This window comes from Chenopodium quinoa, unplaced genomic scaffold (genome assembly GCF_001683475.1).
Source record: "Chenopodium quinoa cultivar QQ74 unplaced genomic scaffold, ASM168347v1, whole genome shotgun sequence".
NCBI lineage: Eukaryota > Viridiplantae > Streptophyta > Magnoliopsida > Caryophyllales > Amaranthaceae > Chenopodium > Chenopodium quinoa.
In genome coordinates, this window is record NW_018743204.1 from 3370337 (window position 1) to 3514515 (window position 144179).

A 144179-nucleotide genomic window follows, 5' to 3' on the forward strand; every position below is an offset into this window, starting at 1 on the left:
TGTGCGTGTATGCTAGTCAGCAGCAGCAGTACGCTGTGCCTCGCATAGCAGCAGCGCCCAGCATGCGTGGCTCGCTAGCAGCACGCATGCACTAGCTGGCTGCGCATGCTTATGGCTGGCTGTGCGAGTGTGCTGGTTGGCTGGCCAGGCTGCCCAGCCTTGGTGCTAGGCGCCAGCTGGCAGCCTTGGCAGCTAAGGCAGGGTGCCAGCCAGCAACTTGGCATGGTGGTCCAGTTTTTTGCTAAGTGGGGACCAAGGCTTAGTCATTGCCTTGGGGAGCAAGTTGGGTTGGTCCCCTCCCTTGGTGGTCCTCACCTTCTCCCTATCCTCCTTTTGCCACTTGTAACTTGGTGATTAAATTGCAATTTTATTTTTATTTTGATTAAAATAAAATGGGAAAATTGCAAATCTCCCACATTGATTGAGAATGAGAATTCAAGGTTCATTTCCCTATAAATACCAAGGTTTTGGGATATGGGAAGAACACTTGAGTGGAACTAAAAAGGCATCTCCTTAGAAAAGTGAGAAAACCTTAAGTTCGTAAAACTCTAGTTTTTATTGGTCGGGTCCCGACTAACCTTCGGGACTTGGACCGTTCAGGTCTGGTTCGTGGGTACGAGTCGTTGGACACCTTCGCATTTGCGGGGTTCAAGTTTTTAAAGTAAGAGCTCGGGGTTCGAGCGAAGCACGTGCCAAGGGTAAGAATGTCTTTTTCTTCTCTCCCTTAATTGTTGTTTAATTTGTGATTACATGCTTAGTTGCCTTAATTAGTGGGCGGGTTTCTCTTCCGCATAGAGTCGGACTCTACGAAACCCAACAGCGGTATCGGAGCCGCGCTCACTATAATTATTGTGACTAATAATTAATTAAAGTGATTTAAAATGGATTTAAATTTCTGGTTATGCTTTCTAATTGGATTAGAAGCTCGTTTTAATTGATTTTAATCTCGTATTTTTTTTACTAATTTGGCTGACGAACCCAGATTTCGACTCAAAAATAGTGATTTTTGGGTGCAATTGATGTTCTAAATCGTTTTTGATCCTTTCGAAGTTGTCGAGAAGCCAAAATCCACCCAGAAACATGTTTTTCGAGGGATTTTCGTTTTTGACGAAATTTTTTAAATCTTTTAACTTTGATTAATTATTGCATGTTGAAGGTAGATTAAATGTATGGTTGCATCCCTAATGTACTGCAATTATAAACCTCATTAAGCATGTTTATGAAGTCATAATTGGTGCTTAATTTGGTATGTTCATTTTTCACATAAACTTGAATTTTTCACATTGTTGCAAATAAATTGCTCCAAGTGTGAATGTTTATGGTGAACTTGTAATTTAAGAAGCCCCAAATATTTCAAAGATCCAATCTTTAATTGTTTATTTGGTTGGAACTTTGATTGCTAAATTCCATGTTGAACTAATTTTTGGATTTAATCATTTTGTATTGATTAAAGTCCTTAAAGTTTAAAACTTGTGATTGATTTTTTATTAATCTTCATATTGGAAGATGTAATTTTTCATTTATACACAAGTTAAAGTTGGAAAATTTTCATTGGATGAATGGGTTTATTTTTCCAACCCCATTATTTTTTCAAATCTCATTATTAATTTATATTTTGTTGAATTAATTATGAGTGTAGCCTTTCAATTTTTGTAGCATAAAGAAAGACCTAAATTGTTTTAAGAATGGTTCTTGAATAATTTAGGCTTGTGCACCATTAAAAATTGAATTTAATTAAGTTGGACTTGTTTTAATTTTATTTTTGCCCTAAATTGATTCTAAAATAAATTTAGAATTAATTTTATGTCACACGTATAACGGGATTAAAATCCCGAGAAAAAGCACGCAAATCGAGGCAAAAACACCCAAATGCCACTAAGGCTAGCCGGGCTGCTCAGGCAGCTCACATGTGGCAGCATTAGGTGCGCATAAGGGTGCTCCACCTCGAATTGATGTTGCTGATGTGTGGCTAGGCTTATGTGTGCTGCTGTGTGCATGGTGCGTGGTGGTTGGTTGCTGGCCATGCTTGTGCGTGCTGCTTGGCAGCAAGGCAGCAAGCCCCAGCAAGCTAGTCACTCGCCTGCCAGTGCCAGCAAGCAGCCAGCATGCGTAGCATGCGCAGCAAGCTGCTGGTGCCAGCAAGCGTGGCATGCGTTGCTGGGCATGCATGCCAGCACCCAGCACATGCAGCCGCATCTCCCAAGTGCTGCTAGGAAGCCATGGTGCGCATCCCACGATTTTTGGGTGGGCTGATTTCTTTCTTGAATTAGACTATCGGATTTTGCAAAAATTTTGCTGTTTTAATTTTACTTAATTATTTTAACGAGGCTAGGCCTCGATTTTTCCGGCTTTTGCAAAATTTTAATTTTGACAAAATTTGGGTTAACCGGCTTAATTAATTGGATTTATTAAGTTGGATGTGGAATTTAGTGGGAGCTTCGTTAATTGCATGAACTAATTGCATCTTAATCTCATAAAATGTTAAACAACTTTGACTAGTTTTAATTAGGCGCGTTAATTGGATTAACCACCTAAGTTAGTTACTAGTTCGCGCGCGTTATGCATTTTACTTGTTTTTCGTTGTAAAATGCATGGGCTATTCACATATAGTGAATGGATGAATGGAATATATATTGTTTCACTGGTTTCGTGAAAATGGCAACTAGTGGGGCCTGATTAGGATAGTAAATACGGACTGCGATCCGTTATGTATTTTTGTAAATCTAAATACGGTCTGCGTACCGTTGTGTATTTTTGTACCTTAATATTTAGATTAATCCTAGTCGTAGTAGCTAGTAATTATATTTTGGCGGGGATGTCTCAAGACGGCGTTTCTATGAAGACGAGCCAAGATGAAGACTCTTGAAGATTTGAAGATTTCAAGGGGCCATGCTAGTTGTCAAATGCATCTTATTTCTTGTTTTCTATATATAATTGTTCTTATATATGCGAATGATATGTTAGATGCATGTTTAGGATTTCAAATGTTGCGATGATTAATTGAGTTCACTTAAATCAACCAACATAGAAACCCTAGGTCCCTAAAATATTGAGCTAAAATATGCCATTCCAAGAACAACACTTACCGAACTAATGCGCGTATGTGATGGGCTACGCCAAAGCGAGGCATCACTACTTCCCTAGGAACGTAAGGTATACTAGACATACAAGTTGTCTTGGTTAAGCTCAACGATATCGGTAAGGAGTCCTTAGATGTCGTGGCAATGGAGATAAAATGTCAAGGAAGCATTAGATGCGACGTTTTATCGAACCAAGAGTAGCTTGGAGCTATTAGCAATTGGATTGCTTACCCTAAAATATTAAGTGTTAAGACAGGCCAAAGCATGCTTAATCACTTTTTGATTTTTGGGATCTTGGAATCATTTTATTCTCGCCTAAAAGGGACTAATGTTAATGCGTGGATAAAATGCTCAATAAGATTGAAAATTTGCATGAACGCTTTAAATTTCAAACTTATTGGTTTATGAATGGTTTTTCATTTCAAATTCTTTCAATTGTAGAAACATGTCTACAAGTAACTCAAACAACAACTCTATGTGCCCGGAACTCCCCGACAAGTTGGCTTTTAGCCTTAACTTGGTCAACTTCAAGGAATGGGAGGAGGAACTCAGGAAAACTCTTCGAATTGTTCCTTGGAGTACACTCTTGATACTCCCATTCAAGTTTCTTCTCTAAGGGAATCATGAGCGATGAGGCTCATGATAAATGGTCTTCCGATTGCAAGAAAGTCACACGTCTAATGGCTAATTCCATCCCGGAAGATTGGAAGGAAAAGCTTTCCTTCTATTTTCCGGATATTTTCCTGAAATCATTGGAGGATGTTGTCAATATAAGAGTCACCAAGAGTGACAATGGCAACTATGATGGACTCGTGTTTGATTTGACTAGGTCACTCTCAAACATGAAGATAAAGCCACCGGATGTGGGTTGTCTTGCTAAGGAAAGGCGCCGGCTTTGGTCAAGGGTCTACAATACTAAATTGAGACCCGGCATGCCCCTTCAACCTCATGTGCTTGGAATGACTTGGCTCTTCAAACACATGCAGCTTCTTGGAATCTCATTGGAGGATGAGATGGCGGGGCATATCTTTCTTGCTTCACTCCACTCGGGCTATGATGCACTTAGAGTGCATATAGTTGCGGGAAAGGAGACACGCTCTTTAAAAGAGGTGGTGCAACTGCTTAGCCGAGCCACTTCCTATGGAGTGACCGAGAGGCCCTTGAGAGCAAGGAAGAGGGAGTTCAAGAACAAGGCAAGGATGCGATGCTTCTATTGTGGTGGGCAAGGCCACTACAAGAGGGAATGCAAGCTCTTCCGAAAGGAGGAGGAGGAGAGGAATGTGGCATCTGCCTCAGGTATCTTCATTAACACTTGTGTTTAAAGCTATTCATAGGTATTGGATACCATGTGTAACTCACTTTATGTTTCCTTTTCAGGAACCAAGTGAGAGGGCATCACAAGTGAGAGGGTATTGGATACCATGTGCATCGACCAGTGGACGACAAAGATGGTCTTTTGATCGTGCTTGTAGGCACATTTAATTTGTCTATGACTTGTAATTAAACAATGGTTGTTTCTTATGCTTTTGAACATACTTTTGATCTATGGTGTTGGACACCAAGTTATTTTGATCAGAAGACTTAATCAATGGTTAGTTTGTTAAAATGTCTTGTTTATATGTTCTATAAAATTCCATATGTTTAGACAAATTTATGATACCGCCAAAAGGGCTAAGACCATCGAGTCGAATTAAACCTACTTGTGGCATTGTCGTCTTGGCCACATTAACATCAAACGCATCAAGAAACATCTTCAAGAAGGTGTTCTTGACTCATTCAACTTGGAATCGTTTGAAAATTGCGAAGGATGTCTATTAGGCAAGATGATAAAGCAGCCATTCTCCAAGTTGGGAGAAAGGGCAAGTGACTTATTGGATCTAATACATACGGATGTATGTGGACCAATGAGTACACCCGCAAGGCAAGGTTATCGATATTTCATTATCTTCACCGACGATTATAGTAGATATGGTTATGTCTACCTTATGTTGAACAAATCTGAATCTTTTGAGAAATTCAAAGAATTTCACAGTGAAGTTGAAAATCAAATTGGCATTTCACAGTGAAGTTGAAAATCAACTTGGCAAGAAAATAAAAGCACTTCGTTCGGATCGAGGTGGCGAGTATTTGAGCCATGAATTTGACGATCAATTGAAAGAAAATGGTATTCTTTCAGAGTTGACACCTCCCGGAATTCCACAATGGAACGGAGTATCCGAACGGAGGAATCGAACCTTGTTAGACATGGTTCGATCAATGATGGGTCTTAGTGAATTTCCTATCTCTTTCTGGGGACACGCACTTCTAACTGCGACACTAACACTGAACCGTGCTCCGTCAAAAGCTATCAAAAAGACTCCATATGTTATGGACGAAGAAACCTTCGAGGTTGTCTTTTCTTAAGATTTGGGGTTGCGAAGCATATGTTAAGAGATTAATTTCTGACAAACTTCACCCAAAATCAGACAAGTGTTTCTTTGTGGGCTACCCAAAAGAAACCAAGGGGTATTACTTCTACAATAAATCCGAGAACAAAGTGTTTGTTGCTCGTGATGGTGTCTTTTTGGAGAAGGGACACCTTTCCAAAATGACAAGTGGGAGGAAAATCGAAATCGACAAAGTTCGAGAGGTAGAGCAACAAAGTCAACATGACAAAACTGACAATCAAAGTGCTTTAGAAGTAGCTGTTGACATTGGTCAGAGTTAAACTGACAATGCAAATGCTCAACCTATTACCCTACGTAGGTCGTAACAGCCAAGATATCAACCAGACAGATACCTTGGTATTATCTTAACTGAAGATCAAGACATCCTAGCTATGGATGGAGATGAGCCAGCAACATACAAATAAGCTATGACGAGCCCCGACTCTGCTAAATGGCAAGAGGCCATGAAATCCGAGATGGACTCCATGTCTGAAAATCAAGTCTGGGACTTGGTTAATTTGCCCGAAGGTTATATACCTATCGGTTGCAAATGGATTTTCAAATTGAAAACAGACAAAGATGGAAATGTATCTATATACAAAGCTAGACTGGTGGCAAAAGGTTACAGGCAAATTCACGGAGATGATGAAACCTTTTCGCCAGTTACAATGCTTAAGTCCGTCCGGATCATCCTAGCGATTGCTACATATTACGATTATGAAATATGGCAAATGGATGTCAAAACCGCCTTCCTTAATGGGATTCTGGAAGAAACTGTGTATATGACACAGCCGGAAGGTTTTGCTGATCCAAGCAATGCCGGGAAGGTATGCAAGATTAAAAAGTCCATTTATGGACTAAAGCAGGCAAGCAAAAGTTGGAATCTGCGATTCGATGAAGCCATTAGTAAGTTTGGTTTTATCAAGAATCCAGATGAGTCTTGTGTCTACAAGAAGGTCAGTGGGATTGACATCGCATTCCTAGTCTTATATGTCGATGACATATTACTCATTGGAAACAACACTAAACTGTTAGAGTCCGTAAAGGGCTGGCTGGGAAAGTGCTTTTCAATGAAGGACTTGGGAGAGACACAGTACATATTGGGCATCAAGATCTATAGGGATAGATCTAAGAGGATGATTGGATTAAGCCCAAGTACTTATATAGATAAGGTACTGGCACGATTCAACATGGAAGGGGTCAAGAGAGGGCACCTACCCATGTCCCATGGCATAACTCTCAACAAGAAACAGTGTCCACAGACACCTGATGAGCGAGAGAGAATGAGTCAGATTCCATATGCTTCGCTTATTGGATCGATCATGTATGCCATGATATGTACTAGGCCGGATGTATCGTATGCCTTGAGTGCTACGAGCCGATACCAATCAGACCCAGGAGAGGCGCATTGGACTGCGGCCAAGAATATCCTAAAGTACCTGAAAAGGAACAAGGATAAATTCCTGGTCTATGGTGGCTGTAATGAGTTGGTTGTTGAAGGTTATACTAACGCGAGCTTCTAGACTGACAGAGACGACTCCAAGTCGCATTCGGGGTACATATTCTGCCTTAATGGAGGAGTGTTTAGTTGGAAGAGTGCTAAGCAGAGCACAACTGCAGATTCTACAACTGAAGCCGAATACTTGGCAACTTCGGAAGCAGCTAAGGAGGCAGTTTGGATTTGTAAGTTCGTTGGTGAACTTGGTGTTGTACCCTCAATTAAGGGTCCAATAGACCTCTATTGTGATAACAATGGAGCTATTGCTCAAGCCAGGGAGCCAAGGGAACATCAGAAGGTCAAACATGTCAAGCGGCGATTTCACATGATAAGGGAATGGAAATCCGAAGGTGAAATCAGAATTTGTAAGATTGGAACGGCCGACAATGTAGCCGATCCTCAGACTAAACCTTTGTCTCAAGTGAAGCACAACAAGCACATTGAGGCAATGGGAATCAAGCATATTGGAGATTGGCTTTGATTTCCCTGTATAGATGTTTTAATTAAACTCGATGTCTTAATGTAAAACACTATGTTGAACCATTCAATTTTGGAGCAATTAAATTTTCTGCAATTTTATGATTACTCCATATCTATTTAATTGTGGTTTAGAATTAAATAATGAGTCCATTCGATTTATGAGAATATTCAAAACAGGGTATCAAGACCATGTCTTGGATAAAGAAACACCTGTTAAGTGAACATTGAATATTTTAATCGAAAATTATCCTTAATCGAGGTCATTTAAACGATGGACGATTAATGACCTCTTGAGATTAGTGTGTAGTATGATTTATAGCACCGTTTCTTGTGCTACAAGGGCATGATAGTCATAAACCATTTTCACAGGTACTAGTTTGGAACTATACCGGATAGACCTATGAGAATACTTTAAGAGATATCAAATCGTCATAAGTATATTTCTCATTATAGCTATCGGAACCTTTTTCCTCGACCATGAGTATTGCAAGTTCTCTTGTCTGAGTACTAGTTGTTTTTGATGTTGTGAAACGTCTGGCGTAAATGGGGATTATAGTGGCAACACTCAGGCGACTAGGTCCTCTTAGTAACGGAAGCTTACAGTACAAGACTGGGAATGTCCCCCTATTAACAATAGGGAATATGTCTTTTTTGTTTACAAGGCTTCTCGAAGAGCGAGACCGTGAAAATGCATGGCCGTGTTAAGATGGATTTTAGAAATCATCTGTTTATTGACAGTCAGACTCAAGAATCGAGAAACACTTCTGGACGTAATAAGGATGACGAAGAATCTTACCTTATAGTTCATGAAGAGACATTAAGAGACATAAGAAAAGGGCTATACACAAATTGCACACTTGTCCGGAAGGACAAGTAGGAGATTAAAAGGAATGGTGTCCTTCCAACAAGTGTATTATTCCGGTAGAGGGTTCAGAATTATTAGAAAGCTAATTCTTCAGTAAGGTCAAGTGATCGGAATGCCTAGGTGGAGGCCGCTTCCGGTCAGTAATATTGATGTACAATTAATATTACAGCTTAATCTTGACTGAACCCTTCGGGTCAAACCCAATCGAACGAACCGATCCAAGACGACGAATCAATCCGAAGGATTTGATGAGTCGTCGGAGTTTTACGAACAAAGACGTTGGATATCAAGCTTAGAGCGTCGAGACCGAGCGTCGCAAGTTGAGTCGAATTTAGAATTCGACGAGACGTGAAATCAATCAAGTTACAAGTTTGAGTTAGGCCGTAGCCTCGCATTGGCCTAGCCATGCGAGGGCTAGGCTATCTCGACCTAGCCTGTGCATCGCAATGCTAGCCGCAAGCCTAGCATGCTAGGCGTGCTAGGGTCATGCATGCTAGCTAGCCATCGCAAGCATCGTAGCCTTGCGTGCGTGCTAGCATGCCATGCGCCCAGCAATCTCAAGGCTAGGCCTTGCTAGCATGCTACGCGCTGGCGCAAAGCATAGCCTAGCACTGCTCGCAAGCATCGCAATCATTATGTGCTTGCTAGCGTGCTGGCACCCAGGCATTGCTGCGCACCAGCGTGCTAGCTGTGACAGGCATAGCTGCGCACCATGCGTGCTGGGCCTCGCATGGCAGCAGCCTAGTGCTTCACAACAACGCAAGCAACACGCACCAGCCAGCAGCGTGCTAGCATGCTGGGCTGTGCGTGTGTGCTAGCCAGCAGCAGCACGTTGTGCCTTGCATAGCAGCAGCTCCCAGCATGCGTGGCTCGCTAGCAACACGCATGCTTGCGGCTGGATGTGCGAGTGTGCTGGTTGGCTGGCCAGGCTGCCCAGCCTTGGTGCTAGGCGCCAACTGGCAACCTTGGCAGCGAAGGCAGGGTGCCAGCCAGCCACTTGGCATGGTGGTCCGGTTTTTTGCTAAGCGGGGACCAATGCTTAGTCATTGCCTTGGGGAGCAAGGTGGGTTGGTCCCCTCCCTTGGTGGTCCTCACCTTCTCTCTATCCTCCTTTTGCCACTTGTAACTTGGTGATTGAATTGCAATTTTATTTTTGTTTTGATTAAAATAAAATGGAAAAATTGCAAATCTCCCACATTGATTGAGAATGGGAATTCAAGGTTCATTTCCCTATAAATACCAAGGTTTTGGGATTTAGGAAGAACACTTGAATGGAACTAAAAAGGCATCTTCTTAGAGAAGTGAGAAAACCTTAAGTTCGTAAAACTCTAGTTTTTATTGGCCGGGTCCCGACTAACCTTCGGGACTTGGACCGTTCGGGTCGGGTTTGTGGGTACGAGCCGTTGGAGACCTTCCCATTTACGGGGTTCAAGTTTTTGAAGTAAGAGCTTGGGATTCGAGCGAAGCACGCGCCAAGGGTAAAAATGCCTTTTCCTTCTCTCTCTTAATTGTTGTTTAATTTGTGATTACATGCTTAGTTGCCTTAATTAGTGGGCGGGTCTTGGGCGGGTTTCTCTTGGGTTTCTCTTCCTCGTAGAGTCGGACTCTACGAAACCCAACACTAGAAATCCCCCAAGGAATTCTCCTATGTCATACATGAAAGAAGAATTGCGCCGATTAAATTAAACGAAATGTCAAGACGAATCCACATTGGGGATTTGCGGAATTCGACCTCTGACGACTGCTCGCCTCCCTGAATTTCCTTTAGCATTAGCAATTTGCCATAAAAAAAAACAAAGTCGCCCCTCCATAATTCTATCCTTATCATCCTCCTTAAAGAATTGAAACACAAATAAATTTGTGTCCACCATATTAATCGAAACATTGTCATTCAATCTCCAAATAGCAGTTAGGGTTCTTTTCATCGCCTCCACGCTAAAGGTTTTCATGGTCCATAGCTTCCCAACCAAAGCCAAATTGACTTGGTCCATAGTCGCTTCATAAATATCATGCTCGCCCTCACCGCCAATGACCACGTTCTGATCATCGGTTAACTTAAACTTCTCTCAATCCTTAATCAAATCAGACTCCATCACAAAACACACAAGCACGGCACGAAAATCGAATGGAATTAACGAATTTCTCTATAAAAATTGACTAGAAAAACGAAAACGACACACCTAGGAAACCCTATTTAAAGGACCACATACCCTAAGCAAGGGAAACTGAAAAAAGAATTACATTTATTAGTGATATTTGTGTATTTTGTTCTGAACAGTTCTGTATTTGTTTATATTTTGGTATTTTGAACATTTTTTGTTAAAAATATGAACATATGATACGTTTCCTATGAAAATATATTTTTACTGACATATTTTGGAATTATGAACATGTTAATTATAATTTTGAACATGTGATACATTTCTTATGAACTTTATTTATGAAAAAATTGAAAAGAATAATCCCACCTTTGTCACTTCTGCTCAAAATAATCCCACCTTCGTATATTCTGGAAATAATCCCAGCTTTGCCTCCCATCTACTCAAAACAGTCTCTTGACCGGTTTGTTTCTTTGGTAATCTGTTAGAGAAGATGACTTGTCACGTGTCACCTTCTAATTGGTTTAATTTTAATTTTTTAAATAATTTTAAAAAACCAAATAAAAAAAAATTAATTAAAAAAAAAAAAAAAAAAAAAAAACAGCGTCTCCTTCCTGTTCCCCTTTCCTCTTCCCGATCTCCCACCCGAACGAAGCTCACCCACCGTCCCACCCATGCCGGAGCAGCCCCACCTACAACAGCAAGTCAACAACAACCACCAAAATCCACATCCAATCCAAGGCTCTACATTTTCTGCCACATTTCTTTCAAAGCTTCAGGTTTCCTCAAAAAAAAAAAAAAAAAAACTTCAGGTAATTTAATCGATCAGAAAATCATCACCGTTTTTATCTAAACTATCAATGGATCAACACACGTTTAATTTTTTTTATTTTAATTCTGACCCAATTCCTCTTTCCAATTTTAATTCGTCAATTTCAGGTTTTAATCCAATGCAAGAGGTAGAAAAATCAGCTAAAACAATGGAGTAAACTGTAATGGAGCTTCGTTCAGTTCGGTGTCGTGGTGAATTTCGGGGTCATGGTAAAGGTGATCTTTCGGTGAGTTTCGAGATGGGGTTTGAGGCTGAATTTGATGTTGTTGTTGCTACTGTAGGTGGGGCGGTGAGGAGGTGGTGTCAGCAATCATTTTTAAAAATTTGGCATTCATTCTATACTTTATAATTTGTATATAATATTTGATTCTTTGTGTATGAAAATTTATTTTCTTTTCAATTTATGTATATTATAAACCCTTTTAAATTATCTAATTGTAGATATCTGATTGTGTCTCCCTAAAAACCAAACTCAATGATGAGTATCTTTCGCATCTTTGATTAACGAGTTCGGTAAAGAATTGAAGAGTCTCGCGAAGTTTCCTTAAACCTTGACCATATTCCTAACCTTATCTAAAATGTTTTAATCCAAAATCGTATATTTCGTGTCTTTAAACCCAAAATCATTCATTTCATGCCCTTAAAAACATTCATTTCGTGCCCAAATTATAAAAACGTCTAAACCTGATTATTTTGGTCCATGTTCCCAGTCCAATTATTGTTTAGTTGGATGGGTTTGAAAAGAGCTTTCCAACGATATATTATAAATCCAACTTAAAACGAATAAGTTATGTCCACCTTAGCTACGACTTAATGGTCGTGAGGAGTCCAAATATCTTTTTTAGGCCCCATATGATCATATTCCTAATCCTAAATCGATTAGGACTTTTTCCAAAGTCTCTAGAAGGTTCTAATTTATCTTGTAAAGATCAAAGAGTTCGAAATCGAATAAAATTTCTCTTTTTGATAATCCTTGTTCTATTCGGATATCTTCAAGAAATACAATTCCATTAGAAATCAAACTTCGTACGGCTTTTCTATCCTTTAGAACCAGCGCACGACGCTAGAACCATCGCACAACGACAGCCCTGGCACGGCGCATCAGCTCCCAACGCAGCGCGACAATTTTGTCGCGTCGCGTCAAAAGCAGTTCTATTTTGTTTGGAACTTTTGGTCTTTTGTGATTGTCCATACTCCTTTTTTTCCCTATAAATAGAGGTCATTTTCCCCGTTCCAGATCATGGACAATAACCATCAATTACCTAGCCACAACTATCATCAATCATCATTCAAAACACCCATGTTCTTAGCCTTAGCCTAAACAAATCCTTAATACTATCCCAAATCAGTCACAATACCTCATTCACGAGATTCGAATTCTCCAAACCATACTCAACGTTGCCTTCGACCTTGACGTGAAAGGTTGATAGTTCTGAGGGTTTGGTCCCAAATATATATTCAATTCATGTTCGATTTACTTACTTTATTGATTTAATTTTCTTGAAGTTTACTAACGTGTGTATTGTTGTAATAGCAAGAAGGTTGAGGCATCAAAGTGAGTAATTCAATTATCCTTTTCAAAGTTCTTTTGATTTTGGAGTAGAAATCATGTTTACAACGTTATGTAATTCCTAGTATCATGTTTAGGATGTTATTTTGATTTTTAGTATCATGTTTAGGATAACGTGTTGATTTTGATATTATTGACATGCTAGGATCGTTATTAATCCGTTTAGTATCATGCGTAGGATCTTATTACTAATATAACGATGTTTTGATGATGATAATTGTTATATTAATCATATGTTGCTTGATTATTCATGATTTATCGTCATTTCTTGATCACGCCCTTTTTTATACGATTAAAAGGAATTTGTACTTGAAATCACGCCTAATAAGATAATTAATAATTTGATTTTAAGCTAATATGACTTTAATTCAAATTATCACTAATAATAGATTTGATTATGCATTAATAATCAACCAATATAGATTAAAAAGGTTTAGGGTTAATTTAATGTATGTATGTTGATTGAAAAGCGCGCATGAATATAAAAAGAATAAAGTAGAAGCCAATTTAGGGCGGGATTGACTTCTCATAGGTCAAATTCGTACCACCATCCCCGAACATCCAGTCATGGTTGTGGACCACTATGGAGTTAGCAATCTCTGTGATTGTGAATGGGGTGTAACCTTCACACCCATGAACGGTTTACAAGTTCATAAAACTTGTTGGCGACTCTTTTTCTCTAGCTTCTTTTCCTTGGAACGCTGCCATGCTTAAAAACATGATCCACATATCGGAGCTAAAATTCCCTATAGTTTTTGGCGACTCTACTGGGAAGGATTTCTAATTAATTCCTAATTTGTTTGACAATTAATAAGAATGACTGGATGAAACTTGAAAGATTCTTGATATTCATGTGCGTAATTTTGATTAACATTGTGGCATAAGCATAAAAAGGTATGCATTAGAAAGACCATCCGTAATGCGTCAAAACATAGGACATACATGTAGGAAAGGCCTGAAATATTTTTCACAACTAAAATCGAAAAGACACTGCGAAAAATTAGAAAAAATATTGAAAACTGAATCTACCGCAGAGCGTCAGAGTTGTTGTGTGGCGAAAGTTATCAACGCCGAACGACACACCTGTCACCTCGCGACAAGGCTGTCACCGGACGTTAGACACTGCCGTCCAGCGACAGTGTCTGGTGATTTTCGCCAGTCTTATGTCTTATGTTTTCGCAAGATTCTAGTACCGTTTCGACGATTTTACTTCCTGATTAAGTTTTTTTTACCTTTCCAAACTCATATGTGTTTTACATATGGTTTTGCCCTTGGGAATTCACGCTCCATCCACCCTAAAAACGCTCCATGCAATATTGGGTGCATCCGAGTTTGTGAATTCGCCAAACCATGGAGTTGAGTCTAACTCGCGGATTCCCGTCCATTGCGCCAACCCTTCTAAGTTAAGGCTTCCGTGCGATGCATCCGGACTTTTAACCATGGACCCTCTTGGACACCATAATCCTTGACCTTAAAGAACTAGCGCCATGGTTAGGTTGCAAACTCATTGCATCATGTTATGACTACTAGACTACTTGTGCATACCTTGTTTGTGATTAACCCTATTGTGTTGACTTGTTTCTTGTACATATGTCTATATACTAACCCAAAGGACTTTGCTAAATTAATTTGGTTAATCAAAACGAACCCATAAAGTATGGATATGCTCAACCTAAAAGACTATAGGCTTAAACCTTTCAAAGAATGACTGAAAATAGATTACGGTGACGTTCCAGTTTTGGCACGTCATTTTGGTCTGTGGCGCATAATGTTGTTAACTAACACGTCGCGATATCCTTGTCGTTCCACGTAATAGCCAATGCCATGCGATAGTTCCATCGCCACGCAATGGTTGGGTCTTTTCTTTCCGAGTCTTCGCATCGAGTCCCACTATCACGATTAACCAGTATTTAACGTAAGTATATGATATTTCCCTAGTCTTGTTTGAGTCTAACCATATATCTAGTCACATGGTCATGGCATGAGTCTTGTAAATATCACTTCCATTCACGAGTCTTGCATACACCTTGTACATACCTTTTTTTCACACCATGACCATGTATTAGGTCAGCATGAGTCATCCTTTCCGTCATTTGAGTTGAGGGTCCATCCTATTCCCAGAAATTTCCATATCCTTCCACAAATACATCCTTTCCCTTTACATCACTTTCCATACATTACATACCTCACACTTTCCTTCTCAAACACTTTCCACATTCACATACTTTCCTTATACATATATACCTCCTTGCATATTTTCCTCCTACATGCTTTCCCTATGTATATCATTCTCCCTCATACACCATGTTCTTTCGGGAATTTCCTTATCCATGCATGTTGAATCGAGTTCGAGTAATGTGATTGACAATAAGTGTCCATGGTTTTCCATTCTACAGCGTTTGGTCAAGAAAAGAGGGACGATTGGTTCGAGATAACTCTTATGTACAAGATATTTTCTTCCAAAACACAGTTCGAAGAAAGAGGAAAATGTCGGCCAAACAAGAAGATTTTGACAAACTCGAAAAGACCGTGGATGGTCTTGTTGAGCTTGTCAAAGGACTCACCACTCTAATGGAGAGGGCCAAAGACTCTGACAAATATGTTCCACCTGAGACAATCAATCGCATTCAAGAGAGCCTAAGTCAAGTCTCCAACGACTACAAGTACCTCGACATAAGCTTTAAGGGAATCTTACTGGACAAAGAACTTCTTCCGTACAAGTTCTCAACCACTAACTTCCCTAAGTTCAAAGCAACTGGAAAACCTTACTTTCACTTAAAGGCTTTTGAAACAATCATGTAAATTAAGGGATTGATAAGAAAATTTTCCCCTCACTTTTCTCTCTTTCATTGGAACCAGTATGCCAACAATGGTACTATTCTGTGGGTTCTGAGAAGGTTGCTACTTTGGATACACTACTAGAAACAGGTCGTTTTCCGACGGAATCATTCCGACGGACCTAAATTCCGTCGGAAAATTGGAACTTTCCGACGGAATTAAGGTCTGTCAGAAAATTCCGTTAGAAAAGATACGTTACGACGGAAAATCCCTCGGTTCTTGCGACGAAAATCAATTCCCTCGGAAGTATAAGCTTCCGACGGAATATTCCGTCGGAAAGTTAAATTTCCGACGGAATTAATATCCGTCTGAATTTTCCGACGGAATATTCCCTCGGAAATCCCAAATATTCCGACGGATTATTATTCCTTTCCGACGGAATATTCCGTCGGAAAATTCTTATATAATAAAAAAACCAACTCAACTATCTGGTCTTTTCTTCCTCTTTCTCTTCTCTTCTCCTCTCCTCTTTCTCTCTCTTCTCCTTCTCCGATCTCCCTCCTTCTTTCAGATCTCCTTCTCCTTTCTTCGTTTCTCTCTCCTCCTTCTCCTTCCTTCGTTTCTCTCTCCTCCGCCCTCTCTTTCTCTCTCCTCTCCTTCTCCTTCCTTCGTTTCTCTCTCTATTCTCCTTCTCCACCGCCGCTGCGCAACCAACACCACGCACCACCGCCGCTGCGCAACCAACACACCACCACCGCCTTCTCAAGGTTTTTCAAAGAACAAAATAAGGTTTTTCATGTCAAATTCGACCATGAAAACCCTAGATTTAGAGTTTTCATGATCGAATTTGACCTTTAATATCCAAATTCAAGCCAATTTAGGGGATTTGATGGAATTCAAGGTAAGTTGTCGAATTCAAGCCAGTCTAGAGTTTTCGGGTTTTGCTTGAAACATCAAAGAATTTCTGGGTTTTGTGATGGAATTTTTGGGTTTTGTAACTTGAAATTACTTTGATTTTTTTTTGTTTTTTTCGTTTTGTGATGGAATTTCTGGGTTTTGTAACTTGAAATTACTTCGTTTTGTGATGGAATTTCTGTGTCGAATTTCTTCGGTTTTTTTTTTTGAATTACTTTGTTTTTTTTTTTGAAATTTTTTCGAATTACTTCGTCTTTTTTTTTGGTGGTTTTTTGATTTTTTTTTTTGGTGGTTTCGATGGTGGTTTGGGAGGGTGTGGAATGGCGAGGTGGGTGGTTTGTAGATCTGGTGAGGTGGGTGGTGGTTTGGGTGGTTGGGAGGGGATACGGGTTAGGGTGGTGGGTGGGTTTTTCGGTTGGACGTGGTGGTGGTGGGTGGTGTGGGAAAAGGGGTTTGACGTGGTGGTGGTGGGTGGTGTGGGAAAATGGGTTGGACGTGGTGGTGGTGGGTGGTGTGGGCTGGTGGCGAGGGTGGATCTGGGTGGGGTAAGGATTAGGGGTGGGGCTGTTTTTTTTTTTTATTGACTTTTCCGACGGAATTTCAATTAAAGTAAAAAAAAAGCGCCGACAGAAATAAATCAGTCGGAAAAGGTCAAATTTCCTACAATGGGTTTTGCGACAGACTGATTCCAACGAAATTTCCGATGTTTCCGACGGATTTTTTCCATCGGAATTAAGCTGTTTTCTTGTAGTGGATAGTATCACACAAGTTTTCATTGATAGATACAAGTGTAATGTTCAAGTAGAAACTGATCATAGAGAGCTTGAAATCCTTAAACAAAAGGAAAATGAATGCTTCACTGCATTTAATAGATGGAAAGAAACTTCTGCCAAGATGATCACTGTCCCAAATGAAAAGGAATCTGTGCGGATGTTCATTAGAAATCTCCAAGAAAAGTACTAAAAGCACCTAAAATAGAAACTTCTAAACACTTTCAAAGTCGTCTACAATATAGGCATCGAAATTGAGGATGACCTTATGAAATCGACAGCTGATAATATGAAAGGAAAGAAAAACGACCATCCTTCTTCTTCCTCTTCCATTAATGAAGTATATTCTACATACACTTGGCATGAGCTATGAATTAGCCTTCGATAAACTACACCACAAAGGACTGGTCATGCCCGTAGGACCTATCAAAAATCCAGTTCCAAAGGCCAAACCACCTAAGTGGGATCCTAATAAACACTGTAAGTATCACCAAAGAAGAGGTCATGATACTGAGGAATGTTGGAAACTCAAAGAAGCTATCCAAGACTTGATTGATGATAAAATACTTTATGAGATTCTAACCATCGCAGAAGATTTAATAATCTTTTATCCTTCTCTCCTTATTACATCTATCGATGAGCCCATGATTAAAGAAGTCTGTATAACTGCCATTGAGGAAGTGACCATGATTTAGGAAGACGAAGAAGTTTTCTTAGATGCCACTGAGGAAAACTCAGCAAATCTAAACGAAGACGTTGATAAGATTTGAGATTCAGTTGTCAAGATTACGAGTATGGTAGAAGATCTAATGAACCGGATATCAGTCATTGAAAAAAATCCTTATCGCCAAGATTGGAAAAAATGAAAAGAACAACCATCCTCCTTCTTCTTCTTCCCATCAAAGGATAAAGAAAAAATTCAATGCTCCTAAGCCACGGGTAAAACGGACCATTAACGAATATACACCGATAGGAATGACTTATAATGAAGGTTTCGACTACCTCCATAATCAAGGTTTCATTCATCCCATTGGTCCAATCCAAGATCCAGCACCAGAGAGACGGTCTCCTAATTGGGATCCAAATTCCTATTGTAAATACCATCGAGGCAATGGCCACACCACCGAAAAATACTTCACCCTGAAGGATCGCATTTAAGACCTCATTTATTCGAATTGGCTTTAGGTTCCTCCAAGCAACAAGAAGGCCAAGTGATGATAAACACAAAGCACGAGGCGGGATTCAATGAAAAGATTTCATGATTCTTTTCTTATTTTCCCCTTCCGCAATAAGTCTAGCATAGGCACCCTCCATCATTTCTTAGACCTAATTCATGAGTTTGTTTTTACCCTTTCCATTTCAATAAAAAGAGCATTTATTCTTAGCATATGATCATTGCATTACATTTCATTAAAAAAAAAGAGAGAATAAAAAGTATAAAAAAATAAATAAAAAATCCACGCTGAACTAAACACAAGGTATACCAATGATTTAAGGCACCCCTTGTAGCCACATCATATCACCTTCACCCTTTCAATTACATGATCCTTTCTTGATAAACCACTTTGAGCCTCGTTTAACGATTGACCTTCCTTTTTTCAACCCACATCTACCTAACCTTGGGATGGGATAATGTGCAACTTTCAAAGCCAAGCACAATAGCTTGAGTGATTCAAACAGAAATACAAAAGCTTGAGTGATTTTTATCAAAGTCTCAAAGTTTCAAAAGTTCAAAAACAATAAATGTGCAAAAGGGCAAGTGTTCCAATATCTTTGACATGAACACGTCTTAGATTGCGTCCCTTATTGAGTGCACCGTGCCTGAAAAACATGAATGCCAAGTGAGTGATAGACCGCATGATCGGGATTGCCCACACTTATCCAATATCCAAAGAAGATTCAAATACAAATCTCAAATGCAAAAACAAAAAAGGCAAGTTTAAAAGTGAGAAACCTCAAGCATACAAATGTCAAGATTCAAATGCAAGATTACAGACCTTGGGAGCTTATTTTGGGTCTTGCGCCTTTATCCCTTCTTCTTCAACCTTTATTCTAACCCCATTACAACCCTTGAAAGACCTCCTTGAGGTGTACACACATTTGTGCGAGGTTCGGCTAGAGATACGTTCAGCCTGATTCCTAACAGATACGTAGGCAACCTCACATTGGAGTGTGGCCGTAATAAAAATGCATTCACTCATATTCACATCATGATTATATGCTCATCCTTATCCACTTAGAGCTAGACTTGGGGGCCTGATCCCTACTTCATTCGCCTACCCAGACTAAGAGTCACCATCATTTGGCTTTAGCTTCTTAAAATATTTTTCATGAAAGCTTAGAATTATAAACCTTAGGAACCCTTTGTCATGAAATCTTGATACAATTCTGAAGCCGGCCTTGTCATCTTAGAATCGCTCATTTTCATAATTACCATTGCATCACAAAGTATAAGGTACTTAGCCTCCGAGCCTAAGTTACCCAAATACTTTCATTACCAGATCATCAATTGAGATAGTCTATGATGCTACAATCCATGCACCATGAAATACAACGATCAACGCATACACATGATTGCAGCCCTCGCACGGTGCGTTAGCTCCCAGCGCCGCGCGTCGCGTTAAAAGAAGCTCTTTTTTGTTTGGAACTTCTAATCTTTTATGATCGTCCAGACTCTCTTTTTTCCCTATAAATAGAGGTCGTTTTCCCCGTTCCGAATCATGAACAATACCCATCAATTACCTAGCCACAACTATCATCAATCGTCATTCAAAACACCCATGTTCTTAGCCTTAGTCTTAACACATCCTTGATACCCTCCCAAATTAGTCGCAATACCTCATTCACGAGATTCGAATTCTCCAAGCCATACTCGACGTTGCCTTCGACCTCGACGTGAAAGGTTGATAGTTCCAAGGGTATGGTCCCAAATCTATATTTCAATTCATATTCGATTTACTTACTTTATTGATTTAATTTTCTTGAAATTTACTAACGCGTGTATTGTTTTAATAGCAAGAAGGTTGAGGCATTAAAGTGAGTAATTTAATTATCCTTTTTATCTTTCTTTTGATATTGGAGTAAATTCATGTTCACAACACTATGTTAATTCCTAGTATCATGTTTAGGATGTTATTTTGATTTCTAGTATTATGTTTAGGATAACGTGTTGATTTTGTTATTAGTGACATGCTAGGATCGTTATTAATCTGTTTAGTATCATGCCTATAATCTTACTACTAACGATGTTTTGATGATGATGATTGTTATATTAATCATATGTTGCTTGATTATTCATGATTTATCGTTATTTCTTGATCACGCCCCTTTTTGAAGGATTAAAGGGAATTTGTACTTGAAATCACGCCTAATAAGATAATTAATAATTTGATTTTAGGCTAATATGACTTTAGTTCAAATAAGCGCCAATAATAGATTTGATTGTGCATTAATAATCAACCAATATAGATTAAACAGGTTTAGGGTTTATTTAATGTATTTATGTTGATCGAAAAGCGCGCATAAATATCAAAAGAATTAAGTAGAGGCCTATTTAGAGAGGGATTGACTTCTCTCAGTTCAAATTCGTACCATCATTCCCGATCATCTAGTCATGGTTTCGAACAACTATGAAGTTAGCAATCTCTGTAATTGTTAATGGGGTGTAACCTTCACACCCCGTGAACGGTTTACAAGTTCCTAAAACTTGTTGGCGACTCTTTTTCTCCAGCTTTTTTTCCTTGGAGCGTCGTCATGCTTAAAAACATGACCCACACGTAGGGCGGAGTTAAAATTCCCTACAGTAATTATGAACATATTATGTTAAATATCTGAACATGTATATGTTTTTTATGAACATTTGAGTTTGATCGATATACGAACTAAGATAAGTTAATTTGGGTTAAGGAATTATAAACCTCAATAGGGATTTGATATATAAAATGAACATTTAGTGTATTTTAAATGAACATTTAGTACATTATAATGAGCATACAAGAATTTATAATGAATTAAAATGATCTAATTTTCATTAACAATTATATAAATAACTTTTTAAACTATAGTTTCTGAAATGAACAAATAAGATATGAACATAACACTATTAGAATTTGAACATATAATTTTTGAAAATAAACATTAAAATTTTAAATATAATATCATTACATTATTTTATAATGAACATTAATAAATATGAACATGACACTACTCGAATTTGAACTTTTACTTTTTTTTTAAATGAACTTTGAAATTTTAAATATGAATACAACACATATTATAGTGAACATAAATTTGGGATAATTCAATAGTTTTGCAATATAAACAGAACATTTAGTGCATATAAAATGATTTTTTTTTTATAAAATATGAACAAATAAAATTGGATGTTTATGTTTATTTTTATAATTAATTATAATGTGTAATGTTAATTATTTTTTGGTGTTCAGTATTTTATTCCTAGATGTTTATTACTTTTTTTTTTACTAAATGTTCATTTTATAAGGTGTAATCTAACTATTTTATGATAATCATAGTCATTTTTAATTTACTTAACTGTTCATTTTTTATTACTAAATTTACGTGTTCATATTTTATTACCAAATGTTTTTTTTTTGACTAAATGTCCATTTTTTGTGACATGTTCATATTTTTGTACTAAATGTTCATTTTTTGTAAAGTGTTCATATTTTTTTTACTAAATGTTCATATTATAGACGTGATGCACCTATTTCTAGGTGCACCATATAACTATTGGTTTTCTAATAAGTCTTTATGGTTTTTTTTTTTTTTTTTTTTTGTGACAAAAGAGCTATCAAATAAAAAGTAAACCAACCAAATACAACGACATTCAACAAAAAGCTAAAACAGAAAATGTAACAACTGACGACGTCGAGCACAACCAACTAACCAGTGGGCAGGAGCAACCCACAAATGAGGAACCTTTCGAACCTGGCAAACCAAAAGAGATTGAACCGAAGCCCACAAATCCTGAATAAGCCACCAAGCAGAAATATCTAGCGAACCAAAAGGAGGAAAAAGAGCAAGGAGGGTAGCACAATCTGTATAAACCCAAATTTTCAAGACGCCTTTACGAATAGCAAACTCCAAACCCCAGACACAGGCCTGAATCTCAGATTGCAACACTGAACTTGCCATAAAATCTCGACAACCACCTCCCAGTACCTCAGAAGAAAGAAGATCACAAACAATCCAGGTTGCTCAGCCATATAAGTAGAACAATCCCAGGCCCATCCACAATCAAACAAGTTGTTAGAGAAATATAAGGTAACCCATGCAGACATAGCCACTGGACATCCTGTTTAGCATCTAAAAGAACCAAACTAGAAGACTTTGAAGACCTCTTCCAATCCAGAGCCTACGTACTGTGAAGAAACCAATCTCAAGTCAAGCCAACAATTGTCCCAGACGACCAAACAGCTTTCCTAAACCTCAGTTGATTGCGAGAAATCCAAATCTCCCACAAGACAGCAAATCACGAAGCAATACCCTTCCAATACCTCAACGAAGAAAAGTGAGAAACGGTAATCGAGAACCAAACACTAAACGCGGAGGAAACTACATAAGATCCCATTGAATGCCTAATGCTCCAGACAGCTAAAGATTGCAGATAGCAGGACGGTCTCTAAATATATGAGACACAGATTCCTTTTCCACATGACAAAAGGCACAAACTGGATCAATTGGGAGGCCTCAGGAATGGAGAATAGCCGCCAAAGGAAGAGCGTCATGTAGCAATTTCCAACCAAAGGTTTTTCGTCGAGGAAGAATTAGTAAAGCCCTAAACTTCCTCCACTATGCTAGAGAGATATGAGAGTGAATACTAGACATGACCCTAGGCTCACAAAGAAGGGCATAAGCAGATTTAGTTGAAAAAATACCATCCCTAGTGAAATTCCGGTACACAAAATCATCCATTAAACTCACTAGCCGATCCAACAAAAGAATTCTAGCAGCAACTAGAATCAAATAGCCCGTGAACAACAGTAACATCCCACGCGTAAGAACGCGGATCAAGTAAAGAAGACACAAGAGTCGGACGAACCGCCTCAGACGGAAGATCCTTGAAATATACCGGTTCCCCCGGAACCAGGATTCCTCCAAAATACGAACTAGAGAACCTGAACCAACCTTCCAAAACAAACCCTTCGATAACGAGGACAATCCCAAAATAAGACCCTTACAACCCCAAGAGGGACGAGAAGTTGAGATCGAGTCAATGGAACGAAGAGTCGGATACTTCGCAAACAGAAGCCGGGAAACCAACAGCTGAGGGCACTGAATAATTTGCCAACTCTGCTTTGCTAACAATGAAGAGTTAAAAGGGACAATAATACGAATTCCCAATCCTCCTAAACCCTTCGAAAGATGGAGCAATGACGAAGACCGAAGAGCTAAACCTCGATTAGAAGAAGAAGACTTACACCAAAATCCTGGCTAACAAATTATCCACTCTAGAACATATAAAACCAGGAATTTTGAAAACAGATAAGATGTGATTAAAGGAGGCAATGAGCACTGAGTTGATAATGACAAGCTTAGCCGCCGGCAAAAGCTGCAAAGCTGTAAAGGCCTCTAGACGTTTGGCCACCTTGTCCAAGAGGAACCCAAACTCAGATAATTTACTACGGCCCAAATCAACAGGAAACCCCAAATAAGAACCTAATCTAGATTCAGATCGCATTTTCATATAACCAGACAGATAAGTTCGATAATCCTCAGGAATATTAGGACTAAACTTGACAAACGACTTCTGCAAATTAAGCATCTAACCTAAAATATCACAAAATGTAGAAAGCACATTCAACATATTTTCACACACAGGAGGAGAGACTTGGAAGAATAGCAAGGAGTCATCAGCAAAGAACAAGTGTGAAATGGTAGGAACCCCGCTAGCAATTTTAATACCCTAAAAAGGCCTTCATATTCAGCCTTACAAAGCATTGCCAAAAGAACCTCCATGCACAAAACAAATAGGTAAGAAAATAGAGGATCTCCTTGATGCAGATCACGCTGAGGACGAAAACCCTCAGAAGGAGAACCATTAACCAGCACCTGGTAAGAGACCGTAGAAACACATTGCATATTCAAATGAATCCAGTAGGGAGAAAATCCAAAAAACCTAAAGAACCCACCCCAGAAAGTCCCACTCAACTCTGTCATAAAGCTTTATTCATGTCTAGCTTTAGGGCCGCATAAAAACGTTTCCTAGCTTTGGAGGCATTCATAAAAGAATGGATCTCATGCACCATTAGGCAGTTATCAGACATCAACCTACCAGGGACAAAGGCATTCTAAAAATCCGAAACTATGTCTGGCATAATCCAACGCAGACGTTGAGCAAGACACTTAGCAATACATTTATAAATGACATTACAGAGTCCTATCGGTCTAAATTGAGAAATAGTTTCAGGGTGATCAACTTTAAGAAGCAGAACTAAAAACGACCGATTCCAGTCCTTAAGCAAATGGCCATGAGCAAAAAAGAACTGAACACCATTCACCCACCTCTGTCTAATAGGTCTTAAAAAAGGCCAAAGTAAAACCATTAGGAGATTTACCATCAACAATACTAAACATAGCCTGCCTAATATCATCAGCCAAAAATGGAGCTACAAGGACTGACGATGTTTGACAAAGAAGGGAGCTGAAGGGAATCCCAAGGGAACTGAGAAACAGAAGGTCGATCTGATTGCCTACTATACAGTGACCTGTAAAAATCAGAACCAAAGAACGAATGTCCTGCGCATCTAAAACCCAAGGACCGGCATTATCCTTAAGACCAAGAATAGTATTTTTCCTACGTCGAGCCTGAACTGCAGAAAAAAGCAACCGAGTATGCTCATCACCAAACGCATCCCACTTCACTATTGCTCGATGTCTCCAAAAAAGAAACGCCGCCTGAGCCTCTGTAATCTTTTCCATCCTAAAAGTGCTAAACAAACAACGACTACTCCGAGAATCAAGAGTAAAAGAAGCATTAGTGACATCTTGAACCAAAGCTTTCCAATCAATGCCCAATGCGTTTTTATGGGAAACACACCAAGCTAGCAGACGATGACAAAGAACACAAAGTCTTTTTGACAAGGAAAACATAAGAGACCTAGGGATATGATATGCAAAAATAGCCCGAACCATAGCAGCAACCTCCACAGATTGCAGGCACCAGTTTTCAATTCATTAAGGTCGTTTATATCTACCAGAAGGCAAAGAGTCACATAAAATAATAGCCGTATGATCTGAAAACAAAATGGGATGGTGATAAACTGAGGTAGCTGACCAATCCTGAAGCCAATGGAAAGTAATCTTTCAAAAGTAGGGTCCATAACTATCCTCCCATTAGTCCAAGTGAAAGACGGTCCAGAAAATAGAATATCAAGTAACCCATTGTCCAGTTTCCATTGTATAAAATCTTGACGGCCGGGAATGTCCGGATTACCTCCAACCTTATCCGATAAATATTCAACATGGTTAAAATCACCAATTAACACAAAATTCGGATAAGCAGCTAAAATATCATAAATTTCCGACCACATAGTCGTACGGCCATAAACTTGAGGCGCTCCATACATAAAAAGGACATATTTTGTTACCAAATTCTTCACAATTCGACACAATATTACATGCGGAGAAACCAAAAGAGGATCAATCACAACTAGGGCAAACCAAAACACACAAAACCCACCACTAAGACCCACCGAGTCTACACCCACTAAACCTGAACATGGCAGGGAAGATATCTTATGTATAATAGAATTTACAGACACCATAATTTCAGCTAAAAACACAATATCGACACCATAAGAGCGGACTAAGGACGCGATGTAAGGAAATTTAGGGGAGCCCGCCTAACCCAAACCCCTACAGTTCCAAGCCACAATCTTCATCTGCCGCTTGGTGGCCTTAAACGGGCAGCCACCGAGCCCTCAAAAGAAGAACCAGAACAAGACATCTGAGCTGAAGAAGATTTATTAATCCCTTTACGTTTCTTAAAAGGGAGACAGGAGAAACAACCAGTAAAATGCTCAGCAGAACCCAAATAAGAAACACCCTTTCATTTCTTACTTGGCACCCAACAAGGAAGGCAACCAGAATCTTGGCTTTCCAGTACTTGTAACTCCAAAATAGGGGGAACCGAAGGCTCAACCACTCCACCAGAATGTTTAGCTGGGCAGTGATTCCTGACCCACTTATGCACCTTCTCTGGACCCTTTCCCAGCAACGCAGAAGACTTGTGCAATACCTTAGCATGCGAACCCTTGTCAGTTGACTGCTCCTCAACCACTTGAGTGTCACTAATCGGAAGATTCACCCTTGTTGTTCTAAATTTTTCTGTTCTTTTCAAGCCAATGTTCGAATTTGAGAGATTATAGGCAAGATGATCAGCAGACATACACAATCCATTATCAGCCACAAAAGAAGTAGACATACAAGGAGTCCTAAAACAAGTATTCTTCTTATGGCCAACACTATTGCACCTAGAGCACAAAATAAACAAATTCTCAGGTCTGATATTAATCCACTTAAATTGAGAATTTCCAACATCCAAGTAGAAACCTGGCAATAATGATTCAAACACATGAATTTGAAGTTTTACTCTCTAATCGAGCATTTGATGGAACCTGGAAGGGTGTCATCAGTACATAGAATGTCGAAATTCTGACATTTCAATTGAAGCGAGGAAGATGGAAATAGGGAACTTGAAATCGAAAAAATATGACTACCGACCAGAAAGCAAGAAAAATTAAAAACCACTAAAGAACTTGGGTCTATGGAATTCTACTAATTTTAAATATGAAAGTAGCTTGAATTTTGTTGAAATTGAGGTAGGTGGAAGCGGTGATGAAAATTGGGGAAGGAGCTCTAGTTTCCTAGAGAGATAAGCTCTCTTTTAGTGAGAGAAAGTTTTTAAATATCAAACTACATCAGAGTCTCTATGGTTGTTTATTAGCTACTTGCTTCTTCACTCATACTCTCATAGTGTAAGGATTCTCAAAACCACTACAAAACTCTGCTTTTTTTAGATACCATAAGATGTATCGAGTGAATCGAGTCTCTAGAAAAAAGATGGTAGAGCCGTGGCCTAGGGATTCTCATGGGCTACTAGGGGAAATATTCTCGTAATAGAGTTTTATATTAGAATTTCTTTGTATTCCCTTTTAATCCAGTCGACAATAACATAACAATGAGTCATCCTTAGCCCTTGCTCAAGGATAACAAATTTTGGAATAATAAAGATACAATGGTTGAGGTATATTTACAAGATGAGGGCAAAAACTTAAATTTTTTGGTGCATAAGATAAAGGTTGATACTCTTTGTAGTCTTTGAAAGTTTATAGAGTATTCAGAACAGCACCCACTAATATATTTGTAGACATCTACTTTTGTTCTCCTGTCTCGAAAACGAAGTGCAATGATGATAATAAAATCATGGTTCTCCATTACAAATCGAGCTTAGAACTATATTACGGGCTGCTAAATAATGTACCTTAACCCAATTCAAAATCTAAGTCTGAGCCCAAACCATGACAAAACATCTAAACAAACTAAGTTCGCTCTCTAAAATAGACCCAATATGTACCTAAGCACGTATTAGGACTACACTAGTGATGGAATCAAGGCCCTTATGTAGACTCCTAAATATGTCTCCCCAAAACCAAACCCGATGATGAACAATCTTTCACCGCCATTATTGGTGAGATCGAGTATTTAATCTCGGGAGTGTTTCAAATCCTTTTTCAATCAAACACGTCATACAAATTAGTCCACATTTTCAGTCCAAGTATTTATTCAAACTCTATCCAACCCTCATTTCAGCCCAAATCATTTTTAATCCATTTCATTTCATTTATTAATTAAGCCCGATTAATAAATATTAAAACCCTAAACCTAAAATGAGTCCGGAACACTAAAACGGCGCCTAATTATCCCTTACTTAATGTTAAGCAAAAAGATAAAAACGAATTTAGACGGAATTCCAAAAAAGGTATCTTCCATGTCACGGCAGAAATGTCGCGCCACGGAAGGCTCTACCGCACCACGGCAATCTGTTGCCTCCATTCCTCCAGACCTCCAACCCTCTATGCGTTTACAGCCTCCGGCCCCCCACTACTTGAAGTTTGAAGTTACAAATCAACAAGATCCACTTTCTGTTTCTTCTAATTGGTATGTTTTTTATTTCTTTGCTACTTTTTAGTGGGTATGCTTTATTATATGGGGTTCATTTGTTGTACGAATTGCAAGTTACAAATTTCTCTTGTTTTATTTTGGGGAAAATTAAAATTTTACAACGAAGTATAGAATTTGGGGGTTTTTAGGGAATAATTTAGTGAGTATGCTTAATTGTATGTTTAATTGTTTGTAGTTTAATTTGTTGTACGAATTTTCAATTATATGCTAGACTCTCAACTTATAAGTTCAATTTTATGTCAGATTATCAATTAATTAGTTCAATTAATACTATTTTTTACCCTTTTCGATTAGATTTTGTATAAGATGGTCATTTTCAAGAGTATGAGAATAATGATATAATGTCTTAGGCTGACAGTTTGTTTTACTTTCAAATGCTTTTGAAATTAGTTGTATACTTGTGGTAGTATATTCTCAATTCTTGATTGTTTGATTGTACAAGTGTAAATTGTATTGTATGAATTAATTTTTTTTTTTTTCCCTGCAACTCAAGTCAGACATCTGTGTGTTGGTTTGCATATGTGACTTTTTATCAACCACGGATTCTAGTACTGGATCTTGTAATGTAACTATTGGATTTTATTAGTTGTATAAAGACAAAATTTATGTATGGTTGTATGGTTTTACTTTATTAAACATTTAGATTAGATGAAAGCTATATTGTTGATTGTTGTCTGTTATTGCCTAGCTGATAACTTCGTGTTCAGTTAAATATATTTAAGCAGGGTTTTTTTTTTTCTTTGAAAAATTGCGGTCAAACTACAAACCGCATTGCACCAAACCACAATTTAAATTGCGGGTTGATTAAGAATGCGGTTTGGTGAGATTTGAGAAAAATTGAAACCGCATAATTGCAGTTTGGTGCGGTTTCACCCCCAAACTGCACCAAACCAAACCGTGTACAGCCCTATCTATGAATACAAAGCTGATTTCAGCACCAAGACACATTCTAATCTCTCTCTCTCTCATATTCTAAGCCTTAAACCTATTTTCCTAATTACACAATTCGTCCCCTAAGCACTCCTCGGAGTACATAAAACACCCGAAATTCCATACTTAAACCAAGGCGTGAAATGTAGAATTGATTGAGGGTTTGGACCAAATCAACTCTAATTTTAGTTTAATTTCAATTTGATTTATTATTCTTTGAAATTACTAACATTTTTATTCATGATGTAGCAATTTAAAGAAGCGTGGAACGTGAGTAATTAGTTCACTTACACGACTAGAAAAAAGACTTATGGGAACGACAATAATCTGTTACCATATGCCCTATTAATGTTGCCATATGCCTATAGCAGCAAATTATAAACTGTTCCAATAGGTACCGTTGCTAAAACTCTTTAGCAACAGCTTTCATGCATTAGGCAACATTTATTGTAAACTGTTGTTGTAAATAATTATGGCAGCACTTTTCTTAGGTAGCACTTTTTAACTTATGCCAACACTTATTCAACAACTTTAGGCAACATTTTCAAATTTAAAGCAACAATTTTCGCTAATTTTAAGCAACACTTATTAGCTTGATACTAGTTGATGTTTAAAATTAAGGCAACACTTTATTTTTTTTAATGGCGATGCTTCCAATTGAAACTAAGTCGACACTTTTAAACCTATTAATGGCAATGGTTTTAATTGGCATTAAAGAAATAGATTTGATAATAATGCATTTAATAATAATTAACTTGCTTAAAGAGCATATGATTAATAAACTTACGCTTTGAAATAAGTTCTCCAAAAAAAGTTATACGTAGTTAATTCAAATTAATTCTAAATGATAAGCTAACTATTTATTACAACCAGCAAAAACATTCAATCTAAATTTTTCATACATTAAACTAATTAAAATTCCAAAACCAAATTCTTAAAATATCTTCAAAAATCATTCTCTTATTTTTGCTCAAAGTCCAATAGATTTTTAGATGGTTGATGGAGTACTTCATACTTGGATATATATAGTCTCCTGCAAAAACAACAACAACAACAACAACAACAATAATAATAATAATAATAATAATAATAATAATAATAATAATAATACTCTTATATTCAATAAAAAAAAAATTCAAATGAATTATTTATAAAGCATTATTATCAAAACACTAGAAATTGGGATTGTAGTGAGTAAATAATGAAATAAAAAAATATTTCATCTAAAAATGGGCAGGAAGCAGTATTGTAGCAACATCACAAGAGTATAAGGAAGTAAACATCAAAGGATCATAAATTTATATAATCATAGAGATTACATTATCAAACACTAGAACAATTTGGCTAAGCTAGCATCATAAATTTTGATGCCTGGTTTCGATAAGAGGAAAGAGATTGAGTTTTTTAATCTTATAATTTTCTAAGAAATAATGCCATTTGTGTTTACTTTGTTTAGAACTTCATATCATATAATACACCATTTCAAATTCTTCAACCACATGTAACAATGTAAAAATAGAAAAAGAAAAAGGAAGATAACATGTAAAATAGAATAACAAACCTGTTCATAATCTTAAATAATATAGTTTATGCATCATTTGTAGTCGTTGAAACAATAGCTTTCGCAATAATTTCTGGAGTTTAGCTAGGATCTTTTTGGCGTAGTTGTGCAAGTGCTGATATTACTGCATCAAGAGTTATATTCCCTTGCTGATTTTCAATATTCGTGCGTATCTCTTGCAGTTTTAAGGTCTCAGATTCAAGCTCCTTAGTCTTCCTCTCTATTTCATCTTCTTGTGCAGCATGAACTTCTTTTTCCTTGGCAAATTCTTCAATTTCCACATTTATATCCTTTTGAACATCAATAGTTACAGCATTTTAATAGCCTCCATGACCTCTTCTAGTAGAATCAAAGAGGTATCAGGTCCTTTATCTTTTCGCTTCTTGCGAGTGGCACCAAGTCCTTGTAATAATTTTGTACCTCGACGTGCATTTCCCATAACTTCATCAAATGGGTCCTTAACAGATTCACCACTCTGATCATCTTGAGAAGCTTCCAATTCCCTCATTGCTTGCTGTAACAATTATTAAAACAGGTGACAAAGTATACGATAAATTAATTCATTAAATAAATTAATAGGAATAATATAGTATTTACCATCTCCTGTTGTGTATCATCATAAGGTCGATCATAGGTTCTTCCCTCCTTTCGCCGTCGAGTCTCTTCAAACATTTTTCTTTTTGATGGTGCCACACCATCTTTCCGTAGCTAAGAAATAAATATATAAACAACATAAAATCCATGAAATAAAAAAAAATCGTAATATATATGGAATGTATTTCGCACCAACTGCTCATGTTTCATGGAAAAAGAAACAGGACCAGCTGTATGTATGTTGTCTTGTTCACGCCGATTTTCAGAATTCTGTAAGCTGGTTTTCTACATAAAACAAAAAAAAAAAAAGCATAAAAGTCGAGACAAATTTATTGAGTTCCTAATTGTTCAATTATACCTTTGCTATTGGTGTCCCCCAATAAGCTAAAAGTGTTTTGTAGTGTGCTTCAGGCACTCTTTCAGGAGGATGCTTCAATCTCTCTTCATAGGTGTCATACATATAATAATGATTTTTTTTAGGCGACATATAAATCCTCTCCATGATTAATCAAGAGTCTCCATTAACCAATCCTTAGCTTCAACTAGAAGGATGTACTTGCTCTAAAATAATGGTTAGGTTTATGTTATAAAATACAATATTAAAACACATATAAAAGTAAACACATGTTGTATACTCAAAATAGTACAAATGAAAGAAATTAACACTTACATTCACAAATTTCCAGATTTTCTCTTTGTTTGGAACTTGTTTCCAATTTGTGTATGTCAAGGGAGCCCAATTGTAATCATGAGCAATAGTTCCTAAGAATCTAGTTAGTTCTTTCCTTGCCTTTTCAGGCCCGATAGCTTGTCCTTTGTCATTACAATAGATAGCTACGCGATCTTCCCATTTGCGAGCATGGACATCAAACAAATTTGTTGGACCTCGCCCTTTCTTCTTAGGAACTTTTATCAAAGTAAAAACAAAAGAATAAATTCAAAAGAAATAACAAATTTAAAGATAGAAATAAAGATTACAATCGCAACTTTATAATTGCAATTACATAACATGGAAAAGTTCATAAGTAAACATGTGACAAGTATTCAATATTTTTTAAGGCATTAACTAGATCACTTTGACAAACAAACAAAGAAAAGGATCCTAAGTAACAAATTGTACCAAAATAAATGAAGTTTAAGAGAGTTCTAAGACACAAACAATCAAAATGCTTTTGCTTTCCCATACTTAGACAACTTCCAAAAAAAGTTGAAATTACTCCACTCAATTTAACGAACTTCCAATCTGTTTTGTATTTTATAATTCTAGAGAACTGTGAAACCAAGTCTTATGCATCAGCAAGCCCTGCAAAAGCCGCAACAACATAACCTGCATTGCCACGTACCATCAGCAGCAGGCGCTGCACCATCAGTAGTAGGCACTACACCATTAGCAGCAGGCCTTGCACCATCAGCAGCAGTACCTACTTAAGTAGCAGCAAACCCTACATAAAAACAGCACCAAAACTTGCATCAACAGCAGCATACCCTACATCAACAGTAGCAGACCCTGCACTAGCAGTGTCCCCTTGATCAACACAAGCAGTCACGTTTTGCCACGTGCAACAGCAACACGTCCCGAAGCAAAAACTCACTTCAAATACTCCCATACTCCCCTACAAGCCTAACAAAACTTGCTTCAACCAGAACATAATTACTTTTGATTTTATAATGGTACTTAGTTTGTAGTTTGTTCATTGTTTACTCATAATTACTCATATAATAAGAGAAGAAGCAGTTTTAGAAGCAGATTATAGAAAGTTGTCTAACCTTGGATTGAATAACTAAAAAGTTTACAAGACCATAAGATTTTTCATGATTTTTAAAGGGGTGAATTATTAAAGACAAACCTTGTGCACAGACAGATTCTCCTCGTCTTTCTAGTGGAATAATGGTTGAAAGCGGACGCTTAGATCTTTGTCGATCTTGCTCCAATTTTTGTACATCTTGCTCTATTTGTCGTACTTTAGCTAGATCCATTTGATTTTGAGCAAAAAGGAAATCGTCCATTGCCATAGATGGGCACAATGGCTGCTTCTTATTCTTCCTAGGTGGTTATTCTCTAGTTTCTTGCCTTCTAGCATCCGATCATTAAGGTAATCAGTATAAAATAAACATGATCCCAAGAAGAAAAAAAATAATGAAAAAAGGAAAAAGAAACCTTCTTAAGTATAGAGGTTGTTGCTTCTCGAGACATCTCAAACTCCTCATCAAGGTCACAATTTTCTTCATCAGGCACATAGTCTTGATTATCTAAATTAGAATTCACATTCTCCTTTCCTTTTGCAAAGTTCTTATTTTTTTCCAACAATTGTTGAGCAATCTTGTCGAGCCCTAATTCTCTAAACCTCTGGGCATTTCTTTCTATAGTCATGGACCTTACTTTCTCATAAGGTTCTAAAATGGACTTTGAGGCAATTTCAGGCTTCTTACTTCCATTCTTTGTCATTCTGTAAACAAATATTATAAACAGTTAGTGGGAAAAAAAAAGTTTAGACCTATCAAATAGCACTTACAACAAAATTGTCAGACATTTTTTTTTCAAATATAACACATACTTAATACTAAAAACTTTATAAGTACTATATCTAGTACCTGACATTAAGCTAATATATTTAGGTTTTGGGATACTCAAGTTATGGGAAAAAATTAGAAAAGGCTAATATATTGACTAAGGAAGAAGATAATTTTGAGGAAGTCCAAAGATGATAAATAATTACTACTAAAAAAGCCAAATCAAATGTTCAAACAAAAAGTCTAATACATAAAACAGAGTATAATATAATAAAATTGATTTTTTAAAAAAAATAAATACAATTTCTCAAGACTCATTAATAATCCAATGGCTCATGAGCTAGAATATCATCAGTTGCATCCATCCAATCCAATCTGTATCATCATAGTCAATGTCATCTTCAAGGTTATTAACATCCTCAGAGTCTGATAAATTATCTATGTTCACAACACGCACTTCACCACCACCAGCTCCTACACGAATATGATTAGCATCGAAAGAAGGCATGTTATTAGAACTAGAATCAATAGGCTCCTCCCAATATGTTTCCTCATTCAGCGCTTCCTCAAAGTCAAAAAGGTCTCTTGGATCCCTTTTCATGATGTATTGAATATCTTTTTCTAATGGATCTTGAGAATAGTATACTTGATGAACCTGAGAAGCTAATAGAATGGATCATCTTTGGAACATTTCTTCTTGAAATTGACATATGTAAGCCCAAACTCATCAATATCACCAAGAAACCAATCGCACTTACATAACACAACGCTGAATTGAGACCAAAATAACATAACCATTGATAAAATACCAAGTGTACCTCTTGGCCTAAGGATTAGGACCCCCCAGCCAACCAAAAAAGTTCTCCATTAACCTTCTCCCTTTGTACTTTTTCAAAAAACCAATCAATAAAATCTTTACTATGACTTTGTGCACTATCCCATCTACGCTTTCGACCTTGGCTATTCACCCAAATCTGATGTTCTCTGAATGATAAAAGAAAAAATATCATTATTTTTATTAGATTAAAATTATAAAAACTGAAAATATATTAAAAGAAAAAAAAACTCTTACTTGATGTATGTTTCAACTGTTGTATAGTCGCAATTGAAGACAATATATCTATGAGCATGCTTCAGACTTTGGAAATCTAATGTAAATCCTTTTCCTTTTCTCTTCCTTTTCCCTCCAATAGGATGTCCTACTTTAGGAAACAAAGATAATTCATCATCATGCTGATTCATGGAAAAATTCCTAGCACATCTTCTATCTAGTCTAGTGTTTACACCTTCACGCAGATATCGAGAAATAAATGTCAAGCACTCTTCCATCATATACCCTTCTGCTATACTTCCTTTGGGATTGCTCCTATTTCGAACATAGGACTTCAGCTTACCTAAATACCTCTCAACAAAGTACATCCATCGATATTGCACAGATCCACCAAATTTTATTTCCTCTACTAAATGAACAGGTAGATGAATCATAACATCAAAGAATGCAGGAGGGAATATCATTTCAAATTGACAAAGTATATCGACAACTTTAGATGCTGACCTATCTAATTCTTCAAGATCAACAATTTTACTACATATACCATGAAAAACGTTCCCCAATCTAGTCAAAGGTACTGCAACATTTTTTGGCAATGTCTTCCTAACAACAACTTGAAGCAAGTGATGCAATACGATGTGTGCTTCATGAGTTTTGTAGCCAGAAAAATTCCTCTCTTTAACATGCACACACCTCCCAATATTTGATGCATACCCATAAGGTAATTTTGTTTCCTTAAGAACATTGAGAAACAAATCCTTCTTTGCATTACTTATAGAATAAGGTGATGGTGGAAATAGCATGTGGCTGCCATCTTCAGATGGATAAGGTTGAAGGTGTGATTTTATGCCAAGATCCAACAAATCCAAACGTGCCTATTATGGTCTCTAGTCTTTCTTGGAATGTCTAACAAAGTGCCAACAATATTATTGAAGACATTTTCTCGATATGCATGACATCTAAATTATGACGATATTTAATATTAGACCAATAAGACAGTTGAAGAAAGCATGATTTCTTTTTCCTTGGACCTTTACCACCTCCACCTTTACTTTTCTTCCCAAAATCAGTTTCAAAGTTCTCTAATTCATTCATCAAATCAGTACCTGAAAACGGAGAAGGTGCACACCTATCCTCTACTTCTCCATTAAATGAATTTGTATCTTTCCGCCAAGGATGATCCATATCAAGATGCCTTCGAAAATCCATGTAATAATTCTTTTTGCTGTGATGCAAGTATTTAGGTTTCACATCATGGTTATAATTAGGACATGCATAATTTCCTTTGATTGACCACCCAGACAACATGGCGTAAGCTGGAAAATCATTTATCGTCCCCATTAATGCAGCATGCAATTGAAATGATTGTTTTTTAAATGCATCATAAGTCTCAACCCCAAATTCCCATAATTCCTTCAATTCATCAATTTGTGGTTGTAAACAAACATCTATGTCATTTCCAGGAGACTTAGGGCTAGGAATTAACGAAGACAACATAAAATATTCCGGTTTCATAGAAAGCCAAGGTGGAAGGTTGTAATTTATCAACACAACAGGCCATGTGTTGTGAGCAACCTCATAGTTCGAAATGGATTGAATCCATCACTAGCAAGAGTTAAACGTACATTTCGCGCTTCATTTTTAAAGGCAGGATATGATGAATAAAAGTCCTTCCAAGATAGGGCATCTGTCCGATGTCTAATTTTGTCATCTTTTATTTGGCCTTTATCATGCCAAACCAATAATTCGGCTGTTTTGGAACACATGAATAGTCTTTGCAATCTAGGTATCAAAGGAAAATGCCTTAAAACTTTGGCAGGAACATTGTTAGACTTCCACCTAGATGTACCACACTTAGGACAAACATCCGCTCCTTCAAATTCCTTCCTATAAAGAATACAATCATTGGGACAAGCATGGATTTTTTTTATAATCAAGACCCAAATTCTTCACTATATTCCTAGATTCATTAAATGATTTAGGAAGTTCGACCATTGGAAATGCCTCTCTTAATAACTCTAAAAGATCACCAAAGGCTACATTGCTTAAGCCATTAAGGCACTTAAAGAGAAACAAACGAATTATGAAAGACAATTTTGAGAAAGTTTTACAGCCCGGATAGAGCTCTTTCTTTCCTTCTTCCACCAAATGAAAAAACTTTCTAGCCTCCTCATTTGGCTCACTTTCTACCTCATGATCTCTATTTAGACCTTCACCCACATCTCTAAAAGTATCATGTATTAAGCCATCGATATCATCATGTGTACTTTGATTATTTACTTCATGCATAGTTTGCCTATCATTATTTGTAGAAGAATATCCCTCCCTTTGCAAGACCCACTCCTTGAATACCTTCACAAACCCATTAACAACCAAATGATCATAAACGTCATCTCTAGAATGGCAAAAACGCCTCGAACACGTTTTAGAAGGGAAAAATATTTGATCTCCAAAGGCGTCCTTGGCAAAATAATCATCAAGAAAAAAAATTCAAAGCAACTTTAAAGTCCTCCGAACTTCTAGGATAGTTCATCCAATTTTGATCCATAACTTAATTTATGTCAATTCCTAAATTACACAAGCAAATAAATTTAGAGATCATCTATATTATGAAATGAAAGAATAGATTTGATAGATATTAATTGAAAAAATATATAGTACTAAAGCTGAAAATAGAAATTTGAAGCAAATACATATAAAGATCATCTATGATGTCTAAACACGTAGATATATTAGTTATAAATCAAAATCTAGTACATATAAGTTTATGATTATTAAGATCAGAAGTTATATATAAGAAGAGAATAATTAGTTTTACTCACTAACTAGACTGAAAATTACAAAGTGTTTAGATAAAACTTCAAATAAGAAACCACTAACTATGAAATAAAAGTTAGGTAGACATGATTCCATTAACTCATAATAATTCCCGACTAATAAGAAATATGCTACTGGTCTATAAGGAACACTTACTTGGCATCAACAATCTCTAGCTTATAACTATCTTTAGGTTCATATACGCTTAATCTTGTTAAAATATAAGATTGATAAGGTAAAATTATACTCTCTAAAATCTTAATTATTTGTGCACTATCAATTTTAACTTTAACTCACTTTATTCTTCACATCACCTTATTTGGCTGTCCTGATATAGTTTCAATAATGTGATTCAATTCTAATGGATAATGAATAAGATCTAAACTTTATATATCACACTAAAGAAATTGTAATGTTGTAATAAAAGTTCACTTTATTGCAATGCTTCATTATTGCTAACAAGATCATCATGCATTTTTTTTGGGTATTACCGTATTATAAATATCTACCTGTAAGTATATGAATACAACTAACTTAACCACTACTTCACTAATTAATGCCACTTAAAGAACATGACTTTTGTTATGGAATAGTTTTGATATGGAGCATACTTCTTAATTTTCCAATATCCTTATAATTGCAAATTCTAAGTTATGATAAAAATAGAACTAGTAGAATGAGAAGTGAGGGTCATCATGCTTTTATCCTGTGATTATAACTATTGCTTAACACAAATAATTACAGCAAAACAACTTTAATTTTTTGAGAATATTTTTTTTATATATAAGAATGAGAATAACTTATTTAAATTATAGCCTTTAAGCCAATTAACATCAACTTATTCAATCACTCATTCACTCGTATAAGACGCAATTCTATTTTATTTTTTTTTTAAAAACACAAAAAAAATCACAAATTAGCAATTATAGGAAAGTGGAAACTAACTATCATTACTAATCTTTCCCAATCTAGCAATTATAAACAGGCTCACAATCTAGAGTATATAAATAACCAACATGTCTAACAATTCCAAAAAATTCTGTAAATTTATTCAAGTAATTTCGCTTTTGTTGATCTTATACTAACCAGCAACATGCAACTCACCAAGAAAACACATTAATTTATAGGGAAAAAAATTCTACGGTAAATCATAATAAATCTATAACTTAAATTGAATTATATGAACTCGCATAGTCAGATCATACAATTCCCCAATTTACCAAACCCTAAATCCCCTATTCAATACCCATAAGTTCCAACTACATAATTGTGATATTAAAATCAAATTGGAGATAAGTTATTCAAGAAAATATCAATTTATCCAACTAAATTACATACTAAACTTGTTCATTAGTCTTGAGAGCAAACAAATTTCAGTAAACTGTGATTCAAGCAATGTCAACTCGCCTACAAATAATTGTAATCGGACTATGATGACAAGATTGTATGATAATCAACCCTAATTTATGTGCGAAAATAAGAGAGGGCTGATTTAAGAACTGGGGGGGATGAACAGAGGGAATTGAAACGAAAAGAAAGAGGGTTTGTGAATTAGGAGAGAGTTTGTGAATTAGGAAAAGAAAGAGGAAAACCTAAAAAAATTGACCGCTTAATTGAAAATTTTCATGTTCCCAGAATTTTCATGTACCCAAAAAAAGACCGCTTAATCACTACCAAGTACTCCGATCCGTATTAGTTATTTTTATTTTCCAAATAAAAAATTATTTAATTAATTAATCAATCATTAATCATTAATATTACCTAGCATCCACTTGGTTAAACCGTTGTCAAATAATATCTTTTACTTATTCATTAAAAGTGTTGCCATTTTTTTCTTTATAGCAACAGATTTTAAATGAAAATGGTTAGTTATATTAATGAATTAAAAACTGTTGCCATATGTCTACTTATAGCAACACTAATAAAACTGTTGCAAAAATGTGTGTTGCTATAGCCCTCTTTTGTTGTAGTGTTAATTAATCTTATTATTATACTTATTGCTAGTATCTTGATTAGGTTTATTATTGTGCTTTGATTTGACTAACGTTATTATGGTTAAACTGCTTCCAATGTTAATGATGATTTTATTATTGTATTGATCACCATATTGCATGTTAAAGGGAATATGTAATTGAATATAACGCCTAATAAGATAATTTGGACGACCGCTTTAGGTTCCTTTTTAATCTTGTTGTTTAATCGAAGTGACCACAATATTTTAGAATTATATGTTGCATTAACATTCAGCCAATTTAGCTTACTAGTTTGGAGCAAATTGAATCTTTGTTTGTATGCCTTTGAGATCGCAGAAATCACTTTTCACCATAAGAATCGAGTAGAGGCCAATACGGGCGAATGTGACTTCATGACTCACTTCGTACCATTATCCCCGATCCTCCTTTCGTGGTTCCGAACCATATGGAGTTAGTAATCTCATGGATTATGAATCATGGATTACGATTAGGGACATGATTAGGGACAAAGCAAAGTAGTGAGCCGCCAACAAGTTTTTAAGGAACTTGTAAACCTTCACGGGTCAATTGTTGTTGCCTTCATTGTCCCTTAATCATGGTTGCTTTATAATGATCTGTGAACGGTTTACAAGTTCCTTAAAAACTTGTTGGCGGCTCCCTACTTTGCTTTGTCCTTAATCGTGTACCTAATCGTATGTCAATTCCTACTTCCTATGAGTGTCAAGCATATTCACAACATGCTTAAGTAGGCGCGCTTCGAATGACGCCTACAATTTGGCGACTCCACTAGGGAGGATTCTTGATTATTTATCGATTTGAGTGATTGGTATTTAATTGAGATGAGTGGATGAGACTTGAAAGATTCTTGAATCGTATTCCTGTTATTAATTTGGCATTTTTGCATATGCATTGACGTTTCAACGTCGTATTTAGATTCGCCTCGTCGGAAAAATCAAATAACCTAATTGCGATCGAAGAAAAAGAGGCACTGCTAAAATTTTCTGAGTACCGCGCAACGGCAGAATTGTCGTGGCATGGCACAGAATACCGTGACACGGCATTCTGTACCGTGATACGGAAATCCTTGCCGTGGCACGACACTCCTAAAATGCTTTCAGTAGGTTATGCTTTTTTCTCACAGTTAGCTTCCTTCATTTTTTCTTAAAACCATATATGTTCTACATACGTTTTAGCCTAGGGGGATTTAAGCTCTATCAACCCGAAAATGTTCATGACAATAGGGGTCCATCCAAGTTATTAAATCCACCCAAACCATGGAGTCAAGTTCGATTTCAACACGAACTTGCGGAGCCGCCCGTTGGCATACACCCTTAAGGGAGGCTACCTTGTTAACGCGTCCAAACTCTTAACCATGGTACCCTTTTGACACCAAGTAAACTTGACCACAGTGGAACATAGAACTTGACCTTAGGTTGCGAACTTTATTGCATCATTGTGACTACGTGCCCTACGTGTGCATCTTTGATTATTTTAATCCTAACCTTAACGATCGTTCTTTTTCTATGATGTTGGTTTACTTGTTTGATTTACGACTAACGAATGCTAACGGACTGTCCTCACTTAGTAATTAGCGCAAACTCTAAAATTGACAAAAACTGGAAAAAAAAATGCACAAATAGTACGTGGAACTGATTACCGTGCCACAGCAAAATTGTCGTGCCACGGCAATCAACGCCGTGTCACGGCAATTTGTACCGCACCACGGTAGGGATTGTCGTGCCACAACTGTTGTGTCGTGCCACGGTACACAGGTTTAGTCCGGTCAACCCATATTTTGGTCTTCCGTGCTATTTTGGTCCACGCGACAGTCGTTTTGACAATGTTTACATGTCTAGCCATGTGATCATACCACAAGTCTTATAACATTACTTAATCACTCACGAGTCAAGTATAGTACACACACTTTATTTTTTTCGACTCGACCTTTGCACCATGTCGTTTATGATCATACATTAAGTTCATGCATGTGTCTTCTTTTTCCGTCACAATAAAGAATGAGTGGAGTTTTTCTCACTTGTTTTCAAAAGTCTATCTTTCCCCCTTTCTTGCAGTGAGTCAAACCATTAAATGAATTTGTTTTATTTCACAGTACTTGGTCAAGGAGCAAGGGTCAATTAGTATGACTTGGGTCACAACCATAACCACCTCTTAAACCTAAGAGGCGTCCAAAGAAAGCTCCGTCATCTCCACATTACTTATCACCTTCAAATTACTTTCAATTCATTCCAATGGCCACAAAGAAGATATTGAGACAATCAACAAGTCCATCGCGACACTTTCTGCCATGATGCAAACCCTTACTACAAAGGTCACTACCATGGAACAAACCAAGGTCGTTGTTGCCACAGTTGATAAGCTGAAAGAACAAGTGAGAAAAATTTCTAAAGATTTCAACAACCTTCCACTGCTTTGGTTGTGAAGGACAAGCTCCCTGAAAAGTTCTCCACTGCTAACATACCCAAGTTCAAGCCTACTGACAACCCATTGTTCTATTTGAAGGCCTTCTTTGCAACTATGGCTCTCAAGGGATTGGATGTAGCACTCTTCCCTACAGTGTTCCCTCTATCTTTAGAGCATGCTTTCCAACAATGGTTTTATTCTCTAGATGCCAAGTACACTGTAACTTGGCAAGATGTCACTAAAAGTTTCATGAACCGCTACAAATGCAACATTTAAACCAGGAACTTCTGAACTTGAGCTTTCTATCCTTAAGCAGAAAGAAAATGAAGGGTTCACTGCCTATTTGAGTAGGTGGAGAGAAACAGCTGCGCAAATGGTCGAGCCACCAAAGGAGAAGGAAATGGTTCGTCTCTTTATTAAAATTCAAAATCTGACTCACAAGTATAGGCAACATCTCAAATTCCTGCCATTGAACACTTTTGAAGCTGTATACGATATTTGCATTAATATTGAGGACGAGCTAATGAAAGACTGCTAACAATAATAACACTTGGAAAAACAAGAAGAACGACCTTTATTCTTCTTCGTCTTCTAAGCCCGAAAATACTACCAACAATATAAGCCAGTACGATCTCATTGAAGTCTTAGCTCTTGATGCTCCATTGCCCAAGAAAAGGAGAACTTACACTCCTTTGGGAATGACTTATGATGTTGCCTTTGATCGCCTTTACAGTCAAAGCTTGATTACACCTTTTGGACCATTTCCAAAGCCAAAACCTAAAGAAAGGAGTGCCAAGTGGAATCCCAATGCCCACTGCAAGTTCCACCAAGGAAGGGTCACTCTATAGAACAGTGCTGGAATAAAAAAGATGCTATTCAAGATTTGGTTGATGGCAACAAATATCCTGTCTTTCTCGGCGACAAGAAGTAATGAAGACAAGGCGCACGGTGAGTCATTCGTGCAAGATTTCATGATTTCTTTCTTTTTTATTCATTTCCATTCCCCATAGTATGTCTAGCGTATGTTTCCATCTCGAAGTTTCTACACGTTCTGTTATTCACCTTTTTCCATTAATAAAATGAGCATTTCTTTTTTCTTTACATCTCGATCATATCACTTTTCATTCATTAAAAAAAATAAAAAAAATCAATGGCTGAACTAAACACAAAGTATACCAATGATTTGAGGCACCTTTGCAACCCATTATTCCTCTATCATTCAAACACATAGTCCATTCTTTCATTAACCATTTTGAGCCTCGTCTAACATTTGGCCCCATTTATTCAACCCACATTCACCTAACCTTAGGATGGGAAGGTGTGTAATTTGTGTAATTTTCAAAAGCAAGTTCAAAAAAAGAAGAAAAAGCAAAAAAAAATAAAAATAAATAAATAAATAAAATGATGTATAAGGGCAAGTGTTCCAATGTCTTTGACATGAACACGTCTCGAATTGCGTCTCTCATCGAGTGCTTGGTACCGTGACTGAAAAACATGAATGCTAAGTGAATGATGGACCGCATGATCCGGGATTGCCCACATTGATTAATAAAAGACAAAAACAAAATAAATCTAAAAAAAATGTGAAAAAATAAAACTTGCAAAGTCTAAATTTCAAATACACAATTACACATCTTGGGGGGCTTATCTCGGGTCTTGAACCTTTTATCCCTTTCTTCATTAAACCATCAGCCTTAACCACATTACAACCCTTGAAAGACCTCTTTGAGGTGTATATACACTTGTGCAAAGTTCGGCTAGAGATACGTTCGGCCTGATTCCTAATGGATACGTATGCAACCTCACATCGAGGTGCGGCCACATTCATATTCACATTCATATTAATGCATGATCGTGTCAAAAGGATCTCCAATGCTCATACCTATCCATGTAGAGCTAGACTTGGGGGCTTAAACCCACAGCACTAAGCCTACCTAGCCTAAAGAGTCACTATCTTTAACTCTTCCCAAATCTCTTTCCATCGCCATAGCCTTTGCAGCTTCACCTTTGTATCACATTCACACACTTCATTCACATATACATTGTCATTCTCCCCCTTAGGAACCCTTTATCATGAAATCTTGTTCCCATACTGCGCATGCTTCACGATAACATTCAGCAAACGTCATCATCGTTCAAAAGCATCAATGAATACTTGCTTAGCTTCCTGACCTAAGCAACATTCATACACTACATATTGTACTTAGCTCCCTGACCTAAGCAATACTCATCAATCACCACTATATACGTGCTTAGCTTCCAGACCTAAGAAACTTCCAAGATTGTACACTATATATGATGCTTAGCTTCCTGCCCTAAGCAATATACATCGAAGAGAAACTGCAATTATACTGTGCTTAGCTTCCTGACCTAGGTGCATTCATTGATCGTATCACATGATGTAATTGTCCTTAGCCTCCTGGCCTAAGAACATTCATCATGCATACATTATTTTCAAGACGAGCGATTCACCTCGCTTTGCTCAACGAGGAAGGTCAAAACTTCTTCCCATTTTTAATCTTTTTTTCTTTTGGGGAAGTTCAAACACTTTTCTAAATTTTTTTCTTTTGGGGAAGTTTAAACACTTTTCTAAATTTTTTTCTTTTAGGGAAGTTCAAACACTTTTCTAAACTTTTTTCTTTTGGGGAAGTTCAAAAACTTTTTCAAATTTTTTATCAAGGGAAGTTCGAAAACTTTTACTTCATTTTTCACGTCTTTCTTTTTCGGGAGAAAGTCGGTACCCTCCACTCATGACAAAAAAATGACAGAATTTTTTGCATTTTCAGTTGCTTGTGTCTGCGCACACACTCAAACTATACATATACACACACAGTCACAAGTCATACACATGTCATGTCGTGTTAATTCAAGCTTAGTCGAGTCAGCTGTTCTATCTTGAGTCAATCACCATTTATACGTGTAACACCTTAGAAATTCCTTTCTTTTAAAATTCCTGTTTTGCCCTTTTAAATTACGAAATAGGAAATTTTAAGACATTACCGCCACCGTGAAAATGGCTAAGGCAATTATCAAAGACACACAGCGGAAGACTTTCTTTAAAATCCATTCAAAACAAGTCAACTTAAAAAGTCAAATCAAATGAAAGTAAAGTCAAACAAAGTCAACCTACAACATGGAACCAATATAAGCCCTTAATAAAACCGATAATAAAACATTTGAAATTCTTTGCGCTAGTCTCACAAGCAAAACATATAATAATTAAAGCAATAAAACCACATCATATTCTTATGAAAACTAAATATGATTCGCTCTTCACTCATTCCCATCATGAACATGCTTCCACACCTGAAAAGCTCCTCTTTACTTTGTCCCCACTACTCGCCATTAGAAATGGGTCGTCGTAGGGCCAAGATAAAGACGAGGCCAAACAAACATACAACACACAATCAACAATGTTGAGTACATAAGCGTAAACAGTACACACTAATATACTTTAATCCTATCAACATACAACTTACCTTGCTGCACCTGATTTCTAGCACACAACACAACCAACAAAGAAATGGATAAATAAATTGCTTATTTAATTTGATTACGCATCGAACGGGTTTCCCACAAAATTCCTCCCCTAAATAAATTGAGGTAAACTACGCCGGGAGCTAACCGGGTAGGCAAATGCCACATGAAGTGACTGGACATCCTGCGCGTAATAATAAAAAGGAAAATACAGCGTCCTGTACTCCCAGTAGAAGTCATGGTTAAATATAAGACCCCATAACTCCACCCATATGTTCATACTCAAGGTATATATGTTTCAAGAGTTTTGGTGCGTAATCTCTTTCACTTTACGTTATTTACATATTTTTAGACTTGGTGACTACTCTCAAACCATCACACAATTAATCATAATAAATCATTCAAGCAACCAAACACCAATTTAATTCTTGAGTAATTAGTGACCACATAATTTAATGTTAAATCCTTTTTAAACTAGCTCGGCGTTAAATAACACCTTAAGTGCATAAAGCACCGCAAACCTATCCCTCGGTGTTTAGAACACCTTAAGTGCACGTAGGCACCGCACAATATTTTATTCATGTGTACTAAGACACTTAATAGCTCAATTCTCATGCTTAAAGCATCAATAAAAGTTATATGAACCACAATAAAATTCTCTTTCAATATTCCAAACCAAATTAAACATTTAGTTTTATTAAACATGCTCTCAATCATGCCAATAATAAAAGTGCAGTTCACATTCAACATGCCAATATAATTAATTCCAACCATTAATCCATCATAAATAATTCATACTTCACAAATCAATCACCAACATCAATCCAATCAACAATTCCAACCAACACCTATCATGATACTACTTTGGAATTGATTAAACAAAGCCTAGCATGCTTCTATACACTTAAATAATTACCAACTACGCGAACGTACCTTGAATATGATCTCAAAATCGCCACGACTACACAAAATCACTCACTTGGAAATCTCCTACAACCCAAAATTACAGAGGGACATTAATACCTATTCAATATAAATTTCCAGCAATATATACACTCATTAAATCACTCATAAACACTCTAAAATAAGCTGAAAATTAATTTAAAACCCTTACTTTCATTCCCAATTAATGGGTAATAAAAAATCCCTTTAAGAAACATAATTACACCCTTTATATAAAAATTTCAGCTTTATAAAAACATGTAAAATTATTGTTATTATGTTTAAAAACATCTAATTTAATAGTTTCAATCACCTACAATAAATTTCCATCAATATAAATTAATTTAGAAACCTAGGGTTTTCAATTTGGGGCTTTTTAATTCAAACCAAATTTGAAAATTATATACATAATAGTTATAATCTAACATCATAAAAATCATCACAAACCCCAAAAATACTAATAGAATCAAAGCTAGAATAATTTAAAAACAAAAGAAGAATTTTTTTTATCAAAAAAAAAAAAAAAAAAAAACACGCACAACAAAGGGGAGAAAGGGAGGGAGGTGGCTATAAAAAAAAAAACACACACACACACAACAAAGGGGAGAAAGGGAGGGTGGCTGTCGCCACCTCCCACGGCTGCTGCTGCTACCGGCCCTGTGCTGGCGGCGGCGGCCGGCTGTGGTGGTGGTGACAACCGGCCACCGTGGTGGTGTGTGTGTGGTGGTGTGTGAAAATTTAAAAGGAGAGGGGGAAAATTAAAGGAGAGAGAGTTTACCTTTGGGTATTCTCCACCTTAAACAAGATCTAATCTGCTCATAAGATGGATATTTATACCCCCTCCTAAGCTTAAATTCCCTTTATACCCTTAATGATCCCTTCTCTTGTTCAAACTATTCCTTTGGCTTTCTTTAAATATCATTGACTTTAAATTTCCTTTTATAAAATAATATGCCCCAAAGTTTCTAAATAATAAAATAAAATATTTCCAAAACAATTAAATAAATAAAAATGGACCTTTAATTAAAATAATTCTTTTTAAATTAATAAAATACCATAAATAATTCATTTCAAATTATTTAAATACTTCATAAAATAATGATTTAAATTGAAATACGTAAAAAAAAATACGGGGTATTACAATACGAGTCCTTTGGCAGCTTACATTTTGCAGGTCTCAGGTACAGCCTATGTTCGGGGACAATCGAATAACTATTTCATCAACCTATGTTCGGGGACATCGAACAAATTATTGCATCAGCCTTTGTTCGGGGACAATCGAGCAAACATATCTACAGCCTCTGTTCAGGGATAATCATATTATCAGCCTTTATTCAGAAATAATCGAACAATCAAACCATCAACACTACAGCCCACGTTCGGGGACAATCGAACCATTATCATCTACAGCCCACGTTCGGGTACAATCGAACCATTATCTTTTACAGCCACGGTTTCGGGGACAATCGAACCATTATCATTTATCAAACACTCAGTGATCATCCCGAGGCGTGGACGATTCACGTTGCAAGTTTCTCGAGGCGCAGAGACTTGTAATTTTCTATCATCAGGCGCGTTTTCCTGAGGCGTGGAAAATGGTTAGCCGTTGCATACTTCTCGAGGCGTAGAGTTCGGCGATTGTGTCCTAAGGCGCGGACACTTAGTGCTATTCCCAGAGTATGGAATTTCACTTGTGAGTTACTCAAGGCGTAGGAGCTCACGATAAGATTCCCGAGGCACGGATACTATCATTCATTAATCTTCCCGAGGCGCAGAAGATCATCATTCAGTAGGCTGCTAGAGGCAAGGGAGTCTACGACATGTTTCCCGAGGCGCGGAAGCTTGTAACCTTTTGTCTAGTGGATCGCTTGAGGCGCAGTGGTTTGCAATAGGATTCCCGAGGCGCGAAAGACTATCACCCGGTGGATTTCTCAAGGCGCGGAAGACTATCACCCGGTGGATTTCTCAAGGCGCAAAAATCTACCAAACGTATTTGCTGTTGACGCAATGGTGTTAGATACGCATTCTATCCCTTTACTCTTTTATCTGTGGAACTAACGCTTTTCTGCAGGTATCGGTGTATACAGAGTGGTTTGAGATCGCAAAACGTCTTAAATCATTCTCCGTCCCAATCGACTACTTTGACTATCGTTTTTGAAACTTACGTTTCTACAATTAAAGTGGGGGCTTCTGTAGACACCTAAAAATGTCTCCCCGAAACCAAACACGATGATGAAAAACCTTTCACCACCATTATGAGTTGGATCGAGTATTTAATCTCGGGAGTGCTTAAAATCCTTTTTCAATCAAACGTAGCATACAAATTAGTCCACATTTTTAGTCCAAGTATTTATTCAAACTCTGTCCAACCCTCATTTCAGCCCAAATCATTTTTAATCCATTTCATTTCATTTATTAATCAAGCCCGATTAATAAATATTAAAACCCTAAACCTAAAATGAGTCTGGAACACTGAAACGGCGCCTAATTATCCCGTACTTAATGTTAAACAAAAAGATTCAAATGAATTTAGACGGAATTCTAGAAAAGACATCTGTCGTGTCACGCCAAAAATGCTGCGCCACGGCAATCTGTGTTGTGTCACGGCAATTTGCTCTATGTCACGGCAATTTCTAGGTTTCATTTCTCCACGACACCTTATTCCTAGGGTTCCGAACCTCACCCTCTCATTTTCCTCTATAAATACGAAGCTGATTTCTCAGTTTCGGGGCACCAACACACCTTTTAATCTCTCTCTCTCTCTCTCTCTCTCTCATATTCTAAGCCTTAAACCTATTTTCCTAATTACACAATTCGCCCCCTAAGCACTCCCCTGAGTCCATACAATGACCGAAATTCCATACTTAAACCAAGGCGTGAAATGTAGAACCGATTGAGGGTTTAAACTAAATCAACTCTACTTTTAATTTAATTTCAATTTGATTTATTATTCTTTGAAGTTACTAACATTTTTATTCATGATTAGCAATTTAAAGAAGCGAGGAACGTGAGTAATTATTTCACTTAATTACTCTTATTATTATTCTTATTGCTAGTATCATGATTAGGTTTATTATTATGCTTTTATTTGACTAACGTTATTGTGGTTAAATTGCTTCCAATGTTAATGATAATTTTATTATTGCATTGATCACCATATTGCATTAAAGGGAATATGTAATTGAATATAACGCCTAATAAGGTAATTTGGATGACTGGTTTAGGTTCCTTTTTAATCTTGTTGTTTAATCGAAGTGATCACAATATTTTAGAATTGCATGTTGCATTAACATTCAACCAAACTAGCTTAACAATAGTTTGGAGCAAATTGAATATTTATTTGTATGCCTTTAAGATCGCAGGAATCACTTTTCACCATAAGAATCGAGTAGAGGCGGCCAATACGGGCGAAGGTGACTCCATGACTCACTTCGTACCATCATTCTCGATCCTCCTTTCGTGCTTCCTAACCATATGGAGTTAGTAATTTCATGGATTATGAATGGGGTGTAACCTTCACGGGTCAATCGTTGTTGCCTTCGTTGTCCCTTAATCGTGGTTGCCTTATAATGATCCGTGAACAGTTTACAAGTTCCTTAAAAACTTATTGGCGGCTCCCTACTTTGTTTTGTCCCTAATCGTATGTCAATTCCTACTTCCTATGAGTGCCAAGTATATTCACAACATGGTTAAGTAGGCGCGCTTCGAATGACGCCTACAGCTTAGTTTTAATTACCACGTGCTGCTGAAGATTCCGCGTACAACTCTCAAAGTGGTGTAGTGTTACTCCTGAAGTTGTGCTCGCCAAAGATCCCGTATTTCTCAAAGATTCAAGATCAAATCTTCCCATAATGCCGTGCACAATATCTGATCTCGCATAGTCGCCCTTGGCACGAGTTACTTCAAATGTTGTGCACACCACCGACACGCGACCTTCAATCTTGCTCGCCCCTTGTTGTCGTGTCAGTTAATTAACCCTAATTCGAATAGCCTATAAATTGGAGGTCGATTAACACCTTAAAAAAAAAAAAGGCTAGATAATTTATGCAGAACCCTTAGCTTGACTATTGTGGAATAATTATTAAGACTTTAGCCCTTTTGTCCTAAACACTTCCACCCAAAATCAATAATTATAAAACGTGATGGAGGTTCCCAAACAAGAGGAGGTCCATAAGAAGTCCAAGCGAAGGTCTAGCAAGGAGAAGTGATTAGTTTCCCAAGCAATGAGTTCAATCACTTTTTCTTTTCTTGCATAAGAAGTAATTTAATTAAGGAGCTTGCTAACAAATGCCCCGGGGTGTTATATAACTACTTAATATATTACTTAAAATAGTATTAAGTTCGGAATGCATGACAAAATCAAGCATCAATCGCTATAATTAATGTTAATTTTACTTTAATATTTCCACATTTAGTTCTCTTATTTAACACCCCGATGACGCTCGTTAGCTTTTGTCTTTCATTAATAGCAATTAACACAACATTAGTGGGCACTTGGAAATTGGGGTAGTGAGAAAATACTCTAAAATCAATAACACCAATTTATTAATTTATTTTTCTCTTAATATAAGGTAACGTCCATCACACTTTGAAAACGTTAGGTTTAAATCTTTAATTCATTTTAAGGTAAAAATTAGACAAATTCGCTCTCAAGTAGTCATGCTATATCAACAAGACGAGAACAGAATGTGGTTTGCTAGCTAGCTCATTATTGTTGTGGCTTTTATTGCCAATCAATTTGCTTTGGTTCCAAGCAAAAATGACTCTACAACTGTGTTTTAGTATTATTTAACCTCCAACTCTGGACCATGCTGACGTACCAGAGTTGAGGGAACATTCCATGAGAAATCTTTTATTCATCATTTTGTGAACTTGAGGTGAGGAGAAAAAAAAAAGACTAGTTATGATAAAACGAACATTTATCGTACTTTGATTTTAAAATGAGTGATCGATAATAAATGAGAGTGATTAAACTATATATTGTATTATAGAATATTATCGTTTGTGAGTATTTATGGTCAAACTAGTGTAAAAGGTAAGAAAAATGTGACCTTATAATCTGCTTACATGTATTATAATATACATAAAAAGTAGTTTATTAAATAGAGGGAACGAACTTTATAATACTGTTTTCGTCTCTAAAAATTCATTTATCCTACTATGATGATTTTTTTATGAGACAATCACTATCGAGATAAGAATAACTTTAAAGGTGGAAAGAATACTAAATAATCTAATTCTCCGATACTTTATCTATTTCTTTTTATTCATATTGTAAAACCAAATAATCTCTTTTTTCTTTTTTTTGGTGAGAAAGAGGGCCAAGCCCAGAAAACCAAATAATCTAATTCTCCAATACTTACTTCATCTATTTCTTTTTATTTAGTGTATATATATTATGAGTACTTTAAGAATAAATAAGGTGAATTATATTCAAAAACAAATTATATTTTACATGAGATTATTAGATCCATCTCAATGTTTACTTTTATTATTTTTTCCGCCTACTTTCGCTACTCGTACTTTCTCTACTCGTATAAAATAACTTGTGCATCACTTAGTTACAGTACAATGGAGGTGGGTCAAAGGTAGACTTATGCAGCAAGTAATGTTGAGACTAGTGCGCGAAGTTGATAAATTGCAAATTTACAACGCAAAAATACTAACAGTAACAACACTGATATTGTCTACAACTGAAGTAGCAATAATTCTTACATCATAATCTTTACACTTAATTCTTGAATGGTATGATGATTAATTACTTAATTATACCCTATACCTAATTACCTGCTAGTAGTCTATTAGAGACTTAGAGTATTAGGCTATAGCTAGCCTATAAATGTTCCATTAAAATTGGTCTAAAATAGTCAATTTTAATCACATTTGTTTATATTATATGCTATTTAATGATCGAAATGATGGATCTAATTGTATCTTGTTTATCTTTTCTTGAAAACAAAAATACTACAAAGTATATATTTTTTATTTATTAATTTTTTTATGGACAACCTAAAAAACTTAATGATCGAAATCAGCACAAATCAATGTTACAATGTCTTTCTTGTTATATGACTCATATCATACGTAAGAAGGTTTTTTTTTTTTTCTTTTTTGACCGAACACAAGTAATAAGAAGTTAACTAAGCATACTATTAGCTCCTTTGAACTATCATGAATCATGAATGTCTTTTTTTTTGTTTTTGGATACTATTTGGTCAATAGTTTAAGCATACAACAATATGATAAATTGATAGCACTAATCAATGAATAACAATAAACTATACAGTGAAAAGGATATGATCAGCACGTCATCATATTATTAACTTCTAAAAAAAATATTGTTTCGTTGTCAGACTTATTAACAATGAATGACATTCATATATATTTTTATCTAAATGGTTATTAAAACATATTTTTATGCCTCAACCATCAACTTAAGCTTGTGGTTGAGTTGGTGTCATTGATTAATTTCCGATTTAAATCTTAGAATCTTACGTTTTTACGATTTATGTGTGTCATACGATTCGATTTACAATTCTACCTGATTTTACATATTTCTCTTAACTAACGAAATCCTTACAAGTTTAAAACATGCTTACAAAGTTATTTATAAATATGTTATGTCAATTATTGGTTGCTTAATGGGTAAACAACTATTTTCTACCAATAATTAGGTTTTAATCTCATAATTTTAATATATTTAATTAAATTTGGATATGACGTTTTGATATTTTACGATTTGATTCTGATTGTATTATCTTCAAGAGCCCCTTCCGATTCAAAGTACAATCCTGATTTTGATAACTTTGGTTGGTCTTCTAACATGGTATCAAAGCCAACGTGACACAAAAGTCACAGGTTCGAATCTCATCCACCCCCATCTTCAAGTGGAATATTATTAAGCGTTGGGTATGAGCTGAGGAGGACCCATGCTAGATCCACACTTCAAGCCCAACGGGCTCTCGTGTAAGAGGGCGTTATAAAGTATAAAACATATTCTGGTCTTCAACCATCGGTTTAAGTTTGAGAAATACGTATTATATTCACCAATAATTTATACTTATTACTTCGTACATAATAATATTTGCTGCTTATAAGAAGCTAATAAATTTTCCACCAAATTCATTAGCATGTAAACCAAGATTCTTTCCAATTATATATGGACGTGACAATGAAGCTGGGATTTCCACCAAATTCATTAATAAGTAATCCAAACATTATTGTCATATATTAATTACGTACATATATAAACACGACAATAGTAGGAATTTTGGTAGGTTTTATCTTATATGTCCAACAAATTAAAATAACAACAAAAATAAAGAATATCTTATACATGCTTCTTCTACATCGAAAAAATGTGAGATACCCAACTTTTTATTATTAATTAAAGGATTTTTTTATAAGAAAAGGGGTCAATTAGCTCCCTCAACTATCAGTTCCTTTAGCTTTACATTTACTCAACAACCTATAAAATATTGCAACAAACAATTGTCTTCATCATTTAGTTTAATTCTTTTTTTAACTTCAAGAGCTACCAAATTTAAAAATTAATCAAAATTAACCTCTTAAATCTAGCTCTTGATTCTTCACAATGCTTCTTCTTTTTTCTCTTATCTTTCCCTTCAAATCGTTACGTTGATACAATTCTAGGTTATTATTATTAGGAGTATTAATTAGTATGATTATCACAATGATGAAATCATATAGAGGGAAACTACATCTTCCTATGCTTGCAGGAGTTGTTTGTGCTCTTGCGTTTTTGGTTTTACTGTACAATGAAAGAATCAGCTTCCTTTCTTCAACTTCCTTCATGAGGTTCAATACTTGCGCGGCTAGGAGAGCCGCCCGTGATGCAACAGGTAAGAAATAATAGTCGCAAATTATTTCATGCACCAGCATGGCACAACCTTGTAAGGTGTGTGCACGCACGTGACAAACATGAATGTGCACCCCTTCACGTACGCATATATAAGTGTATACAACTTATGTATTTGTTAGTGTTTTGAATTATTGGGTAGATGGTAGAAGGGCGAAAATAGATGCTATGGAAGAGGAAGGTAAATTGGAGTATGACGTGGATATATGTGATATAACTGAAGGAAGATGGGTGTATAATCGATCGATAAAACCTCTTTACTCGGATAGAAGTTGCCCATATCTAGACAGACAAGTTTCATGTGTGAAGAACGGACGACCTGATTCGGATTATCGCTACTGGCAATGGCAACCTGATGAATGTTCTTTGCCTAGGTACAGTACAACTTAGCAATATAACTCATCATGCTTTTTTTTTTTTTTTTTTTTTTTTTTCATTCCATCATTTATTCTTTCTTGCTCCAATCCATCCAAACTTGATTCTAGTGGTTTTAGTTTCAACTCTAAGCTAAGGGTCATAATTGAAATGTAAAAGTTTTCAAGTTACAGAAAAATATAATAGCCAATTATATCATTTGGCAAACAAATACAGAGGACCAAACTACGCATCTATCTAATTTTCATCTATAAATGTACAATTTCATGCAAGGTTTCTACTATGTTGTGGTATAGTTATATACTCCCTCCAAATTGATCATTTTTATCCTTCACGTTTGATATTTTTTGTCTCACACGCAAAAAATTATAAAAAATAAAAAATAAAATAAAATAAATAAAATAAAATAAAAATTTAAGGGAAAGAACAAAAAGGAACTGAGGGAATATAATTTATGGTTAATAATGATTATATTTTTATTTATTTTTATACTATAGATTAGTTTATCAAAACTCCAATGGGTCAACACGTGACAGGTATTGGAAATAAATCGGAGTACATATAAACTCAATTATCATCATTAGAATTCATCCTAGCTTCAAGCCAATTGATAATTGGTTGTGGAGTTGCTTACTAATTAAATTTATATGAACGTCAGCTATTTTACTTCTTCTTTAATGTTGTGACTCATATGTATGCATGTACCGTTACTCGCTGTTGAATTGAAGTAGAAATATAAGCTGTTGAAAATTGATTTTACTCTTCAGATTTGATCCAAATAGAGCATTGAGAAAGCTAAAAGGGAAGAGAATGTTGTTTGTTGGTGATTCATTACAAAGAGGACAATGGCAATCTTTTGTTTGCCTAGTGGAGTCAATCATACCAAAAGATCAAAAGTCAATGAAACGTGGACGTGTTCATTCAGTCTTTAGAGCCAAGGCAAGTTACTTTAATAGCTTCTATATCATTTTCTTCATGCATAAATCTAAGTATAAAGTTTATTAATTAAAAAAATCAATAATTAGTTTTACAAAAATTAAAAACAAAATTAATCAGACTATATGATGTTACATTCTAGCTAGTTAGCTAGATTTCTCTAGTGCACTATGTGAATGCTTCATTTTAACTATTTTCTGGTACTTATGCTTAACTTAAGTTTTACTATATACAAGTATGAGGAAATAAAGCTCTAACTTTTTAAGCTATATTCACTCCACCTTACAAAAATGATATTCAATAAAAATAAAATTAGTTTAATAAAAATCATTAGTAACGATAGAGACAAAATATAATAGAGAAACAGTAAAAATAGACTAAAATCTTGGACTATGCACCTATACGGCTATTGAATTATTTTTGCACGTGTTAACAGGAATACAATGCTACAATTGAATTTTACTGGGCCCCATTTCTGGTGGAATCAAATTCTGATATCCACATAGTAGGAGATCCTAGGAAGAGGATATTGAAGGTGGATTCAATTTGCAAAGCATGCCAAACATTGGTTAGGCGTTGATTTCCTTCTCTTTAACACCTATGTTTGGTGGATGAGTGGCTTGAAGATTAATTCACTGTAAGTTTTCATTATTTCAAAATTATATCTATATATATATTCTTCGAATTTAGTTGTCATATTATTAATTTAAAGTATGTTAATTACTTTCTCTGTATCTTTTGTTATAATGTTTTGACGATTACATCTATCAAGAGTACGTACATTAACCCATTAGTTCAACCAAGAATATCTTCAAGATCTTTTGAAATTATACATTTAGCTAAGTCGAAGAAGACCCCACAGTTGTTTTAACATTTGCTAATCTTCAGAAATTCAAAGTTGAATATATAAATAATGCATATTAGAACGTTATAATTAACAAAATAAAAACAGAAAAGGTATTGGATGGAGTGTACTCTGTGTCTTTAATCATTTACTCGTAATTTTAAACAACAAGAAACTTGAAAGGTTTGTGGTTTTGGATAAATTTACAGATGGGGCTCATTTGCAAATGGAGAAGAAGGGTATGAAGAGCTTGATGCTCCAGTTGCTTACAGAATTGGTTTAAAGACATGGGCCAATTGGGTTGATTCAACCATTGATCCTAACAAAACAAGGGTGTTTTTCACTACAATGTCTCCTACTCACATGAGGTATGGCCTTCTTTCTTTCTTTCCCTTTTAACATCATTCTTTCTCTCCTGAAGTAGTTATGTTTCAGCCTTGCAAAAGCTCTCATTAACGAATCTAGAATTATTAAGTTGGTGGCACTAATTGCCGAGTGAGCCTCAATTAATCTCAGAGATTAACATTTTAGTTTATCTCCCCTCACAATTTTATGCATTGATTTATGTGCCACTTTATTATTTTACTTTTATCATTTAAAAAATAAAAAAAAAATGATTAGGTTGTGAGAGAAGATATATTCATAAATTTATCTCAGAGATAAACTTGAATTTACCCCTAATTGCCAATAAATTTAAATTTAACATTTTTGGAAAAAATAGTGGAGCCTGTGCTATCCAGATTCCTAAATAGATCCTCTATCAATATACTTTAGATTTTGCAAGTTTAGTCGAAAGTGAGTATGGGCAGATTGGATACTCATTTGGAATTTCATGATCCATTTCCAAACTAGTTTAGGGAACAATTACGGATAATGTAACTACTAGAAGTCAGGTTTTTGTTCCACTATACTCTCTCAACGTTTAAATAAATAAAACGTTTTACTTCCACGAAGTTTTAAAAAGGTTAGTTGAATTTATTAAAATAATAGGTAGTGGGGTATAAGTTTGAGGATAGAGAAGAAAGTAAGGAGTTTTGTGGAAACCATAAGTTAGTAGAATATAATTAAAAAGTAAAGATAGAGAATATTATCAAAAAAACAAAAAAAAATAGAGAGAAGTTACTAAAAAATGAAAAGTTTTATTTATTTAAACACGGCCGCAAACGAATTACGTTTTAAACACAAAGGAAGTTATAGCTTACCACCACCTAACTGTATAACAAAAGTGGCTCAAATTGACTAGACAATAAGCTTTTGCACATCCTTAACTTCATTGTTTTCCCCTTTTACAGGCCTGTTGAGTGGAATAATAAGGATGGTATCAAGTGCTCCAATGAAACAAGACCGGTGAAGAAGAGAGGGCATTGGGGATCCGGGTCCGATAAACGGATAATGAAGGTGGTGGGAGATGTAATAGGGAAGATGAAGGTCCCTATAACAGTCCTTAATGTTACACAATTATCAGAATATAGAGTTGATGCACACACCAAAGTATACACAGAGACAGGAGGTAAATTGCTGACTGATGAGCAAAAGGCTGACCCTTTGCATCATGCTGATTGTATACATTGGTGCTTGCCTGGTGTTCCTGATACTTGGAATCAAATTTTCCTAGCTCACTTGTGAAAGGGTGTAACCTATTAAAACTAAAAATGGTTACATGTAATATAATTTTTTTCCTCGATCAATAGCATTTTCCATTCTCTATTACTCCGCTTCTTAATATTACTTGTGTTTACAGCTTTGGACAAATTTTGCAATGTAAGATGATCGATCATTTTTGTCTAAGGGATGGTACCAAGATTAAATGGGTAAAGATTATGCGTCTCAAAGAAATACAAGTATAAGAAAAGAAAAAATTAAAGATGTTGGTAAAAGACAAGTTGATACTAACAATCGATCAATAGTAAAAATGCAATTAAAAGAGAGAGAAATCAAACTTTAAAAGAAGTACATATTCAATTAGTAGTGATTAGAGTTATCAGTTTCTAACCCAAATCGTTAAATTCGACTGTTTTGAACCGATTCGAAAAGGAACTAAACCATTAAAAATCCATTGTTTGAAAATCGAAAACCGACCAGACCCAATTTTTCCTAACCCGAAACTGAACTGAACCGAATTTATGCGAACCGTTAATCACCCGACCCGTTATCAAGCCAAACTGTTACAACCTGAAACTGACAACAAACCAAATCAACTATGTCTAAACCCGATAGTAACCCGACCCATTTTAAACCGAAAACCGTTTAAACCCGGCAAAAATCCGATAAACCTGAATCGGTCCAACCCGTAACCCGTTGTGACCGAACCGTTTTGAACCTGTAACCCGTTGAGACCGAATTGTTTACGATCCATAACCCGTTGAGACCGAACCGTTTACGACTGGTAACCTGTTATGATTGAGTCGTTTACAATCCGTAACCCAATATGTTTATAATCTGATCCTTTCAACCCACTACTTGATAAACCTAACTTATATATGACTTAACTTGATTATAACATGATCCATTCCTCCCTATTATCTGACTAACTCGATTCGATAATGATCCGACTCGATTTTAACCCAATATGTTTTGGACTGAAACCCGCTTTAAATTGGGTAAACCCGTTTTCAAACTGACCAAGTTCAATCCAAACCGATTATGACATGAACCGCTAATGATCGGACTCTGTTTTACCCGATCTGTTTTGAACCGAAACCCATTTTGAAACTGACCCAGTTTAATCCAAACTAATTATTGACCCGAACCGATTACAACCGATCCGATTAGGACCCAAACTGTTTGAACCAAAACCCACTTTACAGTGGCTAAACTCATTTTCAAACCGACCCGATTCAACCCAAACTGATTATGACCCGAACCAACTACAAACCGATCCGATTAAGACCCGACCCAAATGGAAACCGTAGTAAAAAAATAAAAAAATAAAAATAAAAAAACCAAACCGAACTGACCCGATAATTTTCAAAATCGACCCAAACCGACCCGCTAATATTTTCAACCTGTTATAATCCGAAACTAATAAACCCAACCCAAACCCGAACTATTTACCCGAATTGACACCTCTAGCAGTGACTATATGATAAGAGAATAAGCACTGAATTACAATTGGTGGGGATTAGATCCTATTTACAGCAAACAAACAAAAGTGTAAGACTAGAGTTACTAGTGTAAAGTTATTATATACTCCCTCTCCCTTAATTTATTTTTGCCCCATTGTCATTCTTTGGGTTAAACTTTGACCGTAAATTACCGTTAATTTATAATAGTTATTATAGTCGTGTGTGTTCTTGTTAGACTCGACTCATTGCATATTTTATTAATATCATATTTTTATAATTTTTACGTGTATGGAAATGAAGATATGTACGTTCAAAGACGCGTCTTGGAAACCGTGAAAAGTCAAATAGGGCAAAAAATAGGGACAGAGGGAGTATGGGTTAACAATTACTCGGTAGTATACATTTTAAATTATGATTTAATCTTTTCTGATCCAAAATGAATTAAGATGTGCATGCCAAGTCATGAGTCGAGCCTTGACCCCCCCTTTTTTAAAAGCACAACAAGATCTAGCATGACAAAGCATGCTAAAATAAGTTAAATGTGGCATAGGCGCGCAAGTACAATACAGTTAAGCATTGTAATACCTCGTATGTTTATAATATTTTATATAAATAAATTATTTATTTTATTTATAAATTAAAATGATTCATTTCATTTTAAATGAATTAATTATTTAAATATAAAATAAGTGTGTATAAAATAATATGAGTTATTAATTGAGGGCAATAAATTATTTTAATTTGGATCAACATCAATTAAATTATTGGGAATCAAAGAATTCTTTAGAGCCCAACAAGTTGACCTCAAAGGAGAATTCAAGGAGAAGTAGGATTAGTAATGACAGTTTTGTAAATAAGTATTTTTGTTTAAAAAAAGGGATATAAATACCCCAAAACCTCAAGAATTTCACACTCAAGAATCAAATTGTCATATTTTACAAAACCCCAAATTTTTCCTCTTATTTTTTTCTCTCCTTTTTCCTCTCTTTTTCTCTCTCTTTCCCACGCCCCTCTCTCCTCCTCCCCACACACCATCGGCGACCACCGCCGGCGGCCAACAGCAGCACCGGCGACCACCAGCTGTCGCCGCGCGCCCTCCTCTCTCTCCTCTTTTTGGCGGTTTGGTATTTAAAGAAAAAAAAACTCTTTTCTCCTAATTTAATTTTAAGTTGTTTTAATGAATTCAAAGCATGATTTTGATTATATTTTGATGTTGATTTTGGATAGTTGATGTTACTAATTTATTCCTATAATTTTCATATTTTAATTTAATCGGATCTCCTCACGTGCCACTCTAAGATAAGGCAACAAGCTAATTCCTCCTAAAAAAGAAAAGGAAAAACAAAACTTATCAAATATGTTACACAAAGATCGAACACTACCAACCCCAATTTTTATCAAGTACCCCTGGCCTAAAAACTAATTACAGAGATGAGCATCAATATTTAAATGGAGCAAAATTCCAATGGAGAAACATGGAGGAGAATGAGTGAGAAATTACTAAAAACTGACAACCATTCACTTAAATTCACACAAAAATAATATTGAATAAAGAGAAAATGAGAAATTGCTTGAAATTATCATGCTCTGTAATGTACTAATGTGATTTGTTCTTCTTTCTCGTGCTGCTTCAATGGAATTTGGAGGAGAGAGTGAGAAAGTAGGGAGGACTCAAAGGAACTTTGACTCCATAATAAACACAAAGTTTCCTCTTTGTATATATAAAGTTACCCCATTATACATATAAAATTACCCTTAACATAATAAAAGTCACCCCATTATACATATAAAGTTACCTCTAAAATTACAAAAGTTACCTTTTAAAATTACAAAAGTTACCCAAAATTTATTCTTATACTCACAAAAGTTACTCATAAAATCACATAAGTTACCTATAAGGCCAAAGTTACCCATAATTTAAGAAAATTTTACCCATAAAAATGTAGAAAAATCGACAATGTAATATAAAAATAAAAAATTACATTACAAATTTAGAAAATATAACTTCTATTCTTTCGTTTAAAACTTTGAATAGTAAGGGCAGTTGTCTTCTTCGTAAGATTAACATAAATAAACAAAAACATTAATTGAAAAAAAAGTAGATGAACAAAGTAACAAATATCAAATTTGGTTTTAGAAAAACACAAAAAATTAAAATAACAAATTTAAAGTTGGAAATCAAGATGATATTGCAAATGGAAGACAAAGAATGCTATAGTTCAGCAATGGAGAGGAAAGAGAAAAAATTCAGGAGAGAGAGTTTTTGAAAGTGGGAAAATAAGGAAAGAGAAGTAAGAGTTTATATATGGGAGGGGGATGAGAGAGAAAGAAAGGAGAGAGAAAATGGAAATGTTTCCATAACATCGAGTAAAAAAATAAGCTGATATATTACTCACATGTGTCAGCCCAAACTCAAATACCTACATTTGCTTAATATGGGCCGATTTACAGTGAGTTTATTGTAACCCGGATGTTTTTTTAAAGTTTGTCCATCTTTAATGTATAACAAGATTAACCCGCAACATTGTTAGTATAATCATCATTATTATATACTTCGTAATTAGTTTCATTCTTATCTAGCTCAACTCCCGTATCTATATCTATATTACTTCATATTATTTAAGAGTGGCTTCAATAAGGGGGAGCAAACCTCTAATACTCCCCTCTCATGAAAACGTGGTTAGCTAATCATACTAATTTAATAGTTTTTTAGTTTGAAAATTCAGTGTATTGGCACGAGCATAAACTAGTTTACTAATTTACATAGTACTCCCTCCGTCTACTGATACAAAGCCTCATTTCCTTTTTGGGTAAACCAAAATACAATGGTTCTTTCTATCTAAAGGATGTATTTTTTGACATTATTACCCTCTTTTTGATAAGTTGTCATCTTTTTTCCTTTACTTTTTTGTACTTTTAACATCAATTTTCAACACTTTTTTTCTCTATCTCTTCAATTATTTCCAACCACTTTTTCTTTCTCTCTATCTCTCTCTAATCCTACATGCACATATATATCATTAGTTTTAAAAAATTTACAACTTTCTTAATTCCTGCCCAAAAACCAAAAAAGAAGTTATATTACGGGACAGAGGGAGTAATTTACTCCGTACTCTGTAGTTCATTTAAGATCGATAAACGGGTTAATACGGCCAAATACAACCATATTCGAAGATGAGGGTCTGACCCGTTTATACCCAAATACAACCATATTCCATATATAAACGACGACTCACCGCCTTTAGCCGTCTTCCCTTTGCAATTATAGTACATTCTGGTGAGTTCCAGAACTTAGGGTTTCTGAATCTTGACTTTATACCTCTTCGCAGGTGAATTTACTCTCTCAATCCTTTCTTCTCTCTCCTCCCAATCGAATCTTATTCATCGTTAATTGTTGATTTTTTTTATCTCTTCTGCTCTGAAAATCTAATCGATTATTCCTAATTTTTTCGTTTGTGAAAACCCTAATTGTTTCCAATCGTCGATTTTTACTCTGTAATTTGCAGCTTAGTTATGGCTGGTTTTAGTGTTGGAAGATTGATTTCCTATGTCGCCAATCAACTCATCGTTGATGGTCTCGCTAATAGGTATCGAATCTCTCCCCCCTTTCGTTTTTGTGCGATTTCCCTATTCCTATGAATGTCGCATGATTTTACTTAAAAATTGCAATAATTCGTGGTATTAGTTTATTTTGCATTATCTAATCCGAAATTTTTAGAAATTTATGGTTTTTTGAATGATTGTGATGTTGTTATATTTTTGTTTGTATTTTTTTTTTATTGATGATTGATAAAGATGAATGTTGTGGATTCAGAATGTTTTAATTTTTGATTTAGTGCTTTCGTAGATTACCCGAGATATTTCAATCTGTGCAATACTTCCTGAACATTATATGAGAATTGGTTTGCTGATTTTGTGTTTGTTATCAAATGTCATTGGATCGTTTCCTATTAGAATCTGATTAAGCTTCAACTGGTTGGCTCAATAGAATTTTTCAATTTCCTTATGGGCTTTCGTTGAAGCGAAATATGTCTCAAGACTTTCATAATTTTGCTATTCTGTAGTACATTATAGCTTGAATGGTTTTGAGTAAATTGTTGTACTTTAGAAGTAGTATTTTAAGATTATAAGATAAGTTGAATTTATTGTATTGTGGCTTCTAGCTTGAGGTCATGATTTCTCAGAAGTTGGGAACAGTTCGCTGAATCAATGTTTGTTTTGGAATGTTAATCCATTCTTTTTTGTTAGAATTTAATTAGGCTTTTAACTGGTTGGCTCAATAGAATTTTTCAGTTTCCTTATGAGCTTTCGTTGAAGCAAAAGATCTTCGAGACATTCATTTTTGCTAGGCTGCAGTATAATATGACTGGTTTGCTGTAGCTTGAATTGTTTTGAGTATATTTTACCTAAAAAACAGCCATTTTGGGTGAATTGGATGAATTGATTTCCATTTGTAGTGGCTTTTAGTTTTTTCACTGCTTTGCTGATTTATTCCTTTGGGAATGTTTCTTTATTTTTCCCTGTTTTAATCTTGCCAAGCTTCAACTGGTTGGCTCAGTGGAATTTTGCGGTTTCTTTATGAGCTTTTGTTTAAGCGAAAGATGTAAGTGATTGAGTGGTGTTGAATTTCTTGTGCATTTATTTAAAAGCAAATTTTATCTACCAAGTCAGTAGTTTGTTAATTTTTTCTTGGGAATGTCATTTCATTGTTTTCTTGTTACTCCCTCTGTCCCATAATATAGTTTCTATTGTGTTTTTTTCACGGTATTTAAGAAATGGGAGGAGAAGTAAAAGAAGTACATTAAAAGTGGAAAAAACCTAGACAAAAGTGCAAGGCAAGCGAATAATTTTAGGAGAAAAAAGTGAAAAGTACAATTATAGATAAAAATTAGGGAGAGAAAGTGGAAAAAAGTACAATGCAAGGGGATAATTTAAGGGTAAATTAGGAAGTTCATAGAATAAAGTTAAAAAAAATTAGGGTATAATGGTGTTTACATACTATCCAAAAATAGAAACAGGAACAACATTTTGGGTCTCCTAACTAGGAAAACAGAAACTAATATTGTGGGACGGAGGGAGTAGAATTTATCTAAGCTTCAACTGGTTGGCTCAATAGAATTTTCTGTTTTCTTTATGGGCTTTCGTTGAAGCAACATTTTTATCAAGGCTTTTATCTTTGCTTATCATGCAGTGTTAGCTGTTGTGCTGGAGCTTGAATGGTTTTGATTATATTGTTTCTTGAAGTTATTGTATTGAATGTATAGGCTGATTTTGCTGAAAAATATATTGCTCATTTAGACTGTACAGAGTATGTTGCTGTAGAAGATTATTATTGGTTCACGTTTATATTTCATCCAATGTCACTAAACCTTAAACTAATTTGTTCAAGCACTTTTCACCGCTTTTGTTACTCAGCATGTGTGTATGCCACTGGCTCTCTCTCTTTAAATTATGCATAATGTGTGCTGCTTGCTGTCCTTTTCTTCTCTTGCTAACTAATTTATTAATTGGTATATACTGAATCTGTAATTGAAGGATAGTGTTTGACTTTTGCCAATGTTAAGAATTTATGGTTTGGAACTATGTGAATATGTTATCAATTATAGTCGGTGCTTCTTTCTCTGGCCATCAGGATCTTCCATTTCCTGAGTGACTCGTTCATTTGAAGCTATAGTAAAAGAAGAAGCATCTTTTAGTATCCAGCTGCAGGATAATAATTAATACAATCCTGTTGCAGCTCACTAAACTTCTCCAAAATTTTTGCATTTACAATTTTCTGTTCTTAAAAACTAGGGGATGGTTTTAATCTCATTGTGTACAAAGTGTATCACTAGCTAGTGATTTCTTGATGGTTGAACTACTTTATCGTCTTCATTCTATACGTATGTGTGGTGTTTAGGGGTCATTCTAATGGTGTGAATTTGTATTTCCAGTCACGCATTCCAAAGATTTGCTGTCAGGACCAACAACAAGCTGAAAAATATCTCTAAACTTGGTAAGGCAACTTTGCATCTATAATTTTCATTTTGTAGTTTCTTTTATTTTATTCTCAGAATGTTAAAGTAATTGCTTTGATTTAATTACAGCTGAAGAGAAGAAAATAGACATTACTCAACAATTCAAAGAAATTTCAAATGAAATGAAGGAGGTTAGTGAATGATTCAATGGTGTGCCATTTTGCAAATGTTACAATGTTTAGTACTATATCAATGATCTCTTCCAAATTATTTGCAGACATTGAAGAAATGAACATGGTATTGGAGCTAACTAGTCTTGTTTCGCACCCAGGCTCTACCGCTCTACACAGCTTGAATAGTGATTTCTGATCCGAACTATAGTTGATGTATTATAATGTCGGACATCTGTTCGATTTGACTGGGATCATGAATGTGTTTGACATCTTTTTTTAAATAAATACGAAGTGAATAGTAGTGAAATGTTGCGTATTATGGTGTATATTTTAACGCCAAATGTTTGGAGGCAATTTTTAAATTGGATCAAATAAAGAAATTAGTATACTGTGGATAATTTGTATATTGTCTATAATTTGTAGTTACCTACCAGACTCCTTATATTCCTACTAAACTCGTACAAGTATTTACTTTGTTCAAATATTTATACCCTTCATTTTGTTCATTTTTTGCTCGGTTGATTAATAACCACATCAACTGTTTTGTCACTATGCATGCTCGATATACTGTCAACTTTTGACACTAAGCGTGAGTTTAATGGAAAACTATTGGCGGGTAGGCTTTATATATTTTGCAACAAATAGGATGGCACAGTCGTAAATATTAACAAAGGTATAAAGTACCACTAAATAGGTAAATAGTATCATTAAATAGTGTGATGGTATAAATATTTTTCTAATGGTACAAACAAGAATGTTAGGATCGGGATCCTACCTTGGATCGATGAGTCGAGGTGGAGAGGGAATGGGATGTCGGCGTAGGGAAAAAACGGTTGGTGTGCCGACAGGGGGTTTTGGTTGTGGGGGGTTGCTGGAGGGGTGGAGAAGCTGGGGCTGCTGGAGGGTAGGGGTATATGGTAGCATGGGCAGACTGGTTTTTTTTTTAAAAAAAAAATTTATATACAAATCGAATTGTATTTGATTAATTCGAATTATTTTTTGGATAAGCAAAAATAAATAAAGGGAGGGGTTGTGTTTTCGGGGTAAGAAAAGGAAGGAGGCAGTTTTGTGGGCTGGGGAAGTAAGGGGGCTTGTGTTTCCAAGATGAGGAAGGGAAGGGGGCGTTTTACAAGGTGAGGAAGGGAGGGAGGGTTTTTCCGGTGGGGGAGGGGGTGGAGAGGGGTGGTTCGGTGAGATTGGGGGTTTTCTTTCTTTCTTCTTCTTTTTTTTTTTTTTTTTTTTGGAATAATTACGGCTTAACACGTGTTAAATAACTTTATAATTTGATATAATAGATGCTGACTTTAGTTGACCGGTTTGAAACTAATTGGAGAAAAGCACACCTCAAAATTGAGAATATTCGAAAATTGACCAACGTTGGGATTATTAAATTGATTTTTTACTTGTACAAATGGTGAAATACATACGGAGTTCTGTATGATTTAAAGGAAACCATCGTTTCAATAATACCAACTTTTGCTCATTCGCTTCTAATAATCCCAACTTTGGATTATTATATTTTTCTGGAAAGGTATTCATTATTTTCTTCATTGATTGTCTCAATATGATAACCATTGTTGCGAATATCCTTAAAACTTAATAAATTTCTTTGAGATAATGGGGAGTATAATGCATCATTTATTTTAATTTCAGTTCCCCAAGGCAATTTTATGTTGGCTTTTCCGGAGCCTTTAATGATATTTGTACTACTCGATATGGTACTCACATTAATTCTTTTCATCATCAAATGAGAGAAATATTTTTTATTTTTAAGTATTGTATTGTATGAGTAGTTGCACTGTCAGCAAGACATAATTCTTTACCATTCATAGCAAACTGAACTTGATTAGTAGTATCCATATTGTTCATGAAATAAAATACATGTCAAAATATTAAGCATAAAAATAATGATGATAAAATAAATAAATCAATAAAAACGCCCAAATAGTTCATAAATTCATAAAGCAAAAGTTCTTATTACAACCATAGAAATTAACATAAGTAAATCACTAGATGAAGTCTAATACTTAAAACTGACACAAAATAATATAAATTTAATTATTCCCTTATGGGACATTGAAGAAATTAGCAACTTCTAAATGAGTTGTATTGCAAAAATCAAAATTATTCCCTTCCGAGGAAGTAAGGAAATCAACAACTTCTAAATGATTTGCATTGCCAAAATCAAAATCACCTTCACCATCTTCAAGAACAAGATTTGCCTCAACTTTCTTTCCTTTCTTCAATGATTCTTGGTAAAGTTCAACAAGATGGTTTGGGGTTCTACAAACCCGAGACCAATGGCCTTTTACTCCACAATGGTAACATATATTGGTCACACTTTTCTCTTTATCAACTTTATCATCTCTACATTCCCACTTCTGGTGGGAATGTGAGTTTGTGAAATGACCTCCACGACCTCTACCATATCCACTAAATCCACGCGCATGACCACGACCGCGCCATTGGCCACGACCGCGAGCAACCTCACCTCGACCACTACTGCTGGAATGGTCTCTGTTTTTAGTTTCTTTCTTGTTATGGGTTGTCACATTCGCGTCAGGGAATGGAGTAAAGCCAGTAGGATGTGATTCATGATTTTTCATTAATAGCTCATTATTTTTCTCAGCCACAAGGAGACAAGATATTAATTCAAAATATTTTTGAAAACCTTTTTCTCTATATTGTATCCGCATGACAATATTATTTGCATAGAAAGTGGAGTATGTCTTTTCAAGCATTTCTGCATCAGTAATATTTTCTCCACATAATTTCAATTGAGAAGTTATTTTGAACATAGTTGAGTTATATTCACTAACAAATTTAAAATCTTGCAATCTTAAATTCAACCAATCATAACGAGCTCTAGGGAGTATCACTGTTTTTTGGTGGTCATACCTTTCCTTTAGATTACTCCAAAGGATTTGTGGGTCTTTCACAGTTAAAAATTCATTTTTGAGCCCTTCATAGAGGTGATGGAGAAGGAAAATCATGGCTTTAGCCTTATCTTGAGGTGTTGCCTTATTAGCCTCTTTGATTGTTTCACCAAGCCCTTTAGCATCTAGGTGTATTTCAGCATCTAACACCCATGATAAATAATTCTTTCCAATGATATCAAGGGCCACGAATTCAAGTTTGGCAAGGTTCGACATTTTCACTATATAAAATAATATTCAAAAATTAGATCTCATAAAATATCAAACATATACATATCAAAACATAATGGTTGATAAAAGTGTTAATATGTAATTGCAAAATAAATAAATAAAATTAAGCATTACTATTATAACCGAATGATGCATAATATAAAGGCTAATGATATTAAGATCCCATATTATTGTTAATTTAACTATGCAAGATAAACATATATACTTAATCAAGCAAGCGAATTATAATTAGAGATAGAAACACTTATCAAGAGTAATGCATGAATCAAAAGAAAAATGTTGAAATACCAAAAATAAGCCATGATAGTAAATTAAATCAATAGCAATCATGATAATATATAGTAGAAAATACTAGTGTACTCATAGTTGGTAATCAAATTATGAATTACAATAAGGTCATTGTATTATAAAGTCTTAACATTCTCTTAATATATTATATATTTATGATAATGATGGTATATCATCACATACTCCACTAATTAAATCAACAAAATAAAAACTATCATATATATATATATATATAGAAATGGGATCATGTGAGAACCCATAGCTTAGGTGAGAACCATTTTAAAATGAGAACTCATCTAACACCATTCATTTTTATTAGATGAATGGTTCAGATTTATTGTTTCATTAGTGGGAATTCACGTGGGCCACCTTCATTAATTGTAATGATTGTTTGTATTTTTTTTTTAATTTTTGTGCATTGGGACACAAAATCTGTCAAAAGCTGTTATTATTACATGCTTTTTATTATTTATTGCATTGAAACACAAAATGTAGTTGAAGTGTACGTCGTAAATGATGTTTCGTAAAATATATCAAGTGTTTTAAATTATAATATTAATGTTTCATATATATTATTGCCTGTTTCATATAGTTGGGCTCTATATGAACTAGGTGTACTGTGATTTCTTATATCTTATTTGATATTTCAAAAAATATACCTTATGTTTCATTTTATAGTGCTTATGTTCCATAAAATATATGTGTTGTTTCATATACTAATGATATTGTTTTTTGTATTGGGACACAAAATCTGTCAAAAACTGTCATTATTATATGCTTTTTATTATTTATTGTATTGAAACACGTTAATTTGCATTGGAAAACCAATAGATTGTTCAGTAAAATGCAAGGTTCACATAAATTCGAACGTTACGTTAAAATGTAGTTGAAGTGTACGTCATTAATGATGTTTCGTAAAATATATCAAGTGTTTCAATTTATAACATTAATGTTTCATATATATTATTGCTTGTTTCATATAGTTGAGCTCTATATGAGCAAGGTTTACTGTGATTTCTTATACCTTATTGATGTTTCAAAAAACATACCTTATGTTTCATTTTATACTACTTATGTTCCATAAAATATATGTATTGTTTCATATACTATTGATTTTGTTTTATACATAAAAATCATTGATGTTTCATATAATATTTCATTCGAATATTATTTATATTGTTCCAGAAATATGAACTATTGTCCCATAAATATTATACATTGTTCCATACCATATGTGTGAAATGTACTAATGACTGAAATGCGTGTTACCAAGAAAATTAAAAAGCATGTACCAATGACTGAAATGCGTGCTCCTAAGAAAATGCATGGGAAAGTGATAATTAATCTCAACCATCCATAATCTCAAATTGATGGTGTAAGATTGGTTCTTATTTTAAGAGGGTTCTCATATAAGCCTTGGTTCTCACATGATCCCACCCCTATATATATATATATATATATATATATATATATATATATATATATATATATATATATATATATATATAAATAAATAAATAAAGGAAAACAAAACATGGATAATCAACAAATTTTTAATGATTAACACGGACTATAAGGCGAATAGAGGTAGCTTATAGATTCATACAAATATGCGACATGATTACAACTGTATATTTATGGACTAAGAAAATAAAACAACAGATCATAAATATGATTTAATAAATTGAATTGCAACATCAATACAAGGCTAGTAAAATTCAATATCACGTGATAGCAATTAGCAAACAAGTAACAAACAAAGATGTTGTAATTCGGCAGTTCGTCACTAACAAACAAAAGGACCAAATTTTTTATGATTGTAATCAAAACAAAGTGGAGGTAATTACACTTACCTCAACGGGACAAAAACTATTGTGTACGAATTGTATATTTCATCAACTCGATTAATTGAGGTTGGTGCAACAAGCCAACTAGCAATAATGTTTCCTCCGATTCCCGATAACTTAAGCGATGGTGCCGATAACGTATTATGAAATAAGCGCTGGTGCTGATAAGGTAATTGTGTTGTATCCTTCTCATTTCAATAGACCATGTTAATATGTTATATATACATGATGAGCATATGATAACCTTCATGGACAATTAAGGTTGCATTTAAGTGGGGTTTACAAAGGAGGTAATGGCAATGGGGGATACAAGGAGGTTACAATGGGTGGCATTATACTAAGGGGGCGTTTGGTTCGCGCAGGGGATTCAGAATGGAATGAATCCAGGGAATGCAGGAGAAAGGAATGGGTTGACCCTGATTTAGCCTGGTTGTTTGGGTGTATCCAGGAAACGGAATGAACTGTTCATTGATTCCCTTTGTGACTGTTTGGTTCAAGCCAGGGAATGAAATTGTCATTTTTTAAATTCCTGTATTATATGATAAACCTGTGAAATCATGAATTAATACTTGAAGACCTTGTTATGAAAAAGTTAAGCAAAAAAAACTATAAAGACATTATAAAAAAAACTATAAATAACATTTTTCATGCTCCATTGATTACAAAGTACTTGTTCATAGATAAAAGTTCATACCAAAAGTATTCTAATAAGATTGACATTCAACCAAAGTCTTTGCCAATAATCCTTCCTAATACAAAACCATACATAAAACCATAACATAAAATTTATTAGGCACTACCATCACCGCTTCCTCCAAGAAGACTCTTAACATAAGCACCTTTCAAAGCATCCGGACACTTTGAAAATATCATGAGCTTGTTAGGTTGTGCGGTTAGAATGTTAGCCACTTCAAAAACTTGGGTAGGAGTGACACCTTCAAGATTAAAAGAGAGTAGTTCCTCTAGCACTTGTTCACTCTTTTCAACTAATTTTTGCTCTCTTTCATCCGCACGTTGTTCACGATCATCAGTGCGTGCCATCACAGTAGCCATAGTGGAAAGATGAACATTCATGTCTTTCATAAATGCTTGTAAGCTAGCGAGCTCATTAGAACTTCCGGCACCACCACTTCCTCTCTTACTTTTTTTTGTAGTGTTTTCAATCTTGATCTTTTTATAAGGAGGAGAGGTAACAGTTTGAGTGACATTACCACTACATAGAACATCCTCATCATCACTTGAATCAAGTGTAACTTGTGGAGGGGCAACTTTTTCCAAGTTGTTGACTGCATCAGCAAAACCTTCAGCTGGTTTTCCAGTAGCATAGTCCTTGCCATAAATTTTCTCGAGTTCATGAAAGTGGGGGAAAGAAATTCCATACAAGTTTTTGCAATTAGGATGACTCTGGAAGACATAAAAATGCTCATCAACGACATCAAATACACAACATACAGCCATATCAAATGCAACAACCATATATTTCTAAATGTTGGTTCAATTTGACTAGGCATATTTTCCAATGAACAATTATAATCTCATAGCAATCAACCAATGTAATCAACAATCCATGAATTTCAACAAAAAAAAAAAAAACAGATTACTCACTATAAAAGGACCTTAAAAGGGGGTGTACCTTGCAAAACTCGTCATAAACAGCCCGGTCCACAGAAACCATTTTTTTTTCATCATCCCAAACGAATCCACTTGTATTTAACATTTGAGAAATAGCCCTAAACTTGGCTCCAAGTGTCTTAAGCCGAGAGTCAATGTGTGGTGTAGCCTTTAAACCACAACCAGGAAGAGCCTTACCTATGACCTCCTCCAAGCGAACCATATAGCCGCTTCTGAATCCATTTTCACACCTCCAGTGAGGATCTACAACTAGCTCTGACAATGCTTCCACAAGGACTTCATCTTCTTGAGCAGTCCAAAATCGTTTGTTTCTCCCCCTTCCACCTCCACTTGCACTACTTTCTTCCATAATACTACATTTGAACCATATTAACATGACATATACATAAGAATATATATAAGAATAAAATTAACATTGTTCAAAAAACAACCCCTTCTACCAAGTCTCAACAATACACCAAAAAGCATCATAAATTCAATGAATCTCCAGTGAGATAAAAGAACCTTCAAAGTTGATCTCAAATCCAGTTTAACTCCATTTAACCTTTAAGTTATAATTGTGAAGCTAAACCCACAATTTGAGGCAATTCTAAAGAAAGGGAGGAATTTCGAAGAAAATAGACTATACCCATTAACAAACTATGACAATAATCTGCAAATTTAGAGTCATTGGGTCAAAACTATGACAATAAGTACGGCAATCAACAGTTCATAGCATGAAATCCCCACCTCCAAGATTAGCATTTGGAGAACACAAACAGGTAAATAAAAAATTTCAACAATTCATGCAAATTATAAGCTCATAAGAGCATCAAAGTGTATAAAAGAAAGAAGAAGAAAAAAATCATTATTCATACTTGGAATAATTTTTTGAGGTGGGTTACCTTAAATCGGAAAGAAAGAGTTTATCGTCGATTTCAAGGAAGAGGAAATGCGCTGCAAGAAAACATCAACACATATACTGGTGGGTATTATAATGAAATTTAAAAAATCTAAAGATCACATCTACCTTGAACAAACACGAAAATAGCGAATTCTGAAGTTAGGGTTTACCTTGAACAAGCTGACGGTGATCGCTGACGGTGGTGGTCGCTGACGGTAGTCACTGACGGTGGTGGTCGCTGACGGTGCTCGCCGAGAGGAGATGAAGAAGAGGGGTGCTCAGAGAGAGGAGATGAAGAAGTGGGTAAAGAAGAGGGGAATGGGAATGCAAAAGTCAGGGGGGGGGGTAGGGAATGAGATTAGAGGGATTTTAGGTAAAGTGAAAAATAAAAAAGGGTAAAGGGAATGATTGAAATGGAAAAACAAACGACAAGAAACGGAATCATTCCCATTCCGTTTCCTGAAACCCCCCAACCAAACGCCCCCTAAGGGTGTTACAAGCCATAATGACCATCCACAATAAATATATTTTATAACAAATTTTAATTTGAATTTGCATTAATGTCAATTCGGTAGACAACCAAAAGTGAAAATAAATCAATAATGGGGGCTGCCGCAGGATTTTTTTTTTTTTTTTCCTTTAATTTTTTGATTTTATTTTTTTGATTTTTATTTTATTTTTCAACCAATTATATAATAGCACATGTCCTATGTTAGCTGTTATATAATCTGTCAAAGTTGAAATTATTAAAAGTAAATGAGTGAGAGTGGAATTATTAAAACCGATTTTTTCTAATCTAAAACCCTGATATTAGAACTTAGAAGTAGAAGAGTGGTGAAGGGGTTTAACACATCGCTCTAATGGCTGCTCTTTCCAGAAACTCTTCTCGAACTCTTCTTCGCTTCAGTCTTCATCAATGGCGGTCCTTCACTAGAACTTCTCCTTCTTCTCCTGCACATCCATCTCATCTCCTTCCTTCTCTCTCTCGCCGCTCTCTTCCATTTCTCAACACGGTTCTCTCTCTTCTTAAAATTCCATCGTTTCTAATTTTTATTTTTTCGATTTCCAAATTCGATTTGTCATATTGATTTGATTGTATTTGTGTAGGTTCGAGATCAGAAATTCAATACTTTCGGATTGTATGAAAGATTTTTCTGCACTGCTTCTTCATCATCTTCACCAAGTGGTGGCTCTTCCTCTTCTGCTGCTGCTGCTGCGAAGAACTCCGAAGTGAAGAATTCTTCGGGAGATAAAGCGAGTGATGGAGGTAACTCTCAAGGTTCACAACAATCTGGTGATGCTGGAAAATCTATTCGAGGATCGGTAATTTCGATTCGTTATTTTTAATTTTTGCAATTCGATTGTGTTTTTAGTGATCTGGAAATTCTTCTGATAATGTGAAATTCAATTGCTTGTATTTGTTTGCGTTTAATCTATTCTTTATACTTCGTATATTAATTTCAGACCATTATGTTCGTTAATAGAATGTTTGCGAATTTTCTTTCATAATCCTAGCCAATCAAGTAGATTTGTTAGTTTTTGCTTTGATTTTAGAATGAGAGTAAATATGTATTTCGATTCATTCTAGACCTTCGACAACGTTTTCAGTTTTGAAAGCTCATCAATCCAGAAAGTAACTTTACATGTCATTTCTCAAGATTATAGCTCATTTAGGTGTTAATTAGATTTATTTTAGTGTCAACGAGTGTTTTTTAAGTATGTTAATAAGGATTATATTAGTGAAAGATTGGTCTTAGAGACGGTGAAAAGCAAGTGTGAAGTTATAATTGGATGGGGCGAGTAGTAATTAACACAGTATTAACTGAGGTTTTCAGTATTATAGTATACTTGAAAATTGACTTCAATTTTCAGCTGTGTTTTATGGATATTGGATATCATTCATATAAGGATATGTAGCATATTCTATTGGCTATATTTTGTCTCTGAATTTGTGATAGTGTAACCGTTGCTTAATTATCTGGTCATTCCTGATTACTGATGGGTGGGTGTTATGTTGTTTATGTGCAGCCTGTTTCATGGATGAGCTTGTTTTTGTTACTTGTTACGGGAGCTGGGATCATTTATTACTATGACAATGAAAAGAAGCGGCATATTGAAGGTAGACTACTATGGTGAGTTTTTATTTGAGTGTTTGGGAAATAGAAGTGGAATGTGACTATAATACTCTTGGGATGAGTGTTCGAGATTTGAATGACTAATTTGGCATGATTAAATTAGTGATGTGCGGAGCTTTCAGACCGAGACACAGATAATTTTAAAGTGTAGGTCAAATGGAATTTCTTACTACGTATTTTCAGAGTTCATATCAGTGATATCAGATGGTCTAGCTTTGTCTATAGTTTAATTTGTTACCTATAAAATCATTTGTGCAAGTATCGGTCTACCAGGAATATATTAAGAATGTCTTATCGTGCATTTTTGGAGTTATTTCAATGACGTTTGCCAGATAGAAGGCCTCTGCTTATCATAATAAAACTTTTCATTTTGCACCACAATGAAATGGGTGTTCCCTTTTGACCTTGACTTCTGAGGCCTTCAATTCAAGTTATAGGAATATTATTTTTTAAATTGTAGGTTTAAGGCTGTGTACAGTTGACATGTTCATTTAGACTGGCAGAGCCCATCTGCTTTGACATGATTTATCTGGCTGTGCTGCTCAGTCATTCTAGATACTAATTTGAATTCATACTAAATGTAAAATGTTATTGATATCTTTTAAGTGTGTTTTAAGTTTATCAGGTTTTCTCAAGGTTGTTTTAAACAACCCATCAGTAATTTGGTTTGAGTTGCTATACTGAAGGTATACGCCTTGCTTTTTCTAACGGAAACAGATTTGTTTGATTTTTTTGCTTAGTTGTGTAAAAGACTGAAAATATCTTTCTTTCCTTCCTTTGAAAACTGGCCAATGTCTTCAGCCTATCTTTCTCTTCTTTAACAATATTCAAATCAATGAAATTCCTACTTTGACCTGTCTGCAGAAATAAGCAATGCGTCAAATGCGGTGAGACAGGGACCATCTGTGGGACAGGCAGCTATCGGGGGCCCATTCAACCTTGTCAATCATGAAGGGAAAAAGGTGACTGAAAGAGATTTTCTTGGTAAATGGACAGTGTTGTATTTTGGCTTTACTCATTGCCCAGATATTTGCCCCGATGAGCTCCAAAAACTAGCTTCTGCTGTTGATAAGATAAGTAAGTTGCTGCAGTTTTTGTGAACTAGTTTAATTCTATTGTGGATGCTTGCCTTTCTGATGAAATTGCAACTGATATAAATGCAATGGAAGTGCTGCTGCCTTTTACCTTGAGCTACTGTTTGGTAATATTGCTATTAGTTGCTATCAGTACATGTAAGGGAAAAGAATGCTTGGAATTGGTAGTACTTATCGTGCTTAGCAGCTAGCTTACATGGAAGAATTACATGGTATCTATGCAGTGTTTACAAATTGACAAAAACAGGTTTTCCCCATGCCTGGACCCTTCTTCCTCTTTTTTGTTTTGTATTTGTGGGTGTAGGTGAAAGGGGATGATCTTCTTGGTTCTGTGCAAGTATTGTAAACTCTCTGTGTTTCTGTTTAGTGGCTATCCAGAAATGGGGGAATCTCATAATGGGAATCTTCAATAGAATATGATACTTTATTCAGGATATACTCCCTCCATCTCCAATTACTTGCCCCAACTTGTTTAAATGCCTCTACATATATTTTATTATTTTCTCCATTTGTTTTATGGTGAGTTTTTCTCTCTACATTTAAATTTGGTTCCTCAAACTCACTTATCCACTTTTTTTCTCCTGACATATTAACTGTTCTTCAAAATGCCCATTGTCTCATGGAGCAAATAATTTGAGACCAAGGGGAGCCATGGTGTATTCCTGTATATGCTTAGACCACAAATTGAGTTTGTTTGTGATTTTATGCCAACATTTCTTGTTCTTGTGCAGAAGAAAAATCAGGAATTGAGATAGTGCCAGTTTTCATCTCTGTTGATCCGGAAAGAGACACTGTTGAACAAGTCAGTGAGTATGTGAAAGGTACAGATCAGAATCGTCTATCAGTTTCTGGACATATGCCTTTTTTAAGGGAAAGAAAAGATAAATTCTCAGGGTCTTCTTGATTTCATAGATAATACTCCGTATTATACATTTGCAATTGCATGAGGTGTAAATTTTACTGTTGTTGTAAATGGCCCTGATTTCTGTGTTGCTCACACCACCTTCTCATTGTTCTAAGTATGGCAATCGTTATTGCTTATTAAAACATACACGCATGATAGTACCTTGTCTCATTTCTTATTGTTTTTCGTTTCACCTGGATTAATTGCAGAGTTCCACCCGAAATTGATTGGATTAACTGGTGATCCAGAAGAGATTCGGAAAGTTGCTCGTGCATACAGAGTATATTACATGAAGACAACAGAGGAAGGCTCAGATTATCTTGTTGACCACTCTATAGTCATGTATGTATTACTTCCTTGCTTTAATGCATCTCTCTAGAGTCTAGGCTCACTTTTCTTCTTTTTGATTAATTCATCATAGGATTAAGGGGGCATTTCCCAATTTTATACTCATGTTTAAATTTAGGGATGTCAAGGATCCTAGCCGAGGCGACTAGGCGAGTATTAGCCTATGCAAGCTAAGCTTGATTAAAAAAAAAATGCGCAAGCTTTAGCTTGAGCCGAGCTCAATTGAGCTATCAATTTGTCTATTTGAGCTGGGCTGGTTTAGGTATTTGTTATTTAAGCTCGGCTCATGATAGCTGCTATACATTTGAGCTGGAGCCGTCAGGCTCGAGCCAAGATAAATCACAATTATACTGAAATTAGCTAGTATGAATGGTAAGTGCCTTAGGTAGCAACATGTCTCAGTGATGAATTATTACAGAACAGTATTAAGTTTATCACAAAGTATATTTTAATTACCATTATGCCTAATTCTACTTCAAGTGCTTGTTCATCAAATGCAATCTAATTGAATGAAAATGGTAGGAATGCTGTTATATGATTTACATCAATCTTGATTTTCCTTGTTGCTATTAAGGCATTGTTGTATTTTGCAGGTACTTGATGAGCCCAGAAATGGAGTTTGTGAAATTCTTTGGAAAGAATAATGATGTTGATGGACTTACCAATGGTATGATCAAAGAGATAAAGCAGTACAAGAAATAGGCAACTATCAGGGAATTTATTCATTCTGCAAATTAGTATTTACAAATTTTGAGGCATTTGTTCATCTCGGATAATATTCACTCTGCGGTCTGGAAAACATTTACTGAAATTTTTGATGTGGAATCGGCATTATGCAACTTACCTTCAATATCATAAAGTAGTTATATGGCTTTTTAGTTTAGAACAAACTTTGACATGAAATGTAACTCCTTTCCGGCTTCCTGCCTCCAAATAAATCTTCCTTGTGGAGTTGTGGTACAAAAGTTGAGCAGGATAATTTCTTTGTTGGGTATGAATCTTGGTTTACAAATTCAAATGTGATCCTAGGCAGTAAGTTTCATACAAGAATTGGAAATATCTTTGTTCTTAAAGAATCAAGTGCTTGTTTGATTCCAAGGAATTGATAGGAAGTGGGTTAAAAAAAAAAAAAAAAAAAGAAGTCGTATATTTACATTTCCTACAAAAACATGGTACAACAAATTACTAGTCAATAATTTTCTAGGTATTTTGTAAGGAAAGTCTCTTTCCATGACTGCAATATAACAAGTGTCAAGTGCATATTATTGTCGAGTGATCGAGTCACTGCCTCACCAAAATTTTAACATTTTTGCTTTTATTATAGGAAAAATCACTTAAAATAATCCAATCTTTGGTTGGTTTTCCCAAAATATAACCCCATCTTTTGATTATTTCATATTAATTCAACCTTTTACCCCCCATCTTCTCATATCAATCCCAACAGGTCATCAAATCGGTATAACCGGTTGACTGTTAGTGAAGATGGACGAAGAGCCAATGAAGATTAATAAAAATCCCATCTAATATGCAAGTCATAAACTCATAATATCATGTCAATCGTTAAATACAATTTAATTGTCAATATGCTTGTTTCTGTATGGACAGTGCCTCAAACCAAAATTAAGAAAATATTAGAGATTGTCTATCATAGAATCATTACGTCAACACCTCCTCGAATTCGCTTCGCAACCAACTTCGCTTGTCTTCTCGCAGAGTCTAATCCATCAACATTATCTTTGTCACACAATATGTGTGAAAAACCTCCAATTAGTTGGGTACATCGAGTGACGAAAATAATCTTTTTAAGCATGGGAGCAGGTGAGGCAAATGGGTAGCTGAACCATGGATGCATTTCCATCAAATCTAACAAACTCTACAACCTTAAGGTGCTCATGTGCACACATTTTATGATTATATTTCTGAGCATCATCATCACCTGACATTGCTTCTCCTTCCTTTTTCTTAATAGGAATAACATGCAACCCACTTGAAAATGTTAGCACTTCTTTAATTATATACGTACAAATAGATGATACAATTTGATCGATACTCCCTCTTTCCCTATTTCTGTGCCCGTCCTTTATGAATAGGAACCAAGGAACGAGTATACTAGAGAATTGTTAAGGTGTTTATGTAATCCCAAACCTTGCGTATAAAAGTGGAAAGAAAAAAAAAAAAATCTACACTTCATAAAAGGTAAACAAAACTAGGATGGGTTCAAGCTCAACCCCAACCAACTTGGCTGCATCAACGTAGCCAAAACTAAATCGCCCGTTGGCCTAAATGACCCAGCCCTCCAACTCGATTTGGACCCAAATAGGGATCAAACCATGGGCCAATCACCTCTACTTGTACAAATAAAATAATCACAATACTCCACCTTGAAAAGTATGCAAGATAGTTACATTTAAACTCAAGTTTTGGTAAATAGAGGGATCGAATGCACTACCTCCAACTTGAAGGAGGGACCAAAGGACATGCCTCAATTCATGAGGTCAAAACGAGAAATTTGCCATTATCCAAATGCGTTACCTGCATACAAAAAAAAGGCAAAAGAATACATACAAACATAATTAGGCAACAATGAACTTAATTGCATACAAAAATGAGCAAATTTAAATCCTAAGTCATGCCTTTTTGTGTACAAGTATTAAGCAACGAACTCGCCGCCAAATTCCAAAATTGAGAGTCTATGGAATCGACATGAGAAATTTGAAAAGACGTTCAAATTATGAAAGCAATAAGAAGCTTTGAAAGTGACATCCACAAGTGCTGGAACATTTGTATGCTCCACCTCTGCCTTGTATCGCGAAAGCAATGCAAAAGACGTCAGTTGCGGAGCAGAAATCTGTATTGACCCATAGGTGCATTGACTAAATTCCAAGTGCTTCAGCTTAAGGGAGAAAACTACAAGTTTCTTAAAAGAATTAGAAAGTATACTATAAGTCTCGGAGTAAAAGCCGCAAGCCCGCATAGTTAGACTTTCAACATTGGGACAATTAGATAAAACGTTTTCGAACGCAGATCCTTCAAAAGTTATTGCCTCCAGATGTAGTGATTTCAAGTGAATAGATTTCAGTGTAGTACTAGTACCGTAATGACGATGATGAAAAGTAGGGCGATCGTATTCAATTTTCGTATCATCCCAAGCGCAACAGCCAAAAACAGTGGCTAAGTTCAACTCTCAGTTTCTCACATTTTTCTTCTCGGCGAATTTTACCCATTGATGAAGACTATTATCTTCTCAAGGTATTCAGATAAGTGGCGCGATGGGCAACTGTAACCTGACCAACCCATTTAGAAAATCTTTCTACTTCATCACTACTGACTATTTTGCGTTGTAAGAAGAATTCTTCGTCCTCGAAAATTAGATCAGTTATGTGAGTCCAAACATATCTCCACCTTGTTGAAAGAAGGCTAGTTCTTCCTGCTGTTTTCATATCGACAAAAGATAATAGGTAAACCAAGATATCATTAGGTAAGGCACTAATTCTATCCACTTTGTCACTCGTCTCGTCACCTTCATATTCATTTACATTGTTCTTCCTCTGCCAGCAATAGATAAAACCTTAGTTAATACAAGATAATTGGTTTACATCTCGATTCAAGGAGTACTAATAAGAGCTCAATCTCAAATTAGTTGACACGTTTATTTTATCACATTTGTCAATACATACATCTAATTGAAAATATCTATAATTATATTATTGTAAATGATACAAAAAATAATTAAGTACATATTGAAACAGATCTAATAAGATCCCAAAAAACCATATTTTTTCAAATTTATGTTAGTCAAAGTAAAATTTATGAATAGTGTTAAAAGTCAAGATGTATCAACTATAATATGAAACGGCGAAAGTATAAGACACTTGATTTACATTTCGATTGGAGGCATATTAATAAAAGCTCTCACATATATAGATTCATGTATGCTATACTAAAAATACTACTCCCTCCGTTCCCTAATACAAAGCCTCATTTTCTTTTTGGATATACCAAAATACAATGCCTCTTTTAAGTTGTATTTTTTGACATTATTACCCTCTTTTTTATGATTTGTCACCTTTTTTTTTTCCTTTACCTTTTTGTAATTTTAACATCAATTTTCAACTCTTTCTCTCTCTATCTCTTTAATTATTTCCAACTATTTTTTCTCTCTCTTTACCTCTCTTACCCCAAAATGCATATATGTACTTTTAATCATTAATGCGCAAAAACCAAAAGAGGCTTTTGTATTAGGGGATAGAGGGATAAGAGACATATTTAATAATAGCTAAAGTACATTATCACACTCAAATAACCTACACCTAAAGTTACATTTAAATTTATATCAATTCCTATCAATTTAAACCATGAATCACATAAAGCTAAATCCTTTCTCAAAAAAATAAAATCAACATAATCGCATAAGGCTCATACAATTTCGTAGTTCAATACCAACACTCAAGGGTTTTGCAACACATTAGCAACCAAATTTGATACAATTATGCTAAAAAAAAATCACATATTTTTAGGGATAAGAGGCATATTTAATTCAATTATTAAATTAGGCTCATTATTTTCTTTTTTTAGCAACATGATCGCTGGTTATGATCTTTCGTATAAACTTAGTAATTAGCATAGTTCAAATTTTTTGAATCCTAAACTTACTAGACTGACAATTCGATTGAATTAGATTAACTATAAGCCCAAGATTGTGAAATTGATATGACGATTAAAAATAGAAACAAGAAATTACCTCAGAAACTGCTTCAATGGAGAACGTTGAGTGCGCTTCGATGGAGAACTGAGAGATGGGGTCAGGTCAATCCAATAAATAATTAAAAATTCTTAGGAAAAATTGTCAAAAATAAAATGACCTTTGGGTTTTATTCCAAAAATAAAACAATCTTTTACTTATTTCTAAATAAAACGAATTATCAACCACATTGTGACACGTGTCACTATTAACCTATTAAACAGGTTACCAACCGATCATGTTCTATTTTGAGCAAATGTATGTCAAAGACCGTTTTATTTTTGAATAATCAAAAGATTGTTTTATTTTAGGAAGACCGCTTAAAGGTTATTTTATTTTTAACAATTTTTTCATTTTTTTTTCTAATACACAATATAAAATATTTTAAAGATATGCTAAAACATTCTAGTTCTTCACTTCTTTGTCAAAAAAATAAAGATAAAAATTTCTAGTTGAGTGTATATGGGAAAAAAAATATGATTGTTAAAATGAAAAGAATATATTATATGTTCTAAATTGTTTCCTTACAATTTTGCAAAAAAAAAAAAAAAAAAAAAAAAAAAAAAATATTCTAGTGATAATTTTAGATATTTTCTATAATATAAATGGCATGAATCTTTTTATTGTATGAAAAATATGGTGGTCAAATAGCAAGGCTATATTATGATAATATGGTAAATATTTTATCATAAAAATATATGGTATAATTTGAAGAAGATTTGACAAATAGAATAGTTCATCATAAAAATATATGGTATAATTTGAAGAAGATTTGACGAATAGAATATTTTACGCAAAAAATATATGGTATAATTTGAAGAAGATTTGACGAAGAGGAAAAAAAAGTGATTTTGGAGGGAAAAAATAGCACCAGGAAATGGACATATGTCATTCCTGATGTCTGTTTTAATATTATGTTATTGATTAACACTACATCTTAAAGTTATCTCATTCTTACATTAGTCGACCTTACTAAAATCAATTTCATCTTGTGATTGTCATGTGTCATCCTTTTCTTAGCACGAGTAGACGTCACATAAGTTATAACATGGCATGCATGATAATTTATATCTATACTATTACTAAAGCTTGAGGCATTGCCATTTCCAAATGACTAACTGTGAGTCACATATAATATGTCTCACAATGGTAAAAATGTCATTCACCTAATGATTTTGGAGTAGTATCATGCATTGGATGCTTAAATAATATCACTGGAGTTTCAATAATACATAAAACACTCAGTGGTACAATATATACTCTAAGTGGTATTTATCCTAATGATTTTTATTTTTAAATCTTTTGCTCACTTTTTGTTCTTTTCTGATCCTATCTCTGTCTTATATGTAGTTGAGTGTTATTATAATATTTGTTAGACATAGTAATGATGCCTAACGGTTAGGCATTAATACTTCCTCCTAAAACTCCTAGGCAAGAGATGTAATCGCGCCTTGTGTAATCATTTCCTTGATATGTAGTAATGATTAATGAATTTTTGTATCAAATAAGTCAATAATACTTGCAGTAAGATTTGAACCCCACTTTATGGCACTATCAATCTATCTAAGGACACCACCAGTCCACCAAGCCAATGTGATTAAACTTTCATGGTAAGGTGTTTTTTTTTTTTTTTTTTTTTTTTTTTTTTTTTTTTTTTTTTGGCAAGAAAATTAAGCCCATGACCTTTGATAGAAAACTTAATGAATATGTCTGTGCTTTTTTCTTGATTTTTTTTTTCATTTTTTTTACAAAGGCAGTAAGTTGCCATTGTGAGGTTGTAGGTTCTTTTTTCTTTATTTTTTTTGACAAAGAGGTTGTAGATGAACTTGATGTAGTTTGAGAATAATGATGTGGTAATCCAAAACTACAAAGGATGTAATTATCCGAATGTTCTTAATAGTTAATACAAACTATTTTGGTAGGTTTTTATTTTGGTAGGTTAGTAATTGACTAATTGCACAATTAATGATAGGTTAGTCATAAAATCATTAAATAATGGCACTTAGTGTAATAAAAAATAAATAAAAAATAAAATAAAAATAAAAAATAAAAAAACTAAGGCGCTTGATAAAAATATGCAATTTCACTTTATAAAAGCCAAGGTATTTTGTTTTTACCATGTAGAAAACCTAAAAACCATGCATAATTTCCCTGTATTTTATTTATCAAAATTAGCTCAACAATGTATTACATGCTGTCCGCACAAATTGTGGATATTTTGGGTTTGAATTTCATTAAATTCTGGCATTCACTGATTGACCTTACGACAATGTTTTCCATACACAGATTACAATGAATACATGCTCTAATCAATACCATAACCCCCCATCATACATACATCTAGCAGCATTAGAAAGGCCAAAATTTGTAGACAATCTTCCACTTTTCTCCTCTAGATAATTGATACTTATTTATACATAACATAACAAGCTCCCTTATCCCTAAAAAGTAGACTTCACTATGATTCTATCCTTTTTAATATGGAAATTTACTGCATCCTTCCAAATGACGATAGATGCAATACTTGTTTTGTGTACACAACATAGATGAATACAAACATCTTGTAACTTCAGCATTGAGTCTGTAAAAAGCCACGGGAATATGAAGGCTAGTGCAGTCATAGTAGAAGTATGACTTGCCATCTGCAGCAAATTTTGAGTTGATGCATGAGAAACTGTATTTCCATTTAAAGAAAGAAAAAACATGGAATTATTCGGTGCCCAAGTTGAAGCAGTATACAGATTTGTTGAGCATTAAAGATTATATGGCTCACATATCTGTATATCACTTATCCACTTCCTGAGGAATATTTGCTTTTCCCAAAAAAACTTGTTGCATCTCCTCTCTCCATATCTGCACAATGTCAATGTTCTCAGGTGCAACCATTGGCAATTATATATCAATGCTATATTTAGCCAAGAGTGATCTGTGCATTCAATAATCAACACACTTACCATGTGGCGGAACTCAACTCGTATATGAGGCACATTTGTCTTGTGGATATCATTTCCATCTGGACCTCGTTTGAAGTAGCGTTCACCAATCCAATGCCTCTGTGGGAAGCAATAACAGTAGCAAAGTTACAGCAACCAACTACTACAATACTAACACCACTTAATTGATAATTTGATATGATCAAGTGGAAGCATGAAGATTTTAAACACAATTTCAATTGTCCTTCCAGTATTAAGTAGACTAGGAACTCATTAGAATCTTCAAAACAGATGAAATATCTCAGACCTGACAAAATCAATACTCTTAACTACCATTAAGAGAGATAGAGATACCTTCAAAGCATGAGAGAATCCAGACTGGAGAACTGAATTGCGGGCAATCTCACATAAGTCACAAGAACTCAGTTTCCACACCTGTAGCAAGTAATAAACTTCAGATCACAACAGCATAATTCTACAGCAAGTACAAAAAACAAGGACACTCACCGAAGCAGCTATACTGTATTCTTCCACTAAAGGCTCCTTGGTTAAATGGATTTGTAATGGGTCATCCGTAGAAAGGGAAACATTAAGACCACGCAAGAAGAACATAGGGAAAGGGTTGCGATGATAGTCCAGAAATAAAGAATTGTTGCTAAGAGGAGACATTGCCAGGCCAATCTGCAGGAAAACAAACAGAGAATATTTCACTTGACTTAATTATAAAAAAAAAAAACTTCAGGCAAATGGTAACCATTGTCAATCGAGATACTGAAGTACCTGTGCTAAATAATAGAGATACTGAAGTACAGGAGATTTCCTCAAATTGATCCCGTGTGCAATATTATGAGCAGTGAGAAATGTTGCAGCCAGATGGTCAATGTCACCAGCCTGGAACAGTAAATATGAAAGAGTTAACCATATAGGAAAATTGATTGTATAGTGAAAAAATCATCATTGCTCCTAGAATAGACTACTTTTTTCCAACCATGAGGGCATAAATGATCAGATAAAAACAATCAATCAGAAGTCTATATATAGATTAATTTTAATTAAATGCATAAGATGCATTTGCTATAATATTTGGGACCCAGCTGGGAAGAGGGGATGTACAGCCTTAAAAAATAAAATAAAACTAGATATACCTCTCCAGCATGAGGACGGAATTTTATTGTCGTCATACCCTTCGACTCCCGCAGCTACAAGAAAAAAAACAAGGGTTACCATTACATACACCACAGACAAGAAGAGTGTATAACACAGAATGGAAAAAGTGATTTGTTCCAGAAACTAGATAACTCAATTGAAAACTAATTAAACCAGCAGAATCAGGAAAAAAGATGATCCATTAGGTGCAACTGATGACCTTCACAGTGCCGACTTTAAAGCTGCAGAGTACAGTTCAGCAGGTATGAAGATAAAAATGAATGGAACTGATGACTGACTGAAAAGTAATTTAATCTTGATCCCTCAACCATCATAAATTGTATATTCTTCAAGCTTTTCACATATATGATAAAATAACCATTTCAAAAAAAAAAAAACATATTCTTCATTCTCCCAAAAGACTTGTTGTCAAGCAGACCAAGTGATTGATGTGGTCAAACACATAGCTGGAGACCTTGGGGTGGGGTGGGGTGGGTGGGTCGATGGGAGACTGATGCAGATAATGCACTGAGTTAATTATAGTGAACAACGTTTCAGAGCTATACCTTGTTCAAAGTGTAGAGGTTAGCATAACAGTAATATGCATAGTAAGAAAACGCAGGATTGAAGATGTTGGTCCACTGATCTGGTGCAGGCATATGTTTTGTGGGACGTCGTTCAGGCTTGGTTTCGTCATCCACTAGATCTAGCCCAACCACCTGAATGAGAAAAAGACGATCAAAATCGACAACATAAGAAACATATTTAAGATAAGGTCACAGAGCAAGACAAAAATTTCAGGACTTGATCAATGTAGGATACAAACATGAAATATCTGGCCTGGCCCTTCCATGTGATTAGTAGCATTAATAAATAAGACTTACAACTATCCCATTCATTTCATAAGAATCAAGCACACACATCAAGGACTACTGTAACATTAATAACAATAGCACATTATACTGCAGTCGTACAATAATTGCAAAGTATTTAGGACTCGGGCCCCCAATCTGAACATTCCAATATAGAAAACACTACAATGAGATGGAACAGGATTTTAACACAATAATTTCAATTTTCAGTAAGTGAATGGGTAAATATACTCATCTGTTCCCATTATTTGGTTCGCTAGAACCTACAAGCTTACATCCCTTAATTGATATACTGAGACAACCAAAAAAATACTAGCACGGGCTCACTTCAGATGATTGTTCCAGGGTCAAATACTTATTATTATGGCATACACTTTGAGTGCACATAATTGGATGAATGGTCCTCATGTATAACAGCAGGGGTAACCCCCTATACCAAAGTTCAAAAGCTCTGTTGGTACAGTAATCAGAATCAGACTGTGAAAGACAAGAAACTGAAACTCGAGACACTGCATAGGTTAAAATACAAACAAAACTTTTCATCTCTTCTCAAAAGCACTATAATATCCAAGAAGCCCATAAAGTTTAAGGAGAAAAGGTGTTTCATACTATGTTTAGTTCACTTTATTTGGCACCTTATTACTTATTTCAGATTAGGTCAGAAAAAATAAGTTCTAAACATACCTTATCATTTTATTTGCAATCTTTTATTGCTAATTATCTTAAATTGCGTGATGAAAAAAATTATGAAAATTACACATTTAAAAAAATAGACATTCATACAAAATTACAGATCTAATAACATCTCACTTGATATATTTTTTCCCTTATAAATTAGCGTACATAAAAGGTCAAAGTTTAGTCAAATTAGGCAATTGTCAGATCAAAAATTATAAGTTCAGATCAGATAAGCAAAGATAGGTGAGTAAAGACAACCTAAATCATGTGGCGTAAGATTAAGCTTAAGCAAGTTTTGGATACAGAAAGACTGGTCCGGCAAAATAAAATCACAAAATGCAAAATGGAAATCAAGTGAGCAACAATGTGATTATCAGCCAATAACCAGAGGTATCAGCTGATGCATACCAATTTTCCAACACTAAGCCGACAACCAATAGAACTGATACAAGGTCATTACAAACTAAAAAGAGGTAGATAAGAAATACATGACCACAGTAAAAGATATGACCACAGTAGAATTCACCAAAGATACGAATGATGTCAGCGTGTCACAAACAATTATGAAAAATTCTCAAGGTGCTCTTAAGTTTTTTATTCTTCTCAATGGTAAACATCAAAAAATCAAATTATCTTTGGTAATCAACTATTTATGTTACTAATTCAGTGGTGACATTAATGAGATTAATCTACAATTATAAGCCTAACCATAGTTAACTAAAGGCAAAATGACTAATATATACTTGAAAATCAGATTTTCCTTTATTTTTTTTTTGACAATTAAAAAGAAAAAAAAAAATTTCACCCACCAGCCCACTCCAGTACTCCACCCTACCCAACGCCCAAACCCAATCCACCTGCCCCTCCGACATCCCTCCCCCGGTGCCAGTGCCAATTCCCTCCCCCTGTCGCGACGCCTCCCTTTCCTCCCTCTCGGATCCCCCACAAAACCCACGATATCCCTAACCGAAACCCTAAAAATGATTTTTTTCGCCGCCGAGACGATTGACGGCGTAAGTCTGAAGGCGTCGAAAATTGGTGGAAGGAGATTTGAGATTATGGGCAGATGGTGGTTTATGAGATGGTGTTGGTGTTAGTGGTGTTAGCGGCACCGCAGAAGAGAGAGGAAATGACTGCGGGGGTGGGAATTGGGTGGTTTAGGAGCGGCGGCGACAAGGGGGAGGGGGTTCAGCCTTGCCGGAGCCAGGGAAGGGATCTTGGTGGGCGCGACCAGCATCGGCTGGAAGCAGGGGAATTGGGTTGGACGGGCAGGGGTGGTGGGTTTTTGTTAAAAAAAGGGGTATTTTAGGCATTTCTCTTTTCCCTCCCTTTTAAAACATTAACCATGGTTAATATTTCTTTGAAATGCTTAACTAATGTTACCATTTAATTAGTTTTACAAATTATAGATACCAAAGATAATTTGATATTTTAGTGTTTACCATTGAAAAAAAAAAAAAAAAAAAAAAAAAAAAAACACTAATGAGTACCATTGAGAATTTCCCAACAATTAAAGTTATTGCAATTACAACACAGCCCTATGAAGTACCCAATGTGGAAGGTCTCCATAATAATTTTGTATTTTATTCCTTATTTTTTGGGGAAAAGGAGGGAAGAAAGAGAACATCCACAGATCCACCTCAGACCTTGGTACACCTAGAGCTAGATGCTCCCAAGGAATATTTCTCCTCAATTCACTATTTAATGCTCATTTACAGAATTTAAATGAACAAAATCGATCGAATGTACAAAAAAGCACCCTTGAGTACACCGAGAGCTAGGTGTACCTGGACCTGGGTACAACATAGACTCCGTAGACTTTAACTCCTCTTTCATCCTCCCTTTCATGATTGTTATGATCAAATTGACACTAAATTGTATAAAAAATAATTTCCAAATCTATTCAAGGAACTTTCAATGATATATTCTGTAGAACATATATAGTCTTTTAAGTTTCCTGATAACACAGGCAAAAGTAAAAGCAAAACAATTCAATATTCACTTATTACAGAGGTAGACCGATTCAATGATGATGATTGACATTACTTACCTGCTTCAAGAATAGGTGCAAATGAGGATGTGAATTTGGATCAACTGTAACCTCAAACAAAGGAAGGAAGATGTTGTCAAGCATGTTCTGAAATGATGTTACAATCCCCATATCCTTGTATACATTGTACAATCTTGGAATCTGCAAAGAAATGAACGATCCACATAGAAAATACTACCAAAGAATGAAGTTGATAACAAGACAAGCCAATAGACAAGAATCCTTTCACAGGAATTTAAAATTTGCATACCTGAATCAACCAAACAACATTCTCACTGTACAAATCATTATTAACAACCCAACTGGCCAATTGATCCCATTCACTTTGTTTTCTGCCATAAATAGATACTCTGTATTCAGCCATCTGTAGAAACAAATGCGATTTATCATGCATCATAAGAAAACACAAGAACACAAAAAAATATTAATTGACGATTTTATCTAAGTCAATAATAGTACCACGGTACCACCCAATTGGCCAATTCACATCATCAAGAAAATGGTTACGGTAATAGTTATGCACAAAGCATTGCTTATAAGTGGAGGCATATATAGCCTTCGTATTAAGGGTGCGTTCTATTCACCCGATTTCACTCATCTTAACATTTGAAATAATTTTAGTTGTAAATTGGACTTCGCTAGCCCTTACTTTCCTAAACTTCTTATATAAAGCAGTGTGAACATAATTTTCCCGAACTTATCTTATACAGAATATGAGCTTATGCGAATTTATCTTACAGGAGGACCTATTAGAAATTTCTATTTAGGGGTAAATAATTGTTTCAAGGCCCCAGTTTAGGCTTTCTATCTGCTAATAAACTTAACAGATAACAAGCATCATCACAAAATCCAGAGCTAGTCTACACTTGTAATGTTGCTAATCAAAGGCAGATTATACATGGTGTCACTATCCCAGGTTCCTAACTAAACAATTACAATAGCCTTTGAGACTGCAAGTTGGGCTCCTTTCAAGAGAAAACTTCATGTCAGGCACCAAGATATGGAAGGGTAAACAATAATAAATAAAAACAAACAAAAAAAAGCCAATCACAAGTTTACAGCATATTACTAGTTACTTGGAAAAACAAGGTGCAAGCATTTCATGACATTTAAAAGCAATCAAATCTCATTGCATTTTTCTAGACCACCTACATGAAACAGAATCAATAGAGTCAATTGGCTCTAATACAGCATAGTTTTTCAGCACATTAATGACGACATATGAAGCAGAATGAGAGGAATTACAGAAGCTTTGGCAGTTGCAAGTTATTTTTACATTAATTTTAAACACAGCCTGTTTGGGTAATAATTTACTACCAAAGCGAACTCCAAATCTGTGCATCTTTGGAAGAATTTTGACAACTTGAGGGTACAAAAAAGGATCCTACCATTTCTCTCCCTTCCATTCTACAATCTAACATCCAAAAAGAGGATAATTGATCCTAAACTCCACCTTCACCTACTCTCCAAAATCCCATATCCAAACACATTCCAAATCATGAACGCTCCCCCCTCCCCTCCCTACATAAAGAGATACCATGCAGTGTACAGTATAGAAGATGAAGATTAACTCCTCAATAACATACTCTAAATCTAAACAGTGCTGCAACTCCACCACAAGCCACTTCACAATATATAATATCAATCTTCTATAACCAGTTTGTTCATAAGCTTTCTAAAGTATAATGAAATAATTGCTTCCTACAGCCATACTTGGCTATACAGAGAAACAGACTTGCACAACACGACAATATTGAAGGAGAATTAGGACCTGGTATTTACTGGCAACAAGATCAGAGAAAACTTGCTTGGTCAGCTCCCCAAGAAAACGTCCTGTTTCAAGAAGATATTGACAACATAGATATGTAAGAGCGAGGATAGCCTTATTCTCACCCCTTCCCCCACCACACACACACAATTGAGAGAGGAGGTTAAAGAGGGTACAGTCAGTACAGATCATCACAAAAAACATTAAGATGAAAATGTGTGTGTGGGTTTATATAATGATTAACAATGGTCAATCTGCAAATTCTAGAAATTTATCACTTCATGCAACAAAATGAGAATTGTGGACCCTTACTCTTCTGAAGATGACAGTGATGCAAGAACAATGAAACCGCAGGAGGAATTTCTAAAGCAAAAATTGGTCCTTAGCTTCTTCGGTTGACATAGATTCTGTCATAGGTACGTTATCTACCTCAACAGATCCACCATTGACGTACACAAGGAAGAAAAGTAGAAGGGGGGACAAGAATCAACCACAGCAGTTGGCAGAGGACACTTCAGCACATGAAGTAGGGTCATTAAGGAAACACTAAGGGAGTCAAAACATGGGCCTGATTTGTGATGTGTTAAAGTGCAGAAGAAGACAAACATCAATTAATGTTAGGTTACCTTTTGTTGTATGGCTTGATTATATAAAGAGCAGTAGAATAGTTGTAAAGATTATGCGATGATTTGGGAGTGACATTTTGTATTGAGATTAGTAGCCTAAACGTTTATGTTTTTTATTCTAAACGTTATAACCACCTCTTTAAAACTTTCTTGAATTTTATTTTTGTTCTCTATTAAAACTCCTTTTATTTTTCTTGGATGCTCTTTTTTTCTCATTTTACTCAGCATTTTTTAAAACTCTTTCAACTGAATATCTTGTTATGTCCATTTATATATTGTACGGTTCCTTATGACGATTCATGTTAACTGACCCCAAATCATTTTGAAAATAAGGCTTTGTTGTTGTTGTTGTTGTAGCCTAAAGTTACACTTTTAAGAGTGATAACCTCAAGTTATCAACTTATTCCTGGAAACCTTCTGCTTCAACTAATCAATCATCAAGCTTTCAATCTATTTTCTGTTCAATTAATTACAGTTGCTTAGTACAAAACTCAGTCTATAACAGATTCACTCATTTTTCATATATTCACACATGCTAACAATCTAGCATATTGCTGATAATAAAATATACCAGTTGCTTAGTACAAAACTCAGCCTATAACAGATTCACTCATTTTTCATATATTCACACATGCTAGCAATCTAGCATATTGCTGATAATAAAATAAACCCCACAAATGACCACTGTACAGTCAAAAACATAAAGCACAAACACACAGAAATTCATACCCTTTGACTTGCTCAGAACTATAAATCTTAACCAACCTTGGATGAGATTATCCTGTTTGAGGAAAATCTCCCTTAGTCTACTTTGACCACAAGGATTGTACTTGAGATTAAACTTGTCAAAACGATGGAAGGTGCTCTTGTCAGCATGAACATCCAAAAGATCAACGTTCAGGTCATATCTGTGCATCCAAATGAATTAAACAGTACTGCTGAATGCTAGTAACTTTAATGTTTTAACATCAAGTAACAAAATATATAAAGCTTGACATAAAAGTCAATTTTAAAAGGTAGCATATAAAATCACTTCCTTACCCAGTCAAATCCAAGCTCTGAAAAACCTCTTTCAAAGTCAAATAGGTCCCATCACGAAATATAACAACCTAAAATAGGCACATAAGCAAAACAGTGAGAAAATGAATGAAGGCATGAATACATAAGATGGGTGAGCCGATATAAAAATTCAACAAGTACAATCCAGCTGAAAGACAATTTAATAGTAAAAAATTGATATTAATAAAGTTACACATATTGAAGCATTACCTCATCAGGCTCTTTCCTCAGCTTTGACTTTATAAACCTCAAAAGATGCTTCTGATTCATGCATGCAGAATGATGAACATGTGTATCAACTTTCCTAACATTATAGAAGTCACGATGTGGTGCACTCTTCTGGGCTAGAAACTCCCTATCCGCATTAAGCATCAAATGAAGATTGAATTTCTGGATGGAAGCCCAATATGAAACATATCAAATACCATAAATTTAAGGGACAATGTAAATCATATATTCATATATACATAGACAATGATAGAACAGCTACTTGTTCCAATAGATTCAGTCGATGGTGACACAAGGTTCGAATATTTCCAGCTGCTATAACTCGAAGAATGTGATGCAGATCAGTGAAAAATGTTGTTGCGTCAGCAACAGGGAACAGCTTCTCTTTGGCTATGCAGCAGAAAAATCAAATAGAAGAACTATGGTAAGAAAACATATATCTGCCAAACTTGATAAGACGTGGTTCCCTAAGAGCAAAAAAATACATTGTATGAAGCCAATAAAACGATACTTACAATCTTTACTTGCGTAAACTTGGACAACTCCATCCTCCATTTGGAAAAAGTGCTATAAGAACAAATGTTATATGTTAATGGAGCAACAACGAAGAAAGAGAAACTCTATAGAATTTTGGGATGTGAATGTGAATAAGAACTCACGTCACTTTTTCTCTCAGGAGAAAAATAAAAAGGATTTGGATTCGGCTTTGGTGTACTGGGATCAGTAATGATTTCCTTCTTCCATGGAGCAACTGTTTCTCTGAACACATAACTATCTCGTAGCTCAAGGCATTCTTGGAGAACCAAATAAGATTCTATTTCATCCGGTGTTGGTGTCTCTGACAGAAATAAGAGTAACAAAATTGAATTCAGGACTTGTGATAAAGTCAACACATGGGTACCAGAGCTTGAAGAACCTGGTTTGCAGCAAAAAATACGTCCCCAACAGCTAACCACAGCATAGGTAAATTGCTATATAAATCCTATTCCTTTTATAAATCATATTGCCTCTTCTGATATTCTATTGGAGATGGAGACTAACTGTGGGCAAAGAATTCTTTGAGATTAATGCTACATAGATAATGTTAAGGGCAAAAGGAACATAGATTTAAGCCTCAAATCCCAATTAGATTTGCCAGCCAAAGGAATATGGAGTTTTCCCAGGTGCTTATTCTGGTTTATGGATTCATAAATACAGAAGGCTTTGCAGAACATGCAGAGCCTGGCATTCATAATATTATGTTGTAATTGAACAATGGACTATTGGTGTGTCTCACACATAATCCAAGAGACTAGGATTTCTAGTAGCAGCAAATTTTGTACTTGCCTAGGGTAAACTGAAAATAATTGTGCGCTTGTAAATTTATCTCTAGTTCTACAGTAAAATATTAATTATCTTTGAGAATTATGCTTTGGTTTAGACTTAGTACTGATAAGGATAGCTGAATATACCAGGTCAGGCGATGTTCTCTTCATCTTACATACATCATGTTCAGTAACAATATTGAAGTTGAGCAAAAATAAGCTAGGTTTAGCCAAAAAAAGAAAAAAGCTAAGTTAAGCAAAAATCAGTAACATAAAGAATATACTTCCACTGTTTTCATTCATTTGCAACACAGACTTTGGACACGCTTTTTTAGGAGTTAATTAGAGTAGGTAAATAATCGTTTTATCAACATAATTTTAAAACCAAGATAAGAGATGGGTTAGGTATTACATGTATATATTATTTTGATTAATTTGTCTATTTACATTACTTATTCTATTCCTCAAAGCACGTGTCATAAAGATGTGTTGCAAATAAAAGAAAACAAAGGAAGTATATAATAGTGAAGAGGTAAAAAATAAGTTTAAATTAGTAAGGCCCTATTCCCGTCATCTTAAGAAAAAATTATTTAGTCGGTAAAAAATAATTAAAGTTAGTAAAAATATAAAGTTCGCTATAATTGAAGTTCAACAGCAAATATAAATTAATTTCAGTACATTAAAAATAATTTGAGTTTAGGAAAAATAATTTAAATTCAGTGAAAACAGGGCTAAATGAAGAGTTCCCTCCTCAACCTTTCCAACAAGCCAAAGTAATTCTAATGAATGGGAATAAAGAAGTTACAGCAACCCTCAATGCTTCTGTTATGTCCCCCAAACATGGAAATTTTTTAAAAGGAGCACAAGCACACAAAATAAAGTTCCAGTTAAGGTAAATGGGGAGTAGGAATGTACCGCTAGGTGATATTTTAAGCCGGACAAATGTTTCTTGCTCTGGTTCCTTCCTTAGAATGTCAGCGGCTATGGGATCAGGCTGAACACCATGCAAGTCACCAGATATGCTATGAGAGCGAATCATGTTTGGAGAAGTTAAAGGAACTTGATCTTCATTATTATTATTCCCTGGGTCTTGATATTGACTTTTCATTTCTGGGCCCTGCTCAAGATGTTTGAATTTAGATACAATAGCCACCTTTTCTTCATGATCTTTAGTCATTTTTTTTTTATCTATTTTCATATTTTGGAATTCATAAGGACCAGAGAATGAAAGGAAAAGAGAGAGCAGCCAAGTGAGAAAGCATAAGTAGAAGAAACCAAAAACAAGTCACTGCTCACTCCAGTTTCCATAGCGCATACAATTGCAACGTGATAAACCAAGAAGAAACAAATAGGGATGACATAACTAATACAGCAAATGGCATTAGCTTACCGCATTTCCATTAGTATGCAGATAGGTAGGATCCAATTTAGAACTATCTGTGAAGGTATCTTCATCATCAGATCCTTCTACACTTTCAAAGGCACTGGCAACAGGGGACTTTGGAGACGTAGGTCTCATCATGTAAGATCTACTAGCTGAACTCGTAAGACTGGTAGCTTTTCCTGTAAAAAAAATGGTCACATAAATAACCACACATATATATCTCCCTTATAATGTGTAGATCATAAATAACTATAAGGCCAAAAAATAAAGCACATATAACAAGAGAACAGAACTGGCACAAATAAGTTCTAGGCAGTATCCTAGGGAAGTGGGACTGAAAAATCTATTTAATTAATTTAATGTAGGATGAATGAGAGTCAAGCCAGCCCCGAATACTCTCCTCTCATTATGCCAAGTCAAGTACGAACATCCCCACTCAAAAGACAACCATTAGTCACACACCAATCAAGCAAGAAAAATGAAAAATAGTCTTAAATCAATAAAATAAAAAATAAAAAAAAAAAAAAAAAAGTTGTAACAATATATAAGAAGGAAAGCACAATAAATTTCAATCATCATGAAAACCAATTAAAATCATTGTAAAATAAACTTAACCAAAGCATCTCACTCAATATATATTCAAACATCAGTTATGTTTAATTAGAGTTCTTTAAAACCCCAACTCTCAACTCATGTCCAATCACACCAAAACATAACTTTCTAAATCTTATTACATATTACCTCCGTTTTTTATTAGTTGACACGTTTTGACTTTAGCACTATTCACACACTTCCCTTTGACCATGTTTTGTGATTTATATATGAAGAAAAATATAGTCAAGTGAGATCTTGTTAGATTCGTCACAATGTATATTTTCAAAATAACAACTTTTTATAATTTTTGCTTATCGGTAATTAAAGATATTAATGATTGAATTTGTGTAATGACAAACGTGTCAACTAAAAAGAAACGGAGGAAGTAATTATCTTTAAAGTATAAGAAAATCTTTACCTAACAAATACAAAGATTAAATAGGAAACTTAGGTAGTGTTCTCTTTACTTGAATGGTACCTATCTTATCTAGCCCTTATCTTAACTTCTCGGCCCTTATCTTATATTATCTAATCTAGTATTGTATTCCCATATTGGAACTTAGTAGACCTAATATAAGATGTTATTAGAACTTAATAGAACTTATATTATCTGAACTTATCAAACCTTATCTTATATGATCTGAACTTTTTGACCCTTAAAATATACTTCCTTTGTTTTCAAATACTTGCAACACTTTCCTAAAATGAAAATGTCATAATACTTGTAACAAACTATAATTGGAAAGTTTTTTTTGTTAAAAGGTGTACTATTGACCCTTATATAAAGCTCATGACCCACTTAATTATACTCCTCACAATTTCTCAACCCCATTTTAAGTGTGTTAAATCATGTGAGAATAACTTTTGTTAATCACCATGAAAAAGTGTGTTGCAAACAGAAAAAGCGCTATTTAAACTATTTACCTTTATTTTATCTTATGTGAACTTATAAGACCTAAAATAAGTGAAAATAAGGTAAACAAAATAGAGCCTTAAATGGCAATAAAGTGAAAAAGAAAAATAAATTCAAGCAAACAGATGGAAAGTAGAAACTACCTGTTACATCCCAAAATCATATCAATTCGATCTTAAACACATGGAAATGCAAATCACAATTAATAAAATAACACAAAAGATTAATACTCCTTAGTTACAAACCATTTGATGTAGCTATGAAAACCATGGAAAAGTGGAAATAAGGATTATTCATGTGTGTAAATTTACTTTAAAGATGAGTGAGGCAGAGAATAAGGGATTTATTAAATACAATTGAGTCCTGGAAAATGGAGGTAGTATTGTAGTAATATATATCTACTAAAAAAATGAATTGTGTATTTATAGTGCCAAAGTCCAACATAATTCAAGAAACATGGACACATGATACATTACAATGCATGAAACAAACAAAGGGCATAATCCTGCAGCACCATTTCAAATACAGCTTCCTAACAAGAATGACTCTAGACATTCCAACTCAATCCATAGTTCCTTACCCATCAATTCTTAAAAAAAAAAATAATAAATTAAAAAAAAAAAGGTCCTCATTTTCACTTTCTGAATATTATAAGCATCCTAACATCAATACGGAAGTACATAATAGAATCTAATAGGTGCTTGACAACCAAATGGCAGCTAAACCTTACACACTACACCACCAGCAAACATTAAAAATGCTATTATCTGCAAAAAAAAAAAAAAAAAAAAAAAAAAAAAAAAAAAAAATTATCCCATATTTGTTCAAGGTACCCTGAAAATACAGATTTGGAAAAATTAAAGCATGCAGAGGTTCCATGTGGAGTAATGTAGGCTTAAGTTATTTAAAAATTACCATGTTGCTAATCACTAAACAAAAGTGGATGCATCAACTCTCAACATAGTCAAAGCAAAGGTAAAACTTCTTTCTTCTAAATAAAAGGCCAAAGCATAACAGCTTAAACCCTTCAAGGCTTCAATAATCAATACATCAAGATGATTTGGACAACAGTAATCACAATTGCATCCTTTACAATAAAAAGATATCAATAATTTTTATTTTTTTTAAAAAAAAGTCCCAAAAAGAAGTCGTCCCAATTTCCTAAAACAACAATGACCTATAATTTTAACATTCACAAACTAGACATTGGAATGGGTCCAACTGAATCTAAACTCAGTCCATCTTTATTCAACCCTGCAGAAAACCCAAACTACCCCTCTTCCCTTCCCCTTCACTTTTCTCTCTTTCATTGATACCATTAATTCAATTCATTAGACAACTTCAACATCAAATTCAATCAACACCATTGATTACTGTCATACTTATCCAAAAGATTCACATCCTAAATTTTTTTCTCACTTTAGTTGCAAGGTTTTCTAAAGCAAAATAAGTACATGGCTTCATTCAATTTGCACGAAACAGCACTCACTCAAATTGCATGAAAACTATTCTTTATGCATTGCATGAAATTAATTTTTCAAAAATTGATCAAATTCATCATCCATTTCGCTTAAATACTAATTTTCCCTTCAAATTAATCTCATAAAACATGTGGAATAAGGAGAAATGAAAATAATTTAGACTTTTTTATACACAAAATTAAACAATTAGCAATCCCTATTTATATCCATTAAAATTAAATTTGCATGTAATCAAGCACATATAAAGCTATTTCCAGCAAAAATCCGTTAAATTCACACCATACTACTACAACATTACTGATAATTACCAAAATTTCAACCAAACAAAAGGAGAAGAGAGAGAAAATATACCTTCGGAGAGGCTACGAAGCCGAGGCAAACCAGCAGGAATACCTTCAACAGGAAGAACACTATTACGCTTATCGGAACCATCAATCTCACCGCCAGAAATTGCAGTAACATCCGGCAAAGACGCCGAAGCACGGCGATAAGCTCCGATTCTCCGACGACGACGGTAATGGCGAGGCGAAAGGTGGCGCCCAACCTCCTCTTCCTCCTCTGCTTCTTCTCCCTCCTTATCTCTCTCCATAGTCTTGGCAAACTCCAGCAACTGCGAAAGCGTCTTCCGGTGCATGTAGTACGCAGAAACCGCCACAAACGACGCTCCAACCAACGCCGCCATCGCCAAGTGAAGCGTATAATTATCCATTTCTAAAGTGATTACAGCTTTTTGATTGTGAATTTGGTGTAGAAAAAGCTTGGTGAAACCCTACTTAGTTCAACAATGGCGGCAGTGAGGGTTGGAGGAGAGAGAAAGTGCAGGAAATGTGTCGTTTACTGGTTAATCAGATGGAAATGACGCAGTATTTGGGGTATATATAGGAGTGGGTACAAAAGAGAGTGACAACTCTTTAATGCTGTTGCCTTTCTCTCTCTATCCACTTTCTCTCTCTAACCTCTTAAAGTATGTTTTTCGCATTTTTTTGTGTTTTAAAAGGGACAAATTTCTTTGTGTGTGTCACTTGTTTGTGTGTTTATCAAATGTGTAGGATATTATTAGGACTTGGGAAAGCATATATCAATAATTATATTCTATGTGTGATGGAATAAGTGACCCCATAATTCACGTGGGAAAAAATTGTATATGCAAAATGGGGCCATTACCTGTGCGTAGTAGGATTGTTTTCGATATTGAATGATCTAATTGTGATTCGGAATGAAATTGTTTCAATATAAACTCGCTTGATTTAAATTTAATGTGATCAAAGATCAAATATATAATTCAAATTGGTTTGAGCTCAAACTAATAAAAAACAATTAATTAACCGAATATCAATCTAACCAAATTGATCCAAATCGAACTGAATTCAAATGACATGTTGTCGTGTCTCTATTTTGGTCAAGCATGACTTGATGTCGTGTCTTTATTTTGTTCATGTAATATTCCATATGATGGTTAATAACAAATTTGGGAGATAATTATATGAGAGTAAATTTATCAAGCATTCTTACACTATGTATTTGAGGTTATGCGAGGGAATCTTGTTTAGATTGTGGTATATGATAGAGTATAGCAGGTGTTTGCAAAAGAATGTGGCAACATTGCACAAAGGAAATAAGTACACTTTAGAGATCATACGTAGTACAAAAACTTGAATTATTTGAAAGTGAAGGATAGTTAAAATATAAACCAAATCTATGGAGAAAGGCTTCTTGGTTCAGAATAAGTGCTCAAAATATCATTAGGGGAACAAGCAACTTATTCACATCATCAATGGCACTTGGTAACTGTAGATACCTGATTGTATCTCCCCAAAAACCAAACCCAGTGATGAGTACATTTCACGTCTTTGATTATCGAGTTAGGTAAAAAGTTCAAAAGTCTCGTGAAGTTTCCTTAAGCCTTGACCCTATTCCTAACCTTACCTAAAATGTTTTAAGTCAAAATCATTCATTTTGTGTCTCTAAAGTTATTCATTTCGTGTCTTTAAACCCAAAATCATTTATTTCGTGTCCTTAAAATCATTCATTTCGTGTCCAACTTATAAAAAGTTCAAACCAGATTATTTTGGTCCATAATCCTGGTCTAATTATTGTTTATTTGGATGGGGTTTGAAAAGAGTTTTCCAACGATATATTATAAGCCCACATCCGACTTAAAACGAATAAGTTATGGCCAAAATAATAAATCGAGCTTAGGTCCACCTTACCTGCGACCCAATGATCGTGTGAGGGTCCAATACCTTATTTCCAATCCTAAACCAATTAGGATTCATTAGGAGCTTCTAGAATCCTCTAGAAGGTTCTAATTTATCCTTTCTCCGAATTATAAAGATTAAAGAATTTGATATTGAATAAAACTCCTCTACTTTTAATCCTTGTTCTATTCGAATTTAAAGACGTTCTAATATGATATTCGTGCCTCATAATTTTTATCCAAATCTTGGATGGTTGGATAGCCATTGAAATTATCTTTCCAATGATATATCATAATCAAAATTCCGAGGTATAACGAAAATAGATATGAATGAAATACCAAACTTTATCCAAAACTGACACTATCCCACTATTTCGGCCATATCTTTTATTCTATAAAATATATACGAGGAAGGTCCTTTTAAGGAGTCGACCTTGTGAGGAAGGTCCTTTTATGAACAAAGTGGTGAGGAAGGTCCTTTTATGACGTTTGGGTTACGTGGAGGGTCCTTTGACCAAATTCCGGCGTTGACTTCCGTTTTCCGGCCTAAAAAAAGTCACGTGCACACACCTCCTAAATCTGATTTTTTTTTTCCCTTTTCCTTCCCTTTCCCTCTTCTTCAAACCAGTAAAATTTTGCAAATATCATTTTTTTTTTCAATCTCTACTTTCGTTTTCTTTTCGCATTCCTTATATTTTCGTGTGATTTCCTTGTTTGAATGCAAATGCTATGAACATTTCTTGTCCTTCTTGCACATTAATCGAATTTTTGGATGAATTTCACAAAGAAATCTAAAAAATCGATTTGGGGGCTTTCATTTGGTGAAGCTATTCTCAAAATTCTTTGCACCACTTGATTGTATATTGAATTGTGAACAATTTGGTGCGAATTTTATGCAATTTGGTTGAAAAAATAATAGGTTCCCATTTTTTAGCTTGCCCCCTACGGCCTCCCATGGAGTTCCCTCCATTGTTGTCTTCTTGAATCTTGGCATGTGTGTGACTAGTCTATGTTATGTAGTTATGAAGAATATAAAATTGTGTTAGTCAATTTGCATGATTTCTAAGCTTCCCAAGTGAGGGAAATTGAAAGGAAATAAGGGAGGGAAATTAAAAGGGAAAAGGGGAAATCATGGAAGAAGAGGGAAAGGGAAAAAAAGAAAAAAAAAACAGATTTAAGAGGTCACGTGCACAGCTAGGAAGCACAGAACGTCACTTGACAGGCGTGTCCGAGTCGACACGCGTGTCAGACACGAACACGCGTGGAACACGGGGCGATACGTGTCAGACACGCGAAAAAACCGTGTCTGGTTTTTTTTGTTTTTTTTTATACTAGGACATGTACCGTGTCTTGGGTGACACGGTCCGTTTTAATATGGACACGACAATTTAAGATAGTTGGTCTGCTGCTGCTTTCATTCTCTCACGGCTCACGTACTTTGAAACCCTAAGTCTTACCCACCCACCAGTCATCGACCGTTGGCGTCCTACCCACCCAGTCCATAGTCGACCAGCGGCGTCCTACCCACCCACGGAACAGTCGGAGTCGTTGTTCATCTGGATCTCTCACTCTACCTCACTGTCATTCGTCCGCTTCGTTTCTTGTTTTTCGCTTGTCGTCATGTCGTTACCCACCTCTGTCAGTCAGACTTCCACCAGAGACGAAGAGGAGATAGAGGATGGCAGAAAGTGAATGGGATATGAAATGGTGGTTTACTGAGGAAGAAAAGGAATGGAACATGAGAGAGGAGAGAGAGTGAAAAAATAGCAGTGTTGTCTATTTGTTTAACTGGTTTAATTTGTTTGATAGTTTACTTGTTTAACTGGTTTCTTGGCAATGCTCCTTGGTTTTCTCACCTTTCTTCAAATTTAGCTTCTCAAGGAAGCTCTATTTTATCATCCTTTGGAAGATTAAATGTATTATTTTTTGCACTATTTTTTTTTGGTAAAATATTGTTCTTTTACTTTTTTTTTTTTTTTGGTAAATTGTTCTTTTACTTTTGATTTACGTAGCATTAGTTTTTCTGAATTTTAAATTCTAATAGTGATTTTTCTTGTTTTTTTTTTGATATATTATATGTCTTATTATTTGCCGTACCCGTGTCCCCTATTTTAGGATTGTCGTTTTACCGTGTCCGTATCGTACCCGTGTCCGAGTCCGTTTTCGTGACTTTTTTTTGGCCGGAAAACGAAAGTTAACGCTGGAATTTGGTCAAAGGACCCTCCACGCAATCCAAACATCATAAAAGGACCTTCCTCACCACTTTGTTCATAAAAGGACCTTCCTCACAAGGTCGACTCCTTAAAAGGACCTTCCTCGCAATTTTTCCTAAAATATATCAATCTGATTTTAATTGTGTTGGAAAGTACACTTCCAGAGCTTTCCAACGATGTATTATTTATCTTATTCCGATTTCTAGATCAAAAGTTATGATAAAAGCAAAAACTGTTGTCCATCGCGCCGCGATGGAACCTGTTTTATTCCGATCCGGATTCTGACTTTTTTTTTATCCTTCGACCCTCTTTTTTCCTTATAAATAGAGGTCGTATCACCCCGTTTTCAATCATTAACAAGCTTAATCACCAACAATCATCATCTAATACCCTCTCTAATATTCTTTCTCTCTCTTGATTCTTTACGTTCTTAGCCTAGCCTAAACACATCCCAAACACACATCCTTGATACTTTTCCTAATCAAACACCATACCTCTCTCACAAGCTTTGAATACTCCTTGCCAATCTCAAAGTTACCTTCGAACTCGACGTGAAAGGTTGATAGTTCTGAGGGTTTGGTCCCTAATCTATATTTCAATTCTTATTTGATTTATTTATTTGATTTAATTTTTCTTGAAGTTTACTAACGTGTGTATTGTTTTTATAGAAAGAGATACGAGGCGTCAAAGTAAGTAATTCAATTACTTAATTGATAGAAATCATGCTTAGGATATTATATTAATTCCTAGTATAATGTTAGGATGTTGATTTTAATTTCTAGTATCATGTTAGGATGATGTTGATTTTGATTCCTAGTATCATGTTAGGATGTTGATTTTGATTCATAGTATCATGTTAGGATGTTGATTTTGATTCCTAGTATCATGTTTAGGGTATTAATTAATAAGTCTAATATCATGTTGATTTCAGTATCATGTTTAGGATAATGCTTTGATCTTTATTATAAGTGACATGATAGGGTTTGTTATTAATCCGTTTAGTATCATGCCTAGGATCTTACTAATAATGTTTTGATGATGTTTTGATTATGATGATGATTGTTGTGTCAATTATACATTGCTTGGTTATTCATGATTGATTGTTATTGCTTGATCACGCCCCTTCTTGCAAGTTTAAAGGGTATTTGTACTTGAAATCACGCCTAATAAGATAATTGATAATTTGATTTAGGCAAATATGATTTTAATTCAAGTGATTACCAATAATAATAGATTTATTTGTGAATTAATAATCAACCAATATAGATGAAACAAGTTTAGGGCTAATTTGATGAATGTATGTTGATCGGAAAGCGCACATGAATATCATAAGAATTAAGTAGAGGTCGATTTAGGGAGAGTTCAATCTCTTTTAGGTTGGATTCGTACCATCATCCCCGAATATCCAGTCATGGTTCCGGACCATTATGGAGTTAATTAGCGATCTCAGTGATCGTGAATGGGGTGTAACCTTCACACCCGTGAACAGTTTACATGTTCCTAAAACTTGTTGACGACTCTTTTATCTCTAGCTTCCTTCCCTTTGGACGCAACCATGCCTAAAAGCATGATCACATTGGGGTTCAAAGTTGAGTTTGAAAAATTCCCTACAGTAACCAGTTTCCACCAGTTGCATTTTCAACTTTGGATCTTTATTTTCTACAAGCTACTCAATACAAACTCCCAATTAGACCCCCTCAATGCTCACCTTTAAAGTTCACTGTTATTCAAATCAATATTTAACCGAATAATTAAACATTGAAAATTTTGAGAGCAACACTAAATGAAGAAAATAATAAAATATAATTTCAAAAAAAAAAAGGGCTTGTGATAACTGTAGTTTATTAATCAAGAAACATAGTAGCTAGTGATTTACAACTTTGATAGTGATATTATTGTTTCTTCATCTACAACCATTGTATTTAATTTGATAATAATGAAGCAACCTTTGTCATTCGATTTGAATCTTCTATCGTTTAAGACCGACAATTGGTTTTTAGGTTATAAGGGTTCTCAAGCAACGACACTTTGTTTATAGCAATAAAAGTATTACCTCCATTGCTATTTACTAGAAGTTAGAGGTGATAAAAAATTCGGGCCTAGCCAGGCCTTAATATAAAATGTCATGCCCAAACCCGCAAAAAGTGGTGGTTATATCGGGCCAAAATGGGTTTTCTAGCTTTTTTCGGCCCGAGCTTGTGTTTTTAACTAAAAATATGCCTTAGAGTTGCCCAAACCCGTAACTTTTTACGGGTTGGGCCAAATCAGGCTAGCAAGCTTGGCCATTATTAGTTAACTTTACTATTTATTACTTGCAATATTTCTTATTTCATGGTTGACAATGCATTATTATAATCACTAATATCATTATACTAGTTGTCTCAACGCGAGCGTAGCGTTTTGTGAAGCGAAATTAGTATGATGTTGATGAATTCTTAAATAAATCTATTTGGTTTAGGACTTTATGTTTTGTTATTTTGTGCATGAATTCGAAGTTGTATATAATATAAGTAATTGAAATGCTATTTGTGATTGACAAAGTCAGATAGAATATGTCTATAAGATGTATTTACCCTATTTTGAAATAGATTAACGTTATAAGCTAATGACACCACAAAAAATTGATTAGCATTATTGAAACTTATGTAGGTATGGACTAAGGAAAGTTAACTGAGTTAAAATTATTGTTTGGACTGGATCATATGTTTGGGCCACGTCTTACTTTGTGTTTAATGTTTTATTGTGAATTTGTAGGCCTTGATTCTTTTAATTTTTTTTTGTTTCCTTTTTGTATTGAAGTATTGCTTTTCTATTCTCAGTTAATAATAAAAGGGGGGTACTTACAAAATTAGTGTTTTATTAATTAACAATGATCCTGTGTTGCGAATTTGTGAGCTTAAAATGCTTTTTTTTCTGAAAAAAAAAAACTAATGAAAATAACTACGTAACTCAATGCCAATTAAATTACAATAAAACTCAATAAATACACAAAAAGTTAAACATAATTAGCTCTAATTAATTTTCATCTAACAAATTAAAACAATTCAATATCAACAATGAGATTGAACCATTAGTTGATCTGATAAGATATCATTTAGCATGAGTGGATTTTTTTCAATTGAATGCACAAAGTTTGTGACAAAGCCTTTGACTCAGTTTACCATTGGATGACTATCTATTGAATGCATAGTTTTCATTATACATATTTGACTTACTTGTATTATCTAGGTTCTTAATTATTTGTTTGACATGATAAGGCTTGTTTTCATTTTGCTTCATAATCGTGGTTTGGATTAAGGTATTGAAGCTATTCAACAAAAGAGTTGTTACAAATTTTATGTGTTAAATAACAATAATTATAAATGTTTTGACTTGATTTACCTATTATTATTACAACATTGATTATAGGAAAGGAATATGTAAGTTGATATCTGATTTTCCCCTAAAAAAGAATCTTATTCAAGTGTTTTCATGTCAAAGTTATACATCATTCTATTAAATGTGATACCAGTTACTATGTTTAGGTTTTCATTATATATAGCATTCTTATTATGGACTAATTAATATTGAGTAAGCTGTGTTAAAGAAATAAGTCTAGGTATTATCTTAGAAATTTGTATAATTCCTGTTATGGCTGAATTTGCTGCTACATTTATTGTTTGTTATGAGACTGAGCAGTAGGACAGGCTGGTATGGAGATACATGTTTATTGGTTTATTTTTCTTATGCTTGGAATAAAGCTTTGTGTATTTATGTTGTTTTAATAATGTTAATTTGATTTTAACATTTGTTGTTGTTCAGTTTTTTTTTGTGAATGTGTATTTATTTACAGCGTATTCCAGATGATTTCAAAGACATGTTAGATGATGGATTCGTGAGTGTTGAATTGTTTGTGCATGGTGATTGTAGAACTTGGGATGTTACTATGGTACATGAAGAGGATGGAGATGGTTGGAAAACTGTTTTGAAAGCTGAAGAATTGTTAAATAAATCTATTTGTTTTAGTTTTTTTATTGTAGGAATGAATTCGAAGTTGCACATTATATATAAGTGATTGAAGAGCTATTTGTGATTGACAAAACATGATAGAATATCTAGTTGGTAACTTAGTTAAGGATTTTGCTTATTAACCAATATGTATTTTTTATAGTAAGAGCACAAGAATAAGATTGATCCTATTTTGAAATGTTATGATAGGGAAGCCCAAAAAAATATGGGCCAACATTATAATTGATTAGCTTATGGGTTTTATGTATAGGTGCCAACATTATAATTGATTAGCTTATGGGTTTTATGTATAGGTAATTAAAAGGGATTTGATAATATATGTAGTTGTAACAAACTTGAGTTCAAATAAGTGCAAAAAGATAATACAAAATAGTCAAAATGCAATTATGGTTAAGTGCTTCTAGACATAAGCTAAGTTGATATAGGTTTTACAATAGCTATATTAGGCAAAGTAAAACATGTTTGTTATTTTTTTAGCCTTTTATATACAACTTATAATGGTCTAAGTTTAGTTGGCTGAAATTTCAAATATTTTGCTATCTTTTTTGTGTGGAGCAGGTTTGGTGAATTGATAATCAATAGCTTGTTTGTTGTAATTTGTTTTTTTTTATAATATGCTTGATTTTTTAGAATAAAATTATGGGGTTAGGATTTGACTAATATATAATTTGACTTACTTGAAGGTTTAGGAACTAATAAATGGAGAAGATAAACATGAGTAACTGAATGCACGAAGTTTATGACAAATAATTTGACTTAGTTCTAGGATTGGATGACTATCAATTGAATGCATAGTTTTCATTATATATAATTGACTTAGTTGCATCATCTGGGATTAATATATTGTTACTTATTTATCTGTTTGACATAAGAAGCCTTGTGATGAGTCCTGTTTTCACTTGGCTGGATATCCGTATTTTGGATCAAGGCATAGAAATCGTTTTATTAAGTGCTTTAACATCACTTAGATGTATTTAATGTGATAATTCTCTGGGAACATTATAAATGACAAATGAATGACATTAATTATGTATGTTTTGACCTTGTTTTACCTATCATTATTATGTCAACCTTAGTAATTGCATTTGTTCTCCCAAGTTAGCAAAAAAAAAAAGAAAAAAAATTAGCAAAAAAACGCTTTGGACTCCCCTTTTCTTGCTCACTCTGTTTCTCCTTCCCTTTAGCTTTCTCTTTTCTCACTCGTCTTTTATGATTTTGATCATGTTAGAAAGTTTCTACAAAGTATGATCATTTCCCTACTCAACTACACTTTAAGAAAATATTTTCCTTCCTTTATTTTCCATAACTCGCTTTCTCTTTCTTAGTCTCTATTCTCTTTGTTCTTCTTTTTATTGGTTTCATAACTTATGGATCTCTCTCTCTCTCTCCAACCTTTCCTATCTTATGATTATCTTTACTTTTATTCCCCCCAATCTCATCATTATCATCTCTTTTTTCATCTTTTGTCACATTTTAACACTTAGGTTTTTCAAATTTTAGAATCTTTTTGAAAAGTATTGTTTTTCTTTTCAAATTCTATAATCTGTTCGAAAAGTATTGTCTATATTTTCTTTATTAGGTTAAATATAAGAATGTGTTCGCGCATAACGTATTTTATCATAAGGTTGACATTTTAATTCTAAGGTGCTACTACTCCCTCCGTGTTTTAATAAATGTTACTTACTAAATTTGGTCGTATTTTAATAAGTGTTACACTTTCTTTTTTGGCAAAAGCTACACTTTAATATTATATCTGACTCTTATCATGATCCCCACCTAAACCACTACTTTTTTTTTCCTTTTTTCTTTTTTTGTTTCTCCACTCTCACATTTATTGCTTCAGTAAACTATGAACTCCACTATCTTTCTTTTACAATTTTTAATACTCCAATTACCCCACTTAACTCTTATTTTATGTAAGTCAACTAAATTACCTAAAACTATGTGCTGGTCAAAGTGTAACACTTATTAAAATACGGAGGGAGTAATCAGTTGAATTTCTCATAATTGTCACAAAACCACACTGGTTAGCTAATTTCATGTATTGAAATAATCAAGTCCAAATCTAATTGTCGAGCTCTATACGCCCTTTCTTGCTCACTTTTTTTTGAATGGAATAGGGAGGGGTGATTTCGATAAATAATAATAGTCATTTAACACTTACAATCATCCCTTAAGAGATCTAAATTCTCAATACAAGAATTAAACACCCCAAAACTAATGGCATCATTTCTGAACTGCTCCTGGATAATATAGATGTCTTTGCATTGTTCTTGACGGAGCTCCATTGATGTATAGTCGCAAAAGTGATAAAACTTAATTGGTCATCAAGATCTGCAAATTTGCATGACAAATCTTCTAAATTTGCACCCCTATACCAATAAACCTGCAATTCCACAAATTTGCAAGACGAATCTTCCAAATTTATATCCCTACACACACTAAAAACAAACAAACAAACAATACTAAACCCTTCATGGAGGGACTGACTATAATCACCATACTATTGGTGATCTTTATTGGCTAAAAATATTAAATTAAAGAAGAATTTGGGGCTAACCATCGATAAAAATCGATGGCAGACCCTAAGTTTCACTATAATGGCTAGGTTTGAAAAGAGAGAGAACAACCCCTTTCTTGCTCACATTGTTTCTCTTCCCTTTAGTTTTCTCTTTCTCTCACTCGTCTTTTATGAATTTGAGCATTTTACAAAAAGTATTTAAAAAGTTGCTCAACTTCTTAGTCAACTACACTCTAAAAAGTGTAATCCTTCCTTCCGTTATTTCCACAAACTTTCTCTTGCTCTTTCTCGGCCTCAGTCTCCCTCTTTTATTTATTTTATAAATGTACTATTAGTTAGTTTGACTTTCTATACAAATTATAACATTTTAAGTGACCATCTTTCTTTCTTTCTCTCCTTGTTCCTCTCCCTCCCTCCTTTCCTATCTTATAATTTTGCAAAATTTATAAAGCTTATTTGTATTTGTGTTTCTCCCATCCTCACTCATTCTCCTCTCTCTTTCCATCTTCCTTTACATTTTAACAATTAACTTACTACCACTACAAAAAAATGAGAATAGGCAACATACAATATTGCAACAAAATGACAAATGTTGTCTTTTGTGGGAAAAGGCAACAATACTTGTTTGTTACCTTGATCTTGAACAATCTATATCACAATACAATGCAACAATTTAAAAAGTGTTGCTTTAGTGTATGTAAGACAACAATATTATAAAATGTAGCCTTTTTTTAACATTAGGCAACATTTATTTCACATGTTGTCCAAAAAGATAACAACAATAAAATTGTTATCTATGCAACAAGTTCAGATAAGTTCAGTTAAGTTAAGATAAGATCAGATAATTAAGTTCAGATAAGTTCAGGTAAGTGAAAATCAAGTGAATAGAACGCACCCTTAGTAGGGTTAGCTTATTGCTTGAGTTATTGATGTTATAATATTAAGGGTGTGTTCTATTCACCTGATTTTTACTTATCTAAACTTATCATATCTTATCTAAACTTATCTGAACTTACCTGAACTTATTAGACCTTTTTAAAACTTATTTTAGTTGTAAGTTGAACTTGGACAACCCTTATCAGAACTTATTTTCCCTGAACTGAACTTATCTGAAATTATCTGAACTTATTAGACATGAAATAAGTGAAAATAAGGTGAACAGAACAGACCCTAATTTAAGTAGTTTAAAAATAAATTTAGACTTTTAGAAAGAGAAACAACTTGGTGTGCTCTGTTTACTTGGTTCTGAACCCCTCAATCTAATCCAATCCCAAAATTTTTATTCTTTCTGTACACTTCAATACAATCCGATTCGATATGAAAAAAAATAAAAATTTGTGTACATCTGGTTTAGTTACTAACCTTTAATTTTTTACCTGTTTGTAGATGATAACTTTTATCATTAAACATAGATAACGTTTATATATATTTGGAGTAGTTTTTGTTATTAACGGACTAACTTGTAATCATTTTAGGACAATAGTACTATGAACATACAATATTTGTTGTACATCCGATTTCTTACAAAAAAAAAAAAAAAAAAGGGTGTAAAATAATTCATTTTTAATTAATTTGAATTTATTTTTATTCCAATAATAAACTACCACCTAATAGGATTAGCAAGTTGCAATCCACTATTAACCATTTTAATATTTCATCGGATCATTGATCAAAAAAAAGAAAAAATAAAAAATTCATCGGATCATATTAGATCTTTAATTTATTAACATTGACTTATTACTCCCAAGTAAAATTCCCTAAAGCTATAAAGAACCGAAGGGACAAGTACTCCACATTTATTTCCAATAAATTTAAAATAAAAACACCATCATCCTCAACACCTGAATCTTCTCCACATTTATTTTCAATAAAAATGAAAAAGAAACACCATTATCCTCAACTCCACAACGCCAAATTCTCCTCCAATACCCGCGAAATGGTGAATTATTTTTGGCTCGAAAAAGTTTCCACCATGAATCAGCAGTTACTCCACTTTTCAGTTGTTAATCTCACTATACAACACACTAATCACCTTAAAATCATCATACCCTCAATCGGTTATTCATCTCCTTCCTTTCTACTCATCAGGTGAAAGATCGTTAATTAAGAGTATTGAGTATCTTCTGATTTTATAATTAATAAGTTGCTTTGCTCTCTAATCATATTGTTTCCTATGCTTTTTGATGTTCGATTTGATTTTTAAATGTAATATCTTCTAGGTTGTCTTAATTCTAAGCCTTCGTATTTTATTTTTTTTGGTTTTGTTTCTAGGTTAGCTTTATGATTGATTGAATTACTAGCAACTTTCTAATTTCTGGTTGTTGCTTGTGGTTATTATGCTTTTGTTAAGGACTGGCTATAGCTATGACTGTAATTGGTTGATGATATAGATAATTTTGATGCTTTTTTTTGGAAAGATTTTGGATTTGGATTTCAATCTGTTTTATACAAAATATATGACTTGTCGATTGCTTTGAGTTGGTAGTGACAATGGAGATGAAATTAGCTTATAAGTAGTGATCAAGTTAAACTTGTGCAGTCATGTACAAGTTTTTTGATTGTTTGCTTTGAATTTGATTAAACATATGAATTTTAAATGTTTTCAGGGAAGATACTTGTATATGGGCATAATACTATTGTAGGGTCAATGCAGCTTTAGTTGCTTGATTTGTTTTTGTGTTAAATTATTGACAGACTACTTTCTATACTGCTTGTGCAGAATGAGGGAAAAGCTATGAGTGTGTTTAAATATATAGGAGTTAGGGTGAATGGTAGGCAATTTGTTATTAGTAAATGGGATGATACTAAATTTCCAAAAATCATCCTTTTAATCCGATTAATTTAATTTTTGATGAATATTTTGGTATTTGATAAATAAAATTATAAATTTTCATAAACTATGAAGACTACGAAATTATAAATTTTCTAGTTGAGTTGACTTGCCGGACTTTTCTTTGTTTCTTCCTTTACTCGCTAATATCTTCAATCTTATCCAATAAGTTACAAAATGATACTAACAAAAATCTACAGATCGTAGCCCACCTCAGAAAGTCAGTTTCAATTTTCAACTTATTTTCATATTGTGCTAGCTGGTTTAAGGAGCTTGTTTAGTTGTGGTTTGATTTTGCGTTTTTATGTGATTTTTGAGGTTGAGTCGTATTTATTCCCCTTATTTAGCTTAAATAGCCAGAGATTAATTAAAGTTTTTTCTATTCTACCTCTTATTAAACATAGAGGCAATAAAGAATTAAGAAGCTTCTGAAATATATATGCAGGAAGTAGCTAGGGAATTCATGGTGAGGGATGATGGTCTTGTTTTGAATGATAAGGTAGCCAGACACTTGTTTTTTAGGCTTATTTTAGGCTTGTGAGGTACAAATTCTTTTTTCAATCTTAAGCGCTTAGTAATTAAAAGCATGTTTATATCATTACATGTATAGTGTGGAATAAATTGCTGAAAGTAGCTGACATTCTAAAAATTCTATCTTAAACCAACATCACCAACTTAAACAAGGACCTTTGTGGAATGTTATTACTTAATGCTTCTTATCTCACCATGATTGAATTCTAGATGTTAATTATGACAGATTGCTCTAGGACCATGAATGTACAATGAGAATTCATTGCAAGAGGATGGAAATTACCCTTCTGTGGATTAACTTAAAAAGAATCTTCAAATTGCAGATGGTATTCAATAATGAAAAGGATTATCATTGTAAAAGAGGATTTTTTGTAAAAAGAAGCAGTGCCTATCGAATTCAGCTTCCCAGTGTGGCAGTGTTTAAATGCCTCAACTAAGTACTCATGGTTAACTATGATTCTTGTGTTCTATATCAGGCTAAGAGAGCTCTAAGAGCATTGAAAGGATTGGTAAGACTGCAAGCACTTGTCAGAGGGCATGCTGTGAGAAAGCAAGCTGCTATAATTCTTCGTTGTATGCAAGCTTTAGTGAGAGTTCAAGCTCGGGTGCGAGCAAGGCGTGTGCGTTTGGCTTTAGAAAGTCAAACTAAACAGCAGAAAGCTCATCAACAACTTCTACAGGAGGCATGTATTCGAGAAATAGAGGTGATTACTTGCTCTATTGTCAACGTCTATTATCTCTTTGGTTGTTTTGATTGGGACTGGGATCTGGCAATCTAAAAATATTATTAATCAGACCTTTGTAACCTTAATTCCTCTTAGGCAACCATCATTACTTGGATCGATTTCATGGTTTAATAGTAACCATGGGATTATACTATACATGAGGCTAAATCTATCCAACATTTGAAAAAAAAAGCAATTTAAGAAATCTCTGTTTATTGACCCCTGCTTAGTTGCCATGTGAAATTTCAGTACGTTCTTGTCATATAGTGCATGCTTATTCTTATGTTCAGAATATTTTGTCATGTACCTGCCTATCCTCATACACAGTTAGTTTTATTTCCATCCTACAATTCATTACAAAATTTTAGATATTAATTCCCTTAGGTTTGGAGTGTTGTTAGTAGATTCTTAAAATCAGTGCTTGGTTTTTGGTAGTAGTGTTACTTCCCCACTAATGTTTAATTTACTCCAAGAAATTATAAGATGATACCAAAAAATTAGATGGATACCAGTAAATCAATTTAGATATTAAAAAAAACCCAGATAATTGAATTTAGAGTGAAAATTTAATGGAGAGTTTGGAACAAAAGAGGTTATAATGTATTCAACTTTATGCTAAACTGTGAGACTAGTAAAGTACATTATGAAAGAATTGTCTCTTTATGCTAGCCTTTAAAAAAAACAAGGCATGATTGAGATGTGTCAATTATAGCTTGAGGTCACAGCTCATCGCTTTTATTAAACGATTGAACTATGTTAGGGAATTCATCAAGGTCTATGTTACTGAAATCTGATTGTGAAGCATCATAATATTTTTTTGATGGAGTCCATGTGTGTCAATTGGTATAGACTGATATTTTTAGACCAAATTTAAATAACAATGTAAGAAAAAAAAAATAAAGCTTGAGACTTTTATATTAACTATGGTAACAAGGGATAACTTGACAACTTGAGGTGATTAGTCTCAACGATGGGTTACTTCCGATTAACAATCTCTTTTACAAAATTCCTCACAATGCAAACATAGAGATTATTACTTCTTTAATTCCTATATATACTCAAGCTTACAAATAAACCTAAAATTAAAGCATTTTGTCACTATTCTATTAGAGAATCAGCTCTGCAACTCCAATTTCACCTTACTCAGCTCCCTCCTTGAGTGGAGAATTAAAATTTCATTTGTCCTGCTGTGCTTTGATGCCATGTTTTGGCTGCTATTTGTGCTCTGATCTCCCTCTTGGGACATCCCTTTATCTGATTCTTGCTGGTGTAAACCTGTAACTATGGTTTGGATATTAGGTGTATTACATAATTCTTCTCTCATTACCCACTACATCACTCAATCAAGTTCTAGCATTAATTCTTCAATGATTTCTTAATTGATTCTCATCTGGAATTGGAATTTGATATTCATGTTTTCTTTTTTTTTTTTTTTTTTTTTTTTTTTTTTTTTTTTTTTTTTTTTTTTTTTTTACGTTAGTCAATATGCATATAGCTATTGTTTGGCTGTATAGTTCTTACTCTTTATTTGTACAAGCTATAGGAAACAAGCTTCAACACTTACCACGCACTAAACCACCCACGCACACCTACCACTAAACCACCACGCACACCCATTTCATATATAACACCTATCTTGTTTTCTGGTTGTAGAGCACCACAAATATATTTTACCATCACCTCCAAAGTCCATACTATATGATTATGTAGAGCATTATTGTAAACTACCTAGTTGACCAGGACACATTAGATATCGCTTATTATTATTATTATTATTATTATTATTATTATTATTATTATTATTATTATTATTTTACCTTTTATTCATTGATTGTGTTTTGTTAGTTAGTAGTGGCTCTAGTGCTATTGGCCCCACTATGTAGGTAAGTTCGGAGTTTCTTTTCTTCTTTTTGCTTCACTAGCACTACAACAAAATTAAGCAAAGGTAACAGTGAAAAACCATTGCCTAAGATAAAAAAAGTGTTGCCTTGCAGCTAAGGCAACACATATGAGGCGTAGTTTATGCCCCCGTTGTCTATTCATAAGGCAACGCATTTTTATTCAAAGGCAACAATTTTAAAAGCCATGGTAAAATAATACCTAAGGCAATACTTTTCCAAAAGCAACAAATGAAAAATGTTGCCACTTAAGGAGACAATTTAAAACTATCACCTTATGTCATAATATGCAATAACCTATTCCATTGTTGTATTTGTTAGTAACAATACAAAAGTGTTGCCAAACATATTAAAGACAACACTTTAAAAACTATTATATATAAATTTAGAAAAACTAAAATGAATCAAATTTTTTTTTTTTTCTACTGTAAGTAATCATATATTTTTTTTATACTACATTAAAGGGGTGGAAATGAATCATTATATTCTTGTGAAGTTGATATAGTAGAAAAATCTTTAACATTAAAATAAGTTATTAACATTTAACTAAATAATTCCAAAGTAATAAAATTAGTAAAAGAAATATAAAAAATAATAATAATAATATCAACATGTTTTCAATACCTATACATCTCAATAACCTGTTTTTGAGTATATTGCAGGCTCTAATTTTAGTTTAGCTAATTATTTGAAGAAAAAAATGTCCAAACGATATATAACAACAGCAAATTCAAATTGATCGATGATGTCACATTGTTCTTCTTTCTTGCTTCCTTCTTCATCTTCTTCTTATTCACTTTCCATATTTACAATTCAGTCCCTATAAAAAAAGAAGCCTAGAATAAATATATTTCAAATGTACCAATGTAAATGCATAACTAATGACATAATGTTACTAAAATTTAAAAAGGCTTGGATAATTTCATTTGTAAGACGAACAATTAAACTTCATATTATCTCTCAAATGCACCACAAAAAGAGAAAAAAAATGAAAACTTTAGTCTATATCTACCTCTACTACTATGCGTAGCATAGAAATCAAAGGGTTTATACCTTGGATGTAGAAGCTAAAGAATGAAGTTGAAGCTTACCATCCTTCACGGATTGACTATCAAAAAATAAAGAGCCAAACATGCTTATATCAAAAGACATTTGAGGATTTTGTTGCTGAAGTTGAGAAAAGGAGTGAAGACCATTTGCCATCTCCCTTCTATCTTGTTGTCTTTTATCCTCATATTTTTTTTGCATAGCTTCAAGCCTTCAACCTCCTTAGCATGCTTCTTTTCAACTTCCTTCATTAGTGCAATAATATAATGTTTCTACAACAATGAAAAAGTATGGTACACCAAAGTTCAACATGATATATAATAGACCTAATATAACTATATTTATTCTGGTTAATAATAGTCATTAATTAAATTAAAACTATATTGTGCTGCATACCAAGAACACTTGCTGATCTAAACAAATTAAAAGGTTAGAAAACGGAAGGTTAGGCCAAAGTAATTTAAGCTAAGTAAAACACATGGTCTATGGTTAGCAGAATGGTATGCTACACAAAAATTACTAAAAATGTACTAGGAAAAAAACGGGCTATTATATTCACAAAAACTCGGTTTAAATTAGTTGGTATCATAATCGTACATGAAAAATTTAGTTCATTAAGGTTTTGTTTAGTAAGAGTCTAGGTCATATCCATAATTATATCTTTTGTCAACTAATTTGTGTAATTATAAAAATCAATGCAAATCATTCAATTTCTGGTTACTATATTCAAGTTTAACCCATGTCCAATTCATAAATTTTGAAGCAAGTACATACTCTGCAATACAATACAGGTCAAACATACCAAATCATATACAGGACAAGTGCACTTTTCAACTTTAAAGAAAGTCATATAGATGTTGATTTAGAATTCTCAGAAGCAATCTAGCAAACAATCATTTTCAAGTTGTCGAAATATACGATAGCGATTCCCCTCAAAAAGGAACGTTATCTTAGTACCCTCGCTCCCGAACTCATTTCTTGTTTTAGTAGGCCAATTTGGGCATGGGTAAACTTATGATTCATGTCAATTATCCCTTGAACACTACTTGAAAGGTATGAACGAGGTTTATGAGTTTTCCTAAAACTCATTGGCGACTCCCTATTAGTTTCTTACAAAAAAGCGTAATGATAGAATTAATTCTAATTCAAGGTCCCCCAAATAGCCAGGAATTCAAAATTTCAAATCCTAACAGACCTTAAGAAAGTGTAAAGTCCTAGGATTTTAAAGGGACATGGGCATAGAGGAAGTGGGATCCCCAACGACGGGCTACCCTCCTCACAATGGCGACTCCAGTGGGGACTTAGAGGTTACAAGATTAACTTTTTATTATGGTTCAAGGTTTCCAACTTAGGTTACCTATGAGTTGTAACAAAGGCTAACTTGGATAATCTCTAATTAGAGAGCGAGACTTGAATGCATAATATTTTCCTTTTTCACAAAAGTAAAAACCAAATAAGCAACATTGCATCATGCATAATCATAACACACTTTAACCATTGGGAATTGGCTCATTGACTAGGGGTCGCCAACACTAGGCTTCTATCCCGATATCAATAACAATCATCCCACCCATATCGCCAACAAAATGTTGGGAGAATCATGACATGGGTCAACACGTTGAGTGATTGATTCGTGCATCCTTCTTAAGATATGGTACCTTTGGACACCCAAACCTTGACCATAGAATGACATTGTATGCTTTGATGGTTCCTTTTATGTGCTTATGTGACTATATGAATATGTGCTTCATGTCTAATCTAATTAATTCCAACCTGTTACCTAGAGATATTAAAAAATTCGAAAAAAATATGGTTCGACAAAAAAAAAAAACTAAAAATCGTTTAAAAAAAAATAAATCAAAATATCGAACCTGCCAGGTTGCGCGCGCAACTGTCAATGTTGCGCGCGCCCTCCAAGCGCAAGTCCAGAAGTTGTGCGTGGCTCTTCCGCGCAATTCTGGTTCTTGCGCGTGCCCACTGTTCAATGTTAATTTTGACTCATTACGAGCAATGTTATACGGAGAGAACGATATTACCGCTTCAAGGTTAATTATTAAGTAGGTGTTAATAATATCTCTTTGCTAACAAGGTTGTCTAACGTAGTTGCTTTTACTTTGTTCATCTTTTCTTTTGATAAAAAAAAATCCAAAAACATGTCTTTTATCATTCTTTTATTTTTGTGTTTTCATAAAAAAAAAGCGTTATCTCTTATTTTTGCAAAAAAAAAAAAAAAAAAAAAAAGCACATATGGCAGGCGCTACTCTCGAAGTTGCACTCTCCACCTTAGTGCAAGACGGAAAATTGCGCACGATACTATTTTCGATTATGATGATTCGTTTACGTACTTTTTAATCGAATTAATGACATTACTTCTTATAAGGTTCGTCATTAGAAGTTCACATCCTTTAATAGGACGTCATCAATATTACCATTCTTAAACGTGCCTATTTTCGTGGTCGTCATCTTTAAGTTGTAATTAATCAACCTTGATTTAAGAGTATAATTTATTTACTTCTTCTATGATTTAAAAAGAAAATCCCGAGAACGTTACTTGGGACGATTGCCTCACAAAAAAATAAGAAATAGAGCGGAAAAAAAAGAGTATTATTCTCAACAAAAAAAAAACTCATTTTTTTTTATTATTCTCAACAATAAAAAAAAGAGAGAGAGAGAGAGAGAGAAAATGAATGATGAATCCGAGAAAATGATTTAATGATTTCTTGGGTTTTACGTTCAGAGCAACCATTCTATTTAAACTTATAGCAATTATCCTTTAAAGATGAGCAATATGAGAATCTAAAAAAAAATATAAAAAATAAAGATCTCTATTGTAATCTAAATGATCAACAAATACCACATTCTAGTATATTGATCATTTTGAGGAGTGTATTAAGGTTGATTAATATTTCTAAAAATTCGATGAGCATTTCAATCCAACTTTCCTTTTCTTTCTCTTCTACCTTTTTAGAAAACAGTTCACCTAAAGTAAAATCCTTAGATGATTACCTTGTTGAAGTCAACACAAATCATGACATTCCATTAATGATTGTTCGTGAATTTTTTGACATTCTTCATAAACAAACTTGCTTAAAGTGGATTTGTATTAAAAGGATCAAAAAACAAACATTTTTGACTTTTGTTCATTGTTTGAATGCTTGGCAGAAAAGGCTTTAAGTCAACGCGCTCAAATTCTCATGATATACATTACTAGATCATATTCCACATTCGCATCCTAGTCCAATCATGGGTGACAAAGCAGCATTGGAGAAACTTAGAGAGGAACTCCAAAACCTAAAGGCCCTACGAGAAGAAGAAGCCCAAATGAAGGCTCATAGAAAAGCAGAAAAAGAAAAAGAAAAAATTCTGCAAGAAAAAAACAAGAGCTGAAAGAGTAGAGACCTTAGAGAAACTTGTCCTTCAAGCTAGCTTAGGGACTAAGTTCTTCAATTATGAGCTTGCACCACAACCTAGTGGCAAGACTCTCCCAGAAAAGTTCTTGATTACGGATTTACCAACCTTTAAGGTTACAAACAATCCTAGGACTCACTAAATGAGCTTTCTTGGAATTATGGCATTGAAAGGGGTTGAGCATAGCTTATATGCATTTACTTTTCCTCTTTCATTAGACCCAAATGCTAGATCATGGTTTTATAACCTCGATGCAAAACAAACTTCCAATTGGGAGGACGTTGTAAAAGCGTTTCTAGCCCAATATGGAGATAACATTGAGCTCACAACTACCTTGCGCGATTTTGAGTTACTCAAGCAAGGGGAAGAAGAAGGCTTCATTGACCTCTTTTCCAGGTGGTGATCAAAGGTTGCTCTTCTTTCACAAAGACCTCCGGATCATGAACTTGTCCCAAAGTTCATAGACAATATGTCTCCACCATACAAGTATTATTTACAATACCTTGGTTTAGACACATTTCGTAAAGTCTATACTATGTGAACATTAATTGAAAGGGACTTGATAAATAAAACCATGAATCATATAGATGGACTAGATTTTAAGAGCGGATCTCACCTACGTTGGAAACGGACAGAGCTCGAAGACGCGATCTCAAGAAGTCGTCAACCATTCTTTCCTTTTTGTTTTCTCTATGATAGACTAAGAGATTCATGCTGTCGAATCTACTTATTATGCACTCTCATTAATTAATGAATAAAAATTCTATTTTCATGTACGTCTATCTTGTTCTTTTTTTTTCAATCACTTTGTTAACTCGAATTAAATGAAACACACATACAAACAGACAATATCAAAAACGGCATACATACTCAACACTTTATGAATCTTGATGAGCTTTGGCTTACAAGATTTATCGAATAAAAAGAGACCCATCTTTGGCCCACAAATAAAGGATATGATGATTACATCAACACAGGAGACAACTTGAAACTCCACGAAGATGATCCCATGTTTTTTAACCTTAGAACAAACCCATCTTTTTGGAATCCCTTTTGAGCCTCGTCAATTGAGCCTTACTTATTCAACCTACATTATTCCAAACCTTGGGATGGGGATGGTGCAAAGAGATACAAATGAAAAATTGGGGGAACGAAACGTAAGAGGGGGATACAATGTTAGTCTAGACCCAAAAAGGAAAAATCCAATGCAAAAGTAAAAAAAATCGTTCTAAACCCGAAACCAAACTTCCCAAAAAAAAAAAAAAAAAAAAAAAAAAAAAAAAAAAAGAGAGAGAGAAAAAGAAAGAAAAAAAAAAGAAAAGGCAAGAGAAAAGCACCTAATGTAGAAGTGGTCAAACAGGCTAGGAAGGTTTTAATTGGAGAAGCACCAAAAGTAAGAGATTAAGGGAGTATACTTGAGCCTGTCCATTTTTTTTAAACCCCGAGCCTAGCCGCGTTACAACCTTGGAAAGGCCCTCCTTGAGGTAGGCCATAACCACGTGCCACGATAAATCATCATTATACAAAAACATGGACCACCTTAGACCTTCGCACATATGGACCTATTATTGATTAGTTATGCCCATACATAAAGTGCATAAAGTGTTGAGCAATGAGTATAAAATCGAAAAGAAAGAATTGGATGATTTGATAGTCATTAGCTTGATTACATCATTTTTCACCACAAGAAAACAACTGGATTCCGACGGAAAATTCCGTCGGAAACATCGGAAAATCCGTCGGAAACAGTCTGTCGCAATACCCTTTGTAGGAAATTCGACATTTTTCGAGGGAAATTCCGTCGGAAGCCACTTTTCCAACGGAATACATTATGTCGGATCTGGTTTTGACTTTAACCGAAATTCCGTCGCAATTTTCCGACGGAAAATTCCGTCGGAGTTGGAGAGGATTTCGACGGAATATTCCGTCAGAAGAGGTATATTATGACGGAAATTTCCTTCGAAATAGGTATATTCTGACGGAAATTCCCGTCGGAAAAGTCAATAAAAAAAAACAAAAAAAAAAACGCCTCCACCACCCCCACCACCAGCCCCCCTACCACCTTAACCCACCTCCCCACCTTAACCCACCTCACCAGACCCACCCACGCACCTCACCGGAACCCACCTCCCCACCTTAACCCACCTCACCAGACCCACCCACGCACCTCACCGGAACCCACCTCCCCACCTACCACCTTAACCGACAACCAACCCAACCACCTGCCCCCATCGCCCAGCCCACCTACCACCTCACCAGACCCACCCACCACCCACCTCACCGAAACCCACCTCCCCACCTACCACCTTAACCCGCCTCCCCACCTCACCGAAACCACCCAAAACAACACCGAAACCCACCTCACCGCCCACCTCACCGCAACCCACCTCACCACCAAAACCCACCTCACCACCAACGAAACCCACCTCACCACCCAAAACAACCACCGAAACCACCCAAAAAAACATAAAAAAATCCACAATTCACCAACACCATATATTTAAAAAAAATCAGAAAAATTAAATCAACAAGTTAATTAAAATCAAAATTAAGAAGAAAAAAAGAGACACATACCTTAACTTGACAAAAAAAAAGGTCAAAATTGGGTTTATAAGGTCAAATTCGACCATGAAAACTCTAGATCTAGAGTTTTTATGGTCGAATTTGACATGAAAACCTTGATTTTCATTGAAAATCTTGAAATTACCTTGAGTTGAAAACCAAAGAAAACGAAACGAAAAAGAAAAGAAAGAGGGGAAGAGGAAAGAGAAAGAGGGAAGAGGAGAGGAAGGAGAAGGAGAGGAAGGAGAAAGAGGGGGAGAGGGAAGAGGAAAGAGGAGTGATGCGCCGAGGAAGGAGAGAAAGGAGAAGGCCGGATAGGAAGGAGAAAGAGGGGAAGAGGAAAGAAGAGAGGAGAGAGAAAGAGAAGAGAGGCGGGGAGAGAAGAGGAGAAGAGAGAGAATAGGGTTTTTTAGGGTTTTTTTAGGTTTTTAAGAGTTTGTTTTTTTTATTATTTAATTATTTTCCGACAGAATATTCCGTCGAAAATTTCCGACGGATTTTAATTCTGTCGGAAATTTAACGTTTCGACAGAATATTCAGTCGGAAATTTCCGACGGATTTTATTTCCGTTAGAATATATATTTATTCCGTCGGAAAGCCCATAAATTCCGACGGATTTATATTCCGTAGGAAATCCGTCGGAAATTTCCGACGGAATATAAATCCGCCGAAATATATAGGATTTCCGACGGAATTTTGTGTCGTCGTCGGAATCTGGCCTTTTTCTTGTAGTGTTTGTAGAGCAATTGATTCAAATTTATTCGATGTTTTTCATATCTTTCACCAAGAAAATTAAGATAAATATCACTTTCAAAACAACCATCTTATTTTCTTTTAATAATAGGGCTATTTATTACCATGGTGATTCAAGTTCTATATACGTTGCCTAGAAAAAAGACGAGTGAATACAGTTAATTGATTTGATATATTGACAGCCTCGACGTCAACTTTAGATGTCTCTTACTCTTCAAGAGCATTAGCCATCTCATTTCGAGCAATTTATATGGCTGCATGCGTGGGATATATTCATCCTCTCTTAGTGAGGAACATTGATTGAACATGGTCTCTACATGAAAAAATGATCGCTATCGCTATTACACGTATACCTCACTTCCAAGTCATCACGATGATTTAACTATTAAGTCAATAATCCTTGCTCTTCGAAAACATGTCTAATTCTCTTTCTTTATTCTTCTATTGAAAATTTGGACTCCCCTTCCTTTTTTATGCAAATCCGTCTTTTTTGTTCATTTCTTTTTTGGGGGTAAGTCGGGATGATCCCTCCCATTGGCAACTAAAAACTCCAAAAATAGTAAAAAAAAAATTTGCTCTTTGCCTCAAAATGGAAAAAAGCTGGGACATCCCCACTTTTCTCTATTTACATATTTGAACACGCTAATTACAAAATCAATGTCATGCCAAACTTATTACGAACCATCTTAAAACTTTTAATGACAAAGGGAAGAACATTACTTCCTACTTATCAAACAATTCATGATAAATATATGCAAAATCCCACAAATTGAAAATACAAATCCTGGGGCTTCAAACATGAGAAACATCCCCTAGCATACGTATACATGAATTCCAAAAATCCACCTAAGACTACACTTGGGGGCTGCAAAAATATAGGTCCCACCTTAACCTTCGTTTTGAATTAAGACCATATTTTGGAAAGTGATTCGAATGATTATACAAATTATTCTAACACTCCATCAAACCTAAGTTTGATAAATATTCATTTTTTAAACCCATGATGCCTGCTTAATGGGAAGAACTTCACATTTAATTAGCAAAATATGACAATGATGACAAACACTAAAAAAGGAGAGACAATAAGATTATATATACAAGAGTTTGCTCACATTTTCATATCTTTTTTGGAATAAGTTGCAAATTACAACTTGTCTCCATCAATTTGGACACAAAAGACACACTCAATTACGAGCTAGGCTTTTCTTTCCATTTTGGGTCCAGTTTCGAAAATAATATGTTTATGTATTTTGCGTACTAGAAATAGTAGCTTCACCTTATTTTCAAAACAAACTTTCATTAAATTTATTAGACCTTTTTCAAATTTTGAATTCTATTTCGATGACGTGTTTCCTACTCTCTAAAAAAAATATAGTCTTCAAAATTCCCTTTCTGAATTTTATTCCATTTTCTCAAAATAAATGACTTTTCAGATTTTCCATAACCTTTTGGGACAATACGTGTAATTTATATCAATGCATATACATAAATATTTCCAAAAGGAATGAACTAAGATTCGATTTCTTAACTCGAACTTGTTCTCGCCTAGTCATTCTGCGAATATTGGCTTAGGGATGGTAAATGAGCCACCTACAAGACCAAAATCAAAGATTGATAAGAACGAAGAAAATATTTGATGTTCTAAATCAACTTTGAGAACAATATCACCGCAATGATCTCTATGAATGTTTTTGACATTAGGTAAAGATTATTAAAGCTTAACTACAATTGTTTTTAGTTTATAAACAAGCAAAGAACTAACTCGCTTCCTTAAATATGACTTTAGTTAAAAATGCGTAAGCCATGTCATTATCCTAAAATGTTCTCAAAACACAAAACATGAGATACATAGGCCCATTCCCACATCATGATGATATGAATGGCTTAAGAAATAGTAAGTCATTAGAACTACCTCAAATTGGGGGCTCTAAGACTTGAGAAATAGCAAGAATACGCATAACCCGACACATGGGGGCTCCAATATCTATAATAAAAAAAATGAGATATTCATGCCATTTGAGCTACTTTCGAGAATCGCCTAAACTATAAATAGTTTACGTGGATCTCGAGCCCTTCAATTTCCAAATGCATCACAATGATTCAATAATCATCATGTTCATTTGAAAACTAAGTTGGCAATTGAACAAACTACAAACATATCACATGTTCAAGCCATTTTCAAGTTCAATAACTAATTTTAGTACATAATTGTTGTTTCAATACTTCAATTTACTCTAAAGATTAGAGAGTATGACTAGTATAGAGCGAAAGAAACAAAATCATGAATATCAAAATAGAATTCAAACGCATACAACATACTTGCTCATACGAAAGTTTAATACTCAATCGTTCATCATGAAAATTGTATCAAGACGCTTCAATAACATAAGACAAACAATTTCATGAGTTAAAACGTAAATAAAAGACTCCTAAGTTCAAAATTAAGGGGTCTTCATTTTAAACTCTCTATTGTTGCATGAATGAAAAAATTGAAAACATTGGAATTTCGCAAAGAGGATAATTGAGTTAAAAGGAAAGAATATGAAAGTAACGAGAATAGAGAGAAAAGTTGAACAACGACATTTCACTTTCCCTCTTACTTGTTCTAACAAACGACCAATATTATTAGACTTAGCAAGTTTCCTTTGTTAAAACTGTAAATGGTCGAAAACGATTTAAACACACTCGTTTAATTGTTTCCAAGATCCTAGTTGTTATCGTAATAAGACGAAACACATGATTTCTAGACCCATTTCGAGCAACATGAAATGGTCTAATTCTTAAAAACAAACAAGTCATCAAAGCCACCCAATATTGGGGGCTACGACACTCAAAAATATAAAAAGGGGGCTCAAAAGCCAGAAGTATAACCAAATTACACCATTTCGATGATGTCTTCAAGAATTTCCTAAACTAACTAGTTTTATGCAAATCTTGAAATCATAGTTTTATAAGTGAATAATAATAACTATCGATTATTAATATCATTGATAAAACCAATTTTGTAACTTACGCATGGCAAAAATAAACATGAGTCGCAAGAACCATTTCATGCCATTATCAAAGTTCAAAATTTCAATCCCAATTTTAGTGCATAATTGTCGTTCTAACATTTCAATTTACATTAAAATTGACAAGTATAGTTTATGTGAGCAAAAAAAAAAAAAAAAAAAAAAAAAAAAGAAATAGTTCAAGTAAGCACAAATTCGGAAATCAAATGAACAAAAAAAAAACATATATCCTTGTGTATGCTCATACATGACTCAATACTTGACCACTTCACATGAAATTTGTTGCAATATATTCCTTAAACATGTCACAACGACATAGAACAAACAAATTCATGAAAACAAGTTGAATCGAATACCCCTAATTTCAAAAATTAGGGTTCTTCTTTCAATTTTCCCCATTTTGTTGACCAAATTCAAAGTTTGGTACAAATAAACAAGGAGCACGATTGTAGGGAATTTTTCAAACTCAACCTTGATCCCCTATGTGATTATGCCTTTAAGCATGGTGGCGTCCAAAGGGAAACAAGCTAGAGATGAAAGAGTCGCCAACAAATTTTAGGAACTTGTAAACCGTTCACGGGTGTGAAGGTTACACCCCATTCACGATCACGGAGATCACTAACTCCATAGTGGTCCGGAACCATGACCGGATATTCGGGGATGATGGTACGAATCCAACCTAAAAGAGATTGAACCCGCCCTAAATCGGCCTCTACTTAATTCTTATGATATTCATGTGCGCTTTTCGATCAACATACATACATCAAATTAATCCTAAGCATATTTAATCTATGTTGGTTGATTATTAATGCACAAATAAATTTATTATTGGTGATCACTTGAATTAAAATCATATTAACCCTAAATCAAATTATTAATTGTCTTACTAGGCGTGATTTCAAGTATAAATTCCCTTTAAACCTGCAGAAAAAGGGCGTGATCAAGCAATAACAATAAATCATGAATAATCAAGCAATTTATAATAATTGACACAAAAATCATCATCATAATAATATCATCAAAACATGATTAAAACATGATAAATAGCAAGGTCCTAGGCATGGTACTAAACAGATTAATAACAAGCCCTACCATGTCACTAATAATAGCAAAGATCAAAGCATTAGCCTAAACATGATACTAGAAAGCATGATATTAGAAATATTAATTAACACCCTAAACATGATACTAGGAATCAAAATCAACATCCTAACATGATACTAGGAATTAATATAATATCTTAAACAAGATTTCTATATCAAAATAAATATTAAGTAATCGAATTACTTACTTTGATGCCTCGTACCTCTTTCTATCAAAACAATACACACGTTAGTAACTCCAAAAAAGATTAAATCAAATAAATCAAATAAATCAAATAAGAATTGAAATATATATTAGGGACCAAACCCTCAGAACTATCAACCTTTCACGTCGAAGTGGAAGACAACTTCGAGCTTGGCTTGGAGTATTCAAGGCTCGTGAAGGAAGTAAGGTGTTTAATCAAAGGGAGTATCAAGGATGTGTGTTTGGATGTGTTGGGATGTTAGGCTAAGGCTAGAAATCAAGAAAAAACGAGAGAAAAGCTTTTTAGCTTAGAGAGAGGATTAGATGATGATTGTTGGTGATTGAAAACGGGGTGAAACAACCTCTATTTATAGGGGAAAAAAGAGGTTCGAAGGGTTAGAAAAGAGTCAGAATTCAAATCAAAGTAAAACAGGTTCCATCGCGGCGCGACAGCCCTTTCGCGGCGCAATGGTGCTGTTGCTCAGCGATGGTTTTTGAAAAGATTGAATTCGTACAAAATCCGATTTCCAATTGAATTGGGTTAATCAAATTTCCATACGTATTCTAATTTGATCAGGATTAGGATCATTGAAAAACAGATGTTTTACCCAAAGTAAAATTCTTAAATCTTTATCTTTTCGAAAACAGGATAAATTAGAACCTTCCAGAGGATTCTAGAAGCTAATAATAAATCCTAAGGGATTTAGGGTTGAAAACAACCTTCTAGAGGATTCTAGAAGCTTGTAATAAATCCTAATCGGTTTAGGAATGAGGTTAAGGTTAATGGACCCTCCACGTGGTCATTGGGTCGCAGGTAAGGCTTGGTCCGGGCTCGGTGTAGTATTTTGGCCATAACTTATTCGTTTTAAGTCGGATTTGGGCTTATAATATATTGTTGGAAACCTCTTTTCAAGCCCCATCCAACTAAACAATAATTGGACCAAGATCATGGACCAAAATAGACTGGTCGGGACGTTTTATAAAGAGGACACGAAATGAATGATTTTGGTCAAAAACACTTTAGGTGAGGTTAGAAATGGTCAAGGCTAAAGGGAAATCACGAGACTCTTCAACTCTTTACCTAACTCGATAATCAAAGACGTGAAAAGTACTCGTCACTGGGTTTGGGTTTTGGGGAGACACAATCAGGCGTCTACAACGATTTACTTTCCTTAAGTTCATATGACAACAAAAAATGGAAAGAGACCGGAAAAGACGAATGAAGAAGAAGGGCACGAGCTGCAGATCATGTTCTTCCACAATTGTTCGCTGTTTAAGTTATGCGCACAACTCACAGAGTTGCACGAGACAGCTGCGCGCAACTTCCAATGTTGCACGCGACACCCCAGCATAACCCTCAACGTTGCGCGCGGATACTGTTCAGTCCAAATGACCATTTTCCCAGTTTTTGTTTTTGTCTTCTAAACCAAACTTTTTAGGTCATTGAATTCGCGCCTCAATAGGCTTTCACGGGAAGTTTTTAAAACCTTCAAAAACCTTTTATTGCTTTGCATTCAATAGTTTATTTTCTTTTTTGATAGTTTTTTACATCATCCTGCATGTACACCGTGCTTTGTGCCTGCCCCAAGCATACGTTTTGGTTATTTTTTCGTGAAGCATCTTAAAATGTCCCGTAGTGGTGCTTTACGCAAAAGCTCCCATAGACAGTTTGGCATTTTCCTGTACTGCCCTTTTAGAAATGTCACTTTTTCCTATTTTTTGGCGTCCACAACAAAACTACAGCGTTATCATACAGCGTAAAATTGTATGGCGTATCGTACAGCGTAAAATTATATGGCGTATGTGCTGCGTAAAATTGCACTAGCAACGTGATCTGCCTCCCGTTTGAAAACGGTAGAACTTTTGTTTCTGTCATTAGGCGTTAGCTTAAACGAGTCGACGAGTGCGCCGAACCATCGAGGTCAGACGCCCCCCGTTGGAAGCAATTACGGTTGACAGGCTAAAATCGTATCACCTAATCAAAAGTAATTCCTTAACCACTAACTAAAATGGATAGGGAAGTAGGGTCGAATCCACAGGGAAACAAGTCTTTCCATTCCTAATTAATTAAAATGATCTAAACTATCAAGTAACCAAGTTGTTTTTAATGAGAATTAAACTAAAACAAATTGATTAAGGGAGGAAAGCAATAATAAAAGGCCTAGGGTATAAGGTTCACCAATAAATAATATTCCAGATAAAACACAACATCAATCATCAATGCATCAATTAATCAGATTATAAAGAGCTTTCGCTACGTATTACAATCACATAATTAATCTACCGGTATTAAATCGCACCTCTCGAATCTTGATTTAACCATTTATAAATTAACCTGCCTATTGAAACTAAGCCTAAACATCAATTCTCATCTCTCGAATCTCGAATCAATATTGCATAACTCATACAATTAAACCAGGCCTAAACTAATTGCATAGCATTAAATCAATCAATAGGAAATCAATCAAGCATTGAAAATCAACAATAATAAACTACCCCTTCATATTATTTATGGATCCCCACAACCTTAGAATTAAAACTACTCACGCATAATTAAATTTGAGCTACTCAAAGCAATTCAAGAAAACATTATAAAAACAATAAATAAAATAAGAAGAATAATAGTATTAAAATAAAATCATAAATCTTGATATGATATGTAAAGTAGAAAAGAAAACTAAACTAAAATAGAAGGGAAGAAAACTAAAACTACCTACGTGACTACTGCTACTCCCTTATTCCCTTTATATAAGAAAATTTAATGGGCACAAATCCCACTAACAGTAGAACTAATCCAAACTATAGTAAATTGAGAGCAAATAAAACTACTCTAAAAGTCCACTAAAATAAGCTCCGTACAAAGCCAAAACAATGCTGCCGCTAATCCGCTATCGTCTAAGAATTTGGATAAGCCCAAAACAATAAAGCCCAAATAGCTGGAATAGGCGATGATATCCATCCGGACCGGGCCACGCCTCGCCCGATCGGGCCCGGTCAGCTGAAGCTGCGAGCTGGGCCTTGTTGCTTCTTTTGCTTTAGACTTGCAACTTGATCTTGTAACTTGGACCTTTATATGAATTGGCCCAAAATCCTTCTTCTTGATATCCAAATATTAGACTTGCAATAAAATTAGTACTCTAAACGAACTGAGCCCTTAATCACCGAACTAAATTAATTAGCTCGACCTTGGGCTTCAAATATATGGTCATAAAATACGATCAACCTCCAATATTTTTGTAGTGGTTCAACAAGCTCGAGAATTATCATAAATCTGCAAATTCCTACAAAATAATACCAACTCTACAAAAACACTATAAAACGTATATAGTAATAAAAAATAGCTCCGCAGAGCTCAAATAAGCACAAATATGACCATGGGACGGGGAATAAAAATATATATAAAATAGACTTATCAACGGTTAGCTAGGAAGCACTCTAGCTTAACCGCACAGTTAGGGTGTCCGTCCACTCCCTGTATAAAGAGTAGCCCTGCTGAAGCCGCACGTATTTAGACATGTGCCCCCAGTCCTGAGACGCGTGTTTTCATCTTGTAGACAAAACAGCTGAGAGAGTTGCCGATTTTCTTCTCTTTCACTGGATTTGGATATGTGCCTCCAGTCCTGAGACATGTATTTCTATCTTGTGGACATTGAGTATCTGTTTTTGCAGCATATGTCGATCTTTTATTCAAGTGCCAGGCTACAAATGCCAAAGCACCGTACCCCCCATTTTATCATCTTTTACTTTGTTAAAATCATTGACTAAAGTTTTAATGACAGATCGAGGGACTTTAGACCGTCGATGACATATTGAGAGGGTATCATCCTCTTTACTCTTTTTAAACCCGGTACCTTCTCATAACATGACATCACCCAGGACAGTCTTTACTTGTAAAAGCGTTCTATGCTAGCAAAGGGTCAATCTAGAATCTTTAGCGCAATAAAACCAGAAAAGACCTTTTCTGGTCTTATCATCTAATTTTCTTGAACACTTAGCGAATCGAGAATAGTTTCGACATTCTCAACACTACTGAAAGATTCTTTATCTTTAAAGAACTTCGCAGAATGAGTCTCAAATTTACTTCCTTGACTACTTTGATCTTCGTCTATTCTAGACTCGATCAAAGTGGGGGCTAAATGTAGACACCTACTTTTGGCCTCCTGACCCGACGGGAAGTGGGATGATGTTACAAAAACTCGTTCTTTGCTAGATCAAAGTTGAAGTGTTTATGGACTCTGAAATGCATTATGAAGTAAGTTAAAACCCGCATTTGAGACCAAATTATCTTAGAGCCTAGTCCGATTACTAATTAGGCCTAAAGCGTGTTCATACATGTTTAACCTTTATTAATAACGGACCTAAATGCGTCAAATGCAATGATTGGATCCAATGGATCTTACATTGTTGAAAACCGAGCCAACCAAAACATTTAAACATCCAATATCCTTTCAAGGCCTATACAGATGGATAGACCTTTCAAAGAGATTTCCAACAGTATATTATAAGCCCAATTCCGAGTGAAAACGAAGAAGTTATCATCAAAATACTAAACTGGGCCCTAAAACCGACACCCTTGCACTCAAACAGCCATATCTTTTGATCCATAACAGACTTTAACCTAATTCTAACGGCATTGGAAATTAGACATTAAGAGCTTTCCAATGATATCTTATTTTCCTTAATCCGACTTTGCAATCAAAAGTTATGGAAGTTTTAAAAACGCATTTTCGTATAAGACAAACCGGACCCCGCGCAACTCTCAAAGTTGCGCATGCCTGCTGCGTGCTAATCTTAGAGTTGCGCTCGGCACTCCAGCCCGACTCTGAGAGTTGCACGCACCACCTGACGTCGCGGCTCTAAAACCCTAAACCCAGATTCCTCCGCCTATAAATAGGGGTCTTCGCTTAGACCTAAACACAACAGAAAATTCAGAAATAAAAACCCTAAATTCTGAAATCCTTAATCTCTCAAACCCTCTTACTATCATACTACTTTTCCCTTCTTTTCCCAACTACTCTTCAACCTTAATCCATTATTTTTGAAGTGCTTAGAGGTACGAAGAAGGGGGAAAGTCCATAAACGCTAAAAATGAAGATCTAGCAACAAAGGAGAATAGTAGGTTTCCTGAGCACTTAGTTAAATCACTTTTCCTTTCTTGATCATTTTAAAATGGCTTTTAATTAATTAATTTCATATAGTATTCTTGCGTTAATTAAAGACTAGAATTGGAATAATTAGTTGTTGTTTTATAACTTAAATCAAGGCGAATATTTTTTATTTCTTATTCTTTTCACGAATTTGAATAACAAAGAATAACGACATTCGTTGCAATGTAATATTTATGATTAATGCGTGTAAATAAAATCAAATAACTTAGTTTTTTTGGAATCGCGTTGTATATATTATTTGGTAATGAAATTGTGAAAAAGGAAGAGCTAATAGAGGCCGCACTAGGGGTAGGATGGCGATTCCCCTAAAAAAGGAACGTTATCTTAATACCCTCGCTCCCGAACTCATTTCTGGTTTAATAGGCCAATTTGGGCATGTGTAAACTTATGATTCATGTCAATTATCCCTTGAACACTACTTGGGAGAAAGGTATGAACGAGGTCTATGAGTTTTCCTAAAACTTATTGGCGACTCTCTATTAGTTTCTTACAAAAAAGCGTAATGATAGAATCAATTCTAATTCAAGGTCTCTCAAACAGTCAGGAATTCAAATCCTTACACACTTTAAAAAAGTGTAAAGTCCTAGGTTTTTAAAGGACCATGGGCATAGAGGAAGTGGGATCCCCAACGACGGGCTACCATCCTTACAATGGTAAATTTATGACTGAATATTAGTTAATGATCATTCTAATACACAACACATACAAAGTAGTGAAATGCTTTAATTTCATAATATTTACAAGATAATTAAGTAGTGAATGCTTCCGGGATACTTATTCTTGCTTATTTAGGTTGTTTGTTGAATGGTTTTATTTGAGTAAATACAAGTTTATCTTCATGAAAAAACAAATTGTGTTTATCATGAGGGTATGATTGTCAAATTATATACTTAAGTTTGGGTAGTCTTGTAATTTCAAGAATATCAGAAGTTAACGGTGTTAACTTTGTGAAGAACAACGTTAATGAAGGGAAAGCTTCAAGAAAAATTTCAGAAGTTTCAATGGAAAAAGTAAAGCTCAAAATTAGCTTCAATGGAGGAACTGTTGTTGTGTATTGAAAAAACGTTGAGTGAGTCTAATTGTTGTTGATTGTAGAAAATGAATCAAAGTAATTTATTCATTATTAACGTAATTAGTAATAAAAGTTGGATTGATTTATAAGAGTTTTATTGGTTTACGTGTAAGATATACTTGATACAGTGTCTTACAATTGACATTGTAAATTTTTTTATTAGGTGCTTCTCTCTCCTACAAGTCTCCTAAAAATTTCATTACCACTCTCTCTTACTTGCTATTGTTCATTCACAAATTCAGTTTTCCTCATGAGCAAAAAACTAAAATCTTCATTCTTGTGATGCCCATTAGACCGATTTTCCTCATGAGGAAAAAAATGATTATTGTTGGCATTGCTCTAAGCATCTTATTAGATAGTGATATTTATCTTGGTCTATAGTAGTAGGGCCTAATGTAATAAGTTTACATTTCGGCCTACATTGGATGTCCATAGTAGGAATCTCCAACAATGATCATATTTTACAAATGGGCTTTAAGGCTATAAACTTTAGGATGACTCATAAACTTTAAATGGCTATTTTATGTTATAAACAATATTGTAAGATTTATTCTTTGACAAAGTATGAGTACAAAAACTTGCATTTCAGCATTTGTCTCATAGTACAGATGGATAATTTTAAATTTTAGGCAAACTGGCTCTAATTTAAATTCAATCATGACAAATCCATCAATTGTGTGAAATGTTTTGCATCTATATGTGGCTTTGTTTAAAAATAAAAAATAAATAGAATTTAAAAGACAAAAATTGAAGTTATAATTTCTTACATTGTTACATGTTTCCAACAATACATTACGTTAACCATTTGAATAATAATAATAATAAATTTAATAACATTTACTTGTGTTAACTTGATTGTCAAATCTCAGTTATCTTATAGATTATTGTAATCATTAGGGTCTTGGAACCATGTGTGGGAGAGAGAAATAATCAAAGTTGAGGCAAGGAACATCCTAATGGGTTTTAATCTAAATACTAAACGTGTTACGATGTGGAGGAAATTAGTAAGCAAATACTACGAAGTACTATTTTCTCAACATTCCACTCCCCCTTCTTTTAATGCTCCAAATTTAAAGGTCTTGTTGTTTGTGTAACCTATTATAACACAAGGTCCCTTAAATTCACAGAATTTGTGGAAGTCAATTACATTAAATCCATCAATGTTTGTTCTGTAACAGCATTTCAGTTCTCTTTCTGCCAGTCAATATTTAATTTTCCAACCTCAGCAGTATAAACATTCAACCATTGGTTAAATCATAAGCATCTTTAAAAAGTGTACTGTTCGCCTACAGACTTATGTTATCATTAATTTACCCTTTTATGGGTGAATACTTATGTATCTCCTCTAATCAATTGACGAAAAGTTTGTGGCAGGGTAATCAACACAATGAATCTGTACCATTCGTATTAAGAAACAAATTATGCATCACCATGTCGCCACAAATTCTAATTGCAAAGTCTAAAAAAGTATGAATTCTAAATTCTGGAAACTAACCCAGAAAAGTATATACTTTAAGTATGTAGCTGTATTTGTACAAATACAAACTACCCAGAAGTAACGTGTGATATAAAATTATGCAAACCCACAAAATGTGAATTATTCAAAAATTCGGGATTCGCAACTGTTGAAATCACCGAAACAGGATCATACCACCAAAAAAAAAAACTGACTGGTTTGTTAAAAATTCCACAAACTGCATTCTTCTTGAAGGGATTTTAGTTAAATCACTTGGAGATGGACAAAAAGCTCTTTCCAAAGGAACCATGATTTGTGTAGATGATATAAATACGATTATCCAAATACCATACAAAAAACAGATATAATATGAGAATAGCATGTAAAGAACCAAGAAATATCTCTAGAAAGAGAAAAACAAGATAGCTACATTATAAAGTAAAAACACCCCATCAAACAAAATAATCATAGGAACACATTGATCAACTCACCTTAACAAATCATCAAAAGGTATTAAAGATTTAATCTTTCACCAAAATTTCATACAAAATCAAAAGATTGGATTACAAATGAGAGAATTATACTTGAGCAAAGCAAATTAGTAAATCAATTATAGATATGGGGAGTTTTAGACTTCTGTATTAGTGTATAAAAGTAGAGCTCAAAATTAGCTTCAATTGTTTGTGCATCAAAGTAACTATTGTGCTTTTCCTAGTATAATTGATTTATGCTCCACGATTATTTGTGGAGAAGGTTGAATTTCAAATCAGATGAATTGTTCTATTTACATTTCTTGGCAACCATGAGTCCACCATGAGAAGATTAGGATAATAATCATAGCTAACGACATTAAGAATGGAACAATAAGTCACCTATAACTTATATTTTTTTTAATCACCAATTATCAATTTTACTGCATTCAAACAACAATAACAGCATAAATAAACAAATTTCAATAGTCAAATGGAGTAAAATTAGACTATACCAATTTCTTCCTGTAGCTGGTCATGCTCTTTTCATAATCAGACATCCTCTTCTCTGCTGTATGGATGTAAGGAACCTTCTTCTGTAATCAATTACAAACAATAATTAGTTCAGTAATTTCGAATCACATACAAAAGTAAACCAACCAAGATGAAACTTACAGCACCAGTCAATGATTTTCACTTCTCCCCACCAGCTTTCCCAACCTAAACATAAAATCAAATATTATCAAATGACAAACCAATAAAATCAAATAGTTCAAAAGGCAAATTGTAATTTCAAGACTCACATCAGCAACAGATTTGTTGTTGGGGTGCTTCTGTTTGTATGTCACTCTACTCCTCCCTATGATTCAGAGTCGATTAACACCACAAGCTTTCCCAACCTATACATAAAATCAAATTCCATCAAATGACAAACCAATAAAATCAAATAGTTCAAAAGGTAGATTGTAATTTCGAGACTCACAGCAGCCACAGATTTGTTGTTAGGGTGCTTCTGCTTGTATGTCACTCTAAAATCCTCCCTATAATTCACTGTCAACAAGTCAAATATCAAGCAAACATGGCATATTACTAGAATCAAACAACTGAATAACCGAAAAATGAGCGAAAATTAGAGTTATACATGAAAACAAAAAGGTAAGTGCCTTCTTTGGCTTGTTAGGGTCCTTTGTTGGCTTCCTCTTCTTAGCCACGACTCCTTTCTTCACAGAAAGCCTACAAAATAAAGTAAAAACTCGATCAATCGCTTTAGTCGAGTAAACAAACAATATAACAGACGCATTACCTGAAGATCTCAGATCTGGAAAGCAAGAAATGCCAAAAAATGTACATAACCTCCAATCTCCAGGTTAATAACCAACACAATCACGCTCAAAATTATAAACATAAAACAAAACAAATTCGACGCACATCTGAATATCAATAAATCTACGTAAACGTCATAATAAAACCTCATGCAAAGTATGCTAAAAAATTATATAAAACTCTACGTTTCTTTATTTCACACACCAAATAAATTCTATCAAGCAACAGAACTTTACTTAGCACCATCTATCATGTCAGGTTCATGCTAACATCTTCAATATTATGATTAATCAATCAAACTATATAAGACTCACTACTAGAAAAAAGACTTATGGCAACGGCAATAATCTGTTACCATATGTTCTATTAATGTTGCCATATGCCTATAGCAGCGGATTATAAACTGTTACCAATAGGTGCCGTTGCTAAAACTCTTTAGCAGCAGCTTTCATGCATTAGGCAACATTTATTGTAAACTGTTGCTACAAATAATTATGTTAGCGCTTTTCTTAGGTAGCACTTTCTAACTTAGCCAACACTTATTCAACAACTTTAGGCAACATTTTCAAATTTAAAGCAACAATTTTCGCTAATTTTAAGCAACACTTATTAGCTTGATACTAGTTGATGTTTAAAATTAAGGCAACACTTTATTTTGTTTATGGCAATGCTTCCAATTGAAACTAAGTCGACACTTTTAAACCTGCTAATGGCAACGATTTTAATTGGCTTTAAAGAAATAGATTTGATAATAATGCATTTAATAATAATTAACTTGCTTAAAGAGCATATGATCAATAAACTTACGCTTTGAAATAAGTTCTCCAAAAAAAGTTATACATAGTTAATTCAAATTAATTCTAAATGATAAGCTAAATATTTATTACAACCAGCAAAAACATTCAATCTAAAATTTTCATACATTAAACTAATTAAAATTCTAAAACCAAATTCTAAAAATTTATCTTCAAAAATCATTCTCTTATTTTTTGCTCAAAGTCCAATAGATCTTTAGATGGTTGATGGAGCACTTCATACTTGGATATATAGTCTCCTGCAATAATAATAATAATAATAATAATAATAATAATAATAATAATAATAATAATAATAATAATAATAATAATAATAATAATAATAATAAATAATAATAATAATAATAATAATAATAATAATAATAATAATAATAATAATAATAATAATAATAATAATAATAATAATAATAATAATAATAATACTCTTATATCCAATAAAAAAATAATTCAAATGAATTATTTATAAAGAATTATTATCAAAACACTAGAAATTGAGATTGTAGTGCGTAAATAATGAAAATAAAAAAATATTTCATCTAAAATGGGCAAGAAGTAGTATTGTAGAAACATCACAAGAGTATAAGGAAGTAAACATCAAACGATCATAAATTTGTATAATCATAGAGACTACATTATCAAAACACTAGAACAATTTGGCTAAGCTAGCATCATAAATTTTGATGCCTGGTTTCGAGAAGAGGAAAGAGATTGAGTTTTTTAATCTTATAATTTTCTAAGAAATAATGTCAGTTGTGTTTACTTTGTTTAGAACTTCATATCATATAATACACCATTTCAAATTCTTCAACCACATGTAACAATGTAAAAATAGAAAAAGAAAAAAGGAAGATAACATGTAAAATAGAATAACATACCTGTTCATAAGCTTAAATAATATAGTTTATGCATCATTTGTAGTCGTTGAAACGATAGCTTTTGCAATAATTTCTGGAGTTAAGCTAGGATCTTTTTGGCGTAGTTGTGCAAGTGCTGATATTACTGCATCAAGAGTTATATTCCATAGCTGATTTTCAATATCCATGCGTATCTCTTGCAGTTTTAAGGTCTCAGATTCAAGCTCCTTAGTCTTCCTCTCTATTTCAGCTTCTTGTGCAGCATGAACTTCTTTTTCCTTGGCAAATTCTTCAATTTCAACACTTATATCCTTCTGAACATCAGCAGTTACAACACTTTTAATAGACTCCATGATCTCTTCTGGTAGAATCAAAGAGGTACCAGGTCCTTTATCTTTTCGCTTCTTGCGAGTGGCACCAAGTCCTTGTAATAATTTTGTACCTCGACGTGCATTTCCCATAACATCATCAAATGGGTCCTTAACAGATTCACCACACTGATCATCTTGAGAAGCTTCCAATTCCCTCATTACTTGCTGTAACAATTATTAAAATAGGTGACAAAGTATACGATAAATTAATTCATTAAATAAATTAATAGGAATAATATAGTATTTACTATCTTCTGTTGTGTATCATCATAAGGTCGATCATAGGTTCTTCCCTCCTTTCGCCGTCGAGTCTCTTCAAACATTTTTCTTTTTGATGGTGTCACACCATCTCACTACTAGAAAACAGGCAAATTCCGACGGACTTGTTCCGACGGACACGAAATTCCGTCGGGAAAAGCATAATTTCCGACGGATTTCTGTTCCGTCGGATATTTCCGACGAATTCAAAAAATCCGTCGGAAATTTCTGACGGAAATAAATTTTTGTAGGAATAAATGTGCTTTCCGACGGAAAATTCCGTAGGAAATTATAATTTCCAACGGATTTATAGTCCGTCGAAAAATTCCGACATAATTAAAAAAAATAAAATATTTTTTCCGAACCCTACCCAATAAAACCGATTCCCTTTCTCTCTCCTCTTCTCCTGGCGCCCCTCTCCTTCTCTTTCTCTCTCCTCTTCTCCTCTTTCTCTTTCTTCTCCTTCTGCTTTCCTCTTCTCCTTCAGCTTATTCTTTCCTCTTCTCCTTCCTCTCTTGCTTTCCTCTTCTACTCTTTCTCTTTCGTTCTCTGTTCCTCTCCTTCTTCTTATCTCTTCTCCTTCTCTTTCTCTCTCCTCTTCTCCTTCGTTTCGCTACTCCTCTTCTTCTTCGTCTCGCTGCTCTTCTCTCTATCATTTTTCTTTCCTCTTTTCCTTCCCTTTCTCTCTTCTCTTTCCTTTGTCGTTTTCTTTGTCATCACCGGTGAGGGGTTGGCCTTGGTTACGACCCCAATTCAATCGTTTTTCTCGTCGCCGTCGCCTGGAGGTACCGTACTTCTCCCGAGAATAATGGTTATTCAGGTCGAATTCGACCATGAAACCTCTAGATCTAGAGGTTTCATGGTCAAATTTGGCCATATTAAACCAAATTCGAGGTGACATTCAAAGCAAAACTCGATTCTAAAGGTATGTTTTCTTTTTTTTTTTTTTAATTTTTTTTTCACATTGTTTCGTTACCTGGGTTGTGGTTGTGGTTTTGGGCGGTTGTGGGTGGTTTTTGGTGGGTATGGTGGGTGGGTTCGGGTTAGGGGTTAGGGTTTGGTAGGTCTGGGTAAGGGTGCGGTGGTGGTGGTTGGGGATATGGGTTTTCGGTGTTTGTGGTGGTGGTTGGTGGATCTGGGTATTCGGTGTTTGGTGGTGGTTGTGGTTAGGTGGGTCTGGGTTAGGTGTTTGTGGTGGGTGGGTCTGCGTAGTTGAGGTTAGAGGTCAGGGGTGGAGGTGGAGGTGGTGGTGTAGCGGTGGGGGCTGGTGGTGGTATGGGGTGGGGTGGGATTTTTTTTTTGTTTTTTTTACAGGGTTTTCTGACGGAAATTTCCGTCGGAAGAGGTATATTCCGACGGAATCTCAAGTAAAGTTAAAAAACCGCCGACAGAAATAAATCCGTCGGAAATTCCGTTGGAACTAGCCTTCCGACGGAATTTTCCGTCGGAAAAGGTCGAATTTCCTACGAAGTGTTTTGCGACAGAACATTCCCGTCGGAAGACCAATTTCCGACGGAATTTCGACTGATTCCGACGGATTATTTCCGTCGAAATTAAGCTGTTTTCTAGTAGTGTCTTTCCGTAGCTAAGAAATAAACATAAATAAATATATAAACAACATAAAATCCATGAAATAGAAAAAATCGTAATATATATGGAATGTATTTCGCACCAACTGCTCATGTTTCATGGCAAAAGAAACAGGACCATCTGTATGTATGTTGTCTTGTTCACGCCGATTTTCAGAATTCTGCAAGCTGGTTTTCTACATAAAAAAAAAATGCATTAAAATCAAGACAAATTTATTAAGTTCCTAATTGTTCAATTATACCTTTGCTATTGGTGTCCCCTAATAAGCTAAAAGTGTTTTTTGTAATGTGCTTCAGGCACTCTTTCAAGAGGATGCTTCAATCTCTCTTCATAGGTGTCATACATATAATAATGATCTCTTTTGAGGCGACATTTGAATCCTCTCCATGATTGATCAAGAGTCTCCATTACCCAATCCTTAGCTCCAACTGGAAGGATGTACTTACTCTAAAATAATGGTTAGGTTTATGTTATAAAATACAATATTAAAACACTTATAAAAGTAAACACATGTTGTATACTCAAAATAGTACAAATGGAAGAAAATAACACTTCCATTCACAAATTCCCAGATTCTCCTAGATTTTCTCCTTATTTGGAACTTGTTTCCAATTTGTGTATGTCAAGGGAGCCCAGGTAATCATGAGCAATAGTTCCTAAGAATCTAGTTAGTTCTTTCCTTGCCTTTTCAGGCCCAATAGCTTGTCCTTTGTCATTGCAGTAGATAGCTATGCAATCTTCCCATTTGCGAGCATGGACATCAAACAAATTTGTTGGACCTCGCCCTTTCTTCTTAGGAACTTTTATCCAAGTAAAAACAAAAGAATAAATTCAAAAGAAATAACAAATTTAAAGATAGAAATAAAGATTACAATCGCAACTTTATAAATGCAATTACATGACATGGAAAAGTTCATAAGTAAAAATGTCACAAGCATTCAATAGTTTTTAAGGCATTAACTAGATCACTTTGACAAACAAACAAAGAAAAGGATCCCAAGTAACAAATTGTACCAAAATAAATTTGAAGTTTAAGAGAGTTCTAAGACACAAACAATCAAAATGCTTTTGTTTTCCCATACTTAGACAACTTCCAAAAAAATTGAAATCACTCCACTCAATTTACAGAACTTCCAATCTGTTTTGTATTTTATAATTCTAGAGAACTGTAAACCAAGTCTTATGCATCAGCAGGTCCTGCACAAGAATCAACAACATAACCTGCATTGCCATGTACCATCGGTAGTAGGCACTACACCATTACCAGCAGGCCTTGCACCATCAGCAACAGGCCCTGCTTAAGTAGCAGCAGACCCTACATCAACAATAGCACCAGAACCTGCATCAACAGCAGCATATCCTGCATCAACAGCAGCATACCCTGCATCAACAACATAACCTACATTGCCATGTACCATCAGCAGCAGGCACTGCACCATCAGCAGTAGGCACTACACCATTACCAGCAGGCCTTGCACTATCAACAACAGGCCCTGCTTAAGTAGCAGCAGACCCTACATCAACAACAGCACCAGAACCTGCATCAACAGCAGCATACCCTGCATCAACAGTAGCAGACCCTGCACTAGCAATGTCCCCTTGATCAACACAAGCAGTCACGTTTTGCCACGTGCAGCAGCAACACCTCCCGGAGCAAAAACTCACTTCAAATACTCCCATACTCCCCCACAAGCCTAACAAAACTTGCTTCA

The 144179-nt window shown here is 34.7% G+C and overlaps 5 protein-coding genes, 4 long non-coding RNA genes and 1 pseudogene across 15 annotated transcripts in view; 4 read left to right on the top strand and 6 right to left on the bottom strand.

Annotated features, from left to right (window-relative positions):
* Nucleotides 1–24843: 24843 nt before the first annotated feature.
* On the bottom strand, nt 24844–26758 carry LOC110733775. Its single transcript, XM_021913835.1, has 3 exons — nt 26395–26758; nt 25496–26047; nt 24844–25376 (listed from the first exon to the last, which is right to left on the bottom strand). The coding sequence occupies exons 1-3, from the start codon at nt 26756–26758 to the stop codon at nt 24844–24846; spliced, it is 1449 nt and encodes a 482-aa protein (XP_021769527.1).
* Nucleotides 26759–54296: 27538 nt separating this feature from the next.
* LOC110733922 lies at nt 54297–58562 on the top strand (annotated as a pseudogene).
* A 4533-nt stretch (nt 58563–63095) lies between these two features.
* Nucleotides 63096–66474, top strand: LOC110733924. Its single transcript, XR_002513714.1, has 5 exons — nt 63096–63223; nt 63401–63481; nt 65828–65889; nt 65981–66042; nt 66129–66474. It is a non-coding gene; the product is annotated as an uncharacterized LOC110733924 (long non-coding RNA).
* A 1616-nt stretch (nt 66475–68090) lies between these two features.
* LOC110733776 lies at nt 68091–69176 on the bottom strand. The gene has a single exon (XM_021913836.1). The coding sequence runs from the start codon at nt 69174–69176 to the stop codon at nt 68091–68093; it is 1086 nt and encodes a 361-aa protein (XP_021769528.1).
* Nucleotides 69177–71962: 2786 nt separating this feature from the next.
* Nucleotides 71963–74357, bottom strand: LOC110733926. The gene is made up of 4 exons (XM_021913997.1): nt 74012–74357; nt 73843–73894; nt 72960–73311; nt 71963–72730 (listed from the first exon to the last, which is right to left on the bottom strand). The coding sequence occupies exons 3-4, from the start codon at nt 73305–73307 to the stop codon at nt 72116–72118; spliced, it is 963 nt and encodes a 320-aa protein (XP_021769689.1). The 5' UTR covers nt 73308–73311; nt 73843–73894; nt 74012–74357; the 3' UTR covers nt 71963–72115.
* Nucleotides 74358–74601: 244 nt separating this feature from the next.
* Nucleotides 74602–79287, top strand: LOC110733925 (protein SCO1 homolog 1, mitochondrial-like). Its single transcript, XM_021913996.1, has 7 exons — nt 74602–74854; nt 74949–75164; nt 75870–75960; nt 76841–77053; nt 77802–77891; nt 78184–78316; nt 78916–79287. The coding sequence occupies exons 1-7, from the start codon at nt 74702–74704 to the stop codon at nt 79022–79024; spliced, it is 1005 nt and encodes a 334-aa protein (XP_021769688.1). The 5' UTR covers nt 74602–74701; the 3' UTR covers nt 79025–79287.
* Nucleotides 79288–85202: 5915 nt separating this feature from the next.
* Nucleotides 85203–101062, bottom strand: LOC110733927 (AMP deaminase-like). Of its 2 annotated transcripts, XM_021913999.1 has the most exons (20): nt 100451–101062; nt 97118–97290; nt 96643–96844; nt 95083–95261; nt 94939–94990; nt 94686–94813; nt 94406–94585; nt 94178–94245; nt 93902–94044; nt 92514–92575; nt 90993–91106; nt 90743–90883; nt 87709–87861; nt 87142–87195; nt 86777–86887; nt 86504–86677; nt 86351–86431; nt 86018–86116; nt 85837–85916; nt 85203–85705 (listed from the first exon to the last, which is right to left on the bottom strand). In XM_021913999.1, the coding sequence occupies exons 1-19, from the start codon at nt 100806–100808 to the stop codon at nt 85848–85850; spliced, it is 2541 nt and encodes an 846-aa protein (XP_021769691.1). In that variant the 5' UTR covers nt 100809–101062; the 3' UTR covers nt 85203–85705; nt 85837–85847. The 2 variants fall into 2 exon arrangements, with proteins under 2 accessions (XP_021769691.1, XP_021769690.1); XM_021913998.1 differs by having other exon boundaries at nt 85203–85916.
* An 11255-nt stretch (nt 101063–112317) lies between these two features.
* LOC110733928 lies at nt 112318–115353 on the top strand. Of its 2 annotated transcripts, XR_002513717.1 has the most exons (3): nt 112318–113126; nt 114314–114410; nt 114626–115353. It is a non-coding gene; the product is annotated as an uncharacterized LOC110733928 (long non-coding RNA). The 2 variants fall into 2 exon arrangements; XR_002513716.1 differs by lacking the exon at nt 114314–114410 and having other exon boundaries at nt 112352–113126; nt 114876–115353.
* Nucleotides 115354–136276: 20923 nt separating this feature from the next.
* LOC110733929 lies at nt 136277–138838 on the bottom strand. The gene is made up of 5 exons (XR_002513718.1): nt 138398–138838; nt 138239–138296; nt 138060–138155; nt 137932–137976; nt 136277–137852 (listed from the first exon to the last, which is right to left on the bottom strand). It is a non-coding gene; the product is annotated as an uncharacterized LOC110733929 (long non-coding RNA).
* Nucleotides 138839–142505: 3667 nt separating this feature from the next.
* Nucleotides 142506–144179, bottom strand: part of LOC110733930 — a 9860-nt gene continuing 8186 nt past the window's right edge. For 2 of the 5 annotated variants that reach the window (XR_002513723.1, XR_002513719.1), the window contains exon 5: nt 143334–144179. This exon is cut by the window's right edge and continues 460 nt beyond it. This is a non-coding gene — a long non-coding RNA (uncharacterized LOC110733930). Of the gene's footprint in view, nt 143268–143333 lie in introns of those variants that run through there. The other 3 variants (XR_002513721.1, XR_002513722.1, XR_002513720.1) reach the window with 3 other exon arrangements.

Excerpts from the sequence above, each read along its gene's own strand:
- LOC110733927 (XM_021913999.1), bottom strand. The coding sequence starts at position 100,808 with ATGGATAATTATACGCTTCACTTGGCGATGGCGGCGTTGGTTGGAGCG. Across the intron at positions 87,862-90,742 it reads TGCACCTATTCTTGAAGCAG|GTGGTTGGGCTAGATCTAGT; the intron begins GTAAGTAATGTC and ends TTTCTCATTCAG. Across the intron at positions 87,196-87,708 it reads ACCTCTACACTTTGAACAAG|CTGCGGGAGTCGAAGGGTAT; the intron begins GTATAGCTCTGA and ends TTTTTCTTGTAG.
- LOC110733926 (XM_021913997.1), bottom strand. The coding sequence starts at position 73,307 with ATGGAAGAAAGTAGTGCAAGTGGAGGTGGAAGGGGGAGAAACAAACGA. Across the intron at positions 72,731-72,959 it reads TTTATGACGAGTTTTGCAAG|AGTCATCCTAATTGCAAAAA; the intron begins GTACACCCCCTT and ends TATGTCTTCCAG.
- LOC110733925 (XM_021913996.1), top strand. The coding sequence starts at position 74,702 with ATGGCTGCTCTTTCCAGAAACTCTTCTCGAACTCTTCTTCGCTTCAGT. Across the intron at positions 75,165-75,869 it reads GAAAATCTATTCGAGGATCG|CCTGTTTCATGGATGAGCTT; the intron begins GTAATTTCGATT and ends GTTTATGTGCAG. Across the intron at positions 77,054-77,801 it reads TTCTGCTGTTGATAAGATAA|AAGAAAAATCAGGAATTGAG; the intron begins GTAAGTTGCTGC and ends GTTCTTGTGCAG.
- LOC110733775 (XM_021913835.1), bottom strand. The coding sequence starts at position 26,758 with ATGTCTACTTCTTTTGTGGCTGATAATGGATTGTGTATGTCTGCTGAT. Across the intron at positions 26,048-26,394 it reads CCTTCCTTGTTGGGTGCCAA|GTTTAGTGGGTGTAGACTCG; the intron begins GTAAGAAATGAA and ends TGCCATGTTCAG. Across the intron at positions 25,377-25,495 it reads CCTTAATGAATTGAAAACTG|CTTGGTGTGTTTCCCATAAA; the intron begins GTGCCTGCAATC and ends ATCGTCTGCTAG.
- LOC110733776 (XM_021913836.1), bottom strand. The coding sequence starts at position 69,176 with ATGTCGAACCTTGCCAAACTTGAATTCGTGGCCCTTGATATCATTGGA.